General features: G+C 36.2%; 2 protein-coding genes across 4 annotated transcripts; one reads left to right on the top strand and one right to left on the bottom strand.

Annotated features, from left to right (window-relative positions):
- The first annotated feature begins 38,088 nt into the window (after positions 1–38,088).
- SATL1 (spermidine/spermine N1-acetyl transferase like 1) lies at positions 38,089–63,942 on the top strand. 2 transcript variants are annotated; one of them, XM_084790972.1, is made up of 6 exons: positions 38,089–39,578; positions 43,707–43,758; positions 52,577–52,657; positions 53,142–53,243; positions 54,394–54,434; positions 55,195–63,942. In XM_084790972.1, the coding sequence occupies exons 1-6, from the start codon at positions 38,376–38,378 to the stop codon at positions 55,363–55,365; spliced, it is 1,650 nt and encodes a 549-aa protein (XP_084647098.1). In that variant the 5' UTR covers positions 38,089–38,375; the 3' UTR covers positions 55,366–63,942. The 2 variants fall into 2 exon arrangements, with proteins under 2 accessions (XP_084647098.1, XP_084647099.1); XM_084790973.1 differs by lacking the exon at positions 55,195–63,942 and having other exon boundaries at positions 53,478–54,415.
- Positions 63,517–118,385, bottom strand: APOOL (apolipoprotein O like). Of its 2 annotated transcripts, none has more exons than XM_084790974.1 (9): positions 118,290–118,385; positions 93,744–93,848; positions 87,299–87,418; positions 83,663–83,717; positions 81,935–82,033; positions 76,996–77,087; positions 69,357–69,470; positions 69,057–69,165; positions 63,517–64,073 (listed from the first exon to the last, which is right to left on the bottom strand). In XM_084790974.1, exons 1-9 carry the CDS (start codon positions 118,302–118,304, stop codon positions 63,985–63,987), a joined length of 798 nt encoding a protein of 265 aa, XP_084647100.1. In that variant the 5' UTR covers positions 118,305–118,385; the 3' UTR covers positions 63,517–63,984. The 2 variants fall into 2 exon arrangements, with proteins under 2 accessions (XP_084647100.1, XP_084647101.1); XM_084790975.1 differs by lacking the exon at positions 118,290–118,385 and adding an exon at positions 109,369–109,472.
- Positions 118,386–121,720: the final 3,335 nt, after the last annotated feature.

A 121,720-nucleotide genomic window follows, 5' to 3' on the forward strand; every position in this document is an offset into this window, starting at 1 on the left:
TCCGTTATTTCTCCCACTTACTGGCAAGTATATTTTATGTATTATTTCCTGTCCGAATTTATCCATTATTTTATTGTATATTCCACCTCTGCTTTCTGGCTAATAATAAGATGACAATACTATTATCTCCAGGTTGAAACATCTTGTTACCATTAGTAAAAACATTTACCCCGATTTGGTGCATGCTGATTCAATATAATTTATTTATTCTCAATAGTATATTTAATATTTTAAGAGTAAGCTGTTTGTTTTTTAACACCATGGCAGTTAAGTGTGTAGTTTATGGTATTAGTATGTTATTATAAAAATATACTTATTTTGAGAATAAGCAATGTTAATTGTTTGGTTTTATTATGGTTAAAGCCAAGTTCTTGTATACATAAAATAAAATAGATAAATGTTATAAATCACAGAATTTGATTCTCACCCTATTATTTTAGTTATCTTACAATACTCACTGTATTTTTTAGTCAAAGACTCACTATATGGTCCAGGTTGGCCTTACACTCAGTGTTGATCCACTCAACATAGCTCAATAAGTGTTGGGATGTGCCACCATGATGAATATCAGTTCTTCTTGACTCAGAGCTTATAAAGTAATGTTGTCATTTAAGAATTTTGTGTATGTAGTCTAGTGACAGGTAACTAAAGCCTTCTACAAACAGTCATCTTACAGCTCCATCAGAAATAGCTTTTTTCCTATTAAATTAAAATCCACTTTCCTGAACCTTCCAGTGAGTATGGAACAAATTTATTATGATCCATTTAGAAAATTCTGCCATAAAGTGACAGTTCATAAATGCAGTAGCACTAAGACCTAGGAAAGTTTAGAGCTCACATACTCAATTCCATATGGTGGCAGTTAGCTAATAATTTTGTATAGTAAGTACACAACAGTCTTCACATGTATAACAACAAATTTCCTCTCAGCAACCCAATAAACATCTTTCATTCCACACAGAACCTAGAACTTCCAGTAATTTCTGTTATAGCTCATTTTGCAGTTAAGAGTGGTCATATGGGAAGTTCAAACAAAAGTTTGATAAGGATTCTCAGAAAAAAATTTCCCCATAAAGGGCTGCCTTCTTTTGTGATCCCTTCGTTTACTTATTGCCTACAGCTTGATGGGGCTGTAATGATGAAACTTTATACACTCATCTTGCCACCATCAAAACAGCCACCTTAATACCCTGGAGCTTACAGGAATCAAAAGTGGACAAAATAAGTGAATACCTAGATCAGCCTGGAAATTTCCTAGCTTCAGACTTCTTACTATGTGAAATTTACAAATAAGCCTTTTTTGTTTGAACTACACTTTTGTTGTTATTTGTTTGTTTCTGAGACAAGGTCTCACTGTGTACTCTTGCCAAGCCTAGAATTCACTATGTAAATAAGCCAGTTTGGAGCCTACAGAGACCTGCTTGTCTCTACCTCCCAAGTGCTGTGATGTAAGGCATGTGCCAAGAAGCCTAAACTACTCTTAGTTGGGTGTTTGGTCACTTGTAAAAGAAAGTACTCTGAAATCATAATTAAGAGAAGATATAATATTGACTAACAAAAATCACTTTTAAAATCTTCTAAATATGACATATTTTAAACATTTATTTACTTATTTATATGACTGTACTCATGTATATATAATGGTACTCTTGCATGATATGTTATGTTTGTGGAGGCCAGAAGACAACATGCAAAAGTCATTTGCCTTCTCCCACATGATCTCAAGTATCAAACCCACTCATCAGGATGAACAGCAAGTACTTTTACCCACTGAGTCATCACACCAATTGTTCACATATGTTAATACACTAGAGACAACTGTTGCTAACCTATTGCTATAGTTATGACAACTAAATCCAAGGTTAAACACTGATCTATTTTTAAAAATTGTATAATAAGGAATTCAATATGATAAAAGACCATCCAACTTGAATAGAAAGATGTGCTTAAATAATTCAGTAAACTTACTGTTATAATAAGCTATCTATCTGAATTGAGGTATAATTTTTAACTCAATACATCCAAATATGCTATTTTAAAAAATTTATCCGAGTTCTGCTATTCATTAACTGTGTGATTTTGGGTGAGTTTTCTAATCTTTCTGCACTTCAGTTTCCTCTTTTAAAAAGTACAGCTACTTGGTTGCCCACCATAACAATATGGTAATACTCTTTTGCACCTTGGATACAGAAAAAAAATTCTACTTTTGCTGGCTATCGAAAGGTGCTATGCAGGCTGCTACATGAGAAAAGAAATTGGTTGTATAAGCATAGTAATACTGTCTTGTCTATATATCAGCATGTACATTATACATGCTACAATAATAATCAGCAATAGGGTTTTATCTTCAAGTTCTGGTGGGTAACCTAAGGACAGTGGCAATAAACAGTAATATTTGGGGGAGTCTATGAGTTGTTACTGGACAACTCCATAAAAAAAACAATTCGTGGCACTGAGCTTTTTATTTGTTATCCCTTGGTCTAACTGCCTCTTATAAGATCCTCTAATTTGACTCTGCATGCGTACGCGCGCACGCGCGTGCACACACACACATACACACACACACACGCGCACACACACACACACACACACACACACACACACACTTTGCAGTAGGAAGTTTCTATATGTCTTCTTTGAAAGGTCCTTAGTGTTGCTTATGCCACCTCATACTAATTCATCTACCTCTGCTCCTCAACCCAGTTTAATCCTCTGTATTCCCAGATTCCTTTTTATCCTTTATACTAGTGCATTCTATATCCCACCAACAAAACCCCTCTTAGTTCTTCACCTGAACAGGTATTCCAAATGAAGCACACATATCTGATTATTCATAATTGACATTCAAAGATGAGAAAAAAATGTTGTCTATCTGGCTTACCTTACCGAGAGAATTTCATTTTTTCTGAATATCACTTTCTCAATAGCTATTCATACAGTTAATGAATCTCTGGGTTATTTTCATTTTCTGGATACTGTGACTAGTCTTAAACTTCTTATAGGCTCTTAAGAAGTTACTTAATATCATTTTTGTAATACTTCAAGCAATAATGTGATATCTCATACTATATATTCAACATATATAGTGAGCATAAAATAAGTGTATTTAATGTTACATGTATATTGTTCTATTAATATAAGTTGGTGAGTTGATATGATAAGTGGAAGAAAAGTATCAATCATGCTGGTGTTTTCTTCACTAAAAATAGTGAACACTTTCTTTGAAGATGTGAACTTACATCTACTTCTATAATCACTGAAGACCTTTAGTGCATTACCCTCATTACTCTAGTCTTTGTACAGTTTCTTTCTTTTGTTTTCTTATTATTTATTTTTGTACATATGCATTTATATTATCACACATATATACAATAGATTACCCATGGCAAGAAGAACCGTGACACAATCAGGAATTATATAAATGTTACATTCTTAGTAACAGTTTCTTTCTTTTTACATATCACTACAGAATCATTGTGCTTTAAAACTTAATTTGTATTTATCTTTGTCTTAAGAATGAGGTGTCATAGACATTATCTGCAAAAGACTGATAGGAATGTGGACAGGAATGTGGAACAATAAAGTGGGAAAATTCAAATTTAATGATGAGGATGTTATCTCAGAAGGGGAAGTTACCCAGAAGCAGTAAAAGAAGGAACTCCATGACTACAGTTCTTAGAATGGATTCACCTTCAGGTTAATAAACCTTTGGTCTGTTTGGATTGGCTGTAAAATTTATAGAATAGTTGAAGAGTGTGGCAAAGTTTATATACAGCAATCTTGCCAGTATTAATTTCAACTTGACACAAGCTAGAGAGGGATTATGAAGGGAGGGAATCTCAACTGAGAAAACACTTCCATAAGATAGAGCTGTAAGGCATTTTTTAAGTTGGTGATTGATGGGGCAGGTCAAACCCACTTTGGATGATACTATCCTTGGGCTGGTGGTCCTAGGTTCTATAAGAAAGCAGACTTAGCAAGGAAGTCAGTAGCACCCCTCCATGGTCTCTGCATCATCTCCTACCTCCAGGATCCTGCCCTGTTTGAGTTTCTCTTCCTGACTTACTTCAATGGTGAACAGTAATATGGACTGTAAGCCAAATAAACCCTTTCTTCTCCAACTTGCTTTTTGAGCACAGTATATCATTGGAGCAATAGAAACCATAATGAAGACACACAGGGTGGTTAAAAATATATAAGATTTACAGCAAAGAAATTTTTTTCTTAGAATAGCTCTTATTTTTCCTTTACTACTTTTATTATGCAAGGACAGGTATTGATGTAGAACCCTTTGGAGTAAACACTAATGTTACCTAGCAGCCAGTGAAAACAAAGATTAATGTAGAGAAATGGCATAGAATATGAAAGATATATCTAGGAGAATAGGAGACAATGGGAAAATGTTCAAATGATTAATGATAAAGAGACTGTGAAGAATATACTGAAATCTGAGGGACTGAGAAGAAAGATGAAAAGAATCTTTTATTTTTATAGTAGAGAGATCAAAATAAAGTCCAAAGAAAATAACTAAAAATAATCATCTCAGAAGTAATTTAAGAAACAGTGATCATTAGTGTTCTAATGATTATTTCAAGAAGTTAGTTTTATAAGCACTTCACTTGACCCCATAGGACCATTGATACTCCAATCATCTGTTTTTATAATCCTATTTTCTTATATTAGTACATTTTAAGTGAAATAACTTGTTAAATGGGACAATATTCTATATAGTATAGTATACACTATAAGTAGCCTTACTCTCCTCATCTTTCCCATCCCCTGAATTCACTTTCCCTCTGTGTCCCTTCAGAAAAGAGCAAGCCTCCAAGAGACAACAACCAAACATGACAAAACACAACACAATCAGACAAGGCAAAGTCTCTCACACTGAGGCTGGACAAGGCAAACAAGCAGTAGAAAATAATCCCCAAAACAGGCAAACAAGTCAAAGACACACCCACTCCCACAGTTAGTTCCAGAAAACATCAAGCTAACAGCCACAATATATAAGCAGAGAACCTAGTGCAGCCCCATGCTGACTCCAAGCATTCTGCTTCAGTCTCTGTGAGCCCATATGTGCCCTGATTAGTTGATTTAGTGGACCATGTTCTCCTGGTGCTCTCCATTGCCTCTGACTCCTACAATCTCTCCACTCCCTTTTCTGAAGAATCCCCCAATCTCCAAGGGAAGGGCCCCAATGGAGACATCCATTTTAGACTTGCTCTGCATGTCTGCCTATGAGTCAGTCTCTGCACCTGCTCACATCTATTGCTAGAGGAAGCATCTCTGATGAAGACTTGACAAAGCACCCATCTATGAGTAAACAGAATTTCTTTAGGAATCATTTCATTGATTTTTTTTAACCAGTCATGTTTGATTCTACCCTAGTTCTCTGGAATATCCTGTCACCAGTTCCTGGCTATGCAAGCAATGTCAGGCATGGGACCCCTCTAGTAAAGGGGGCATTGGGTTAAATTCAACATTGGTTGGACACCCACAAGCTATTCACCACCATTGCTTCAGCACTTCTTGAAGACAAGACGGATTGTAGTTCAATGTTTTTGTGCTTGGGTTGATGTTTATGTTTCTCTTTCAGTAGCCAGCAGAGTACCTTCTCACACCAAAGAGACTAGAATGTGGGATGAAGGCTCCCTACAGGCACCAGCTGGAACTCTGTTTGTTCAATAAGCTGTGTTCCTGTTATTGGCAATGAGACTCCACTGTCAATTTGCAGAGAGCCACCCTTTGTCTTAGGAGCAGCCTGGGTTGTTTGAAGCTCTCCACAGGACCACTTTGGCCACCAACTCAAACAAATGCAACCCAGTCCTGCCACTGCTAGCTTCACCTGGCTACGAGATGGACAGTTTAGACACCATATCCTCCATTACCAGTAGTTCTGGCTAGGGGAACTCTCATAGATATTAGGAAGGTTCCACAGTACTAGGTTTCTAAACAACCAGTTGAAGCCCCCACAATTCCAGCCTTCTCTCCATATTCTCTTCCTTGACCCTATCCCCTCAAAACTGATCACTCCCACTCCTGTCCCCACTAACCCCGACTCCACCTGCAAAATCTATTCTACTTCCCCTTACCTGGAGAACCATATGTCCCTCCTAGAGACCTCCTCTTTACCTAACCTCTCTAGGTCTATAGATTGCAACCTGGTTATCATTTATTTAATGGCTAATATCCACTTATAAGCAAACACATCTCATATTTATCTTTTTAGGTCTGGGTTACCTCATTCAGCATGATTTTTTTCTCCTCTAATTAATTTGCTGGCAATTGTCATGATATCACTTTTTAACAGCTGAGTAGTACTCTACTGTGTTAATTTAGCACATTTTGTTTATCAGTTGAGGGACATCTAGATTGATTCTAGTCTCTGGATATTATGAATAAAACTGATATGAACATAGTTGAGTTGAGTAAGTGTCCTTGTGGTAAGATGGAGTGGCCTTTTCACAAGCTATGATGTTTTAGTCATTTAACCTTTCAGAAAGCTCAGTTAAAAATGAAGCTTCTTCCTGGGAACTTTCATTAACAATATAGGCATCTTTGGGAAATTTTCAAATTTACAAATAGCAAAATAGAAAATATACAAACTTGAAAATTTCTACATAGTGAAGGAAACCATCATCTGTGAAGAGACAGCCTAGATAATAGGAAAATATTTGAAAAACATTCATCTGGTAAGGCACTAGCATTCTGACTCTAAATGGAGGTTGGGACCTGTGAGATTACTCAGTGGATAAAGGCCATTTCTGTGTCCCACCTGTTGAAATGGATAAAAACAATTCCTATAAGTTGTCCTCTGACCTAAACATGAGTGTCATGGTGTATAATTAATCACACACACACACACACACACACACACACACGCACACACACACACACACACACACACACGTATGCACACACAAAGTAAATATATAAATGTAATAAAATAATGTTAAATAGAAATCATACATCTCAACAACAAAAATCAAATTGACAATTATCTGAATAGATACTTTATAAAAGAAGAAACACAAATGACCAATAAATATATCTTTAAATTTTCCAAATTCTTAAACATCAGAAAAAAATAAACACAAACTATAATGAAATATCATTCTATCTTACTTGCAAATATAAAAAAACAAAAAACAGATGTTAGTGACAATTTAGAAAAAGGCTATATCTTAAACCAAACTTTTAGGAATGAAAATTAGTAGCCATTATAAAATAGAGTATAGTGGATCCTTAAAAAAGATAGAACTACTGTATTATATAGCAATTCTATTTTTAGGCAAATTTACAAAAAGAATCAGAATAAGAATGTTTAAGAGATATGTGTACCCCCTTTTTCATTTCTGACAGCCAAAAATCTAATTAAATATAGTTATTCCTTGATAACTTGATAAGCTGTGATCTAATAAATAAAACAACAGTCTTTGTCCAGAAAAATTAAATGGAATCCTGCCATTTTCATCCAGGGGGAGACATATTGTTAAGTGAAATAAGCCAAGGAAATATCCCTAACCTAAAGAAGGAGGAACCTATTACAGTATATGAAACATACAGGATAGCAAATAGACTGGACCAGGAAAGAAAACTTCATGAAACATAATAATCAATGCATTAAACATGCCTAACACAGAAAGAATAATGAAAGATGAAAGGGGAAAAGACCAAGTAACATATCTACAGATTCAATGCAATTCCCATCAAAATGCCAACACAATTTTTTACAGATCTTGAAAGAAAAATTCTCAACTTCATATGGAAAAACAAAATCCCAGGGAGAGCTAAAACAATCCTGTACAATAAAAGAACTTGCAGAGGAATCTCCATCCCTGATTGTAATTTGTACTATAGATGAACAACAATAAAAACTGCATGGTACTAGCATAGAAACAGACAGGTGGATCAATGGAATCAACTAGAAGATCCAGAAATAAACCCACACACCTATGGACACTTGAATTTTGACAAAAACAAAAACAACGACATACAATGAAAAAAAGATAGCATCATCAACAAATGGTGCTGGTTTAACTGGATGGCTACTTGTAGAAAAATGCAAATAGACCCTTATTTATCACCATGCACAAAAATAAAGTCCAAGTGGATTGAAAATCTCAGCATAAAACCAGACACATGAAATCTGTTAGAAGAAAAAGTGGGGAAGAGCCTAGAACTCATTGGAACAAAAGACAACTTCCCAAACAGAACTCCAATGGCTCAGGCTCTAAGATCAACAATTAATAAATGAGATCCAATAAAAGTGAAAATCTTCTATAAAGACAAAGGACACGGTCAACAAAACAAAATGAGAGCCTACAGATTGTGAAAAGATCTTCACCAATCCTACATCTGACAGAGAGCTAATATAAATAACTCAAAAAATTAAACACCACCAAACCAAATAATCCAATTAAAAATGGGATACAGAATTAAACAGATTTCTCAACAAAGGAACATTTAATGGCCTAGACACAGTTAAAGAAAAGCTCAATGTCCATAGTCATCAGGGAAATGCAAATCAAAACAACTCTGAGATTCTACCTTACACCCATCAGAATGGCTAAGATCGAAAACTGAAGTAACAGCACATGCTGGCAAGGATGTGGAAAAAGGGAAACACTCCTCCTTTGCTTGTGGAAGTGGAAACTTGTATAACCATTTTAAAAATCAATCTGGTGCTTTCTCAGAAAATTGTGAATAGTTCTTCCTCAAGACGCAGATATACCCCTCCTGGGAATATACCAAAAAGATGCTCCAGCATAAAACAAGGATACTTGCTCAACTATGTTCCTAATGGCTTTCTTCCTAATATCCAGAATCTGTAAACAACCTAGATGTCCCTCGGTCAAAGAATGGATAAAGAAACTGTGGTACACTTACACAATGGAATATTACTCAGTTATTAAAAACAAAGAAATCTTGAAAATTGCAGTCAAATGGATGGAAGTAGGACCGATCATCCTGAGTGAGGTAACCCAGACCCAGGAACACATCCCATCCATGGTATATACTCACTTATAAGCAGATATTAACCAGATAATACAGGATAATGATACTACAATACACATACCTATAGAAGTTAAATAACAAGGAGAACTCTAGGGAGAATCTTTAATTCTCATTCAGAATGACACATAGAATAGACAGCAGAAGTGGTTGAAGAGAAGGAACAGAATAGGCGCCTACCTTAGAGGCCCTCTGAAAGGCTTCACTCAGCAGGGGATCAAAGCAGATGCTGAGACTCACAGAAAACTTTAAGGTAGAGTGTAAGGAGTCTTATGAAAGAGTTGGGGGGTAGAAGGACCTGGAGGCTACAGTAGCTCCACAAGGAGACCAATAGAACCAACAAATCTGGACTTTTCGGGCATGGGTGGTCGGGGTGCTGCAGAGTGATGCACCAACCAAGAACCATGCATGGTTAGGACCTATACCTTCTGCTCAGATGTAGTAGATAAGAAGCACAGTCTCCTTGTAGGTTCCATAATACGAGCAATAGGGACTACCTCTTACAGGGACTCTGGTACCCACTTATTGATCACTTCCCCCTGACAGGATTACCTTAACAAGCCACAGAGGAAGCAGATGCAGGCAGTCCAGATGAGACTTGATAGGCTGAGGTCAGCTGAAAGGGTAGGAGGGCTTCCTCTTTCTGAGAACTAGAGGTTGTAGAAGGGAGGATGGAGGAAGGGAAGGAGGGGTAAGGGAGGGAGAGTAAGACGAGGAGGTGACAAGAAAGAGGGCTACAATCAGGATGTAAAGTGAACAAATTAAAAAACATTGTGTGATAAAACAAAATTTAATAAATATTTATTTACAAATCCATCTTTTCCGAAGGTGCTACAAGAAATACTTCAATATGAAGAGGTAAGCACACCCAAGAAAACACAAGGAATTAAGCAATCCCACATGAGCAAATGAAAAAAAGGAGTAGGGGAAACTATACCGTAACAACAAAATAGCAGGAATCATCAAACACTGTTTTTAGACAACTACCAAAATCAATGGTCTCAATTCCACCAAGGCACAGGCACAGACTGAGAGATTGGATCCAAAAGCAGGATCCATCCTTCTAAGGAATCAAAGAAACATACATGAACATCAAAGATAGATAATATGTCAGGATAATAGGATGGGGAAAGATATTGCAAATAAATGAACCCAAGACCCAAGCCACTGTGACCATTTTAATATGTGGAAAAAAATAGATATCAAACAAAAATTAATCAAAATAGTCAGGTAAGGACACTATATATTCATCAAGATGAATCTTGAAGATGTCATTCACCAAGATGACATCTCAGTTCTAAACCTATGCATCAAACACACTGTCATCTACTTTTGTAAAAGAATCACTGCTACAGCTAAAATCAGATATTGACCTTCACACATCGGTAGTGGGAAACCTCAATACCTCCACTCTCCCCAATAGACAAGTCAACCAGAAAAAACCTAAACAGAAACAACCTTGAGCTAACTGATAACATAAATCTAATGGACTTTACAGATATTTATACAACATTTCATCATAACATAAAAAATTCACCTTCTCAGCACTCATGGAACTTCCTCCAAATTTGACCACATACTTGGTCACAAAACAAGTCTCAATAAATAGATACAAGTACATGTTAAAGCAGGATACAAACATATATATGTAAACCTATATATAGTAAAATGAAGGACAAATAGATTTCATAGGCTTTTAAGACTTTGGATTGGCTCAGTAAAGAATCATATTATGAAAATATGTTGACAGAAACCTGCCAAAGTGAAATGGAAGAAAACAGGAAAATGAATAAAAAGAAGGAAGAGAGATTTGTATCAAAAATATGTGAAATATTTATAATAGAAATATGAATAAAAGAGGACAGACTGAAATGACATATTTAAAGTATCAATGGCTGAAAATTGCTCATAATTAATGACTCTCAATAACCCACAGATTCAGGAGAAATTTTGAACAAAACAGTAAGGAGTATCAGGGACCACTATAAATGATAACTATTATATCTAGGTTTATATTCACATTGCAGAAAATCAAAAGAAAAGCATTCTTGAAAGTTGCTGGGTTGGAGTAAGAAGAGAGAACATAGTCACATGGAGAAATTCTGATGACTCAGTCTAGGCTAGTACTAGTAGAGTTTGAGAAAAGTGGTTGAACTAGGGTGAAATTTTGAAGGTAAAATTTACCCAGTTTCCTCATAGACTGGAAATGTGATATAAGAATAATAAAGAAAAAAGAATAGAGGAGTAAGAAGTAGGCAGAATGACCTCTGGTCTCAGATTTTTCATGAACCCATAACAGTAATCCTCTCCTTCAACCATTTTCTTCATCAATTATATCAGACTTCCACTACCCAGAGTAGAACTTTTATGGAGTGAAATTGAGGTCATGAAACAAAATTTCCTGGCCCTTGCTATTCAACCTTCTTCTATAAATTTCAAGCTCTTGCTTGCATCCTTATCTCCTTAGAATGTTTCCCAACCTTAAAACATCTCACCTTTCCATTTGTGCTTTAGAGTCAATCCTTATGTTTCCTTAAGATCTTTTTTCCACTGACTAGCCCCTCTCTCTGTTACCTTTACATTCTTCCCTTCCATTGGTCCTTTTATATTAGCATTTAAACATGCCTAAATCTTTTCAGAAAGGAGGGCACAAAGAGGAAGAAGAGGCTATGGAGGAGGAGGAGGAGGAGGAGGAGGAGGAGGAGGAGGAGGAGGAGGAGGAGGAGGAGGAAGAAGAAGAAGAAGAAGAAGAAGAAGAAGAAGAAGAAGAAGAAGAAGAAGAAGAAGAAGAAGAAGAAGAAGAAGAACCCTACACACCCAGAAACAGTTCTGCATCACTTTTTCATCCAAGTTATCACTATTTATTTCTCTCCTTTATCTCACAAGTAGTTGAAAGAATAATATTCACTCCTTGTCTGTACTTCATTTTTCCTTAAACAAATTTAATAACTCCTACTATTACAAATTATATATAATGAGAATGTAAGAACTGAATGAAATTTGCTGTGATCTCCTAATATTTTTTTTCGGTTGGGAAAGAGTTATTTCTGAGTTATGTCACCTGGCCTACTGCAGTTGGATTCCATTTTATTTAATTTCATTGAAACTGAAAGTATGCTAACCAAGGTTATATATAGTTATAAAGTCCATTGGATAATTCCTCATATTTATTTTCACTTAATATTTACAACATTTGACAAAAGTAGTTGTTTCCTTCTGCAGACTCAGTTCCCTTGTCTTCTCGGAAACTGGCAGTCTTTTTTACTTTGCTCACACCTCTATGAACAATGTTTCAGTCTTTATTGGGTGCTCTTCTCCCTCCATTTAGTCCATAAACATTGCTCCTTCTCCATTCTGATGCCACTTCTGGCACTCTCTGCTGAGTCAGCTCATGTAATTTATGACCTCTCTAAAAGTATGTCTGTCTTCAGCTCAGGTATCTGTTACTGAAATTTTCAAAACTATCTCAAATTTGATATGACAATTTTAATCCATAATGTTGCATCCATATCTGCTCCTTCTCCTATATGTCATTTTCTCTTTCTTTCTTTCTTTCTTTCTTTCTTTCTTTCTTTTCTTTTCTTTTCTTTTCTTTCTGATTCTCTCTCTCTCTCTCTCTCTCTCTCTCTCTCTCTCTCTCTCTCTCTCTCTCTCTCTCTCTCTCTCTCTCTCTCTCCAGTTCTGCAATATTTTTTGACACTCAGCAGGTTAGTTCTCATCCACATTGACTATCTGTAGATGTTTGAATGTGTAACAGGCACATAAGTTATCAATATGTAGAGCTTGTTTGGTAAATATCCATCTTCATTATGTTTTCTGGACAAACATACTTGGATGCGATATGGAACATTCCTTATTCCTTTGGCCCAGACACCTTTATTGAGCTTCATATCTATGTGCGCATCTGGAGTCCCCATCTCCTTCATAGCAAATTTCCAAATTTTTTTGAGTGCCTGAGGAGCACACTTCTTGAAGCCGACTCCATGGATGTGCTTGTGATGATGATGGTGTATTCTCAGGTCACCATGTCGTTGGTGGCAGAAAGGTCCTTCCTCTCACCACTCTTCTTTGCGGGAGCCATTCTGCTGGGCCGAAGCTGAAAAGACCGACATTTTTCATCAAATTACTCTGTCAAAAGATACATTTTCCTATTCCCTACTCCCTGCATTATCATCACATATAGTCAGCAAGTCTCCCCACTTTTCTATCCTCCTAAATCACTTAATGTGTCCTTTTTTTTCTTTTTTCTACCCTCCACTTTTTTTAAAAACATATTTCTTGCTTGTCCTAGTAGTCTTGCTATGTTTCTCAGGTGGTTCTTGAATTCTTGGGCTCAAATGATCCTCTTGTTTTAGCCACTTGAGGAGCTCGGACTACATCCTTTTCTTTGTGCCTAGCTATTGGTAATTACACATGTTTTTCTTTTCATTGCATTTAACTATATAAAGCACACAGGTTATCACAAAATTGTTTTGCTTAAATTCCTTAAGCTGTTCACAGTCCTTTCAGATAAGATTTCTTAGCAAAGCATACCAAGTCTTTTCAAAGGCTAATTCCTTCCTACATATTCAGCTATATTGACTGCTATTCCTTCCCTAACATTCTAAACATTGGACCCACTTAACCAACCACCAGAATCCTCTTTGCTTTCATAAACAACTTTTACTACCTATAACACAGACTATTTTTTTTTACAATGAATAACTGCTATTTCACACTTTAAATTCAGCTCAGGGCTTTCTCTCTAACTACACTGAGAGATTTATCTGTTTGTCTATCTCCAGAGAACCCGATATAATACCTGCATGGCACACAGTAAGCAACCAATAAATTTTCTTTAGCGAAAGCCTAACTGATAATCAATGTTTTTTACTTTTTAGGATTAATCTCCAAATTTGTACAATATCCATTCATACCTTCTCTTTCTCATGAATAAGATAAATATCATTTTTAATGTGCTGTAAAGTCTATCACTTTGAGATTTTTTTGTTGACAAAATTTAAAAGTGTGTATATTGTGTATGTTTGTAGAGTATGCATGTTATTATTATTCTAATGAAATACTCATTTATTTACATACATGTACTACTGAATATAAATCTTATATAACAGAATTATATAAGAACTGCATAATATACAAGGCAATGTATAAAACTTTCATTCATTAAAATATAAATTTTATTAAGATTATTTTTGTTATTTGATAGCAGTATACAGAAGAAATTGAGATCATTAGATCACAAAAATTAAACATGCAAGGTGTTAGACTTTAGAAATAGAATAAGATTTGGAAAAGTCAAAACCTTCTAGATCACAGTTTGGATTAGAGACAACCTTTTTAAATTTCTTTTCTCATATATTACACCTCAAATGCAATTTCCACTCCCTTCCCTCCCCCAGCCTCTCTCCTCCATCTCCCTTCTTGCTCAGATCCACTTTTCCTTCCTTCCCTCAGAGAAGAGCAGGCCTTCCTGAGACATCAATCAAACACAGCATAACAAGCTACAATAATTAGACCAGGTACATGCCATCACAACAAGCCTGGACTAGGCAACCTAAGAGGAGAGAAAAGGTGTCAAAAATAGGCAAAGCTGTAAAAACCAGGCCCACCAACCCTATTCCCCCTGTTAGGAATCCCACTAGAACACCAAGCTACTCAGCCATAACATATATGCAGAGGACTTAGGTCAGACCCCTCCAGGCCACCTGATCTCCGCTAGCCCCCATGAGTTCTGTCAGTTGATTCTGTGGTCTGTCTGTTTATGGTTTCTCTGACCCCTCTGGTTCCTCCATCTTTATTCTACCTGATCCACAGGACTCCTAGAACTCTGCATATAGTTCGGTTGGTGGATTCGGCATCTGCTCCCATCAGTTGCTGCATGAAGTCTCTCTCGTCCCTCTGATGATGATTCTGTTTGTCCCTGGCCCAAGCACATCTTGCAGGCAGGGCAAACCTGTAGCTTGAAGGTTTTGTGGCTGGGTAGGTGGCCTAGTCCCTACACTTGGGGCCTTGTCTGGTTACAGAAGATGGCCAGCTTAGGTTCTCTGTCCTCCATTACTAGAAGTCTTTGCTAGGGTTATTCTTGTAGATTTCATTAGAGTTTCCATTGCACTAGGTTTCTACTTTGCCTCTAAAATGCCTCCCAACACCAATTTTCCCCCTTCACCTCTTATTTTTCCCTCTGTCCCTCTAACCTGATCCCTCTTGTTCCTAACCATGCCCACAACCAGTCCATAGTTGAAATATATTCTATTTCCACTTCCCAGGGAGCCTTGTGTCTTCCCTTAAGCCCTGATTGTTACTTAGCCTCTCTTGGTCTGTGCATTTTAACATGATTATTTTTTGCTTTACAGCTAATATCCACTTATAAATGAGTACATACCATGCGTGTCTCTCTGGGTCTGAGTTACCTCACTCAGGATGATCTTTTCTAGTCCCAGATATTGAAATTCATCTTATACCCATCATAATGGCTGAGAAAAAAAAAGATCTTCTCCTCTCCCCAGGTTAAATCACCACCCTCATACTGTGGGTGGGACATCTTTGTGACAAGGTGGAGACCTAAGACAGGATAGGTTGCTGGGAGAATATGAAGGGGACTCTGGCAGAGATTCCTAGGAGCAGGGGTGATAGAGTCTGAAAAGGACACCTTCTAATTAGACAAGCTCCTAGTAGAGAGAGGGGAACATCAACTTACCCACAAAACCTTCAACCCAATATTTATCCTGTCTACAAGATGTGCAGGGATAAAGACAGAGTAGATAGAGCAGAGATTAAGAGAAGTTCCAACCAATGCCAGGCTCAACCCAAGACCTACCCCATGGAGACAGACAACCCTTGACACTATTAACTATAATGTGCTGTGCTTGCAGACAGGAGTCTATCAGAGTTGTTCTCTGAGAGGCCTCACCTAGCAACAGTTTGAAACAGATGCTGAGACTCACAGCCAAACATTGGGCAATGATAGAGAGTCTTATGGAAAAGTGGGTGGGGGAGGAAAAAGGATGACAAGAATGGTCTTCTTCCATAAGAAGACCAACAGAACCAACTAGCCAGAGCCCAGAGGGGCCTACTGAGACTGTAGCACCACTCAAGGACCATGCATGCATGGCCTGGCCCTAGATCCCCTACATGGATATAGCCAATGGGCTGCTCAGGCTTCATGTGGGTCATCTAGTAAGGGAAGCAGGGGCTGTAGTTGATATGGACTCTGATGCCAGATTTTTTTAATCACTCCTCCCACTCCTCCCGGCAGCACTGCTCTGCCAGGCCACAGGGGAAGAGAACATGCATACTCATGATGTGATTTGATGAGCTGAGGTGGATGAGAAGTGGAGCTTCCCATTTCTGAGTAATAATAGGGGAGGGGAGATGGAGAAGAAGGTGAAAGAGTAGGACTGGGAGGAGAGGAAGGATGAGGCTATGACCAGGATGTAAAGTGAATGAAATAAAAAAAAGAAGGGAAGGAAAGGAGGAAGGAAGGAAGGAAGGAAAGAAAAAAGGAAGGAAGAAAGAAAGAAAGAAGACAAAAGAGATCAAAACAGACAAGTGCTGGCTGGAATGTGGAGCAAGGAGAACACTCTATTGCTGGTGGGAGTGCAAACTTTTACAGCCACTAGAAATAAATAGGTAGGTTTCTCAGAAAATTGGCCATTGATCTACCTCAAGACCTGGATATACCACTCCTGGGCATATACCTGAAAAATGCTCCACCATACAATAAGGACATTTGCTCAACTATGTTCATAGTAACTTTATTCATAATAGCTAGAATCTGGAAACAACCTAGATGTCCCTCAACTGAAGAATGGATAAAGAAACTGTGGTACATTTACATAATGAAATACTACTCAGCTATCAGAATGTTAGATTTAGAAATTCAATTCAAGGCTTTTAACTCTTAATTTCTATACTAAATAGCAATATATTGCTTAGAAATCTAAGTCAAGTTATGAATAGAAATATAATTTTGTATCTTATTTTTATTTCCCCTTTTTCAAAATAACTCATTCAAATTATAAAATGAAAATTTTTGAGCAAGTTGAGTGAATACATAAAAATATTCCCTGAGTCAGTTATCTAATGGCTCAAAATAATGTTGACCTTTGATTATTGAGTCATTTTAATTGCAGTGAATGATAAAGTTCTTACGATGACATTATTGGCCTAACGAAAATAGGAAGGTGAACTTGTTATCAAAGAAATAAAGGTGTCTCTTGGGTATTTCCTCCTCTGGAAACTGCTTTTTATGTTTGCCAAGTTATTACATGTCTAACCTTGTGCTAGGAGTTGTAAGGGCTAGAGAAATCACTGGAAAATCAATTCTTTACATCTCAAGACTACAAAGCATTTCAACAAATAGTTCACAATTTAAAAAATAGATATTGAAATATAACATACTGCTTAATAGTGGATCTCAAACTTGGCAAGATCATTAAAGGCATAGCTCAAGAATGAAATGAATGGATGGTGGAAGGACATTTTTACTATTCTAAGTATCATAACAATGATGCATTTGAAAGAATACATTGTTAATAAAAGGAGCTTAAATGTAACCAAACATTCAATCATTGCTTTTTGTATATGCATTACTATATATACATGTTCTTATTCATTTGAAATCTGTCCAGTGAATTTTATGGTATTGTAACTACTTAGTTAAGCAAATTCTTATGGCCTTATTGCAGATTGACTTTGAGGTATGTTATTGTGTTCAGAGTTCAGAAGTGATAGTAGTATTTATACAAAGCACTGGACACTCTATTCCTCTTCTCTACACACATACAGAGCGAGAGAGAGAGAGAGAGAGAGAGAGAGAGAGAGAGAGAGAGAGAGAGAGAGAGGAGGGAGAGAGAGAGAGAGAGAGAGAGAGAGAGAGAGAGGGAGAGAGAGAGAGAGAGAGAGAGAGAGAGAGAGAGAGAGAGAGAGAGAGAGAGAGAGAGAGAGAGAGAGAGAGAGAGAGAGAATTTCCTACATTTTTAAACTTTAATTTAGAAGAAAAAATATTGGTGCTTAAAATTGAAATGAGATAGTATTATTTTTGCTTTCACTTTCAAATTTTGCTTAGCCAACTTCTGTTCCATGGGAAAGTATCCACATTAACACAATGAAGCAAAAACAAGCCCAACTAAAATAATTCTTTTATACATTTTCCTCATAATTTGCTTCCAACTGCATCTATCAGACCTTTTCACTGGCTAGACAGTTGAGTATGATTTGTTTGTCTTCCTCATTCTACTGCTGGCTCCTTAAGTTCCATTGCTATGTTCATTTTGTGCATCCATGTATCACCAGTTCATAAAACAATGTATGTTAGGATCTAAATAATTTTTAGATAGCCCTGTCTGATCTAGTCTCTTTCTCTTCTTCTTGTCTATAGTTCTTTAAAAGAGTATACAATAGAGTAGGAAAAATATCTGCAGATAACGATGTCCCAAATAGCCTGGGGTCTTGTTCCTGGTCCTTCTAGATAAGGTAAAAGTTTAAGTACTACAGTTAACTCTCAGAATAGATGAGATTTTATCCTTTTCCCCCTGGGAAACAGGATGTCTGTTAAAGTGATGCCCAGTGAATTATATTAATACCAAAGTATAAAACTTATGTTGTTTTGATTTTGGGTTTATTGGACTATGGTATAAGTAGGACATGTACAGTGAAGATAGCATCCACCACAGGATGCACATGAGCCTTAGAAGACTGTACCAAATGCATCTTAGACTTGTTTAGTACCTTGATGTATATCTGTAAGTCCTATATAAGTCCTCTTCATATAACTGTTTACATGAGAGAGTGGTAAGTCTCAATGGACTCCCATAATTGATAAAACTGTAGTCTAAATACAACAAGCATAATTTTGCACTCATGTTCATGATTGTTGGCATAGTGGTGATCTTTGTTATTATCCAGGCAGTGGTAGTGTTTCCTTTATTCTGGCTATTCATAAATCTGCAATACAGCATGTAGATGTTTAGTATATGTTTCTTTAACTAACAAAGTGAAGAAAACTGGTATTCATTGAACATTTGTCACCATACCAAAACGTTAACACATTCTTTACAACAGTTCCAGGAAGGTGATATCCTTAGTCACTTTAAAAATGAGGAAACTCAACTATTAAGTGACCACACCTAGATCTGAAACAAGGACTGTTAGATTTTAAGGCTAGTTTTTATTCATTCTTGTTCATTGTCTAAATTTCTGCTCAATGCGACTTTGTTGTAACTGAAAGGAATAAAATATAGCAAAATGTCTCAGGCTAAGTTGGATAAACAAAGGTAAATACTGTGTATATTTTTTCAATTAATTCTGAAAATGCTAAATTTTATTAAAACTATTGCAAAATTATATTTATCAGTTATTTAAACAATCAATTCAGAAACAGAAACATTTTTATGTTTAGTCTGTGTGTTCTTACTGCATGTCTGCTTACAGGCAGAATTTAAAGACCTATACAGAATACATATGGTGCTGGTTACTTTAGAAATATATGCCCTTCTCCTTCTCTTTTTTAAAATATATTTTATTAATTTATTCATATTACATCTCAATTGTTATCCCATACCTTGTATCCTCCCATTCCTCCCTCCCTCCCTCCCATTTCCCCCTTACTCCTCTCCCCTGTGTCTGTGACTGAGGGGGACCTCTTCCCCCTGTATATGCTCATAGGTTATCAAGTCTCTTCTTGGTAACCTGCTATCCTTCCTCTGAGTGCCACCAGGCCTCCCCATCTGGGAGATGTGGTCAAATATGGGGCACCAGAGTACATGTGAAAGTCAGTCCCCACTCTCCACTCAACTGTGGAGAATGTCCTGTCCTTTGGTTAGATCTGATACAGGCTTTCTCCTTCTCTTGCCATGACTTTTCTTCATTCTTCATTCTCTTCTCACCACCCCTCTGTCTACTATATCTTCTCCTATTACATTCCCTCCCACATTACTCATTTTTCCTTCCAACATAAATGAGTGCTTACCATTTGTCAGGTATGGAAAATACCATGATAAACAGGACAAACACAGTATTACTCTCAATGCATAAAAATTAGAACTCAGAGTGATAATTTGAATGAAAGACTGAAGTTCTATTTTTTATCATGTCTATCACATTTAGTAACTTAATGTCTCATAGAGATTCTTAAGTTACTTTCATTACTAAAATATAATTTCTACCTGAGTATGCCAGGAGTGCAGGTTAGTAGACTTCCAAATGAGAAGACAACAGAGACAGTTTGCTACCTAAATAGTCTCCCAAAACTCTCTATAAGATTGGAGCATCTTCTTCAGCCTTCTGGCCCAATATATCTGACAGACATATTTGTGAGGCAGGAACTATTGAGGACTTGCTTACCCTGTCTTGGCAGAGTTTGGCTGTTGACTCTGCCTGCATCCAAGTTTGCCCTTTTTTAGGCAGAATTTTGTCTGTGGTAGAAATGAGGACCTTTTGCCTAGTGGCTTGTTTCCCATCTCCATAAGGAGGTTTTTTTGATGCTCATCATCCTCTTTGAGGTAGGCTAGGAGTTGCCAGCAGTTAACCTGTCACATTGCCAGTGAATCTTTAAAGTAATAAAAAACATTTTAAATGCCATATTCTGCATGTCTCTGAGGTTTTTCTTAAGACCTTATCTAACTATCCTGCCTTATCTTTCTATAGAGTCATATATGTCTGCCACACCTAAGATATGTATTCTTGTGGTAAAAGTAGACTAGTGAGTGACATGATCATGATTTGATCAACTAACAATTAACTTGTATAACTTATTTATTCTAAACAGCCTGCAATAGCACTTTCAAAGTATTGGAAGTAAACCTTGTGTTATAATTGAGTTATATGGGTACAGTACCTCATTTTAGAGTTGAAATACACACACACACACACACACACACACACACACACACACACAATATCACACACACAATATATATATATATTGTGTGTGTGAGAGAGGAATAGTCTTATATTTGAATTCTATACCACTGTATCTAGAATTAAACTTATTTTGCATCTATATACAAAATTCTATACCAGTGAATTAAAAATAACCTTGTGAGTGACAATTGAGGCATTAAGTTGAGGAGTAGATTCACTAATATACCTTTTGTTCTATCTTCCCTATATATTTTTATTTTCCCCTTTCCTTATTTTCAACATCTATCTCCAAACCTACGAATGTAAGATGAGGGAAAAGAGAGACATTGATGAGTCTAACCTTGTTTTCTTTCTAAGTAAGCCCAATAATAACTTGTAACTAATTCCCATTGATAATAACCCTCTATAGCCCAAGAAACTAACCAAAAACTACTAGACCACCTTAAAGGAAATGAGGTGCCATTCTCTTAAGGTTTCTACCAGCTGATTTAGGACAAATAATGCCTAGTAGGGGCCCAAATAAAATTGGGGAAATGATTAAACAAGCTAGGAATCACATTTGTGGCCCAGTTTCTAAATGTTGAGAAATTCCAGGCTTAGAGTCCTGTGTAGGACAGTATGAAATGCTGGACCAATTGGGATTGTAAGCTTTCTTTGAAAGTGTCCTGGGAGCTGTCTTGTTCTGATGAGGAACAGCAACTGAAGCACTTGGTGCTGGAACATGAAGGATACAGGATGTCAGTGCCCAGCATGCTGAGAGGAATACATCCTGTCAGGTCTGGTCCAATGTCAGTGTCCAGTTATTTTGTCTGAAAGCATATAATTTCTCAAAAGCATTATACAGTCCTAAAATTATAAGTGTATAAGGTATGAGTGATGCACAGAACAGTTAAGACTGGTTTTCTGCTCTTTGTATGAGCAGAATAAAGAGACATTATTCCTTCTCAAGTCTCTAATGGGGTTGAAGACCAGGTAGATTAGTTTTACAATAAAGTTTAATTGTTTAGCAGCTAAGATGTTTTTAGGTCTAGATAGTTGTTTTAAGTTGATAATGACAAAATGTGATGGAGATTGATTTACATTCAGAATCTTACGTGCACTAAGATAGGAAAGATGTTTTCTTTAAGGCTGCCAAATACAAATAGCCAAAAACGCTAAGAATGTAACATTTATATAATTCCTGATTCTGTCACAGTTATTCTTGCTTTTGCTGGTTTATTGTATATATGTGTAATAATATGAATGTATATGTAAAAATGTTTTATTAATTAAAAATTAAAATTGAAAAATAAATAAAATAATAGAAAAATATATAATTTCTAATCATCCCCTTCCCTCTTGTCCCTTCTATCCCCTCAAGGTCTACACTTCCGCCTGCTTCTTCTCAAATTAAAAGCCTCTTCTTCTTTAACCATTGTTATCTCAGATTTCCCCCACCCTCTAGGAGGGGAGGTTGGAACTGAACCTAGGGCTATGTATAACCTGAACAAATATTTTCCTACTAAGCATACTCCCAGATCACAGTCTATCCTTCTAAGAAGGAAAATTACAACATTTCCATAAAATGAAATGAAACAAATAAAATTATAGTAAAAAATCTCACAAAATGATTTTACTAACCAGTTCTTTAAAAAAATCTGTACTTGACTAGTGCCATAGTTTGAGCAGGACCCCTAGGCCCAGATTTGTCCATCATAATGTTATTCTTGTAGGTTTCTAGGACCCTCTGGATCCTTCTATTTCCCCATTCTTCCATGCTTCTCTCACCTAGAATCCTAATAGGATGTCCTCCCCCTCTTTCCCACTTTTCTGGTAAGTGAAGACTTTCATGGGACATGCCCCTTGGGCTGGTGTCCACATATAAGTGAGTATATACCATTTGACTCTTTCTGCTTCTGGTTTAACTCTATCATTATGATCATTTCTGGTTCAATCCATTTGTCCACAAACTTTGGGAATTCCTTGTTTTTAATAGCTGAATAGTATTCCATAGTGTAAATGTACCGCAGTTTTTTTTATCCATTCTTCTACTGAGGGAAACATAAGCTGTAAACTTCAAACCCCTACCCAGATCTAGCCAATGGACATGACATTCTCCACAGTTGAGTGGAGAGTGGGGTCTGACTTTCACATGAACTCTGGTGCTTATTTTTGACCATGTCCCCTTGATGGGGAGGCCTGGTAGTACTCAGAGGAAGGATAGCAGGCTACCAAGAAGAGACTTGATACCCTATGAGCATATACAGGGGAAGGAGGTCCCCCTAAGTCACAGTCATAGGGGAGGGGAGTAAGGGGAAAATGGGAGGGAGGGAGGAATGGGAGGATACAAGGGATGGGATAACAACTGAGATGCAATATGAATAAATTAATAAAATACATTTTAAAAACTGAACTACTATTTTCTGTACTAAAAATGACCTTTTATGGAGGATCCAAGATGGTAACACTGATCACAAAAATGTGTTTGACAGCAGTGACAGCACAGTGACCCAAGGACCAAACTGTGGGCACCAAAACATCAATGTTGGTATTTCTCAGGTGAGAGAGGACCACAGGTGTGTTCAGCCTCGGGTCACCTGGCTAATCAACAGAAAAGTTCCTGGGTCCCTGCAGGCATGTGTGCAGTCTCCAGCACTTTGCCAAATGCCAGCGCAAAACAATGTGCTCAATGTGCCAGACTGAACTGTGGGCCACAAAACACCGGTATCTGGGTCTCCCAGCTGAGTGGAGACCCCATAGTGTGGGACACAAGCAGATCTGAACCCAGATCACCCAGCTAATCTACGGAAAGTTTTCTGAGCCCACACAGGCACAGGCATAGACACAGGCATAGACACAGGCACAGGCTTAGTCTCTAGCAACTAGCCAAACTGCGATGTGCAGCACACTACTCTGTGTCTCAGACTGAACTGCGGGCTACAAAACACCAGTGGCTAAGTCTCCCTACTGAGAGGAGACATCATGGTCTGGGACACAGGTGAATCTGACCTCAGCTAACCGAGCTGATCTACTGCAGGTGCCAGGTCTCAGTCCATAGCCACTCACCTATGAGCTGCTCTCAACAGCCAGGAAAAGGCACCAGAAACTACCATACAATGCCAGAAGCAACCAGATGGCTTCAAGACAGCATAAAAACACAAACAACCAAAGCTAAAGTGATATAGTATCTCCAGAACTCAGTTATCCCAAAGCAATCAGCCCTGGATACTCTAACACAACTTAAACACAAGAAAATGTCCACAAATCTGTCCTTATAAAGATAATAATGGAGGAAATAAATAAAATCCATAAAGAGCTATAAGAATATACTATCAAACAGATTGAGGCCCATAGAGAGACCATGAGAGAGGCCTATAGAGAGGAAATGACTAAATCATTGAAAGAAATTCAGGATGATGCAATCAATCAGGTGAAGGAAATCAATAAAATGGTTTAAGACCTGAGGACGAAAATGGAAACAATCTTTAAAAAATGCACAAACTGAATAAATCCTGGAAAGAGAGAACTTGTCTGTTTTTTTTTTCCAGTTACATCAGGTTATATACTTACACTTTAAAATTTGGAGCTAAAAACCACAAATCCCAGAGAACATATGACATTTATCTTTCTGACTCTCAGTTACCTCATTCAGTAAATATATTTTCTAGTTCCATCCATCTGCAAGTTCCGTGTTTTAATTTTTCTTTACAGCTGTGTCTATTGTGTCTATTCATTCACTGTCCATTGGGTCAGTTGAATGACATTTAGGTTGTTTCGCTTCCTGGCCATTGTGAAGAGAGCAGCAATAAAGATAGCTGGGTGTATATCTGTGGAATAGCATGCCTAGTCAGTCCATTGGGCTTATGCCAAGAGGTGGTATAGCTAGCTGGGTTATAGGGTAAAGTTATTTTTAGCTGTTTGGGAATTCTCCACACTGATTTCTACAGTGCCTGAACCAGTTTGTAATCCCACCTACAGTGAATGAAGGTTCCCTTTTCTCCACACCCTCTACATTTGTTAATTGTTTTCTTTATTTTTGCCATTCTAACAGGAGTGAGATGAAATGTCAAAGGTGTTTGATTTGCAGTTCCTTAATTGCTAGAGATGGTAGATGTTTTTGGAGCTGTTTCACAGACATTTTAACTTCTTTTGAGAAATCTCTTTTCAGGCCCCAGGCCAATTTTTGGATGAGACATTTATTTTCAGGGTCTTCATTTTCTGAAAGCTCTTTATTGTGCATTTTAATCTTCTGTCAGATTTGTAGATGGCCACCACTCTTTCCCATTCTGTGAGCTTTGTTTTCATCAGGTTGTTTTATTTTAAGCTGTGTACAAGCTCCTTAGTTTTATAAACTCCCACTTATCCTTGGAGTCCTATTCAAAAAGTCATTTTCTACACCTATGTCATGTGAATTGCTTTTATTTTCTCCTAGTAGTTGCACTGTTTCAGGTTTCACATTCAGGTCTTTAATCCATGAGCTGGTGTGCTAGGTGATAGATACAAGTCTGCATGTGGACATCCAGATTTTCCAGCCCCATTCGTTAAAGCTGCTTTATTTTCTCCAGCTTATATTTTTTTTTAGCAATTTTTTGTCAAATAAACAGTGACTAAAATTATATGTACTGATGTTTGGGTCTTTGATTTTATTCCACTCGTCTATGTGTTTGAGAGGCAGTACCATATTGCTTTTATTACTATGTAATGTTTCTTATGATGAAGAATGGTAATCTCTCCAGCATTGTTCTTTTTATTCAGGATTGTTTTTTATATTGGGGTCTTTTATTGTTCCATACAAATTTTTGAACACTTTTTTCCCTGTTTCTGTAAAGAATGAGATGGAGTTTTTGAATGAGATTGCATTGAATCTGTAAATAGCTTTTGGTAGAACAACCATCCTCACAATATTAATTTTCTGAGTCCATGAGCATGGACTGTCTTTCCATTTCCTAACATCTTTATCTCTTTCTTCAGAGGTTTTCATTGTAGAGGTCCTTCATTCTCTTGGTTCAGTTTATTCTTATATATTTTATTTTCTTTGAGTCTATTGTGTATAGGAGAGTGTCCATGATTTCCTTCTCTGTATTTTTTATTGGTGGTGTAAAGAAAAGCTACTGATTTTTACAAGTTGATTCTGTGTCCTACCACATTGCTGAATTTTTATTATGTCAAGGAGTTTTCTGGTAAAATTTTTGGTGTTACTAATGTATAATATTATGCCACCTGCAAATAGGAATCATGTGACTTCTTCATTCCATATTTGTAGCCTTTCAATTTCTTTCTCTTGCCTTATTCCGACAGACAACACTTCAACTACGATATTGAAAAAAGTTAGGATACTGGACATGTTTCTCTGATTCTTGACTTCATAATATTGTTTCAAATTTTTGTCCATTTAGGATAAGAGTTGCTGTGGGTTTCTCATGTATATCTTTCATTAAGTAGAACTATGTTCCCTCTAGTCCTGAATTCTGTGATGATTATTATAAAGGGATGTTGGGTTTTTAAAGGGTTTTTCTGCATCTATTGAAATTATTACATTATTATGGTCTTCGTGTTCATTTATATGGTTAATTGCATTTATTGAGTTGTATATGTTGACCCCCTCCTGCAGTTTTATGGATAAGCCAACTTGGTCATATTGGATAGTCTTTTTGATGTATTCTATTTGCAAGCATGTTTTCATTTTTAAATTTTAATTTATTCAGATTACATCATGATTGTTATCCCCTCACTTGTATCTTCTCATTTCCCCTTCCCTCCCTCCTTCCATCCCTCATTCTTTCTTTCTATTCCCATCCCCTAGGCTTCTGACAGAAGGAGACTTCCTTCCTCCTCCCCCTATCATATGACCACAGCCTATCATTTTCATCAGGATAGCCTGCTCCCCTTCTTCTGTATGCCTCTGGGCCTCCCCACCAAGGGGAAGTGATCAAAATGGCTGCACCAAAGTTAATGTCAGTGGCAGTCCCATCATCAGGGATTTGGGACTATAGTTCTTTGTGTGTGTGTGTGTGTGTGTGTGTGTGTGTGTGTGTGTGTGTGTGTGTGTTTGTGTGTGTCTTTACTTGGTTTTGGTATTAGAATGATACTGGCTTCTTAGAAGAAGTTTGGAAATGCTCTGTCTGTGTCTGTTGTTTTGAATAGTTTAAGAAGGATTGGCCATAGATCTCCTTTAAAAAGTCTGGTAGAATTCTACTATGTGAATCTATCTGGCCCTAGATATTTTTTCAGGTGGAAGTTTTGTTTTGTTTTTCTTTGTTATTTCAATCTTGTTTGTCATTGTTTGGTTTATGTTATTGACTTCTTCTTGGCCTAATTTTGGTGGCTTGGCTGGATATAAACATCCATCCATTTCTTTAGGTATTCCAGTTTGATGGAGTGCTGGTTTCATGATGTGTGTCTTTAAATCGAGTAACAAATTGTAGTAAAATTTGATGCCTCAGAGTTTAGTGCATATATATTTAGGGTAGCAATGCCTTTTTAGTTAACTATTCCCTTGATTAGATTGAACTTTCCCTCTTTATCTCTTCTTATTACATTTTGTTTTAAGTCTGTTTTGTCATATATTAGAGTAGGAATGCTTGTTTGCTTCCTGACCGCATTTAATTGGAGAACATTTCCTCATCCTTTTACTCTAAGGCAGTACCTGTCTTTGAAGCTTAGATCACTTTTTATTAAAACAAAGTAAAAAACTAAAAAGAAAAATATTAATTTCTACTATAATAGCATAAGAAAGTCACATGTAGGCTATTTCTCTCTCTCTCTCTCTCTCTCTCTCTCTCTCTCTCTCTCTCTCTCTCTCTCTCTCTCTCTCTCTCTCGTACCCCTTTCCCCTTTTCCTTCTCACCCCATGCTCATCTAATAAACTCTGTATAACATAAAAAAGGAAAAAGAAAAAGAAAGTCATGTGTGGATAGGTTTTCCCTACCAGTTTTCTCTGCATATCCTTAAAATGTTTTGGAAGTTTGAATTAAAAAAATGGAAATAGTATAAAAGGATGCTCTAACTGGACACTCTTTACATATATGCGGAAACTTGAATAGTCAGGGAGATTGTTAACCTAAGTGTCTCATATATCAAGTTGAAGGCATTTAAAGGTCTTAAATGGAGAATTTATACAGGATTCTTTAACTTGCATTTTCCAAAAAAAAAAGTGTTTAGGGTTCCCAGAAATACTTAGTTATATTTATATTTTTAATAACGTACACAAAAATGTTTACTGGAACACTCTTTAATACCCAAACCTATAAACTATTAAAATGTACCTCATAAGTTGACATCCCAATTGAGATAAAAGAAATTTCACAAGATACAACCATAGATTAAGAGCTAAGGCAATTAATGGATGGGTAATAGGATAGGGGGAAATCAATCTTTTCCATGATTAACCTCTACATTGTAGCATCTTTGGTATAGGAAGGTACTCTGCAGTTTACCATAAGAGAAGTGTAAACAGCAACCCAGCTACAAAACCTCTGATCTACAATGTTGTCTTGCATTCAAAAGGCAATGGTGGCACAAAGCTTGTGGGAATAGCCAACTTATGTTTGATTTGAACTGAGGCCCACATCATGAGATGGAACTCACATTCGACAATGCTTCCATGACCAAGAACCAGAAACTGGATAGCCCAGAGACACAGGATGAAACCAAACATTTCTGGTCTTTTAAAAAGTTATAAAATGATTCTTAATGATATTCTGCTACATTCATAGACTGATGCCTTATATTCATTCATCATCAGAGAAGCTTCCTCTTGCAGCAGATGTGAAACAATACAGAGATCCACAGTCAGACATTTTACACACAGAGACACCTTGGAACACACAACTCTAATTGGGGTGTCTCCATCAAATTCCTCCCCTCAAAGCTTAGGGAACTTCATGGAAGAGGAGGCAGAAAGAATGTAGGAACAAGAAAGGATGGAAGACACCAGGAGAACAATACCTTCTAAATCAACTGAGCAAAGCTCATACAAACTCATAGAATCAGCATAGATTTACAATTTTATTTTCATTTAAATCATATATATATTTACTGTATATTTTACATGCCACTTTAGTTTTGATGTTATTTTTGACAACTTCATACATGTATATAACATATTTTAAACATATCCACCCCATATTATCTTCTTTAGTTCTCTCACACTTCCATTGACTTTCTTCTTCCAATGTCTTTTTGTTGTTGCTGCTCATTGAATTTAACTAGGTTTGCTTATATAAATGAAGGTAGGAGATTATTTCCTTTAGTATAAGCAACTTTCCAGCAACTACACCATTGAATAAAATAACTCTCCCTCCTCCAGCAACCACTAACTCTCAAAAGCTCCTCAGAAAATGGTGGAGGCAAATGAGCCCCTCTACCATCCATTATGAAAATTTGGAGGGCCCGATCATGTGCAGATCTTGTGCAGTTAAACTACAGCTATATTTCCACAACTGTTTGCAGAATTTTCCCCCATCTTCATTCCAGATTTTACATTCTTTCTTCCTCCTTTTCTGAGGTGTTCTCTGAGCCTTGAGGATGATGGTTATGGACTGATCTCCATTATGAGCATACATACAACAGTTTTCAACAAAACACTTACAAACTGAATACAAGGATGCATTAAGATCTTCCACTATGGTCAAGTTGGCTTCATTCCATAGACTCAAGGATAGTTCAATATATGGAAATCAAGATGTGATGTATCATATTAATATGCTCAAGGGAAAATTGAATGATCACTTTTAAAAGGTCCAAATAAAATGATTTTAACAAACTGTAACATACTTTCATGATAAAAGTTCCAAAGAATCAAGATAGAAAAGATGTTTTCCAAATAACCAAAATACTAAGAATGTAACATTTAAATAATTCCTGATTGTGTCATGGTTTTTCTTGCAATAGATAATCTACTGTATATATGTGTAATAATATAAATATATATGTAAAAATGAAAAAATGTTTAATTAATACTTTTTAAAAACTTCTGAAGAAACTGGAAATAGGCAGATGGTATCTTGACCTAATAAAGACTATATATGACAAACCTGTAGCTAACGCACTAAATGATAAAATGCTTAATTTATACTCATTAATATCAGGAATAAAACAAGGGTTTCTACTTTCTCCATTCTTATTCCATATATTAATTGAAGCCTTAGCTATATCAATAAGACAAGAGAAACAAACAAAGTGACATAAATGGGAAAAGAAGTAACCAAAACATCCTTATATGCAGCTTACACAATTATATTCATAAGGAACCTATAGACACCAGCAGCAAATGTTTATAACTGATAAACATTTTCACCAAATCATAGGTACAGAATTAGCCCACAAAGTCTTCCTAAACATCAATAACAAAGATCCTGGGGAAAATCAAGGAAATCATCTTATTCAAAGTTGCCACAGAAATATAAAATATCTTATAATATATCTAACCACAGAAATGAAAATAATTTACAGTTGAAACTAGAAAATGCTCAAGAGATAAATTGAATAAGATACTAGAAAACAGAAAGAATTCTAACTTCATGGATTGGAAGAATCAACATTGTGAAAATAGCTTTCCTAACACAAACAATCTACAGATTCTATACAACCCCAATCAAAATATCAGGACCTTTCTTCTTATAAAGAGAAAAGGATCTTACAATCTGTAAACACATGCAAAAAATTCAGCTATCCAAATCAATAATAACAGTAATAGTTATAACAATAATGTTGAAAGTATCACCATATTGGATTTCACATTATATAATGAAGGCATGATAACAAAAAAAAAACAGCATGATAATAGCATAAAGCAGGCATGTAGATAACTGGAACACAGGAAAAGATCCAGCTATAAACCCATGCAGTGATAGTTACCTGACTTTTGAAAAAAAATGTCAAAACCCCTCAATCGAGAAATGGCAAACCTCTAACAAATGGTGTTTTAAAAGCGCAACTAGATAACCACATGGGAATGGATGAAACAAGGTCATTATCTCTTACCCAGCATTACCCACTCCAAATGGGTCAAAGATCTGTTTTGGGTTTTGGTTGACTTTTTTGTTTGTTTGTTTGTATTTCTGGTACTTTTTTTTCATTAAATTATTTTTATTTTTATATATACATTTATATTATTACACACATATACAATAAATTAGATCAAAGATCTTAACATAAGACCTGAAACTCTGAAACTGTTTAGTGTTAAAAATAGGAACATCACTTCAGAACATACACATAAGTAAGGACTTTCTACACAGGATAGGACTCTATTTACTCAAGAAATGAGGCAAACAATTGACAAGCAGAATCTTACAAAATTCAAAAGTTTCTGTAAAGCAAGGCATGCTGTTAGTTGAGTGAGGAGGAGGCCTTATGAAATGGGAGAAAATCTTACCCAGCTTTGTTTTAAGAAGTATACAGTTTTAAGATATGTATACATTGTAGAGTAGCTAAATTGAAGTGATTAATATAAGTTTATCTCATGTATTTTTTGTGCTAGGAACACATTTTGCTCCTACTCTCTTAGCTATTTTTAGAATACAATATATTATTAAGTGATAAAGATAGTTATTTTGGTTTCAGTTTAATTCAAAATTCTGTCTATTCAAAAAGAAAAGATTAAAAAATAGCCACTTAAATATAAATAGTAGTTATGTTCCTTAAAATATTCTAAGCATTTTTTCATTTTTATCCTATTCGTTCTTATATTATCTAAATGTACCCTGTCTTCTAGAGTCATTTATTCTTCCAATAACAAAATGCCTTGCTTTTGTACCCCAGGTAACAATACAATTTGTTCTCTTTATCTGCTCCTTTCCATAGGGAAATCACTTGCCTATAATCTGGTTCATAAGCCAATTCTAGTTGCAGTCCTGTTATTGTAGTTCACAGGATTTATAACTGGGTAAATTTTATTTCAGGAGCTATTGGTAGTTAATTGGTAGCTCGTAGATGAAGAGTTGGGTTTCCTTTTTTAAATTTTCTTTTTTTTCCAAGATATATATTATTTTATTAATTTGTTCTTGTTACATCTCAATAGTTATCTCATCCCTTGCATCCTCCCATTCTTCCCTCCCTCCCATTTTTCCCTTATTCCCCTCCCCATGACTGTTCCTGAGGGGCATTACCTTCCCTGTATATGCTCATAGGGTATCAAGTCTCTTCTTGGTAACCTGCTGTCCTTCCTCTGAGTGCCACCAGGTCTCCCCCTCCAGGGGACATGGTCAAAGGTGAGGCACCAGAGTACGTGAGAAAGTCATACCACACTCTCCACTCAACTGTGGAGAATGTTCTGTCCATTGGCTAGATTTGGGTAGGGGTTTAAAGTTTCTTGTTAATAATGCTTTCTTTTCTTTTCTTTTTAAAAGTTGACTCACTCCAATAGGCCATATCTAAAAATATATGGCTATTACTAATTATAATTGATAGGTGACAAAAAAGAGTATGTAAAATAGAGAGTGAAAGCATATATCTAGGAGGAGTTAGGAAAGCTGATGGATATAGTCAAAATATAGTAAGGCTTCCTCAAGACCCAGCTATTCCACTCCTTGTAATACATCCAGAAGATGCTCCAGTACACAACAAAAGCATTTGCTTAACCATGTTCATAGCAGCCTTATTCATAATAGCCAGATCATGGAAACAGCCTAAGTGTCCCTCAGTAGAAGAATGGATAAAGAAACATTTACATTATGGAATACTACTCAGCTATTTAAAACAAGGAATTCCTGAAATTTGTGGACAAATGGATGGAACTAGAAATGATCATAATGAGTGAGTTAACCCAGAAGCAGAAAGACTCACATGGCATATACTCCCTTATATCAAAACACTAGCCCAAGGGGCATGTCCCATGAAAATCTTCACTTACCAGGAAATTTTCAAAGTACTAACAAAAAATACAATTTTGAGACTGGAAAGGTGGATCAGCTGTTAAGAGCACTTCTTATTACTGCAGAAGATCTAGCTTTGATTACCATCACACACATGGTAGCACAAAGCCATCCATAACTCCAGTCACAGGGAATCTCACACTCCCTTCTGGCTTTTGTGGATATCATGCACTCATGTGGTACACTGACTTATACATGCCAGAAAAACATACACATAAAATAAAATGTATCTTTATTTATTTATCTATTCATTCATTCATTCACTCCTTTATTTAATCTCTTTACAGCCTGATCCCAGACCCCATTCTCCTCTCCTCTCATGTTTCCCTCCCCCTATTCACTCCTCCTTCTGCTCAGAAAAGGAGAGGCCCCCTGGCACCTTGTCGCAGAAGAACTAAGTGCATCCTCTTCCACTTGGGCCTGGCAAGGCAGCCCAGCTAGGGGAAAGGGATCCAAAGGCAGGCAAGAGAGTCAGAGACAATTTCTATTACCATTGTTAGGAGATTCTCATGATGGTCATGCTGCATATATGATATATATATAGGGTCTAAGTACAGCCCATGCATGGCCTTTGGTTGGCGGCTCTGTCTCTATGAGGCCCCATTCTCCCAGGTTCGTTGTCTCTATAGGTCTTCTTGTGGTGTCTTTGGCCCCTGTGAATTCCTCAATCCTTCCTTCCACTCTTACACAGAACTCCATGAGATCTACTTATTGTTTGGCTATGGATCTCTGTATCTGTTTCCATTACCTGCTTGATGAAACCTCTCAGAATGCAGTTTTTGTAGACACCTGTCTGTAAGCATAGCAAAGTATATAGTGTCAGGGGTTGGCTGTCTCCCATGGGGTGGGTCTGCAGTTGGAACATCCATTGGTTTGTCATTCCCTCAATCTCTTTTCCATCTTTAGCTCTACACTATTTGCAGTTGAAGGTTTTATACGTATGTTGGTGTCCCCCTCCCTTTACTGGAAGTCCCATCTGGCTACAGGAGGTGGCAACTTCAGGTTCCTTAACCCCCGCTTGTAGACTTTCTATCTTACACCCTTCAGAATGGCTAAGATCAAAAACTAAAGTGAAAGCTCATGCTGGCAAGGATATGGAGCAAGGGATACACTCCTCTATTGGTGACGGGAGTGCAAAGTTGTGCAGTTGCTGTGGAAATCAATCCGTAAGTTTCTCAGAAAATTGGGAATAGATCTACCTCAAGATAAAGCTATACCACTCTTGGGCACATACTCAAATGATGCTCCACCATACAACAAGGACATTTGCTCAACTATGTTCATACCAGCTCTATCTGTAATAGCCAGAAACTGGAAATAACCTAGATGTGTCTCAACTGAAGAATAGATAAAGAAAATGTGGTACATTTACACAATGGAATACAATTCAGCTATTAAAACCAAGGAAGTCTTGAAATTTTCAGGCAAATGGATGGAACTAGAAAAGATCATCCTGAGTTGAGGTAACCCAGACCAAAAAGACATGCATGGTATATACTTACTTATAAGTGAATATTATCAGTAAAGTACAGGGTAACCATGTTACATGCCACAGACCCAAAGAAGCCAAGGAAGGCCCAGGAGAATATGTTTGAATCTCACTCAGAAAAGGAAATAAAATAGTCATCTGAAGTAGATGGAGGGAGGGAGATGTGTGGGATACGAAGTAGGGAGGACAACGCGCATGGGGATCAGGTATGGGGAGAGCGGGCATAGGAGGAGGGAGGAGGACTTGGAGAGAGAACAGAAATAGGTGTGAGGGAAAGCATCTCTGGTACAGAGGAGACTCCCGGGAGTCTAGGAGAGTGGCCTTAGTTGAGACTTAAAATAAATGTTATCTTTTTAAAATTAAAAATTTAAAAGAAATTATAAAGTAATGAGACACATTGTGCTAAACATAATTTATGTGTACCTTATGTTTATTATACTAATATATTTGCTAAAAAATAAAGAAGGATTACAGTTAGACATTTTGAGATTTTTTTTAGAGTCATAAGACAAGAGCTCAAACTTTGTGTGAGATAGAAACAAAAGAACTGGATTTAACTCTACACTTTCGGTTCTTATTTTTTTTTCCTCCTTTATTAATTTATTCTTGTTACATCTCAATGGTTATCCCATCCCTTGTATCCTCCCATTCTTCCCTCCCTCCCAATTTCCCCTTATTCCCCTCCCCTATGTCTGTGCCTGAGGGGGATTACCTCCCCCCGTATATGTTCATAGGGTATCAAGTCTCTTCTTGGTAACCTGCTGTCCTTCCTCTGAGTGCCACCAGGTCTCCCCCTCCAGGGGACATGGTCAAAGGTGAGGCACCAGAGTATGTGAGAAAGTCATATCCCACTCTCCACTCTACTGTGGAGAGTGTTCTGACCATTGGCTAGATCTGGGTAGGGGTTTAAAGTTTTACGGCCTGTATTGTCCTTGGCTGGTGCCTTAGTTTGAGTGGGACCCCTGGGCCCAAATCTGCCTATCATAATGTTCTACTTGTAGGCTTCTAGGACCAGAAGATGCTCCAGCACACAGCAAGAAAATTTGCTCAACCATGTTCATGGCAGCCTTATTCATAATAGCCAGAACATGGAAACAGCCTAAGTGTCCCTCAATAGAAGAATGGATAAAGAAACTGTGGTGCATATACACTATGGAATACTATTCAGCTATTAAAAACAAGGAATTCCCGAAATTTGTGGATAAATAGATTGAGCTAGAAATGATCATAATGAGTGAGTTAACCCAGAAGCAGAAAGACTCAAATGGTATATACTCACTTATATCTGCATTTTAGCCCAACGGGCATGTCCCACGAAAGCCTTCACTTACCAGAAAACTGCGACAGAGGAGAGGACATTCTAGTGGGACTCTAGATGAGAGAATCATGGGAGAAAGGCAAAGTAGAAGGACACTTTCGGTTCTTAAACAACACAATACTGTCACCTTGTGGCCAACCCTGGCTATGGAGGCTTTCGTTTAAAAACTCTTAAAAACTATTCACTTGGTGTATCAGTAATGGTGGATTTTTGAATGATTGACAGCTAGAATAGCATTCAGTATTTCTAAGGTGGAATAAATTGCACTAAGTAACTTTCTGTGAGAACATATATCTGTGTCCCTTTCAATTACATTCATTTGCACAGTATTCAAATCTAATACTTTCCCAACAAAGAAAGATGGGGAGTGGTGAAAACTAAAATATCTTCAAATTAAATGCTCATGATCCAAAATTCAACAAACTCTGTAACTACTTTTATATCATCAAACTGCATTTTCTAATCTTAGCCCTAAAGGTATCAACTAGAAAATTAAATAACTTCTTTAATAAGCAAAATGTATGTCATTCATGTACAAAATAAGTTGCATAATTTTTTTCATTTTGTAAAAAAAAAAAAAACAAGTTATCTCTTTCCTGGAGTTTTAAGAAAGAATACCTAAGCTAACTGGATGTTTCAAATTTTCTTTGCACTTTTAGCTGTTTGACATGTGTCAAGTTATTCAATCTTTTGAAATTTTTATTTGTTTGCCTTGTAATGCAGATACTAATATTGCCTACACATTGGATTTTGAGAATATAGTGAAGCTGTGCCTGAAAGCAGAAGAAACTGTAAATGAGTGCCTGTAGTGAATGTACTCATGTTTTTGTTTCTATCCCAAGTGTGGTATATGTAATGGATGTAAACTTGGTTTTGTTTGATCCCAAGTGTGGCATGGGGAACAGATTTGTGAGAGAACAGGTGATGTTTATCCACTAGAGGACAAACTAGTCTGCACAGGGGCTTGGTTTTCATCAGCTGAAACACATCTTATAGTACAGACTCTGAAAAGAGTCCCCAAAACAGGAGGTGGGAGATCTTTAGATTTTGGTATTTTTGGCTGTTTATTGCTTCACTTCAAGATGCTCCTAGAGAGAACCGCTCCAGTGAAGGCTCTCTCTGAGGCTCCAGGCTTCAGTTGCTGCTCTGGGTTCCTCTGGCTGCTGTTCCAGGATCCAATAGCAACTTCGGCAGAACTGCTGGTCTGCTGATATCCTGCTGACTATGCTAGGGGAATCACTCCAAGGAACTGAGTACAAAAAAGATCTACTTCTCCTGTTCCCATCAACCTCTTTTCTCTCCTATCTAGGGTAGGTGGGTTGGAGGGAGATCTAAGCATTAAAAAAAAACCCAAATAAATTAGGTTTGGAAAAGTCCGAAGCCTTCAAGGCCCCAATGAAATACTTCCTTAAGTTGCCTAGATTATGGTGTCTCTTCATAACAATAGAAAAGTGACTAAGACATTACCTGAAGCTATTATTATTTTTAAAAACAAAAGAAACAAAACACAGACTTAGAAATCATAATGTACAAGCAAGGAGCCATTAAGATTTAAAAATGCCCAAACATCAATATCACACAATAAAAACCTACAAACACACTACTGAGTTCATTCTCTGTTGATCATCTACTGCTTGGCCTGGAGCCTGTCCGTAAGTGTGGTTTACATAGCCAGTAAGACTCCATTGGAAAAAAACTATTTTTTCCTTTGCAAGTGGTTGGTATTGTCTTTGTTACGTTTTCCATTACTTGGTTTCTTTTGCCTTCTCTTGTTCTTTGCAAAGTGTGGTGGCTATGTATTGCCTGGTAAAGAGTGCTTCTGCAAGTTGGTAGGTGACAAAGGGTAATAAAAATGGGCTTGAAGAAAAAGCTGAGAGGGCCTGGAGGAAAGAACTAATGGTCTTTTGTTTATAACATGAGTCAAGGTCCCTAGGGAATTTGAGGTGTGGTAGGAGTCGCTTCTTAAAATAGGTGGGAGTAAGACAGAATAGTAAGTAAAGACAGAGATTAAAGGTTTGGAAGATCCTGGATTTGTATTCAGAATCTTCAGTAGATGGAGTTGAGGTAGGAAGCACCGTACCCACAAACAGACTGGGGCTGGAAAGATCATAATGGAGGAAACGAAGCAGAGTGAAAATCACTGGTGTGGTCACTGGAGGTCCCAGGTAAAGTGTGTTTCTAGGTATCCTTGGTAAACACAAAGGAATGGAAATGGTGTAAAAAGAAGCCTAAGAGGATTGACAGGAAGGAGGAAAACCAGGTCCACAACTAGGTTCAGTAAATTCCACAAATAATGGACGTAAAGTGGGGGAGGGCCTTTGCAAGCATACTGCATCAGTGTTGGGTGAGACTGGAGAGCCAGCCACTTGATCTTCAGAAGGAGCACATGAAGCTGTACTCAAATAACCCCTGCCCTGATCCTACCTCACCACTGGGAAGAGCAGATAGGCACAGAGATGCTGGCATTGTGACTTCATCATTATGATGCAGTTCTGTATGGGGTGGGGGAGGGGTATGTGGTAACACTCTCTCAGAATCATTTTGTTCTTCCTCTTCTGGCCTGTTGGCAGGGAAAGGCCAGATGGCCAGCTAAAATTCAACCTGGCTTGTAGCTGAGGTCTCTGGTGAAGCCAACTCCAGTGAATCAGGGGCTTTAGTCACCTTCCTCAGGTAGACATTTTTATTTCCTATTTTCCAGCATGACAGAAGACTAACTCCAAGTACAAGTGAGACAAACAGGAAACAGGCAACAACTTTTCATCACAGTACTGTAGTCAAGAGATCTTGTTCTATCAAGACCCTTACAAGCTCATCAGTTGGTCAACCAAAGCCAAGCATGAACCAACCAGATCTGAGCCAACAAGGTATGAGGCCTCCAGACCTAAGAGAACTGGATATGCAACAACCAGGCACAAGTCAACCAGGTATGAATCAAGCAATCATGAACCAAACAGGCACATGGCAGCCAGTCCAACCTTCTCCCAATGTGAAACAAATGAACTCATGGCAATCGGGCCCAGGGTATCCAAGCAGGGGATCACAAGACATATGGCAAATGAACGAAAGTAATCAGGGAATGAGGCAATCAGATATAGTGCAACAAGACCCAAGATATGCAGGACAGAGACAACCAGATTCATGGAAACAGGACTCAAGTTGTCCAGGAATGAAACAAAGAGAATCATGGCATTGGGAGCCAAGCCACTTAAGCAAAAAAGATTCAGATTTATGGCAATCACACCGAAGTCAACCAACCATCAGACATGTAGACTTCAGACAAGAAGATCCCATAGAACCAGTTATGAATCAATTTAACACAGGTCAAGCAGGTATGGGACAACTCAGCACATGGCAACGAGGTCACGACCAGTCAGACATGAAGGAGTTGGAAACATGGCAATCAGGCACTAGCCAACTGGGCTCAAACTACTCAGGTACAACACACTCATATTTATGGCAACCAAGCCCCAGCCAATCAGGCACAGGACAATTGGATACATGGCAGCAAAGTCCCAGCCTCCCTGGTGTAAGACAATTATACACATGGCAGCCAACCCCCAATGGCTCAGACACAAGACAATCAGAAAAATGGCAACCCAGTCCTAGCAACCCAGACATGAAACAATCAGATACTTGGGAACCACTGTCAAGGCAATCCAGCCAACTGAATATGTTCCAAGAAGGCATGAGACAATCAGAGACAAGCCACTCAGGTGCCATTCAATCAGGCGTAAACCAATTAGATACAAACCAACCAGATGCCACTGGATCAAGCCAAAGAAGAATGACACAATCAGATATATCGGAAGAAAGTCCAAGCCAACCGGGGAAGAAAGCCAATCCATCAGGCACTAGCCAATCAGACTCAAGTCAAGTAGGCATAGGACAACCAGGTGCAAGTCAATTAGACCCAACTGAATCAGGCATGAGTGATTTAGGTACAAGTCAACACGGAATAACAACAAAAAAAAGGACTGTTCCTTTTCACATAAGACCTGCTGAGGCTCAAGATTGTCCAGATATCCTGCAACTGATTAAAGTAAGCCTGTATCTCCTTATTACTTGGAAGCTAGTGCAGGGCTGAAAGAACAAAGGAATGCATAGTCTAGGTTTAAATCTAGCTCTGATCATTATTACCCATGTACAGAATGTTGTGGAATTCACTAAACCCCTTTAATAATCATTTTCAATATAAATCAAGATTATAGTAATTGCTACACCAAAAGATTCCTGTAGTGTTTTCTTTTATATGCAGAATATAAACTTTAAAAAGTGTATGAGGTGTTTACTATGTAAATAGCTCAGTTGGGAAAACATACGCAGAAGTCTGTACATCCCATAAGTCTGAGGAACTGAGTGAACATTTTTGTATGTACAGTTATTTTAATGCCTTTCCTAGAAAATCATACCAGCACAGTAAAGGTGATAGTGTAATAATGATAGTTACCATGATGAAATTTTGATGTGCTAATGACAGTCATTCATTTGATACACAAATTCATGTTTTACAATGGTTCGGTTTGGGCTTTATGTTTTATAATATATTTCTGTTTTTCCAAACACATGATCATTTCCAATTTTATAAGAACACAGGTTACAACATAATTTATTAGTTTCTCATCAAAACTCCTTCGCTACAAGACATCACAATGAGGCACTTTGTAGTTGTACACCAGCATCATTGTAGCAGAGTATAAACATTTTCCTATCCATGATCTTAAAAATTCTAATGTTTTCACTGTTAAAATGTTTTGCAGATACATAACAAACTATCATCTTTTAAAGTTTGTAAACATATGTTTATATTATAAATTCATAATATACTAGTATTAAACTGGGTGAAGCAAAGCAGCTAATTTCACAAAAGTAATTCAGAAAAATAAAATGTATTATTATATGTGTATTCATATACACTTGACCATTGTAATACATACAAATTCGATGATATTAAATCATTCCTGTTATAAAGTGTCAAAAGACTAACACTGCTCTCTTCAACTACTGGCCCTTTTATTATGGTACCAGGCTTTTCTTTTCTTTCCTTTAAGATCTCTAACTTTTCTCCTCAAGAAACAAATGTAGGCTCTTTCTTGATTTTCTATAGCAAAACAAATATTGCCTCTGTACCATAAAAACCTGTCATATATATTGTAATTTGACATTGTGAATCACAGACCTATGGTATCTTATATCTAAGTAGTTTCAAAAGAAACCAAATATTACTTAAGTTTACATATTTCAATTAACTATTGATAACTATAGATATATAAACTATTTCTATTCTAAGTTTAAAATGTATAGTTATCAGCATCTTCAATCCTAGACATAATTCTGTGGCTTTATTTTTCTGTAAAACACTGAAAAGTTAAATACAATTTTGGCCTGTTTAGAAATGATTAAGCCTGGTTTAAAAATCTTTTTGGTGGGTTCTTTGTCTGTTTGTGTATCTCTATGTAGCCCTAGTTGTCCTAGAACTCACTATGTAGACATAGAGACCCACCTGCCTCTACCTCCCAAGTGTTGAGATTAAAAGCGTGTATCCCTATACCTGGTGTTAAAATATAATTTGTAAAGTAGATCTTACAGCAGAGCTTAAATTTACATTCTCTGTATATGTGTTTGCTTGAAGCCAACTACTGTACAAAATAAGCAATGAAAGAATAGTTTATTTTTAACTTATAGCAAACTAATTTGAGATTATGTTGAATGAGATTTTAGAAATTAGTCTAATTCTTAGACATTAAGATAGTAATCATTTGATTTAAGATTGTCAAAATATTCAAAATACTAGTAAAGTATTAACAAAAATATATGAGTAATAGCTGGGCATGGTGGTGCAGGTTAATGATTGTTGTGAGTTCAAGCCAGCCTGGTCTACAAAGGACAGCCAAGGCAACACAGAGAAACCCTGTCTCGAAAAATTATGGGTAATATATGTTGATTAGAACTCTTATGTGTATAGTATAGTTTGATTACAACTCTTAGATATATAGTATAGTTGCGACATAGTTGAACACGTTGCACAAGTATGGTTATATCTAAACTGTTGCTTTTCTTGCTGAATTCCAACTGACCAATACCATACAAATAACACACCTTCATAAATAAGTGTTAACTGATATGGAAATTATAGTATGGACTGGATAGGAAGTTAATAATGAAGCCATATGCTTATGTCTCATTTTTTTAAAGTCATTTTTTTTTACTTAGGATTACTATTTCTCTGATGAAACACCATGGGTTAACTTTGCATACATATCCCAAGTTATAATACAATGCAGGAAGTCAAGGCAGAAACTCAAAAAAGGCAAGAACTGGAGGCATGCAGAGGTCATGGAGGGGTGCTGATTAATAGCTTGCCCCTCCTGGCTTGCTCAGCCTGTTTTCTTATAGAGCCCAGGACACACAACGCAGGGGTGGTACCACCCACAATTGTCTGCTCTGCCCTACATCAATCACTGATTAAGAAAATGCCCAACAGGCTTGCCTACACCCTGACCTTATGAATGTTGTCTCAATTGAGCATTTGTCCACTCAATTAACTCTAATCTGTGTCTTGTTTTTTTTTTTTTAACCAGGGTTTCTCTGTGTAGCCTTGGGCTGTCCTAGGCTCACTTTGTAGACCAGGCTGGCCTTGAACTCACAGTGATCTGCTTGCTTCTGCCTCCCTAGTGCTGGGATTAAAGGTGTGCGCCACCATACCTCACTTCTAATCTGTGTCTAATTGACAAAAAATTAGCCAAGAAATTGCTTATTTTGAAGAATTTTAAATATTAAGGTCATATACATCAGTAAGGTCTTATTTAGGGGTAAGAAATATTCAATTAAATATTTGTGTTGTAATGTGGGAAAATAAAACGTTTTCAGTTTCTGTCAATGTGAAATAAAATTTAACCCTGGCTTTCCTGAAAAAAAATGTAAATAATACACTTGAATACAAGAACACAGCAAAATAATAATAATAGAAGAAAAGTTTTTAAAGTACTTAATATATAAATAATATGTATTTTCATGTGAATGTCATGATTGTATTTGGCATATCAGATAGAAAACTGATTGATAGAAATAAAGATTCTATTCTTGTTCAACTTATGTTTAGGCAGTCATTTTGGTGAGATTTTATGACTGTAACATTGGAGGGAGAGATGGTATAATTGTATTTTGTTCTCAAAAGTAAATAAAAACAAGTTTTCATGAAATCTGAAGAGCTAGCACAATGAAACCCAATGAAGAGCCTAGAAGCTCTCTAAAGCACATGTGAGAGTGTCATGTTTGATATAAGGGATGTTTCAAATCACTGAATAAAAGAGGGATCGGTCCATTAATGGCACTGGGATGCTCTACATCAGTATTTACACACAAGAAAAAAATCACAAACAAGCAATTATTAAGAATGTAAGAGGATAAAACTCAGCCTTTTGTACAATCAATGTCCTCAAAAAATAAACAGAAGGAAAATGAAAGTAAATATTTTATAACTTTCCAAGCATGAGATAAGCATCACAAAATAATAAATTTGGATTGCAAAAAAATAATATGGGCCACGATTTTAAAATTCAAAGTTATGGGCTGGAGAGATGGCTCAGAGGTTAAGAGCACCATCTGCTCTTCCAAAGGTCCCAGCAAACACATGGTGGCTCATAGCCAACTGTAATGAGATCCAGTACCTACTTGTGGCTGGCAGGCATACATGCAGGCAAAATGCTGTATAAATAATAAATAAATCTTTTTTTTTAAATCTAAAGTTATACTAGCAAAATTCCAAGCAAAATTGTTTCACATCTTTTTTCTGTAAAATCATAATAAACATTGTGACAGCAAAGAAACAAGTTTTACTTTATATTCCAGGTTCCTGATGGATTCAAAGCTAGTAACCCAGGAAGTTAACCTTCACATAACTGGGATATTGAATCTATATCTGTTACCCCCCTAAAATATTCCTACCTATCACCTAGGTACCAACTACTTATTTGTCTATTTTGTGCATTTACCGATTTTTTTATAGCTTGCATTGTTATTTCAGATTTTAAGTTATAGATAACTGGGATCAAATCTGACTTCTTTTTAGCACATCCCAGGATACCTGTGTGTATAAATATTCAATAAATACTTCAATGATTATAATATTTACCAAATCAACAGCTGAAATTTTTTTTTACTTTGACAGGAATTGGCTTCCTATGAAGGCACACAAGAAAGAGTGGCATTAACAGAACAGGGTAAGATGTTGTGTGGTAATTTTGGAGCAGGTAAAACAATGTTAATGCATGCATTCAGAATGAATACTTAGATATGCAGTAGCAGATGTCCTTATTACAAAAACAATCCCATATTAATATTGACATACACAAGACATGAATTTCATAGCCTTTTCAGTGTTACACTATTTTTCATTTTCCCTCTTTTTAGCATGAAACAGATACATAATGGCTCATGCTTTTAAAAATGCAGTACACTGCAAATGCATTTTAAAATAGAGAATAACAGGTATGACAGGTCAAAATTATTCCTTACATATAATATGTTGGTGGGAGCTTTGAAAAAAGTTATTATTTTTACTACATTTGATACCCCAAAATATTAATAGCTAGTATAGCAAATGTTATGAATATTAAAATTTTACACAGTAATAAGAATGATAAAAGATGGTGAAAAATCATGATTGGTAAAAACTAAATAAAGAGGGTTTTTAATTAAAATTTAGAAGAATCCAGTGAAGGATAATATTCAAATTTGAATACTTAAGAATGTATGTAATCAACTAACCTTGCACAAAATAATTTCTTATACTCTGTAGAGACTTTCTATTTTTTCTATACTGTGCCATTTTGTTGAAGTTTAGTTTTTCTATTTTTTCTTTTACTACCTGTGCTTTTGTTGTCAGCTATACCTAAGAAACAATTGCTATATTTAATGTCTTGAAGATTTCCTGTGTTTTCTTAAATATTTTTTACTTTTAACATCTACATTGAAGTCTTTGATTTATTTCAAGCTACATTTTGAATGTGGTAAGAAAGTAATGGTCCAACTTTGTCATTTTGCGTACAGAAATACAGTTTTTCCAAGAGAAATCATTGAAAAGTCAGTGTTAATGGTTTTGATACCCTGATACTTACTCAGTTGGCCATAGAAGTTTTACAGCCATTTCTGTTAGGTTGGACTATATATCAGGCCTCTTTCCAGTATCAATTTTTAATTCGGTATCAGTTGTGATCACTGTAACTAATACTAAATCTCAAAATTAAATCAATGTATATCCTACATCTTTCTTTCTTTTTTTTTTAATTGTTTAGATGGTGGATGTGGTGGTTTGAATGAGAATGGCCCCGAGCTTGTGGACTGTTTAGAAAGAATTGAGAGGTCTTGTTGGAGGAGGTGTGCCACTGGGTGTGGGCTTTGATGTTTCAAAAGCCCATGCCATTTCCACCTAACCTTCTCACTGCTTCTCTCTCTTCATCATGGTAGTGGATCAGATGTAAACTCTCAGCTACTGCTCCAGTGCCATGCCTGCCTGCTTTCTGCCATGATGATCATGGACTAATCCTCTAAAACTGCTCAGAAAGCTCCCAATTAAATGCTTACTATTATAAAAATTGCCCTAGTCAGGCTGTTTCTTCACACCAATAAAATAGCAATTAAAACAGAAGTTGGTATCAGGGACTGGAGTATTGCAGGGACAGGCCTGACCATGCTGTTGCTTAGAGGAATATGGAACACTCTGGGACTTTGAACCACAAAACCAGTGGAATGTTTTAAGTGGGGTTGTAGTTTGATAAAGACTGGCACCCATAGGCTCATATATTTAAATGTTTAGTTACCAGGAAGTAGCACTATTTTAAATGATTAGAGGTGTGGCCTTGCTGGAGGAAGTGTGTTACTAAGGGTGAGCTTTAAGGATTCAAAAGCCCAGGCCAAGCCCAATCTCCCCTGCCTCCCTCTCTCTCCTTTCAACAGGAGAATCAGGATATAGCCCTCACCTATTGCTCCAGTGCCATTCATGCCATACAACATGCTCCCTACCATGATGATAATGGACTAAGCTTCTGAAACTGTAAATAAGCTCCAATTATTTTTTTCTTTTGTAAGAGTTGCTTTGGTCATGGTTTCTCTTCATAGCACTAAAAGAGTGACTATGAGAGGGGCCTAATAGTTTATTCTGGTAGGAAGACAGTAGTGCTGAGGGCAGTTTGGACTATGCAAGCCAGCATCAAGAGGATTCAGAGGGAAAGAATATTAGTAAGTGACCTAAAAACCATTCTTGGGATATATTGGCAAAGAATATGGCTGTTATTTGCCTTTGTTCTAAGTATCTGCCTAAGGCTAAATTGAGGAGCTTTGGATTAATGGCATTGGCAGAAATTTCAAAACAGTCTAGTATTGACTGTGTCACATGGCTATTAGTGATCACACTTATGCAGACCTACAATTAGAAGAGTTAATTGGGGGCAAATAGAAATACAAAATGTGCAGTTTGAGGAAAAAAGTTGCACCAGGAAATATAATGCTGGAGCTGTGTCTTGTGATCAAACAGATGTGAAATTTAGAGAAAGACCTGACTTGAAATGAGGGGCATTGAAGACAAGATAGTATAGTTTTACAACCAAGCCTAGTTGATTACAGGACAAAATCATCTTAGATTAAGATAAAGAAGTTAAGTTATTAGAGTTGAGATAGGATAGATATTGCATCTAATTTGGAAATTTAGACCCAACAAGACAGGAAAGACACCTACTTCAAACGGGACGAATGCAGATGGCCAATTCACTATGAATGTAACATGTATAGAACTCATTATCCTCATGATTGTCACATGGTTCTCCCTGCTGTATGTAGTTTGTCTTATACATGTGTAATAAAATAAAAGTATTAAATAAATAAATAAATAAATAAATAAATAAATAAGCAAAACAAAAAGAGAAATGGAAAAAGAGAGTAATACCCTCAGGGTGAGACCTAAGCTTCAAACTTGTGAAAAGAATGAAAGGAAAACTTAAGTTTAAGCAGAAAAATAATCCATCAATAACAGAAAGCTTGTGAAAATGTAATTGAATGAGAGGGGGGCAGTTGGCAATTTAGCAAGCAGAAATTGGCAGCCTTGGCCACATGGTTCAGAATTTAGAGTCAAGAATATAGGAATACTGGGTGTGGTGGCACATGCCTTTAATCCAACAATTTGGGAGGTAGATACATGGGTTTCTCTGTGAGTGCTAGGCTAGCTTGGACCACTTAGGAGACTCTGTCTAAAAAAACATGAATAAAGGAAAAGGATAGTGGAATCTCCTTCTGTGACTATGAAAAGCTGCCGAGGGGAGGCATGTGGCAGAGTGGTCCCTGCATAAAGGCTCGGAGTCCACTGCATGAAGCTGTGAAAGTAAGCCTGCAATTTGTAGGAGACCACAGGATGTTGGAAATCCATGAGATACATGTCAAGAAGAGCTGCAGACAGAGTGTAGAACCATCCTGTAAGAAAAAATTGTAGTAAACAAATCTGTAATAAGTTGGTGATCTGAAGAGCACTTTGACATCAGACATAGAGATACAGAATTTGCAGTTTGCCCAGATGATTTTTAGTCTTCCTTTGGCTCAGTATTTCTCACTATTCTCCATTTCCTCCCTCTTGGAATGGTAATGTATATCCTGTGCCATAGTATGTTGGAAGTATGTAATCTGTTTAAATAGCAGGTTACTATTTTGACTTTCAGAAGAGTCTTTGAACTTTGGAGTTTAAGAAAGTGCTAGTACTGTGACAGGTTATGGGGAGATTGGACTTTTAAACAGCCTTAACTGAAGAATAATCTTACATTTGAATTCTTTTTTTTTCTCTTTTTTTCTCCTTTATTAATTTATTCTTGTTACATTTCAATGGTTATCCCATCCCTTGTATCCTCCCATTCTTCCCTCCCTCCCATTTCCCCCTTATTCCCTTCCCTTATGACTGTTCCTGAGGGGGATTACCTCCCCCTGTATATGCTCATAGGGTATCAAGTCTCTTCTTGGTAACCTGCTGTCCTTCCTCTGAGTGCCACCAGGTTTCCCCCTCCAGGGTACATGGTCAAATGTGAGGCACCAGAGTACGTGAGAAAGTCAGACCCCACTCTCCACTCAACTGTGGAGAATGTTCTGCCCATTGGCTAGATCTGGGTAGGGGTTTAAGGTTTACCGCCTGTATTGTCCTTGGCTGGTGCCTTAGTTTGAGCGGGACCCCTGAGCCCAACTCTGCCTATCATAATATTCTACTTGTAGGCTTCTAGGACCCTCTGGATCCTTCTACTTTGAATTCTATACCACTATATCTAGAACTAATTTTGCAACTGTATACAAAATTTTATACCAGAGATTAAAAATAACCTTGTGAGTGACAAGTGAGGCATTAAGAAGCAGTTTCACTAATCTAGTTTTTTGTTCTTTCTTCCCTATATATTTCTATATTCCACCTTCTTTCTTTTTAACCCCGGTCTCCAAACATAAGAATGGAAAATAAAGGTAAAGAGAGACACCCTGAGTCCAACTTTGTTTTCTCTCTAAATAAGAGCAATAATAATTTATAACTCAATTCCATTGAAAATAATTCTTTATAGCCTAAGAAAGCAACCAAAAACCTGCATGACCCCCCTTAAAGGAAATGGAGTATCATTCTCTTAAGTTTTCTTCTGGCTGATTTGGGATGAATAATCCCTTTGTAGGGGTCCAAATAAAATTGGGGAAATGGTTAAAAAAGCTAGGAATAGAATTTTTGTTCCAGTTTCTAAGTGTTGAGAAATTCCATGCTTAATTAGAGTCCTGTGTGGGACAGTCTGAAATTCTGGACCAATTGGGAGTTAAGGCTGAAGATGATGCTCCAACGTTATACAGAGTTTTGGGTGACTGCTCAGGTAGCAAACTGTCTCTGCCATCTTCTCATTTGAGAAGCTGCTAACCTGCACCCCCTGTCTACTCAGGTAATTAATTTTATTCTTTCTCAAGCCTCTGATGGGGTTGAAGACAAGATAGTTTAGTTTTACAATTAAGCCTAGTTGTTTAGGGGTTGTTTTTAGGTGTAGATAAGTGATTTAAGTTGATAATGATGAGATATGATCGGTATTGATTTACATTTAGAATTTTAGACTCACCAAGATAGCAAAGATGTTTTCTTCAAGGCTGCCAAATACAAATAACCCAAACACTAAGAATGTAACATTTATATAATTCCTGATTGTTTCATAGTTCTTCTTGCTGTAGGGTAGTTTATTGTATGTATGTGTAATAATGTAAATATGTATGTAAAATGTAAAAAATATATTTTAAAAATTAAATAAATGTAGTAAATTTTCACTGAAAAAAGCCTTAACCAAAGAACAATGGGAACTTTTGAAGTCACACTAAATGCATTTTGCGTTATATGTTGTATAGGGACCAAAGAGTGGAAACTGGTAGTTTGAATCAGAGTGGTCCCTATAGGCTCATATGTTTGAATGTTTGGTCCCCATTTAGTGGAACTGTTTGAGAAAGATTAGGCCATATAGCACTATTTTAAAGGATTAGAAGGATTAGGAAGTGTGGCCTTGTTTGAGGAGGCTTCAAAAGTTCATACCAGTCCCAGTCTCTCTCTGTTTTCTTACCTAAGGACTAGGATGTAAGCTCTTACCTCCATACCTGCCTGAATGCCAGGATGATAATGAACTAATGCTCTGAAACTGTAAGCAGCCCTGCAGTTATATGTTTTCTTTTATAAGAATTACCTTGATCATGATGATTCTTCACAGTAATGGAACAGTAACTAAGACAGTAGACTTAATGGACTATATTGAATATGTAAATACATTGTTAATATCAACAGTATAACAATGTTAAATCTTACTACTCATAAACCTAACAGTCCTTCAACTCACTTAAATCTCAAAAAAAATCATGTGTGTGTGTGTGTGTGTGTGTGTGTGTGTGTGTGTGTGTGTGTACTGAATAGATAATATTGCCCCTCATCTACAGTGATTGATTCCAAGAACTGTGATTGCCTGATAGGTAGATAGTACCAAAATGTACAAGGATACTATATATTTCCCTAGGTATACTGTTGAAAGATTATTCTACTTACTATTATTAATTTTAATAAATAAGCAGTTACTCCTTAAGCAGCCTATATACTCAAATATCCACAGAGAGAGACTAGGATATATTTAATTAGCCTAGTGCACAATACTGAGCAATAATTACTCCATCCTAAACCTCCAAGCTAGTATAGCTTCTTCCCATTCAAATTTCCCACATTATACTTGCTTTTAAATCACTCTTAAGTCTGGTTCATTTTTCCTGATATTTCCCTATTTTCTCCGCATGTATCTCTCCTATCGTTCCTGTTCTTACTCTTCCCCTGACTGAACCCGGATGTCCCACCATATTCTGTTATTGCTCAGTATTGGCTAGTTAGGTTTTATTGGCAATACAGAGAACAAATGTGACATGTTTACACAAACTTGAGACAGGCGATACTTAGATAAACATCACAATGCAATGTCCAGATTGAAACCAGATAGTGGGGTAGAGAAATCAGCATTTGAATAAACAAGAGTAAACTGTACACAGTCCACTAGAACATTATAACAACAGTATACTTATGAGAAAATTTAATTAAAAATTAGGCATACTAAAAATGTGTAATAAAACAATCATAACTGACTAGTAGGCCAACATCACATACAGTATGGATATAGTGTGACTTTCATATTACTATATGAAAAGCCCATCCTCATTTCTGATCTTACTATTTATACCCTTTCTTGTTCTTTTTTAGTCTACCCATCACTTTTGTTGGCTCATTCAAATAACCAGATTTGGGGGTCCTTACGTTTTCTACATTTTTCTAGTCTCAGTTATGTCTACTAAAATATATTGTCTTCCATCAGAAACACCAAGGCTTACTTTGTTTTGTTTTATATTTCCTTAAGGCATATTTTAAGTTCTTTTCTGAGATTTTTCTTTTTACAATATCGGAATTTACAATTATTAATTTCTGTGAGTCCTACTATCACTGCATTCATTAAGTTTGTTTGTAGTATTTTCATTTTTTAATCATTTCTAATTATTTTTAGCATGTCTTTCTTATAATTTAGTTCTTCTCCCAACAGGCATACTATACCATATCAATAGTTTCAACAAAATTGTATCTTTACTATTGTAGAATTATTTACAGCAGCAATATTTGTTTACTTTTATTGATTAACTGATTATCATGCTAGTAACAGAACCTAGGCTCTCTCAAATGCCAGGAAAGTGCTCCATAATTGAATCACATTCCAAGCCCTTTGTTTTCTTTTTTCACTCATTGTTTAAAGGTGTATTTAATTTTCACATATTTCTGAATGTGTAGTGTTTTGGTTTTTTTTTTAACCTATTGATTCCTAGTTTTATGCTTTTGTGATTGGAAAACATAGTGTGCATTACTTTAGTCTTTTAACTTTTATCAAGATTTGATATGCATACTGACGTATGTCCTATCCTGGAGAAAGTTCCTTGCACTCTTGAGAAGAATGTTTGTCTGTATGCATTGTTTTATACATGTGGTGGTTTGAATGTGAATGATCTCATAGACTCATCTGTTTGAATGCGTCACCCCAGTTGGTAGAACTGTTTGGGAAGGATTAGGAAGTTTGGCTTTGTTGGAAGAGCTGTGCCTCTATGTACAAGCTTTGATGTTTCAAAATATTCATGCCATCCTAGTGTATTGTCTCTGAATACTGCTTATGGATCAAGGTGTTCCTATCCCCATGCCTTTGTTCTGTCATCACTGACTCTAACACTCTAAAACTTTAAGATGAATTAAATGCTTTCCTTCATAAGATGTTTTTGTGGTGTTTTAATACAGCAATAGAAAAGTAACTAATACACAAGTTAAGTCCAATTGGCCTCTAAAATTGTTCAGTAATCTGACATTTATTTTCTATCTTGTTGCTATATGCAGTATTGACAGTAGAATATTAAAGTCTCATACTACTATTATAGTGCTATGCACTTCTCCTTTCAGTTATATCAGTGTTTGTGTCTTGTATTTCAGAGTTGTAATATATGTATTTACAAATGCTCTATCCTCCTAGTGACTTGATGTTTTTATAATTATACAATGCCATTCTCTTCCAATAATCTGATCATATTATAGTATAGCTACCCATGTTCTCTTTAGCCTACATTTGCATACTATGTTTTTCCATCATTCCATTTTCAACCCTTGTTTCTTTGAATCCAAAGTGTGTTTCTTGTTGAAAATACGTAGTTAAATCTTTATTTTGAAATGTACTGGGGTCAGAAAGGTGGCTCTGTGAGTAAAGACCTGATAACTTGGGTTTTAGTCTTAGACCCCATGTGGTGGAAGGAAAGAAATGACTCTTGAAAGTTGTCCTGTGACTACCCCCCCACACATACATGCACACATGGTAAAAATGCAAAAAAGAATACCATTATGATCATATTTAATAGAGTAATCTGTTTATATTTAATTAGCAAAGAGTCACTTCTGTCATTTTGTAAGGCCTTTCCTATACTTCTACCATTAATACCTTCTTTTGCACTTCAATTATTTTATTTGAACATTTATTATTTATTATTATTGCATTCTCATGTGTGTATTCTAATAAAAACACAAATCAGGGGTAGTGTGTGTGTGTGTGTGTGTGTGTGTGTGTGTGTGTGTGTGTGTGTGTATTCTCATAGAAACACAAAGCAGGTGTAGAGCGTGTGTGTGTACGGACAAGATAATTACTGATCACTCAGGCTTCAACAAACTATTCTAGAAATACAAGGTATCATTCCTACAGATACCTGCTAGAAAACTCAAATGGAAATAGGTAGGTAGCTGCCATCACATGCATGGCTATATTTATCCAAAATTAATAGCAGATACCAGCCAAACTCTCATGAAAGTTGTAACTGTTGAAATATTCACTTTAGACAGTTTCTACTAGCATAGCTGCTGTGCAGGTAGGAATATGTGTTCCTGCTGCTTCCTATTTTACCATCCTTACTCACATGTAATTTTTTTTACATACTGTATGTGAATTTATATTCCAGATTTACTCAGGGATGGTTTTGGGGACAGACCACTTTTCTACTGCTTGATTGCTGAAGTGCCCAGTCAACAAACAGAGTCAGGTAGAGTAAACCATTGTCTCCAATTTAATCTGTAACATTTTCTATATCTGAAAACAGAGTTAACAATAAATATACATTGTGTAAATAGTATTAAGCAGAGGAATATAATATACAAACATGGTGTCCTCTTAAATAATACTGTTATATCCCTATGATTATAAAAATATTAAAAATTATAAGAACATGCATGAAACTATGTTTTCTTTTAAAGGCTGTATTATAAGGAAAGTAAACTTTATGTAGTTTATTTTACCAATGTGTAATAATATAAATGTACATGTTAAAAAGAATCATAATAAGAAATATTTTAAAAACTTTAACCCTTATATATTTATGTGCTGATAATTTGTCCAACAACCATTTATTGTTTTAATAGTTAAAGCAGCAAACAAAATACCATTTTTTTGTTCTATTTGGACACTTTTATGGTTTTCTGCTTTTATGGTTTAAAGCATTAGCCTCTTTGTCTCCTCTCTCTTCTCAGGAGTAAAAAGTGTTGGCTTTGCCATGTACTACTTCACATATGATCCATGGGTTGGCAAACTGCTTCACCTAGAGGATTTTTATGTCACTGAAGATTATCAAGGTAAAACTACAATTATAATATTTCTTGTAGACATTTAAAAATGTCTAAATTATATTTTAATATAAGATACACTTTAATATAAGCCTTTACTATAGTTATGATTTTTGGCAATTTTTATATTTCCTTTTACATACATATATTATTACACATAGTTAAAATAAACTACAAATAGCAAGAAGAACCAAGAATTATAAAAATGTTACATTTAGTGTTTTGGCTTTTTGTATTTGGCAGCCTTGAAGAAAATATCTATCTTGGTGAGTCTACAATTCTGAATGTAAATCAATATCTATCATATCTCATGTCTATCAACTTAAAACATCTAAACCTAAAAACATCTTAACCCCTAAACAACTAAGCTTAATTGCCAGACTAAATGATCTGGTATTTGACCTCATCAGAGACTTGAGAAAGAATAAAATTATCTGAGTAAACAGGAACTGCAGGTTAGCAGCTTCCAAAATGAGAAGATGACAGAGACAGTTTGCTACCTGAATAGTCACCCAAAACTCTCTATAACATGAGAGCATCATCTTCAGCCTTCTGTCCCAATATATCTAACAGACATATTTCTGATTTTTAAGTTATTCAGATAACTAATTTCTATTTGTTGAGCCTGATCAGGATCCTAGTGCAGCAAAGACTCAACTAACTACAAGTTAGAAATTATTTCAAAAGTATTTGTCAACACACTCAAGTTATGTAGTTTGTTTTTAGTAGATACATATAAGAAATCTGCCCTGTTCTAAGAAAACTGTGAAGGACAGCATGGTGACACACACCTTTAATTCCAGTATTTCGGATGCAGAGGCAAGAGGATCTCTGTGAGTTCAAGTTCCAAGCCATCTAACAAAGGATGGTGAGACCCTTTCTCAAGAAAACGAAGGGATGCAGTGAAAGAGACTCATTGATTCAGCATGGATTTTAAAAGATAAAACTAATTTCTTTTTTATTACCATTGATACCATGCTTCAGTTAGACAAAAGATAATTTAAATCATTCATGAATGAGTTTCAATACATGCTATTTAGAATTTATGGCAACCATAATTCGAGTTTTATTTTTCTTAGTGCTTTAAACCCAAAGTAAATAACTTGTTAAGTGAAAAGTTTCAACTTCCTGCCTGTATCTGACAATGTCTATTTAATAGGTTTAGGTATTGGGGCTGAAATGCTGAAGAAGCTAAGTCAGGTATGTGCCATAGTTATAGGCAGTACTGGTAATCTAGATATTATATTTTTCTTCATCAAGAATTATTTAATAAGGCATATATTAGGTGATTAATCTTACTAGTTAAATATACCAGGACAGTTGATAAAGTGCTTGCCTTGCAAACATGAAGATATAAATATAATTCCTAGAACCTACATAAAAGGCCAGAACAGTGGCACACATTTTTATATTAGCAATGGCAAGGTTAGAGATACAGACTATTGAATCTCTTGTATTCACTGGCTGACACCCTAATATACTTGGTGGAATTTCAGGCTAGTGAGAGATTTTATTTCAAATAAAAAGTGGACCTGAGGGATAACATACAAAGTTGTCCTCTGACCACCATGCACGCACACATGCATCTCACACCCATATAAACATGTTCATTTGCATACACAAAACATTTTCACAAGATGTACTTCAAATATTTATTAAAGTGGATTTTCAAGTTGAGAGCATATTTTATTTCTATATAATGTACAAACACACAATGTTTTTTTACCATCGAGTATAAATAAGCATGAGGGAGAGTAGAAGGCAACTTTACTTATAAAATAGACCAACAGGGTGACTTGCAATAATATAAAAGATTCTTTTTATTTTATTTTTTTACTAAAATACCTATAGCATTTCAAAATTATCATATATATAATATAATATGTAACAGATCCTCAGTAAAATATGAATGACTATGCTGTCAAATAAGAGCAATATCTACTTGTTTGTTTTAAAACAGATAGCCATCAATACTCAATGTGTTGCCATGCAGTTTCTTGTCATCATTTGGAATCAGGAGTCCGTTGAGTACTACACTCGTCTAGGAGCTTTAGACCTCTCCTGTGAGGATGGCTGGCATTTGTTCAGATTTAACATGGAAGATCTCCAGGAGCTTGCAGAGGAAGAATGAAAATTAAATAAAACTAGTAACACCTCATTCATACATAGGTTCAACATTTGAATGTCATCTGAGAAACACCACTTTGACATCAAATGTTGTGAAATAAAGTAAGTGAGCATAATATTCTTGTAGATATTTTACTTTGAAACAGATTTTTCAGATATAATTAATTTTTCATTATCAAAACTAAACACTAATGGCTAGTAAAAGTCCTAACAGTCTACTTGATTACATAATTCAAAACCCATTTACACTTGGATTGGAGTTTTTAGTAACTATTTCATCAAATGTACAATGGTAATATTTTCACACTTTAACATAGCTGAAATTAAGGTATACACAATGCTTAAACAAATGATTTATGTTTTATATATGATAAAGTATGGGTATATTTATACCCATAGAAATGTATAGGTATGAGGTTTAAAATTCATTTCCTTAGTGATACTAAATTCTGATGACCGTACTTGTGAAAAACTAGTTATTCTTATCTTGCATATTCAGTCCCATTGCCTCTTTGCTACTGCTCCATATCTATATTCTACCCCTGAACATATAGAGCTCTTTGGTTATACTTAGAGAAGATGCCACATTCAGTACTTGTGTATGTTTCCATGCTTCTTGGTCTCTTTATAAAATTCCAATTATTTTATAATATTTAACCATAGAGAACCATCACAAACAGGTGAGTTCTGGATATACACTAGCTGTACCCACCAAGGATATTTTTCTGTGAAAAAATACTTATCAAATTAAATTGTGTGGGTTATAATATTTATGCATACTAAGTACAAGGAGATGTAATGATTCATAAATCCTAATTTGGAGAATTGGGAAAAGGTGACACTCAAATTATATTCGAAGGTTGGGTAGGATACAAGAACGTGGAGTGAAGCAAGACAAAGGGGCATGCTGAAAGGAAACAGCACAGACAGTGAAGGGACAGAAAGCGCAAACGCAAACACGTTCATTTATCAAGTGGAGTATCATAAATGTACATCTGAAGGAAGGTGTATAAGAAGGAAAATTAGAGTAACAGATATAAGATAGGCATTGATTCTATAGACAATAGCGAGTTCCTGACATTTTCATTAAGACACCTACTTATCATGTCAAAAAGATGACTGTCATGAAATGAAAGATGAACTATAGGGATCATATAGCAAACAGTTAAATCAAACTCAACATGTTTCTAATCTTTGATATTTTGTCTTCCTCACCACAAGAAAAACATAATTTTCTACCTTCTTTGGGTGAAGATTGTATTTATATAGTTCTAGTTTAAATACACACAGAAATAAGGCTCTAAGAAAGCAAATACTCTTCTGATGACACAGACCAGGGTTTTGCATACCATATACATATACATATGGCCTTCTACTCTGAATGTGTTACATGCTTCCTGGAGATACAATGATCATCTTGTGACACTGAAATGAGCTGAAGGGGTCAGTGTGGAAAGTCTAGGTCTTAGTGTTACCAATGAAACATTGTAATAGCCCTCTGACACCTTTAAATATATTCTAATTTGTTGAAGTTATTTACCTGGTTCACCTGGAAGCAAAATACATTCTGAAGTAAGAGGGGCCGGGGGGAAGAATGACGGTGTGAAGATTAGACAGGAAGTTACTTTAATCCCAGGAAAGTGATGATGAAGATATACTAAGATGATAGGATTAGAGAAGGGAAAATAATAGATTTGAGAAAGAAGAAATGAGGGAGGTGGATATTTAGTTTTAGACACAGTGACATTGAAATACCTTTGAGATGCTGAAGCAATATAAAAGTATTCATTAGAAGTGTAAGTTGGTCTAAAACACTAGAGAAAGATCAAGGCTATAGTACGAATAATAACATATAAATGGTTGCTTAAGCCAGAAACTGGTTAAATAAAAATGAAAGTATATAGAGAATGAGAAAAGATCATAAAGAATGGGAGCTGAGAGATCTCACCCTTTAAAAGATATAGAGCAGCAGAAGCATAAAGAGCAACAAAGGGAGGAGGGACTTTATAGGAAGGAGTGGTGGATAGTAGGTATAGACGCCAGGATGTTCCAAGCTTAAGAAAAGTTAGAAGAGAGGAAACTACACAGGGAATTGGTTACCTTTTTTAAAAAATTTAAAACCTAAACTTGTAATTCTAGAAGTAAAATTAAAATGACAGAATAAAACCAGCTGGGTATTTGGCATTCTGTCTGAAAACCTAATGCACAAAAGTATCTCTAATTCTCAATAAGTTCTCAGATGCTCATAAAGTATCTTGGTTCTAATTTTACTTTGAGTATGCTTCATTCTTGAAATAGTTGAAACATGTAGGTGGATGGTGTTATTTTGAAGTAAAGAATATTTGAGTCTAGGAAAGCAGGACATACAAGTTTACAAAAGAGAAATTACCCTTTCCCCCTTTAAGTTCAGCATCAAATTTTAGCTCCATGCTTTCCATTTAAAAACTGTCAGGTAACAAATTAGGTTGGCTGAAAATGGAGTTGTAAATATACAAAAAATTAAGAAATCTTAAAATCTCTTTTCAAATTCTTGTGTCAAATAGAAAAAGCAAGGCTACATAATTTTTGGAGCTCAAGAGACTGTTTTGCCAACATGTCATAATTTCAGTTTTGTTTGTAACACTGTTAGGATTTGACAGTTGCACCATAGATTTTTTACCTTGAAAACGCACATTTAGCTCACTTAAATGAGAAGATAAATACCTGAAAAAGATCAGTCCGTAAACCAGTTTTCATCACCAAGTTCTGGCACAAATATTTTATGAGATACTATAAAGGACTTAATATTATTTCACAAATCAGTTTTTCAACATTTGGCTTCAAACCACCTTACTTCTGAAAGTGAATAATACCACCCCAGGTCAAAATCAACATGTTAAACGAATTCTTGCTAATGTGATAATTTAATCCTTTGGATCTTATGATATATAGCCAAGCGTGGCGGCACACACCTTTAATCCCAGCCCTCAGGAGGCCAGAGGCAAGCAGATCTCTGTGAGTTTGAGGCCAGCCTGGTCTACAAGGGGAGTCTAGGACAGCCAAAGCTACACAAAGAAACTCTGTCTCGAAAAACTAAAAATAAAATAAATTAAATTAAATTAAGAAATAAAAAATGTACAAACTGAGCAGGTTATATTTTTGTATTCAGGAACACACAACCACAAATGCATGAGTGAGCATGCACATGCACACACAGACACACACAGACACACACACACACAGACACACACACACACACACACACACTCACTCACATGTACATGCATAACAACAATTAATGAACAAAGGTGCCTTGACTCTGAAAGAGAGCAAGGAGAGGAGTATGGGAGAGGATTTGTAGGGAGGAAAGGGAGGGGGAATTATATAATTACAATTTCAAGATTTAATAAAATAATATATATTACCTTTTTAGATTTCGTTTTTCTGCTCTTATTTTTATTTCTTTTTACCTTTTCAAACAGGGCTTCTCTATGTAGCCTTGGCTGTCCTAGACTCATTTTCTAGACTAGGCTAGCCTTGAACTCACAGAGATCTACCTGCCTCTGCCTCCCAGAGTGCTAGGATTATAAGTGTGCAGTACTACATCAAGCTTAAAATTTTTAACTTTTTTGAGATTATAATTACATCAGTCCCCCTCTTCTTTACTCCCTCAAAATTCTTCCATATACCCATCCTCTTTAAAATTTATTTTAAATTTATATATTGGCTTTACATCCTGATCGTAGCCCCCTCTCTCTTCTCCTCCCAGTCCCACCCTGTGACTCTCTTCCCCCTACCTCCCCACTCTTCTTTTCTATGACATATACCCATCCTTCTATTTTTCAAATTTGTAGCCTCTTTTTTATTATTGTTATATATACATATACATATATATTCCTAAAGTACATATTCCTAAGTACAACCTGCTCAGTCTGCATAATGTTACTTGTATATATGTTTTCAGGGCTGACCATTTGGTATTGGATTACCAATTGGTGTGCTCTTCCCCAAGGAAGATTATTTCTTCAGCTCTCAGCATTTGTTCATTGTCTATACTTCCTGGGATTTTACCATCTATATTTGACATGTCTATTGTAGTCCTTGTTCCATATATCTCTACAATGTATTCTAACCACTTCAATACACCACTACTTCTTCCAACTCTCCTTTGTGCTTTCTTCTTGATCTTCCTAACTTCGTGTGCTTATATGCACATGGGTGTAGGCCATCCAGTGGAGCATGAACAACCTATCAGAGGCCACATACCTAAGAGAGAGTGACTTCTCTTCTGTCAACAGCAATCAATCAATGGACCATAGATCCTTGGATGGTGGTAGGACCTCAGCAGGGATTGGTAGGAAGTCCCCTATCTAGGCTGGAACCTTGACTAGCTTGCTCTTACACATGACACTATCCATTTTCAATATTTAAAAACTTTTATTGAGTGTATGATGTATCTGAATGTAAATGTATGAATGTATAATAATATGTATGGGGACACATGCATGCTACAAGTATATGTTTAGTGATCAAAACCTTTGTGAGACACATTTCTTGTCTTCATTCTTGCATACATCAGACTAGTTATCCTACAAATTTCTGGTGGTCCTATCTCTATACCCCATCATCCTGTAAGGTGTAGAACATTGAGAGTACAGAGGTGCACTGATACACGTTATATTACTTGGTTTCTGGGGATTTATACTCAGTTCTTAATGTGTTCATGACAAACCAAGATTCACTAGACCATCTATCTCTCAACTCCATTTTTAATGGTTCTGAACATAAAATATCTTGGTGTGCTACGCAAAGACACTTCATTAGTAGTGTCTTGGGGAAGAAATTTCATTGTCTTTATTAATTTTATAAATTCCTGTTTTTTATCTACCACTGTTGAGACAATGTCACTAATAAATTAGATATGTGGACATTAGATAAGAAAAACTGTTCTAACATGTATTGCATTGCTGCTTCATATAAATCTCTTGATTTAGCTTCACCCTTTATTCTCATTAAAAAAGTAATTTCTTTAGTGACATTATATTTGTCGTAAATACCACCACTAAAATGTCAAATTCAACCCTATTTGTACTATCTGTGCTGTCATCCATCTCCAAAGCATAAACTTTGAAATCAGTGGATCTACATCCAAACTTCTTTCAGTTGAATTTATCATTTTCAGATATGCTTGACTGTACTCTCATGAGACACACTTGTTTTAGAAGTATCTGCCCTTTAAAAGGTGTTATTACATTTGTCATAATCTCTACATATTGTATATAAAGCTCACTATAAGCAAATGGTTTTAAATTTTCTATTAAATAAGATGCCACAGAACTGGGTATTGTAATATAACAACATAATTCTTATGAGTTATAACTTAAAACCTAACTTTGTTGAAAAGACAGACACTTTTAGTTCTGCTGTTTTGCCCTTACTATATAGTTCTTGATATGCACCCAATTTTTCAGCATGGTTTTGCACATAAGGCCTTTTTTAGAGGAATTTGAAGCCAGAGCAACATGACTGCTTTAATCACATCCAAAGACATTCTAGATCTCTGTGGTCATCTGGAATGACACAGCTTTAATCCCACTGGCTGCAATACAGACATGCCCTTAGTAGATATTTTTAATGCCAAACAATGAAAGTAAAGTTAGTTTGTAGAAGGAAGCACCGATGTTTGAAAGTGATGTCAAATTGAAGGGCAGACAAAGTGACAAGTCAAAGACTTGACAGAATGACTCTGAAACAGGAGAAGCCCACTCTCACAAGAAAAGACAAGAAAAAGAAGACTCGGGATAACAGCGTAGAGGGAGAAATGGAGTAAGTAGGTTTAGTGGGAGAATTTTACACAGACATGTTGCAGGCAGGGAGAACAAGCTAGACACAGGTGAAGATACAATGAGCCAGAGAATAAGAAGCCAGAAGATTAGAACATATTGCCAAAGTTAATATATGGTCAAGCAGAACAGTTAAGTCAAAGCCAGTTTTGATTCAGTCATCTTGGAGGAGTCTGAGCAAGAACAGCTGAATTGAATCTGTCAACCAGAGTTTATAAAGAACAAGAAATGGTGAATTTATTCAGCAGTAAGTCTCAGAGGTGGGAAACATTCTAGGCCTAGATTATATTGTACAGAGGCTAGAAGCTTCCAGGACTAGGACTAGGTTAAAAGATGGAGGCAGTAGGCTCTGATTCAACAGGAGATATCATGAAAGTAAAAGTTTAATTTACAGACTTTTCAAAGTTTCCCTACAAATTATGCAGAATGCTTTACTATTTGCCTCAACAACAAGTGATCTATTTTTCATTGAACAATCTTCCTTCATTTGAAATTTTTCTATTTGTATTGTTTCCTTTTGAGGAATTATAGAAACCCTGGTGGAATTAAAAAATAATAAGGGACTATGTTTACTTAAAACAAATATCATGTACACACATGAGTTTGTGTGCAGGTCACAGAATAACCTGCAATATTCAGTTCTCTCATTGCACCATGTGAGTCTGAGGGCTCTACCTTGTGTCATCAGGTTCAGGGAACAACACTTTTACTTGTTGGGCCATCTCTCCAGCTTCTTGCTTGGTTATGAAGTTTAATTGACAGTGAAGTAGAAAATAAGTCCTGTGCTCAACATGTCAGATGCTAATGCAGTAAGGAATGGAGGGGCCATTGTAAAATATTTCAGGCAGTGTATTAGGTATGACTCTGGTTTGAAGCACCCTTAATAATAAAATACTTACCTGTCTCCTAAATAAGCGACATCAATCAGTTGTAATAGTCATTAAAATACTATTGGTAGTCATTGTGCTTCATTTCACTTACACATTAATGGCCTTTTAAAGATGTATAGAAGTCTTAGGAAGAAGCTCAAGAGAAAGGGCAGCTTGAGGGAGAGGCTGGGTCTTTTACAATGCTTTTTGATTTTTTTTGAAAAGGTAACCTAGGACAGGGTAGGCTTCTGGAAGGATATGGGGGTGATTCTAGCTGAAACTCCTAGTAGCAGGGGTCATGGAGAGTAATGAGGACACCCTCCAACTAGACAGTACTCTGAGTAAAGGGAGATAACACCAGCCCACCAAAACTTCCACACAAAATTTACCCTTCCTACAAGATGTGCAGGGATTGAGGAAACATCCAGCCACTGCCCAGCCCAACCTTTAATACACCCCATGGGGAGAGAGGCAACCCTTGACACTATTAACGATACTCTACTGTGGTCCTGTCTGTGAGCATAGCACAGCTGTCCCCTGAGAGGCTCCATCCACCAAAGGAGTGAAACAGATGCAGTCTCACAGCCAAATCTTGGGCAAGTAAGGAGTCCTGTGGAAAAGTGGGGGGATGGATAGAAGGACCTGGAGGTGACAGGAACTCCACAAGAAGACCAACAGAACCAACTAACTAGGGGCCAGAGTGGTTTATGGAGACTGAAGTAACAACTAAGGACCAAGCATAGACTGGACCTAGGCCTCCCATTCATATGTAGCAGATGGGCAGCTCAGGCTTCAGGTAGGTCCCCTAGGAAGGGGAGGGGGACTGTATCTTACATGGAATCTGTTGCCTACTTTTTGATAGCTCCCCACTGGTGGGGCTGCCTTGCCTGGCCACAGGAAAAAAGAATGTGCTCAGTCTTAATGTGACATGATGAGCTAGGGTGGGTAGGTGGTGGGAGGGTTCCTCTTTTCTGAGGAATAGGGGAGGGGGTAGGAGAAAGACAGAGGGAGTATGGAACTGGGAAGAGGGGGCTTGGATCAGGATGCCAAGTAAGTAAATAAATAAATAAAATTTTGCAAAAGGTAAATCTGTTTACTAGTTGAGGAATAGAGCTGAGTGAAAAGAGAAACCAAAGATTGAAGGTTAAATAGGATGAAAAGATGGGCGATCAGGAACCTGAGAAGAAATACTAGTCTTAGGAAAAAGTGCAAAGATTGATGGATATTAGATTGCTGGTTGGGAACAGTCATATCTAAGAATTGTACATTTTTGCTCTATGAAATAGGGAACTGGCAACTTTAATGTGTCTAAGAGGCCTCAGAGGAATGAAACAGAAAAACACAACACCCAGGAAGCAGTAGCAAAAGTGCTAAGCACTACTAGGATCACATAGTATATGGTCCTCTTAAGCAGATGTTTTCAGGCATTTAAATGTAGTCAATATAAAGACATAATCCAAGCTCTTTTGCCATAAAATATGGATATTTTATTCCAGCTCTGGAAAAACGTAGAGAGAAAAACACATCCTTCTACCCACCATTCTAAGTTAACTAGTAATAACTGGGAAACCTGAAGCAGATATATATGTATAAGTATGTATATGTATACTTATGTATGCATATTTTCAGATTTTCGTTTTATTGACATTCATATCATTTTGCTTTCTAATAAATTCTCTTACAAGTCATGAAATGTATTCCTAGTATTTCTATATCTCAGTTCCCTCACCAATCACTTAATATTGTGTTGCATTTAATAATTTATGTTTTAACCATTTTCATCATTGTCCAAACTGTTTATTTGAAAATGTCATGGAAAAATTCAAGTCATGCGCTTTAAGTTACCCATTTGTTGCATACTTTTTCACCATTGTTTGCAATTTAGTACATCTTACAGCTCTCTATGCAGGCTCCCTCCCTCTGTAATCTACTTCAGCTTCTAGTGCTGTACATATCTTTATCCTCTGGATGAGATTGCCCATGGTCCATGAGCTTGGGGTCAGGCATAAACTGTGTAGTACCTGTAAGATATTAAAGCAAAAAAGACAACATTTATATTTGGTATTGGGAGTTTAGCAGTGAACAAAACATAAAATCTTTTCAACATGAGCCTAACATGGGTGAAACAGACAATGAGGTAGGTAAACACAGCACACCCTTTGATGGTTAAGTGTTGCACAGAATAAGAATTGATGGAGGGACAAATGATGTGTTTGGCTAATTTTCAATTTTAAATAAGGTGCCTTAGAAAAGGTTTCTAGAAAGGTGATATTTGAGCCAAGCATCAAGGGAAATGCAGGCATGTGTTCTGTAGATATCTGTACCAGCAAGTGTGAGGACCCAATCCAATGCTGGAATACAGTTGACAAACGGGCTGACAAACAGGTGTCAATGAATGACAGGAAAGGCGATCAGGCTAGTTCTGAGTCCTGGCTAAGATCTAGCCTTTTAGTTTAAGTTTATGTCCAATCTTAAGTATTTGAGTGGCATAGCTGTATTTAATAAGAGAATTTTTGCCTCAGTGAAAGAGACTATAGAGTAACAAAGATTGATCAGTGAGATCAAATATGAAGCCATTGCATTACTCCCTGAAGTGCTGAGTGTTTCATGGTGACAGCTGTGAGGATTTGAGAAAGGACTATACTCTAAATCATTTTGAAGGAAAAATGAACAATACTAAAGGGATGGACTGTTTAACACGAGAAACTATAAGAATGTAGTTGATATTCATTGAGGCAGGAAAAAAATGTAATGCAAGTAGATTTAGGGAAACACAAATAAAATGTTATATTTTGGAATCATTGAATCTCAGTTATTTACTCAATATATGAGTAGAAATGTTGGGCAGTCAGCTAGAACTGTGTCAGTACAGTCCACAGGAGGCCTTAACTCTTATAACTTAACTTATAACAGTTCCAGCCTATATAGCATTTAAAGCCATACAGCTAGGTAGCATTATCTACCGACAGAGAAGTACTAGGAGGAGTTCTTTGTGATACTATAAACTTTCCAGGTTAAGATTAAGAGACTATAACAGAGATAGTAACACGAATTAAAAATTATTATTAAAAATTATTCTTGTTACTATCTCTGTTATAGAGGTCTATGATAGGACTCATGATCTTATAAAGTAAGATTAAGAAAAATGTCTACACTTTTACTAACCTTCAAAATTGAGTATTTTTATTCAGTCATAAATGTAGGTGACAAGAGTATTACAGTTTCTTTTGTACTGCCAACAGAAATCACAGATGTTTTCATATCACCTTATAGATTATCTTAGGATATTTTCAACTGGCACTACCTGAGAATTATAGTAGGTATTAAATATATTGATAGATAATATTTTAACATATGTAAATAAAACAATATATTACTATTATATATTTAGTTTTTAATTTGAAACCCTTCTGAAAAGGAGGAGGACATAAAGAAATGGTAGTGGTTTTATGCTTGTCAACTTTTCTCAAATGTATCTTTACTGCCACCTGGTGGTAGCCCTTGCTCAATAACCTAAAAGGGTTGGTTTTTTTGTTTTGTTTTGTTTTGTTTTTGTTTTTGTTTTTTTTGGAACTTTGAAAATTTCTTTTAAAATTTCTTTAAATTTGTCTTTATTTTTGAGAATTTTGATCACTAAAAATTTTATTTTTTGAGAATTTCATATGAGTACTGTATTTACATCATTTCCACTCTTTCTCCCTCTAACTCTTCCCATGTAAACCCTGCTCTCAGCTTCATGACCTCTTCTTTAATTATATGTTACACACGTATATAATACATATTTTTTTGTCTTCTTTGAGTGAAAATTGTGGATATATAAGTTCTGGTTTAGATATACACAGAAATGTAAAGAGACTTTAAGAAGGCAATTTATCTTATTAAACTTCAGACACACACACACACACACACACACACACACACATTATTGCTCACATGTACAGGTGCCCCTGAATAAAACAGATTTTTCCCTCTCTCAGTAGCTACGGACTAGCTGTTACTCTCCATATAGGGATGGGGAGAAAATCATGCATATGCACAATGATATGTGATCATATCTGCCTCCCATTTCCCCCTCCATATCTTCTCAAATTATGTCCTTTTCCAAATTCAATATTGTTACTGTTGTTGTTATAAATTATGGTTTGACTGCATGTATATCTGTACATCACATGCATGGCTGATATTCACAAAAGCCAGAAGAGAGATAAGCCCTTCCACTTTGAGTCCTAGTCCTGCCTCTTAGATAATCCACTAAATCCAATTAATGCTGCTTGTATGTGTATGGCTGTGGGGTTATCCACTGGAGCATGGACAACCTGCCACAGCCCATCCCTGTAAGAAAAGTGTATTAAGCAGAGCTATTAGTAGGAATGTGACCAATAATTTTATGTGTCTTTTGCATTCAGATTTACTTAAGAGTATACATACATTTCCTAAGTCCTGTAACACCTCTACTTACTCCTTTAATTTACATTCTTGTTGTGTTATGTTGAATACACAGGATTTTCTAGGGAACTTTTCCTATAATCTATCTGGTTTGAGGCTAAGACATGAGGACTGGCAGCAGTGCAAGGCTAGTCTGTGTCAGGGTTTGTGCATCATGCATGTGAAATGAGAGAGAAGAAAGGAAAGAGAGGAGATAAAGAAGAGAGATGGAGGAGAGATAGAGGAGAGAGAGAGTGTGTGAGTGTGAGAGAGGGGCGGGGGAGAAACAGATTAAGATATTGAGGTTTAACCCTAACAGGAAACATGTGAGAACTATTTTTATTGTGGGTGAGGAAACTGAGCTGTGGATAGGGATGGGGAAATTGACCTTAATTGGTGATGTGTATCTTGCCCAGGTAATAGAACTATTTGGTATTCAGCTTCGGGTCTTATCCTAAAATCTGTGATCATAATCACTACATGGAACTTTGTGATTACACGTGAAATGGAGAAATGCTAAGTTCTAAAGATGAGTTTTTATTTTTCGAGACAGGGTTTCTTTGTGTAGTCTTCACTGTCCTGGACTCAGGGTAGACTTTATAGATCAGGCTGGCCTCGAACTTACAGAGATCTGCTGCCTTTGCCTCCCAAGTACTGGAATTAAAGGCATGTACTACCACGCCCAACTAGAGTGAGGTAATTGACCCTCAAAGACACATTGTTAGACTAAAACCCTAAGCACCAATATGATGCATTAGGAGTTGAGGGAGGTAATCAGGATTAGAAGAGGTGATGAAGGTAGAGTCTTTATGAATGGAATTTGTGCCCTATGAAGTGTCCGGACAATATGTTTGGTTCTCTTTACCATGTGAAGATACAAGACATCAAATGCCTAGGAGCCAGAAGAGTACCTTCGTAAGAACCTGGCCATGCTGGCACCTTGGTCTTGACCTTTTCTTCTCTTGAATGAAAGCAATGCAGTCTATGGTATTCTTTTTTCATAGCAGTTCATCTTAGTAAATAAATTCAAACACATCATATTCATAAATATCACTGGCATCCCTTTCCCACTGCAAGTTTCCTTAGAATGTTCTTCATGTATTACATTATCCAAGATAGGAATAGTGTTTCCGATCACAGGTAGATAAGGAAAAATATTAGGCAGGAATGATTTAGATCCCACTTTAAGCTGTATTTTTTTTTCTTAAGCTGTATTTTGTTTCACCTTCACGAAGATAGTCGGGAAGTGACAGACATTTAGAAAAATGACTACATATACTATACTTTTTATAAATAAGCTGAACTGATGTTACCTCAGAGAGTCTAAAAGTTGTGTATCTTATCTTGATTAGGAAGAAAAGATGGAAAATCATTCAAATAGGCTTTGATATTTAGTGACCGCTTTTCTTTGTCTGATATTATTGCTATTAGTATCTTGCTCTCTTGAGACAGGGTCTTGGTATGTATCCCAGGCTAGTCTAGGAATTCACTAAATAAGTAATAGCCCACACTGACTTCCAGGCCCCAAGCCTTCTGTTTCAGCTTTCCAACTGCTTGGGTTACAGGTGTGACTACTCTGCTCTACCACCAGATGGAGACTGAGAGGGTACTAGGAGGAATAGGAGAAATTCTGCCTTTAAATGAAAAGAATGGAAAGAGGCTGGACTGTTGCATCAGGAAGATGAGCTAGAAATACAGCTCTGCTACTGAAAAGTTGTATTATTGATTTTTTTTAAAGTTGTTTAAGCTCCAGGAGCTTTTCTTTGTGTAATGGGAATAATTACCAATACAACAGAGATGGGATCTTGTTTTGCTTTGCATTGCAGGTTGAGTAACAAGACTCATAAGCACTCTATATCACAGTACATGCTTTATATAGGGGTAGATAACTGTACTATTTCCATCTTTGCACATATGAATCAGGCATATTTCCTTGGAGATGAGGCAGCTATGCAAATCTGAGACAAAATGGTTTATGTGACTAGACTATTAAAGTATTTTCAAATACATGGCTACATTTTTTTTTTTTGCTCATGGTAGGAATTCTTTAGAAAGCATAACTATCATTTGTTGGTCCCAGAAAGTATTGATTACCAATACTGAGTACTAGCAAAGCTGTAATAGTGCTACATGTACTACTTAATGCTGCAATCTCTCTTGGTATTGGAATTTAATAAAGCCACAGAGAGTGGAAACTAAGACTGACAGGAGACTGACAGGTAAATAGCATGAGAAATGGAAGCTGATATGCTTTATGTAGGTGTGACTCATACCTGTCATTTGAAAGAATCCTGAAAGGTATACTTTCCTCCTCGTGATAAAACAGCTCACATTTATAAAGCGATATTAAATGCTTTACTCAATCATAATGACAGTGCTACTCTACCCGCACAGGTGAAGAAAATATGTACTATAGCTATGTGGTAATTTAGAAAGAAAAATCTCATAACCAAAAATGAAATTCAGTGCACACATGTGAGAGAGAGGAAACATTTAGGAAAACATACAAGTTCAAAGTATGAACTATAATGCTCTAAAATTAATAAAAATTAAAACAAAATTAAAAATTCCAAACAAACCTGGAGTGGGTTCTGAGTTAATCTTTGTCACAGAAGCAAGTCCCTTTGGCAAAGACACTGAATGTTTCAGGTCAGGTGTCTTGGCATGTATTTCACCAGAACTTCCTACCTGTTTTTAAAAAACAGACATTTTCTTCAGAAGTAAATTATTTTAATAAAACAATATAAAATTATACTATACCAACTTATTGTGAGTCTTTCATTTGTTTCCATTTCATCTGTGACCTCCCCATAGTATCATTATGAACCAATGCTTACTCAAAGAAAAATTCAATGACTTTTGGTTTATTTGAACTCTACCTTAGTTTCGTCTTTTGGTTCAGGGAGTGATTCTTCTTCGCTTTTTTTTGTCCACAGTGACTTAATGGCATGGTAAATTTGTTGGCTTGTAGCATATGCCTTTTTCCCAGTTATCTAACAAAGAAAAAGTGAGTCAAATAATGTATTTGTAAAAGTAAAATAAAAACTTTAAAATTCAGATAAAGTATTTTATATGAACACCTAAGTAGGAATTAACAATAAAAATATAAATATCTAGCTCACATAAAATAAAGCAGCATTTTCAAAATCTTATAAGAAAAATGACCAGCTACATGTAAATGGCAAATAAATAGATAACTTCATACAATATAACATAAATTTAAAATTATGCCTAAGTATTTTAACATAATTTTATAGTGTTAGGGATTGAATTCCAGGAGATGAACATAGCATTCTACCAGAAGCCATAATACAACCCCTAGTTTATAATTTTTAAATTATTTTTTCAACCTTATAGAGGGACGCCTAATAAAAATTATATCTATTTAAGGTAACAACACAATGCTTTGGTAGAAGTCCACTTTTTGTATTAATTTCTGTAGTCAAGCTTACCAACACTGGTATCAGCTTATGTAGTTACCTTTCACGTGTCTGGGATGAAAACACTTAGGATCAAATCCCTCTTCAAATTTCAAGTATTCAAAATATTTGCCATAATTGCCTTGCTATAGATAGATCTCATAAACTGGTTTTGGTCTCCTAACATTTTGTCCTATAACTTTCAGTGTATACAAACATCTCCCCTCCCTATTTCCTTCCATTGCCAGCTCCCATCAATGACTATTGTACAATTTGCTTCTCTGGGTTTTAACCTCTCTCCACATGAGTGACATTACTCAAGATTTTTCATTCTCTGATCAGCCATTACCAGTCTGTCCATGTAGCTTATATTAGAGAGCTTCATACTAAGTGAAATTTGCATCCACAGAAGTTTAGGAAGAAATATTTAGAGAAAGTAAACAGATCACTGAGAAAAATGAGGTTTTTTGTTTTGTTTTGTTTTGCTTCAAACTTTATGGATCATTCTCCATTCACTGAGAAACAAATATATCAATTAATTTCTCAAGAAAATAACATTTGATTCTGGTATAAAGATAATGTTAGGAGTAATGGCATATGTCTGTGACATCTCGCCTAGAAGATCCTGAGTTCCACATTAGTCTGGGTAACCTTCCACTAACAACACTTTCCCTTTGAATATATTCTAGTTCCTTCTTATATTTTCCAGAACCCCATGGTTTCAGTATACAACTATCAAGGTTTAAAAGAGAACTTTATATGATTACACTTTGACAAACTTGTTTGCTTAAGCAGTTTTGTTCTTCAAGTTTGTTTTAACTAATTATATACTTTTATTGTTTTAACTAAGTATATACATATATCCGAAAAATTATGCAATATGAGGCCCTACACTCGCTGCCCATTACAGAAAAATAAATAGTACAGCACGCAATCAGGTACAATGATAAAATTAGCATCCAGTTATTATTCATATAACTGAGATCAATCTCAGTTGCAGTGTTTTCTCAGAATAAATTCCTAGAAGTAACATTTCTGGATTAAGAATCATATTAATTTTCATTTAAAAATACTATCACATTGCCCTTCAAAAAGTTAGCAATATTCTTTAGCAACCCACACTTCCACCAAAAAATACTGCTGTTATCCTACCCTTTTTACCAAAAGAAGAATTAGGATCCCTTTAAGGCTTTATGTAGCTAAAAGACAAACGCAAGCATCTCTAGATGTATATGTTCAGCTGTGGAAGTACTTGCCTAAGTTCCATGAGGCATTGAGGTTTATACCTAGCACTGTCTCCAAAATGGTCTATTAAGTTGACATTTATGTAATTACTAATAAAAATATAGTATCTTTTGTTAGGCCATTTATACATATTATTCTGTGCAGTACCTATCTGTATAACTTTTCTACATTTCAGACAAGTATTCATCGCTTTATTATTTATTTATGAGTTCACAATACATTGAAGATACTAGCTTTTGTTGTATATATTACAAATAATTTCTTCCATTTTTCATTTACCTATTAACCTCTGCATATGCATACTGTAATTATTTTTATATAGTCAAATACATCATCTTTCCTTTGTTAGCTTTCAAGGTTATGGTTTACATGAGTTCTAGTTTATTTCAAAATAATTAAAGTGTACATCTATTTTTTCTTTTATGTTTTAAATAGTATTTCATTCCATGAGGAGATCTCTATTCCATCTAAAATATATTGATATTTAGTACCTGGTAAAGCTCTTTAGAATCCCAATACAATCTTAAGCAACATATCCTTCCCTTTCATACTAACGTAAAGCACCACCATTACCACATAGCAATCATTACCCCATGTATATAATAATATATTTAAGATAATTTTAGGGAATTTTCTTTTATCTTTTGACCTATTTTACCATCTATATTGCAGTTTAGTATAGTGATCAATACATGGAAGATGGATGAAAAATGTATGTTGAATGAATTTCACATTCTACTAAAACCTAAGACTTCTGGAAAAACTGAATTAAAATTCTAGATTTTGGAATGCCTTCTATGTCAATAATCTTTTCATTTAAAAACAAGTTATCTCTATAAACACATTCAAGGCTTTTACAAAGTCCACTTGCACATAACTGCTTTATGTACTAGTTTGTCTCTGCACCAAGCTGATTTCACTTATCTCTAGGTTCATCTATCTTATAACAAATGGCAGAATTTCTTCTACTTTATGACTGGATAATGTTTTATTGTATATATGTAACCACCATTTCTTTAACCAGTCATTTATTGATATACACTGAGGTTTTTTTTCCAAGTCTGGGATATTATGATACTGCTATAATGAGCACAAGAGGTAAAAATTTCTTGAAGGCATTATTTTTATTTCCTTTAAGTATAAACTACAATAAAAGAGAGGACAGAAGCAATTTTAAGGGGCTGGAAGAAATATTGGTCAGAGGGAATGAACATTCAATTGTAAGATGAACAAATTGTGGGAGTTTAGTATACAGCCTGGGCACTAATAGATGTGCTAGTTGGATTGTGCTAATCATAAAGTTAGTAAAGCTCATTCAACTTTATAAAATCGTGTGTGTGTGTGTGTGTGTGTGTGTGTGTGTTAATGATGAAATACTACAAGGACAATTACTTTTAAATAGAATAGTCTTGCATTGAGTGAGGCTTTTATTCTGGAAACTATGTTCTAGATTATCATTTGTTTTTAAAACTGTCAGTCCTTTCCCTCTTAAAAAAATTATAGGCCAGGCGTGGTAGCACACGCCTTTAATCCCAGTACTCAGGAGGCAGAGGCAGGTGGATCACTATGAGTTCAAGTCCAGCCTGGTCTACAAAATGTGTCCAGGTCAGCCAAGGCTAACACAGAGACCCTGTCTCAAAAAAACAAACAAAAAAAAACCTTATAATAAAAAGCTCTTCTCTGACATCCTTTTAAAGTATTTGCCTGATTAGAGAAAAATATTATTTTATTTTATTTTTATTTACTTGCTTATTTTTAATTAGCATTATTTTATGTGTATAAAGGTTTTGCCTGCATATACTTAGATGCACTGTGTGCATGCTTGATGCTTACACAGAAGAGGGCATCAGATCCCCTACAACTGGAGTAACTGATGGCTATGAGTTGCCTTGTGGGTACTGGGAAATGAATCTGCATCCTCTATAGGAGCACCAAGTACTCTTAACCACTGAGCCATCTCCTCAGTGCAAGTGAAAGATTTTAAAAAATAAATTTGGTAAAAGAAACTCATAGAAATTTGAATACCAAAAAATAGAAATTTAAATACCAGTTAATAGTAGTTACTTTTAAATATAAAATACATCTTTTCAAAGTTCTTTTTAAAACTTGGAAACAAATTTATTTATTTATTTATTTTTTATTATTTAAGTAATTCACTCAGATTACTTCTCAATTGTTATCACCTCACTTGTATATTCCAGTTCTGCCTCCCTCCCTCTTTCACCCTATTCCCCCCCCCCAGGTCTATGACAGAAGGGGCCCTCCTCCCCTACCATATGATCACAGCCTATCAGGTTTCATCCTGGTAGCCTGCTTACCCTTCCTCTCAGTGCCATTTCCTTCAATGGTAAGTTTCATAAAGACAATCTCTTTTAAGTATATTATGTACTGTCATCATATTAACTCCTAATACCTTCCCATTCCCCCTTCCCTTTTGCTTTCATGCCATATATGTACTCACATATGCTGATCACATCAGCATATGCTGATTTTCATGTCATATATTTGACTATATACGTGATTTTATGCAACAATATACAAATTAGGATCCAGAAAACATTCAACATTTGTCTTTCTTTTTTTGTTTGTTTGTTTAGCAACAGGGTTTCTCTGTGTAGTCCTTCCTGGCTGTTCTGGAACTTACTTGGTAGACCAGAGAGGCCTTGAAATCAGAGATCCATTTGCCTCTGCCTCCCAAGTGTTGGGATTAAAACTGTGTGCCACCACTGCCTGACCAATATTTGTCTTTCTGAGTCTAGCTTACTTCACTTAATATGATGACTTTTTCTGCAAGTTTATTTCTAGGCTTAAGTTGGGGCGGGGGAGGTTTCCTGTAAGTTTCTACATCAGTGTCATTTGAAATTAAACAATTTATGTACAACACAATATGACAAAAAAGGTTAAAAATTATTTCTAGGAAAATTGGGTTAAATGCATTATAAAACATTTAAAACTGAATGTTTAAAATCTTCTTTGAGATTAGCAGTTAAAAGCTGGGAGACATAAAAAGATAAATAAAAATCCAGGTGGGATCTGCAACCATGTTTTTCAATGATTTGAAATGGGTTTTCCGTAATTGAAATAAATATTAATAGAAAATGGAAAATGTAATTATAAGAAACGTGTCAAAAATCTTAATAAAAAAGTACTACTCACTGAAAAACCTTCCTTTAAAATAGAGAAAAGGGTGGCGCTAGAGGAAGTGGTATAGCTAATAAAGTGCTTGCTTTGCAAGTATAAGAACCTTAATTCAATGCCCAGCACCAACCTAAAAATGTCCAGTGTAATTCTGAAATTCTGAATGAAAATCAATAGCTATCATATCTTATCTCTATTAACTTAAAACAACTCTCTAGACCTAAAAATATCTTAACCCATAGACAACTAAGATTAATTGTAAGACTAAACTAACTGGTTTTCATCCGCATCAGAGACTTGAGAAGGACTCATTCAGAATTTTAGAATTACCAAGATAAGAAAGATGTTTTCTACAAGATTGCCAAATACAATTAACCAAAACACCATGTTACATTCATATAATCCTTGATTGTTTCATAGTTCTTGCTGTATGTATTTTTTATTTGTGTAATAATATAAACGTATATGCCAAAAAACAACATAAAATCTTTATAAAAAATTTAAAAATGTCCACTGTGATGGTGTTTATTTGTAACCCCTGCTCTGAAGAAGCAGAAACATGAAAATCTTTGGAACTGGCCAATCTAGCCTAATTGGTGAACTTTAGGCCAATGTGAGACCCTGCCTCAAAAGAGGTAGATAGTGTTCCTGAGGATGGCACTCAAAGTTGTCCTCCAGCCTCCACAAACATGTGTTTATATATGTGCATATATACAATACATGCAGAGCTGCATAAACATGTGTAACCACATGGACATGCACACACATACATTTTAAATAATGAAATTGATAAAAAAAAAGTTACAATTTGAACTAAAATTTTAGATATATACTGTTTTTAGTTTTTAGGTTAATTGCTATATACCAAACAGTCTTGAAAATATCAAATAAGCAGGGATTTATTTTTATGTACATTTTTCATACAATTTTGTGGGGGTTCAGACTTTCTGAATCTTATCATGTATCTCAGATAAAAAATCCATGTTCTGTCTATTTATCTATCTATATGTGTACATATATGTATATTCTAATCTGACAAAAATTATGTACAATATACTTAAGAGTAAAAAAAAAGCAAGGGTTTCAATGCTAGAAACTTCAGTGATTTATTATAGAGTAAGTTTTAGACTTTAATATTAAAGTTCAATAATTCTTTGTTTTTCCTTGGTAAAGTAAAATTAAATTTAGTACTTTTTAATTTAAAGTGATATATACCATGACATTATCCTTATCTACATATTTACTCATATATTTTTCTAATTCTATATGTAAAGATCGCTAGAAAAATATTCCAATAGATTTTACACTGATATTTTTATAGGTGGAAGCATATTTCAATGGGGTTATATTTCTTCTAGCCTAAATTTTTTGTAATGCTTATATTTAAGGATGAATTGGCATCTTTTTTATGAAAACAAATAGGGGGAAAGGAGGGAGGGAAGGAGAAAGGGAAGGAGGGAGAGACAGAGACAGAGAGACAGAGAAAGAAAGAGAGAAAGATTACTGCAAAAAGCAAAAGAGTAGAATCAGTGTATCCAGCCAGTAGGAATAGTAACAGAAAAGTAGGGCACCTAAAGCCGAGTATGACTCTGGATAAGGCAGTTGCTGGGAACTTCAATGAGCCACTGCTTGCTTATCAGCAAATGAGAACAATATAAAGGTTAAGTAAAATGAGCTCAAGTTTTCTTTCAGCATCAACATTAATTTAAGTAGCTAATTTTCATGTAAATTCATAGGAAGGAGTCTTTTTAAACAAATTCATCACTTCATTCAGCAATTTTCTCAAGTATAACTAGATTTAATGAATAATGTTCTTCTGTTATAAGCTTTTATAGCTTGATCACATTACAAACTGCAGAGGTCACAATATCCTTGACATTCTCAAAATATTGAATAAAGCAATCTTATCTACATCAACAATTAAAGAGATGTAGTAGTAAGACCACAAGTACAGAAAGTCCTTCTGGTAACATTTTTTAAGTATGTATGGTCATATTAAATGTTGATATCTAAGGACAGAAAAGAAGAAAAACTCACATACTCCAAATCTCTGCTTCGGAATCTGGATGTATGACAAAAATACAAGGCTTGAGTATATAGCTTATGGCTTGACTAGCATTGTATCTGGGGCTTTGGGATTCCCATTGCAAAATGAAAAAAATCAATAAAGAACTTCAAATTATTAGGAGAATGTTTAGATTTGCAGGAATTACAATGAGCTGGAAGATGTGTTTTTTATTCCAATGGTTTCAAAACTCACTTTCTTTATGTGTGTTTTTTAAACTCAGAAATCTCTGTAACCTATTATTTGATGTTTCTTGCATTGTGTTACTCAGAAGCTGCCAGCAGGTATAATTTTCTGTTATTAAATAACAAAAACAAAACAGAAGGGCCCTGAATTTTATACAGTTCAACTTGGCATAAGTATTTCTCCCCATCAATTCTAGCTTTGTCTCTGAACTTGGTACAGCAACTTGCTTTTATACTGCTGAACTAGAGCTAATCAAACCCATCCTAGGTCCTTGTTAGGATCATGAAATTAAGAATGGTATTTTCCACGTCAAGATACTAACATAATTTTGCCAACCTAAGAATTGATTCCAACTACATGCCTCTGAAAAATCCAGTGTTTAAGGTACTGCATGACATTTAAAGATCATCACACTGACAGTTTAAGCCAACACTGAAATATTATTCTCATTTACAATGAACTTACCTTTGCAAGTATTATTGATTGAGTTGGGTAGCACACAGTTGCTCCTAACGTAGCCAGTCCTAGTGGATAAACAATCTTCTTAAACCTAGAACCTATGAAATTCAAACAAATTATTTACTCAAAATAGATAACACCAGAGATTTGATGTTTTTATACTGTGGTGTTTTTCTTTGTTCCTCTTTAAGCTATCATTCTACGTTAAATTGTTCTTTAGTTAGCAATATCAATCAAAATGGTACCTAAAATGCCCTTAAGGCTCTCAATTCAATTAATGTCCCTTAGCCATCATGTCCAATCTAAGAAAAATGTTCTGAATCTAATACTGATAATTATCTACACAAAGGAATTAGTAATTATCTTCTTTTTTAAAAGATTGATTATTTTCATATCCTAAGAAACTTGAAATTATAATTACATTTTTTCAAATATCTAACAAAGCATGATAGCAGAGAATTAATCAGCTACTGTGTTCATCAAAGCAGGTTAAAGTGAAATGGACTCTCTTCTATATGCCCTTTCTGATTAACACTTAGAAAGGTGAAGGACCCAACTAACCAATCAGCTAAGAACCTCAAAAGGTACATAACTCCTTCATGTCACTGATTCAGAATACTGAAGTAATACTAATTGCAATTAGCTTGACATAATTAATGCATTTTCAAAAGTGCCTTGACTAAGCATCCAAGAGTCATTTTCATATCATTTTTTGACAGCAAAATCTCTTTTTAAAAAATCCAAAGAGAATCATACTAGGAACTCACTAGGTTCTCACTAGGAGCCTGTCAACTTGAGAAATTGCTCTGATTAACCTGGGCATAAGAAGTTCTGTAGCAAGCCCTTTCATACAGCTTTTATCTTATTCCCATACTCGCTACCCCTAAACCCTTCCATAGAGCTAGAGTAATAATACTGGCTAACAGTAGGAAATACAGCACTCTCAGCTAAAGCTTAAACCCACAAGACCACCAATTCAAAATGATATGCATCATAAATGTCTGTCTGAATACATTGAACTCTGATTGAGACTAAGAAATCAGATATTGGTTTGGTCAAGAGGAGTAAGCACTGTTAACTCTTTGAAATAGCTTTTTGGCCCCTAACTTAAAAAGGAAATAGCAAGATAGGGTATAAAAACAAAACAAAAACAAAAAAACCTACCTCACAATGTTTGCTGGTGACTTTGCAGTTTGTGAAATGTTACAAACCTTGTATTTTTCTCTGTCTGGTTTAACTATTTTTTAAAGAAGCCAGTTAAAGTCAGGTCTACAATAGACTGAATGTGGAGAGGGTGGGTAAGAAGGCTGCTTTGTGTGGTATGGGGAGAGAAAGTCTAGGCTAATTAAAGCATATACAAAACTGGATCTCAACTCTGTTCCTTCCTCCTTACTATTTTTGTTTAGTTCTTGTTCTTGTTATTCTTCTGCTGCTCCTGCTTTATCTTCCTCCTCCTCTTTCTCCTCTTCCTCCCCAACCTCCTCTTTGTTCTTCTTTTGGATTTTTGAGACAGGATTTTTCTGTTTAGCCCTCACTGTCCTGGAAGTCGCTCTATAGACCAGGCTGGCCTCAAACTCAGAGATTCACCTGCCTCTTCCTTCCAAATACTGAGATTAAAACCTTGTGCTACCCACCCAGTTCATTGTCTAGTTCTTGATTTAACAAATCCCAATAGGGATTAGGATCTCTTATCTCATCAAAATTTACCTGAATTATGGTGATGTGGCAGTATTTCTCTGATGAACTATTAAATAATTTTTACCCTTTCCTTAACTGTATACAAGAAACCTTTGTACAAAATGGTATATTTCATGTAGGTTCAAAGTTCTTTTATAACTTATTTTTCTAAATAAATTTATTTATATTTTTATATAACTAATTTATAATTAAGGAAGAGTACCAGACACTGATACAAATTAGCTATGTGTGGGGCACATAGAAATATTCAATTGATTCTCTTTTAGATTTCTATCTTCTTTCTATCTCTTTCTATCAGAGTTATATTAAAGAAACAGCTTTCTAATTTTTGTTGTACTGTGACTTGCATAAAAAAATAAGGTTTACATGATGATCTGTGACATTTCATACATTGTACATTTTGCTGAAACAAAAATTTAATGATATTTCCTCAAATAATAAGTACAAAACACTGTATTTGCTATTCTCCCATAACATATCATTTTTAATAAAATATCATTTTTATTAAAAAAATCATTTTAATAATCTAATATATTTACTTCACTATCCACTAGTAGTTTGAGAGCAGCAATCTGAAAAGCTAGGTTATAGATTTTCTAGCTCTTATAGTCAGAAACATGATAAACAATCAAGGGAACATTTCTACTTTCTAATTAAGAAACTAAGTAAAACATTACAGACAATTTCCTTCAAAATTCAAGGAAAGAGATATAGAAGTGAGTTGGAATAAGAATACCAAACAGTTAAATACAGATAACAAGTTCTTTTTTTTCCAAGATATATATATTTTTTATTAATTTATTCTTGTTACATCTCAATGGTTATCCCATCCCTTGTATCCTCCCATTCTTCCCTCCCTCCCATTTTCCCCTTATTCCCCTCCCCTATGACTGTTCCTGAGGGGGATTTCCTCCCCCTGTATATGCTCATAGGGTATCAAGTCTCTTCTTGGTAACCTGCTGTCCTTCCTCTGAGTGCCACCAGGTCTCCCCCTCCAGGGAAAATGGTCAAATATGAGGCACCAGAGTACGTGAGAAAGTCATATCCAACTCTCCACTCTACTGTGGAAAATGTTCAAAAATATGGAACGCTTCACGAATTTGCGTGTCATCCTTGCGCAGGGGCCATGCTAATCTTCTCTGTATCGTTCCAATTTTAGTATATTTGCTGCCGAAGCAAGGACTAGATAATAAGTTCTAATGGTCTATATAGCACAGTGATGTTACTGTGATTCACACTAACTTATTATATATTTTATGAATATAAAAAAGCTCAAGAGCACTCAATATAAAGAAATAATAATCAGATGAAAGACAGTTAAAATCTGACCATGTATGTATGAAATATAGTTGTTAAATATCATGTATAAAAGAATTATCACAGTATACCATTTGATACCATTCAAACCTGCTAGCATCTAAGAAATGTTCCTCTTGGAAGTCTGGAATTTTGTTAGGTATATACTACTTACATGACTAGCCCTCAATGAAACCTAGGCCACTCTTCTGCCTATAATTGTCACTCAGCACTTGTTGACTGTACTCATACTGTCTTAACTTGTTACTAGAGAAATTAAGTATATGTTGTTTTAGTCCCTGAGAAAAGATTGCTAGGAGTTTATATCTGGTTTTTTTCCCCTAAACTTTGCCCTATGTCACTTTCCCCACTATTTTGATATTTACTTTATTCCTGCCATTGCAATAAGTCTTATCCATGACCATGACTATATACTGAGCCTTGAATCTTTGTAACAAATCACCAACGCTGATTGGGATCTTATGAATTTGGCCATTCACATAAGAATTATAGTCAGAAGAAAGAAGAAAATGGGTACAGATACACTGTATAAAAAGGTATAAAAAGACAGCAAAAGTATTAAGTCTCATAGTGACTGAAAGTGGTAGACTTAGTTATCTACCTTTACTAACTCCATTCCCATCTGGATTATGCTAATTTCAACTACTATGGTCAGGTTGAAACCTAAAGTAAACGAGATTTTATCTGGAATTGATCATGTCTTCCTCAAATCCTTAACATAGCTTCCAGTATGCAAGTAGCATGAAAAGCAGTTTTGGTGGAGCATCTTCTGGGTATATCCCAAGGAGTGGAATAGCTGGGTCTTGATTTAGCCCTATTTCCAGTTTTCTGAGATAGTACCAGATTGATTTCCAAAGTGGTTGTACAAGTTTGCACTCCCACCATCAATGAAGAAGTGTTCCCCTTTCTATAAATCTTCGCAAGCATGTGCTGCCATGTGAGCGTTTGATCTTGGCCATTCCGATGGGTATAAGATGGAAATCTAAGAGTCCTTTTTATTTGCATTTCATAGCAGCCTTATTCGTAATAGCAAGAACCTAGAAACAATCTAAATGTCCCTGAATGGAAGAATGGATAAAGAAACTGTGGTGCATTTACACTATGGAATACTACTCAGCTATTAAAAACAAAAAAGATCTTGAAATTTGCAGGTATGTGGATGGAACTAGAAATGATCAAATTGAGTGAGTTAACTCAGAAACAGAAAGACTAAAATACTCGCTTATAATTGAACACTAGCCCAAAAGAGATGTCCAATGAAAGTCTTCACTTACCAAGAGATTGGGATAGATGTGGGGACCTCCTATTGGGACTCTAGGTGAGAGAAATATAAGAGAATAGGGAAATAGAAGGATCCAGAGAGTCCTAGAAACCTACAAGAAGAACATCATGACGGGTGGATCTGGACCCAGGGGGGTCTGCTCAAACTACAGCACCAACCAAGGACAATACATGCAGTAAATATTGAACCCCTGCTCAGATCTAGCCAAGGAACAGGACATTATCCACAGGTGTGTGGAGAGTGGGGACTGATCCTGACATGAACTCTGGTGCCCCATATCTGACCACTTTGTCTTGATAGGGAGGCCTGGTGGCACTTAGAGAAAGAATAGGAAAGCTACCAAGATGAGACTTGATAGGCTGTGACCACATGGTGGGGAAGGAGGTCCCCTTCTGTCACAGACCTAGGGGATGGAAATAGAGTGAAAGAGGGAGGGAGGAAGGAACGGGAGGAGACAAGGGGATAAAAATTTAGATATAGTCTGAATAAATTAATAAAAAGAAAAGAAAAGCACTTTTGAATGGTTAGGAATCTAAATATTTTTACACTAACCTAATCTGATATGATCCAATAAATGTCATGAGAGGACAGTAAAATTTAGAAATACTATAATAGCACTGAAAGAAAAAATATGTCTTAAAAACATACCTTTTCTTGCTGAAATGAAACCTGCCAGTCCTGAAGCTGTAATCACTCCAATTTTGGGCAGAAAATCTTGAGGAGGATTCTTCAGATAGACATATGCATCTGAATAGACCAGTTAAGAATAAGTAAGGATTACAATTGAAAATTCTATATAAGTGTAGTACAGAACAGAATGATAGTGAACAGTTTAAATAATCTACAAATAAGTTATACAAAAAACTGATATGGACAGCAACCTAAAAATTTTGTTATAATGCTAACTACAAAGTCAAATTTATTTTCCAAAGGTCATTTAATTATTACTTATTATAAAGATTATTATTATAAGTTATTATTATCATTAAATGAGCTATGGTGCTAGAAGGTACAACTTAAATATGAAGTGCAATAAGATAAAGTTCTAATTGTATATGTTTTATATCTCTACAATGAACAGGCTTCTGCCGTTTAAGCACTGGTAGAATCCAACAAGAATTAAAGATATAAAGACATTCTGAAATTAGACACTTCTTATTACTACCTCCCAGAAGCCTCACACTATCCATTGGTTAAAACCAAAGACCAAGATGAGAAGTGAAAATACACATACACACACACACACACACACACGCCCCATAAAGCATAATGAAAAATACAGATGCTTCAGTGTTTTATACATTTAAATTGTCTCCAGTGCTAAAAATATAATTTTATTTCATAGTTATTTGAAAACAATCACATACATAATTATGGTCCTCAAAATTGATGAGGAGTAGCTGGGTATATTGGTGCATACATTAACCTAGCACTTGGGATTATAAGTCAGGAAGACAAAGACAGAACCAGATTCCAGGTTTACCTAAGCTACAAAAAAATGTTGATAATAAATATGTTAAACATTAATGCATATTAAGTAATAATATTTCAAATAATGTTCATTAGGTTTATGAAGATAACTAAAATTTTAGCTGATTTTTTTCTTTCTGTTTTCCATACATGTTTATTTTGCCAACTGCTCTAGGCAAGTACTATCAGGAAGCTATGTCTGCTTTCAAATACCATTAAGAAGCCAAAGCGTCAAATAAAATTACTTTCCAACATTAGCTGAAACAGTACAAGATGAATGATTGCTATGCCATCTCCCAGCAAGTGATTGAAAAGTATAATCTATTTTAACAGATACTAACACTTGGTTAAACCAATTAGCAAAAGAGGGGATAAAGCTTTACATTTTATAACTATAAAATGTGGACTTTTCAATTAAAAGGACCTGAGCTTGAATCTGGACATTGCCCCTTAGTAACCTAAGGAACCTAGTTAAACTTTTTAAACCTCAGTTTCCTAATTTCTATGAGAGAAATCTATGGTTATAATAGCAATTCTCAGCAATGTGACAAGGCCTTAGCATATAATAAATTTTAAAATAGTTTGAGCAGGACCCCTGGGCCCAAATCTGCCTATCATAATGTTCTACTTGTAGGTTTCTAGGACCCTCTGGATCCTTCTACTTTGCCATTCTCCCATGCTTCTCTCATCTAGAGTCCCAATAGAATGTCCTTCCCTCTGTCTCAGTTTGCTGGTAAGTGAAGGTAGATAATATTGCTTTTTTATTATTAAAAATAAAGTACAAAATCAATCTTATACATCAATATAATCATAGCAATGAGTAATATACTGTTTATATTCTTAAATTTTAAACAAGACAACTTAAACCATAATGTATTTCTAATTATAGATGGTTTACTCACCTACCTTTTCCAAATTGTACTGTATCCATTATCCCATTCTTCATAAAGACATAAACATCCTAAGCAAAAAAATGGAGGATGGGGGACAAAAGAGATGTGAAGTCTTAAAGTGGTTGATCAATAAAATTTGGAGATTATATTTAGCTGTTGATTTAGTATTATGCTCAAATATAAACCCAGATGTTCTGTTTATTCCCTGTGAGTATATGTGCTTACTATATCATCCTTTCAGCTCTTACTTTCCATTTTACGTAACACAGAAATTCTAGTGTATTATTTTCCTCATAGTAGTATGTAAAGTAATGCCTTTAAAATAATCAGAGTGATTTCACAGAAAGGATACTGAAATTTTTATTATGATTTATCATCTTACTTTATAATAACCTGGAAAAAGGAATGGATCTTAAATAAATCATGAAGGGAGATATATCTCAGCACACTCACACACACACACACACACACACACACACACACAAACACACACACAAAATCTGACTAATAAGCATGCAATACCAACATCATAATGATTTTGTAGGGAAAAAACACAACAGGAAACGCCTAATGAAAAGCACTTTATCTCATCCCTTTATCTTAGTGTGCAATTAGAATGATAGAAAAGCAAATGAGGCATTTGTTTTTAAATAGGAACATAAATTATCCATAAATCAAGATTATATTAACCCACTGAAGGGATTAAAACCTTAAAGCAATGGTTTGTTTGTTTGTTTTTTCTGCTTGCTTATTTCTAACTTACTTTAATGCCAAGATACTATTATATTCATTGAATGGTGGGTGTTATCCCACTTATATTTGAATTAAAATGAATAATTTACTCTGAATCTTGCTATATTCCATACTAGATTCTATTGTACAAACAAGAAAATACAATCTAAACATATGGCCTCTTTAGGTATGAAAGCACTGGATGGAAATGAGGGTAACAGACATTTTCAATGCAGAAAACCAGAAATAATTCTATTAGATGGGAATGGAAGTAAGTTATTGAGATGTCTTGGTCGACTAATTTTGTCTCAGTTTAAGAGTCAGCAGAGATGCTCATCATGGCTTAATGCAATACAAATTGGCATAAAACATAAAGTGCCACTGATACATTTCTCTTGAGGGACCGTCGCAAGAAAAGAACACCTGCAACATTAAAATATTTACTGATCTGTTTTGAACAATTTAAGCATTAAGGAAGAAAACTAGTCTTTGGGGAAATGTCCCTTAGCTGTGGTTAGGAATTCATTTTTACCACTTGGGGGCACTGCTACCTAAATTTCAAAACACTACAGGAAAGCATAGGCTAGGAGCATGTATTGAATTTGCACTACAGGGTGCTATTTTTCACACACAAAAAAACGTAATTTAAATCAGACATTTTTGAGGAATAGATTGCATATTTAGGAGAAAATTAGAGAAGAAAAGTTGTTTACATTGAAGATGAAATGCATTTGCAAGTGCCCTTCATCAACCTATTTGCTTCAGCATATTAACAGAATAAAATGTTCTTTCAGTTTTAAATTGGGTGATAGTTACAATAGCAATTTAAAGATCTCTCAGGAACAATTACCTCACTGAAGACACATCTGAGTACACTATAGAAAATTAGGTCTCAAGAGACCTAGGTCTGAATCATCTAGCTTTTGGCATGCAGCCTGAGGGGCATGACTCAGACCATAATTAGTTAAGATATTTCCCACAGAGATCACACTCTTAAGGGTGACTAGCACAACCAGTACCCTGAATTGTATGACAAACACAAACTTTCAAAAATAACCCCGTATCGCATATTTGAAATAGCAAACAGACTGATCAGAGTTCACTGATTAGATATTTCACTTAAGGGTGCTATTCTTTTATAAGTTTGTTGGGACTTTCATCATGATGATGATAATGGTGTGTGTGTGTGTGTGTGTGTGTGTGTGTGTGTGTGTGTGTGTGTATGTGTGTGTGTGTGTGTTTGTGACGTCAGGCAGAGGACAACTTTGTGAAGTCACTTCTCTTTTTCCTCCTTTCATGGGTTCTGGGGATCAAACTCAGGTCATCAGGCTTGTGTTGCAAGTGTCATTATCCACTGAGCCATCTCACCAGCCTCAGAATTTTCTTTTTAAATAGAATAGATTAGAATTATACATGATAGGAAATCTGCATCTAGAAATATTAGCAAGATGGTCACCCAAACAAGACCTTCACAGTGATAGCACTGGTTGATATTCCAACTAGGATGCAGGAAAGCTCAATAGGCCCCAGTCCTGCATTAAAAACCATAGGAAATTAAGTAATGGCTTCTAAGAAAAGGGAAATCAGTGTTCTCTGGAAACAAGGCCCCTGTGGTTGACCCTAAACACATATACATATGAAAAACACTAAAGGGACTCAGCAGAAAGTGTGTACATACACACATGTGTATCAATAATAAAGGGTTTGAAACAGAGAGTGAATGGTGGGAACACAGAAGGAATTGGAGAACGGAAGATGTTGGGGTGAAAATTATGTAAACCCAACACTGATGTAGTGATGTAAATATGATGCTCATGTATGAAATTAGTAAAAAATTAATAAAATAAACGTTAAAATCACACAAAGGTTTACAATCAGGCTATATTTGTTAGTGAAGTAAAAACTGCAATTATAACTATAGAGTTAGAAAAATACTGGTACCACTGCTACTGAGATCCTCACACTGGAGATGTTGATTACAATCAACTAAATTTATATGGTGATAATAATAAAACATCAGTATGCTATCAGTGTCCACCTCACTCAACAATTTCAGCTGAGTCTAGTCATCCAGCCACCCTTGACAAGATATAAATTAAGCTATTTTGGCCTCTCTAGAACAGCCCATTTGCCTGATGAATGCCAGAGTAGCCTCAGGCAATATCACATGAATAGAAGAATCACCCATTTGAATTCTCATCATATTCCTAATCCTCAAAATAATGAGCCATAATACAATTCTTGGTATTTGAAGCCACTTTTTGAGGTGGTTTCTTGTCTTTTAAAAAATGTATCTATGAATCACTGCTGAGCCCAAATGTTATCAGAGGGGCATCAACCAGGGGAGCATACACGAAGACCCACAGCCAGGTACTGTAGGAAGCAGAGGGGTCAAAGACATCAGAAGAACATGGCCCACAGAATCAACTAGCTGGACTAATAAGGGTTCACAGGGACTGAATCAACAATCAAGGAGCCTGTATGGGTCTGTGCTAGGTCCTCTGCACATATGTGATGGTTGTGTACCTTGGTGGTCTTATCAAACACCTAACAAGGTACAGAGGCTCTCTCTGACTCTTCTGTCTGCTCTTTCGACCCTTTTCCTCCTACTGCATTACCTGATCCCTACTCCAGCCTTAATATGTGAGGAGGTGCCCCGTCTTATTGTATCTTATTAGGCTATGTTTGTTGAATATCCCTGGGAGGCCTCTCTTTTTTTCTTTTAAGGGAAACAGAGGAAGAGTTGATCTGGGGGAGAGGGGAGGCAAGGAGAGTGACTGGGAGAAGTAGAGGGAAGGGAAACTACATTTGGGATGTAATATATGAGAGAAGAATAAAAGTTAAAAAACATATCTTTGAATACCTAAAATGATTAATCAGAAACACTAATCTTTAACTACTATCAAAATAGACTTACCTTGCACCAGCCAATATAATGAACAGTTGTAGTACGGATGGATGCAAAACCCATTTGTAAATAACCAGGCTTTTCTTCAACATATTTAGAATTGAGAGGTGGTGCAGCATATATTGGAAGCTGGGGGTAGAAGAAAAGTCCATGTCAAAATATGGGTTGCCTTTTCCACCACTGTGACAAAACAGGAATCATCATTGACTTTCCTTCTAAATATAGCTACAATTGTCTATAGAATCTAAACTATAGATATGATATGATAAACTGAACATAAAAACTATTAGGACAAAAATCAAGTGATGTCACATATAGTATGACCCAGTGGGTTGTTTTGTTTGTATTTTGTTTATATGACATGGATTCACTATGTAGTCCAAACTACTGGGCTTTACTCATGTGGGAGTTGGTTCTCTCTAGTCACCATGTGAATTCCAAGGGTTTAATTTAGGCTTGGTGGCAAGGACCTTATCTCAGTTAGCATTTCTATTGCTGCAATGAAACCCCATGGCCAAAAGCAAGTGGGGGGATGAAAGAGTTTATTTGGCTTAAGCTTCCACATTGTCATTGATTACTGAAGGAATCCAGGACAGGAACTCAAACAGGACAGGAAACTGGAGGCAGGACCTGATGCAGAGGCCATAGAGCAGTACTGTTTACTGGCTTACTCCACATAGTTTGCCCAGCCTGCTTTCTTATAGAACCCATAACCACCAGCCCAGGAGTGACACCACCCACTATGGTCTGGGCCCGCCTCCATCAATCATTAATTAAGATAATGCCCTACAACCTGATCTTATGGAGTCATTTTTAAATTAAGATTTTCCCTTTTCAGATAACTCTAGCTTGTGTCAGGTTGATATAAAACTAGCCAGCGCAGACCTTTACCTGCTAACCCTTCCTTCAAACCAGCCCTTTTCTTTATTTATTTATTATATTTTATTCACATTACATCCCAATTGTTACCCCCTTGCTCATATCTTCCTGTTCCCACCCTCCCTCTCTGTTCTTCCCCATTCCCCTCCCCTAGACCTCTGATGGGGGGCCCTCCTCCCTCAACATCTGACCAGAACCTATCAGGTCTCATCAGAATAGCCTGTATTCCCTTCTGTGTGCCAGCAAGTCTACCTCACCAAGGGTCTGTGATCAAATTCCAGGCACCAGAGTTCATGTGAGAGGCAGTCCCTACTCTCCCCCTCCCTGGCTCCCTTCCCCCATGTGGAGAATGAGCTGTCCATCAGCTACATATGAACAGGGGGTGTAGATTCTCTGTATGCATTGTCCTCAATTGGTGCATCAGTTTGTGCAGGACCCCCTGGGTCCAGATCTACCAGTCTTGATGCTAATCAGCACTTAGTTCTAGCAAAATTTTAACTGTAAAAATCTGGAAACAATTCAAATAGTCGTCAAGGGACGAGCAGACAATTAAACTAGGCTATATCCATGCAAGAGAAAATTACAAAGTAGTAAAAATGGGAATAATAATGTATGCCTTTAGTCTCACTACTCAGGAGGCAGAGGCAGGCAGATCTGTTACAAGTCTAAGGCCAATCTAATCTATACAGTGAGTTCCAGGCCAGCTGGAACTACCTCAATAAATAAAAAATAAAAATAAATTACAGATAGATAAGGTATTATAAAGTGTTATCATTTGTTTAGTTTTGTTAAAAAAAAAAACAATGGAGCTAGAGAAATGGCTCAGCAGTAAAGAACATTGGTTGCTCTTCTAGAGGACCCAAGTTCAATTCCTATCACCCACATGGTAGCTCACAACTACAGGAGATTTTGCCTTTCCACTAAACTGAGTGGCAGACACATGGTTTTCCATTATGGTTTTATATTATTGTTATTTATATCTTTTAAAAATCAAACACACTCCAACCAATATTTAATAAAACAAATAGAAATATAAAAAATTAAGAAAATAACCAGGTAGAACTTATTCACTTAAAGAAAAAATTGATTTTGTACTCAGGGTGTAGCATTTTTTCTTTATAGAGTTGATATAATATAATTAAGGAAAATCAAGTCTAGATGATTAATGGCTTTGGATATGATCTACCAAGAACAAGCATGAGATAATATACTTAGACAGTAGATGTAAAAGATACCTATGCAATATGACCCATATGTTAACTAGCTAGATTTTTGTCTTGTACAAGGTATATATGCCTTAAAACATTATTCTTGTTTTATAATTAAATAGCTCTTTGCTACCCATACTAGGAGTAAGGAGCTTCTGTTTCTCCTTTTAAACTAAGGCTTGAATTTAAATTTATTGCATTAGCACCTATGTGTCTTCAGAAGTGCCAGAAAGATAGAATTTATACGAAAGGTGATCTAGATCTATATTAGATATAGGTATAAGTATAGATATCAGATATAGAAAGCCCACCCCAAGAAAAGAAACCTAGATGTGGTAAAGTAATAAGTAAAATTATTAATTTTAATGTTTGACCATCATAAAGTTTTTGGTTTTTGTTTCCCTAAAGTAAATGCTGGAGCTGGAGAAATGGTTCAGCAGTTAAAGAGTACTAACTGTTCTTCCAGAGCACCCAATTTCAATTCCCAGCACCCACACTAACTCTAACTCCTGTTCCAATGCCCACAAATGACAATGAAATAAGTCAAATTTATAACATTGTGGAATTTACAAAAGAAATATCCAGGGCTATTTATGACTTAACCAGCCTATCTGCCCATTATACTCCTGAATTTCCAATTTTATTAATCACTGACTTTAGTTTTGTGGTGTAGGAGGTGAAACTTACATTTCTACATGTGTTCTACCACTGAACAATATCCCCAGAAGTTATTTAAGACAGGGTCTCATTATGTGGGCCAGAATGGGTTAGAACTCAGGATCTTCCTGTCTCTGACTTCCAGGTCATTTCATTAAATATTCTAGTTCTATCCACCATCGATACCAAAATTTGTTGATTATAATTTTACACACCAGTATATATTAGGCTAACAGTTTAAATTTTTCTTCCTTTGTCATCTACTATACGCAAAATGTTACGTCCACATTTTCTTAGGAAGGGGGTCAGAATGGTTATAAACCAGCGTTAAAAATTATTTACCTTTTTAGGCATAAATATTCAAGAATAACTAAAAGAATATAACAAAACAATTACAGTTCTATTGTACAAATTTTAAAGGCCAGCAAATCAGTTATCACTGTACATCTTATGGTGAGAATATTCTTACTACGTATTAGAGGCCTTGGACTTAAACACTACTTCCTATATTCAATGTTTGTACTTAGTTAGAAATTGTGGTTAAATTAAGCTTAAAAGCCAGTTGAACATTGAACTGAAGTAACTAGAACTTTCAAATCTGTATTTTTTCCCTTGTTCCTTTTGTTTAAAAAAAAATAAGCAAATGACACTAACTCAAATTCATGATATTTAGGAACTTAGAAAAAAATCCAGGGATATTTATGGGTTGAGCAGTCATTATAGTGATCCACATATTTCTTGGTTATATAAGTTTATGTTTGGCCCTGCAAAGTTTTCTATTAAAGGAAGATTTAATTATGTTCACTAAATGGCATTTAATAAATCAAGAACATATTAATCTCTTTAAAACAGATGCTTAAGAAAAAGTTGAATCAGCCATGTTTTTGTTCAGCTAGAAACTTAAAAAATTAAAATGACTGGAACACCTCATTCACACAGTGTTCTGATTTAGTAGAGATTCAAACAGAGGTGTTGTTTGCATTACGCACTAAAGGTACACTGACATTCTGCATGGACATCACATTTTTATCCTTTTGACATTTTAAAACCCTCAAAATTAGATGATGCATTTTAAAAATATTTCCTAGCATATAGCTAACAAACAGCCTTGTTTAAAAAATAAATTATTAATTCCAATTAAAATGCACTTGGGAATTCTGTAAGCTCTAAAACACAGTAAAAGAAAAATAAGTTAATTTCAAAATTAAAAAATATGAGTACTTCCAGACAAGGTGGCAGACTGGTAACTGCTGCCCTATGACCTGAAGAAGGATAGAAGATAAGAAAAGGTAGATTAAAATTCCAAACAAATAAAGGAAGGAAGAGCATCAGAAATTCTCAAAGCCATGTGCTGATTAGTTTTCTCTCAACTTGACACATGCTAGAGTCATCTGAGAGGAGAGAACCGCAGTTGAGAAAATGTCATCATGAGAATTGATTGTAGACAAATCTGTGGGCACTGTCTTGAGTAATGATTGATGGAGAAGTGTCCAGCCCCCTATGATTGGTGCCACCTCTGGGCATGTGGTCCTATGTGGTATAAGAAAGCAAGCTGAGCTCAGGTGTGGGACATGCCTGTCAGAAGGACAAGTCAGTTGCCTGCTTTCCTACCAAACTCTCCCACTAACTCAGTTCTATTCCCAAAGACCTTCCCTAGTCTTAACCCAAAGACCCTGCCCAAAGACCTACCCCTACTGACTTGCCCCTGCCCTCAATCCGGGCAGAGCAGACATTTCCTGCTCAGGTGCAGACCACAAAATAAAGTCAATGAAGTGATGCCTAATGATATTATGGTATACTTGTAGACCAGAGCCTACCATAATCATAATCAGAGAGGGTTTACCCAGCAACTAATAGGAGAAGATACAGAGACCTACAGCCAAACATTAGGCAGAGCTCAGGGAACCCCAAGCAAGAGGGGGATGAAGGTTGTAGGATCCAGAGAAGTCAAAGAAGCCACATGAACACAGCTCACAGAATCAACTAAGCAGAGGCACACAGGGGATCAGAGAGACTGATGCAACAATCAGGGAGCCTGCATGGGACTGACCTAGGACCTCTGCATATATTACAGTTGTGCAGCTTGGTGTTCTGTTGGCTTGTGGAACTCCCAACTGTGAGAGTGGGAGCTGTTTCTGACTTCAGTCTGCTCTTGGGACTCTTTTTGTCCTCCTGAGTTGCTTTTTCCAGCCTTTGATATAAGGGCTTGTGCCTAGCCCTACTGTATCTTGTTATGCCTTGTTCAACTGATGTTCATGGGAGGCCTGCTCTTTCTGAAGGGAAACGGAGAACCTATGAATCTGGGGTACAGGTGAGGTGTGGGGGTGCACTAGGATGAGTGGAGCGAGAAAAAATGCAATCAGGATGCAATGCATGAGGGAAGGAAGGAAGGAAGGGTGGGAGGAAGGAAGGAAGCAAGCAAGCATGTTGAGCAAGCAAGCAGGCAAGCAAGCTGAGCAAGCAGGCAAGCAAGCTGAGCAAGCCAGGAGGAGCAGGTCAGTATCATTATTACCCCATAGCCTTTGTTTCAGTTCCTGCCTTGGGTTTCTGCCCTGATGCTTCTTCATGATAGACTGCAAGTTGTAAAGATGAATAAGTTCTTTCCTCCCCAAGTGGCTTTTGGTCATTGTGTTTATCACAGCAAAAGGGAAAGCAAAATAGGCCAGTAAGTGAGAAGATACAAGAAAAGTATGGAGAAAAAGACTCATGGAAAAGAAGCCAACCTGAATATAGCTCCATGTACATGGTTCACTGTTGGAGCATGTTTTTCAGTCCTCTGGCCCAATATATCTGACAGACATATCTGTGAGGAAGGAACTATTGAGGACTTGCTTACCCTGTCTTGGCAGAGTTTGGCCATCTACTCTGTCTGTGGCCAAAACGAGAGTGCTCTGCTGTTCACATTTACCTTTGCATTCTGCATGCTGGACAGGTTTTTCCCTGACCTCCCTACCCAGATTGTACCCTCTGTGGTGGCTCATTTTCTAGTTATGTGGTATCTCCCAGTTATATTGGGATAATGAGAAGCAAGCATAGTACTGTGATCTATACAGAGGGCCTGTTTTTGTTCATTCAAGTTCTTCTGAATATTAATTATTCTGATGGAAGGATGCAGTCGCTGTAGCATCAATTCTTGGTCTCTGTAGCAGAGCATGCTGGCTCCAAAGCTATCAAACTCCAGTGTTAGTCTCAGTAGATAAGTTATGTTTCCAGCAACTGGTGGTTGGTTTTCCTCTCTTGGTAAACCTGGGCTGAGTTTCCTGTCACCTATATTCTTCTGCTAGCTAGTGTCTGGTCTTACCCCTTTCTCTCTAAAAGTGCTTCCCAGCGCTACTTCTCATTCTCAGCCTATGGCAGATGAAAATTAAACTTCCTAACTTAATGATTGTTTCTTTTTTTTCAGGTCCTAAGGTCAGTTTTAAATAATGAATTATTTATCATGAGAGTTGCTGATTCCTGCCCTTATAGTGACATATGGGATTCTTCTCTAGCGCTGCATTGTCCACTGGAAGAATCACTTTCTCATCAACACCTATAACCAGTGTTAGAGACTTACTTTTTGTGTATTTTAGATATCTCATAACTATTTCTTTATACTTATAAAATATATGACCTCAAAAATATTTATGATAGATGAAGCAAAAGCACCTACAGAATTTTTCCATTAACTTCACATCATGCAAAATTCATAGATTTCATAGGCCAATTACCTGTTCTGGTCTCACTAGCTTCTTTTTGGGTTCTTCTTCTTTGGCCAGATGTACATTTATAGATGCATATATCAGACCTGCAGGCATGGTTATCAACTTTCTCATCTGAAAAAGACAAGTGAAAAGATGCTCTGATTACAATTCCTGATAAGTACTGGTAGATCTTGGGAAATATGTTAAATATTGAGCTATTTCAAACTACTTTATACATTTACATAAGCACCTTGTGCTGATCTAACTATTGTTGTCTTCTTCAAAGTCTAATTTTAAATGAACATACAAACTCTATCTTTATTACAGTCTCCAAGAAGTGTGAGCATAACTTGGCTAGTGTGCACAAAGCCCTGGAGTCCATTTCTATACAATATAAACCTAATGTGGTAGGTAGCACATGCTTGAATACTAGTACTCTGGAGGTAGAGAAGAAAAATCCAGAGCTCAAGGTGATCCCTGGCTACATAACAAGTCTGAGGCTAGCCTGGGCAACATGAAGCTAACTCACTCACACCCTGTCTCTGTCTCTTTCTCTCTCTGTGTCTCTCTGTCTCTGTCTCTGTCACACACACACACACACACACACACACACACACACACAAACACACAAACACACAAACAAAACACAATTGAGACAGCTCATCAGATAAAAGCAGGTACAAGTCTGATGACCTGAGTTCAACTCCTGCTACTCACATAAAAAAGCCAGATGCAGCAGCACACCCTGAAATCCAGTCTATGGGGAAATGGAAGGTGGTGACAGGAAAGCTGCCCAGAAGCTCTTGGACCAGTTAACTTGGAGTATGCCATGTCTCAGAAACAAAAGAGAAACCCTTCCTGGAAAAGGTAAAGGAGCAAACCAAGGCCCAAGAATTGTCCTCTTCTCACTTCCACATTTACACCATGGCACATGCATGCCATGATACACAGATGCCTACACTAACACACACATATCACACAAGCACACATGAAATCAAAGCTAAAAGTATAGATGAAACGGTTCACCAAGCCTGGCACCAAGCCTGACAAGCTGCATTCAATCCCCAGGACACAGAAAAGGACCACTTCGTACAACTTCTCCTCTGACTTCCACATGAACACAGTGACACAAGTATTCTCTGATGCATGCAAAATAAATGAATAAAAATATAACTTAAAAACATGGAAGACTTTGGGCTACCTTGTTAATATTACGCTTTCCAGAATCTTCCACTTTCTTGTAAATTTCATATGGCTATGAAAGTGAGCAAAGCCTAAAAAACTGGAAAGAGATCAAGAAAGGTAAAAACAGACACCAAAGAAGGACAAGGGTGGGCAAAGGCACATGTGTGATTTCGAAAAAAAAACAACTGGATACAGGACAGGATTGGAAAGCAGGGGAGGGGCAGTGGAGAAGATGAAGGGAGCAGAAAATCTACTAAACAACATGATGTTTAAAAATGTCATGGAATCTAATATTCTGTATGGTAATTTAAAAGAAATTTTAAAACATAAATGTTGGGTGTAGAAAGATGGTTCAGCAGTCAAGAGTACATACTGCTCTTGCAAAAGATATGAGTTCAGTTCCCAGCATCCACAGCAAGCAGCTCACAACTTCCTGAAATTCAGATCCATGGGATCCAATGCTTCAAGCTGCCTTGAAGACCTGCATTGATACACATACCCTGGCCCTGCCCGCTGAAATTGAAGAATCAAAATCTCACTCACCCCAGGGAGGCTGCAAAACTAGTTTTTACTTCAAAACAGAGCAGCAAATAATATATATATTAATATATTAAGTATAATTTTAAAGAAAATAAAAAGAATATTAGTTATTTTGATATGAAAGAAAATTAACAAGTATAATTAATTTGATTTCTGTTTTTAGCATAGGTTTTATAAATAACAAAACATTTTTAGTAAAAATTTGATGGCTGGTTAGGAAATAGCGCAGTGTATAAAGCAGTTTCCATATTATGTATATGAATATATATATGATGACTGGTGTTCAGATCCCTGTCAGACACGTCAAATAGCTGCAAGAGTCTGAGAGCACTCAGGAGATAAAGTCAGGACTCCTGGAGACAAGCTACCTAAATAGATTAGCCAAAATAGTGAGCTCTGGATTCTGGGTTCAGTAAGAGATTTTACCTCAATGAATTAAACTTGAAAAGTGATCAACCTATGGTCTATACATAAACACACACCAGCAAGTACACTCACATACATGTGCACTCTCACACAAATAAACATGCATACACAGGCACATATACCCACACACACACACACACAAGAGAGAGAGAGAGAGAGAGAGAGAGAGAGAGAGAGAGAGAGAGAGAGAGAGACGGAGAGATAGAGTGTGTGTGTGTGTGTGTGTGTGTGTGTGTGTGTGTGTGTGTGTGTGTGTAATGCCACTACTTCTAAGGTGGCAAACAGTTGTGACCCCAGCACTAGGGAAGCCAAGTTCTAGATCAAGTCTGGCTATATAAGAAGAACCTGCAGACTCATGTCTGCTTTTGCTAAGAGCTTCTGTTATTCCTAGATGAACAATGCATTTCATGATCAACCTAATCATTAAAAATTACATTCCAAAGATCCAAATTTATCAAAACTGATGCTCTTAAACATACTTACTTATGAACCTATGGAATTTGGTTACTAAGTCCTAAGCTGATTATTTGAAATAGGTTGTTTTATACAATACAAAAACTTTATATTGTATTTAAATTTAAATTTTTAAATTAAAAAAATATTTTAAATACCTACCTAGATACACATTTTTCCTAAAATACTAATTCCTAGATATAAAGAAAAACACTTTCAAAGCATTATACTACACAAACACTTTTCTACAACCTAGTGTTCTTATAGTAGTTGCATTAATTTATGCAATGCAACAACGTCATCTAGACTTTAAAATAAATTCACACGAATTGGTCAATAATTATGATCTAATACAAAACCAGATTAATCCCTTTCAAGAACAAGTGAAAACAGGGAAATAGATGTTACTCTATAAAAAAGGAGTGGCACACTGAAACACTAGAGTAAGGGTTGGCAAACTACAATACAGGGCCAATTCTGGACTGAGTTCTGAACTAAAAATGATTGTAAAGCATACTTTAAGGTTTATATAGGGAAGAGTAAAGAAGCAGATGTGACTACAGACCTTACACATTTCACAAAGCCAAAAGTATTGTCTGACCATTAACAGAAATACTACTGTAACCACAAACATTGTCAATTCCTGATTTTAAAAAAACAAACAGTTTTTAAGTAACAAAGGAATTTAAGATTATTATAAAATCTTATAAAAATAAGTCTGTCATTATTCAAATAGCAGTAAAATTAGGAAGAGTTGCTCTGGCTTTCACAAGAATTTAAAAAAATAACTTGATTTAAAACTATTTATAACTGATGGGCACCTCAGGATTCATGTGGGTCCTCTAGTAAATGGAGCAGGGGCTCTCTCTGACTTAGATTTTTTTTGCCACTTTTGAGTGGCAAAAAGTGCTTTTGATAATCCAATTGAGAAATGGGGCTCAGAATTAAACAGAGAATTCTCAACACAGGAATATCAAATGGATGAGAAACACTTAAAGAAATGCTCAATGTCTTTAGTCATCAGAGAAATGCAAATCAAAACAACTCTGAGATTCCATCTTACTCCCATCAGAATGGCCAAGATCAAAAATTCAATTGACACCACATGCTGGCGAGGATGTGGGGAGAGAGGAACACTCCTTCATTGCTGGTGGGAATGCAGTCTAGTGCAGCCACTTTGGAAAGCTATCTGGCGCTATTTCAGGAAATTGGGAATAGGGCTTCCTCAAGACTCAGCTATTCCACTCCTTGGAATATACTCAGAAGATGCTCCAGCATACAACAGGTACATTTGCTCAACCATGTTCATAGCAGCCTTATTCATAATAGCCAGAACCCGGAAACAGCCTAAGTGTCCCTCAGTAGAAGAATGGATAAGGAAACTGTAGTACATAGACACTATGGAATACTACTCAGCTATTAAAAACAAGGAATTCCCGAAATTTGTGGACAAATGGATTGAACTAGAAATGATCATAATGAGTCAGCTAACTCAGAAGCAGAGAGACTCAAATAGTATATACTCACTTATATCTGCATACTAGCCCAAGGGGCATGTCTCAAGAAGTCTTCACTTACCAGGAAAATGGGATAGTGGTGAGGGCATCCTAAGGTGGGAGAAATATAGGAGATAGGGAAATAGATGGATCCAGAGGGTCCTAGAAACCTACGAGAAGAACACGATGATGGGCAGATCTGGGCCCAGGGGTTCTGCTCAATCTATGGCACCAACCAAGGACAATATGTGCAGTCATCATCAAACCCCTATCCAGATCTAGCCAAGGGACAGAACATTCTCCACAGTTAAGTGGAGAGTGGGGACTGACTTTCACACGAACTCTGGTGCCCCTTGATGGGGAGGCCCAATGGCACTCAGAGGAAGGATAGCAGACTACCAAGAAGAGACTTGATACCCTAGCATCATATTCGGGGGGAAGAGGTCCCCCTCAGTCACAGTCATATGGAAGGGGAATGGGGTGAAAGCAGGAGGGAGGGAGGAATGGGAGGATGCATGGGATTGGATAACAATTGAAATGTAATATGAACGATTTTATTTTTCAATTAAAAAACATTTTTAAAAAGTGCTTTTGAATCACTTCCCCCTGGGGGTACTGCCTTGCCAAGGCCACAGCGGAAAAGGACACACTCAGTCCAGATATGACTTGATGAGTTGGGGTAGATGGGAAGTGCGGCTCCCCATTTCTGAGGACTAGGAGAGGGAGGGAGAATGGTACTGGGAGGTGAGGAGGAATGGGGCTATAAAAGGGATGTAAAGTAAATAAATAAATAAATAAAAATTTAAAAACTGTATCTGAAAAAATAACAATTTGCCAAGGACATATTATAAATGATTTTTTAAAAGCCAATGAGAATGAAAACTGGTTCCTCCCAAAAGATAACAGGTCTTAGGAAGAGCATTCTGTAACCTAAAGATTATAAATAGCAAAAATAAAAAAGACAAATAGCATATAACTCCCTCATTCTGGTATGACTCATTCCTTATCAGCATTTTTACAATGAAAATTAGTGATTCTTGTTATTTGTGTTTGTTCTATTCTATAAAGTAGTTGGGAACCACTGCTCCAGGGAAAAATCCAGGGTTATCTTCCCATGACTCACCAGTTTCATTTTCATCAATATATAACCGTGTTTCACATTCATTTCTAACTCAAGACGTTTTATTAATATATTTTATTGATTCATTAACATTGACCTCATGGCCAACAACACTGTAACTCATGCTTGGATAAAGGTAATTAACATACAAGGAGGAGGAAGAAGCAGAAAAAGAGGATGAGGAAGAGGCAAACATATCAACTAGACAGACATTGTAATGAAATTGTACTGTCGTTATAAGGTATAATCCTCATTCTCAGAGTCTCAGTCTAATAAAAGGAGAGGCAATATATAATATAACTTACGTCAAATGAGCATTATAATATAAGTATACACAAGTGACTATAGGAACCACCAATGTAGACCAGGTCCTTACCATCTATTTGGTAAAGTAGTACAAAGAGGACAGATTTTTAGCGTAAAATCTGAATGTAAATTATGGCTCTACTGTTTATTCATGATGTGGCTCTGAGAAAGTGAATCCATGCATTAATGTCCATATGTCTAATGTCACCTATCACAAAGAAACTAACACAGAGAAAGAGTTCAGTATATATTAGCTGTTAGCATCATCGTCATCATCATTGCTGTCATCCTTAGTCTCATAGCCCATGGCCATGACTCTATCAGCTCATCTAACTCCAGCCAAGTGTAATTGCCTCTGTCAAGTCAAGATAATTTTATTGTCAATCAGATCACTATGCTGCTTACCATTTTTTTTTTTACCTTTCATGTTCACTGTAATCTAGTTCCAATCTATACAGGTATTCTTCTTTCTCCCTAACTCTTATCCTAAGCTTTTATTTCATGTGTCACTGATGTGATCATTTACTCTCCAAGAAGACTATTAACTCTTTAGAGTGATGACAGCTTTAGCTAGATAGATATGGAAATCCGAGTAGAAAAGATGTGGGCCCAGGAAATCTGCGGGTTAATTGTTTATCATTTACTTTTGAATGCTTCTCAGCCTTTTGGCTAAAATCAAGTGTATCTTTCACTTCTGTAGAATTTTGCTCATGAAATCCACCATGACATTTTAAAATGTCAGATCTAATAGCAGCAGCAAATGCTGTGGGCAGGTTAGAATAGTTTCACTGTTGGAGAAAAGTGAAGCTGGCCTGCATTATAATCTGTCTCACAGAATTACAACCACAATATTTAGCCTTTTGATCAATATAATTCAGAAAAGTGATTGTGCTTTCTTCCCCTTGCACAAAGAAAGAGAAATCATATTTTAGACACCTGTAGTAACATGCCCCACTAACTGCTGGCACCCTAGGATAAAGCTATGCAACAAGTTCCTCATGCAAACAGCCAGCTGGACCTTCAAATTTAGATTTGTAAAATTCAATAGTGCTTGCAATATTGCAGGTATAAAATGCTTTTAAATATTTGGCTCCAGAACTTAGAGAGTCTATTTCCAGTATTTAATGAGCTGTGACAAGTTAGATTAGTCATCAAAATACAGGACAGCCATTAACAGCTTAATAGAATTTTGTACTTTACAGTGCCCTTGGGGCTGGTTCACTTGTGAAGGTTTAAAAGGCAAAGGTAAAAATGGCATCATTGAAGGAATACACTGCCGTGAAATAGAAAAAGTGTGTTCTAGCCTCAACCCAGCTGCTAATTCACTATGTGACCTTTTGTGCCTTAGATTCCCCACTTTTGAAAGAAGGCTGCACTACAGAACTCCAGAGTTTCTTCTAATTATGACAATGTATGATGGTAAATGATACTGATAATTTTCAAGTATATAATTTTGCAGCAGATAAGCTATTGCCACCTGTATCCTCAAAAAAAGGAACTCACCGGAAACTAATTATATTTAGTGATATTGCAGGAATTATACCATAAGTTTTACTCACATCAAATATTGTGATTATAAAAACTACAGGGGAATTTTAATAATCTAGGAGTAAAGGTTACTATTAAAGAGGTGCCCTGGAAATAGGGGGAGGAAAAACAGAAGACTCAGAATACAAAGGAACAGCATGGAAGAAAAGGGGAATGGAGAAATGAGGGAGGAATAAACTATGACATACTTTATTTTTAAAAAAAACATTATGATAGTTAATACTTGTATGCTAATTTAAAATTTAAATTAAGGGCTGAAAAGATAGTTCAGGGGTTGAAAGCATTAGCTGCTCTTCCCAAGGATCAGGGTTGAATTCCCAGCACAGACATGATAGCTTACAACCACTTGTATACCCAGTTCCACATTCTCTTCTGGCCTCTGTGGGCACCACATGCACAAGCGGTGTACATACACACACACAAGCAAAATATCCATTTATATAATATAAAGAACACTAATACTAAATTAAGTATACACAGAATTAAGAACTATTCCCTGGAATTTTGAAAACTTCATTCTGAAGTCCTACTTTCTTTTAAAATTACATGCATTCGTTTTGTGTGTTGTGGGGATGGGGATATGCCATGCATATATGTGAAGGTCAGAGGATGACTTGTGGTAGTCGGTCCTCTCTTACCATGTGAGCCCAGGGTTTAAACTTACATCTGCAAGTATGAAGGGCAAGTATTTAACGCCAATGAGCTACCTTGCCTTACCTTCTATTTTCTGTTTTGATAAGGATAGTAGAGTTTGTGTGGTAAGAAAAGAAGCAATACAAAGTATTATTAAACATGAGCAATGGAGTAGAAATACTCATCATAATTTGATCAGCAACGTAAAAGTTTAGAAGCATTCAAATCTAAAAGTAGCACTAGCTACTACTTACAGCATGACTATTTTAATACCAGATCGCCTAAGAGAATATGAAAAAAACTAGTCATATCTTATTTTAAAAAGAAGTATCTAGAGCACAAATTTAGGGCCCTGATCACATGTCCTATTATATGATAATCAATTAAAAATAAAACTAATTTAAAAACAAGCTCCTCCATGCCACTAAGCCACATTTTAAGGCCTCCATAGGTTAAAATGTGTGCTTCGTGCTATTCTACTAGGCATCATAGGTTTAGATAGTTTCTGTTATTGAAGACAATTTTATTAAACCATACAGTTTTGGAGCTGCGACATTTAATAACGTGTGATTCTTTCAAAAAGAGATTAAACTACTTCTATATCAATAATCTATATCCAGAATACACACACATACACACACACACACACACACACACACACACACACACACACACGCCTTGAAAAGAGGGAGAAAAGCTAGTCCTGGTCATTGTAAAGAATTACAATGGTGTTAGTCTTTTAAAAAGGATAAAGGGAAATATTTAAAATGAGAAATTTTATCCTTATACAGGAGGGGTTTTCTAGAAAGATGTCCTATTTTATTAATTCAGAGAATGGTGATCATAAAAGACAAGTATATATTTTATTTACCTTTTCTCAGTCTTAAACAAAATTTGGATGCTGTTCTGGGGATATAAACATAAAAAATAAACTGTTTCCTGGTCCCTCATCCCATCTCTGAGGAAACATGCCATCTATTATTTTCCCAGCTTTGTGTCTCCTTCAGTACTTTCCTTCAGGGTTCTTCTGACTAACCTCTGCATCATTGCCCCACAAAATATCATTTTTGAGAACAGATCATTCTTTGTTTTCATTTTAACTTGAGAAAGAGGAAAAGAGTAGTACGGGTGCCACAGGGCATATGCTGTGGTCAGGGGACAAGTCTGCAGTCTGTTCTCTTCTTCCACCTACGTGGGATCTGGGATGAAACTCAGGTCAGCAGACTAGCTCTACAAGATCTTTTACCAGATAAATCAATCAACAGGCCCAATAACTGCTAGATAAGGCCCCACAGTGATGCTTTCCATAGCCCTTTAATTGGATTTGTTTTCTCCTGCTACTTTGAACCTCATTATTTTCTTCTTACATTGAAGTAAATAAAGCTTAGAAGCTTTATTGACAATTTATCCCTCGGCATATATCAGGTACATATTTTAGTATAAATTAATAATAGCAAATCATTAATATATTTTATACAAACGCAAGAACCAACATCTAAAATTTAAATTAATTATATCATCTTTATACATTCTTTTGATTTGTATAATAAATGTAGTTTTCTATTACCTGCCTTTTTCTAAACTACTTTTAGAAGACATATGAATACCAATTTTGTATTTCTAGTGTAACAATATTGTGAGGACACATAGTCAAGTACAAACCCAATCATCTGAAATAAGGAAGGGGGAAAAACAATTCTTCAGGAAAAAAATATTTTCAGTAGTGATACATGCCTGTAATCCCAACACTCAGGGAAACAGAGACAGGCAGATCTGTGTGAGTTTGAGGCCAGCTTGGTCTACAAAGTAGTCCAGGACAACCAAGGCTACACAGAGAAATCCTGTCTCGGGAAAAAAAATCCTTTACTGATATAAAATTTGACTAATACATTTGTTTGATTTTTAAAAATAAAAACCACATAGTATAATTGCAAAGGAAAGTCATTTTCCTGTTCACACACCTTAGAAAATGTCCTCTTTACAAATTCCATTTAAGCAAAGATTAAGGAACAGTAACAGCAAGTAGTGACACAAGACACATCTGTGAAAGTAAAATATTTAGAAAATAGCAGCTATCTAGAACTTCTAGGCATTAGGGAAGTCCTAAAATCATGAGAAGCAGAAAAGAAACAAGACTAAATAACTTAAAATATCCTGCCCAAAAATTGTTCCCTGAACATCCAATACCTAACTAAAAGAAAGAGTCAAAAGGCTAAGGCAAGGGTATTCCAGTAGCTGTCTTTATAAAAAAGCTACACTAAATAATGTATTAGTTAAGAAGTGAAATACATAACAATAGAAGAAATAAGAAAGAACAGATGCTGAGCAAATGATGGTAGTAGAGGTACACAATGGTAAGGAAAGAAAACATAGCAGTGTGGTAAAATCAACTATGGAATGGCTCTACTCTCTGGTAAAAGTATGGTATGGTGCCATACTTTACTGTGATGCCTCTAGTCACATAAAAGTTCCCTAAAGACACTGTGGTCTGTGTTTGAGGAGCACTTAGCCATGTTCCAGGAAGTTTGCACACATTGAGTTTGTAAATCTTCATGATAATCCAAGACAGTATCATTTCAGGAGGTGCTGGTAAAAGGTTTGGAATCTGCAGTTAAAACTGACTTAACAACAACAGGAAGTGTAGAAATAGTCAGAGATTTATAAATCATTGATTCAGTAGCTTAGCAAGAACTCAGATTTAGGTTATGGACTTGGGTGAGTTCACAGGATCTCTTTGTCCCTCTCCCCAGTGTGGCCACACTGAATAAATCTCCCTTTTCTGCTTTCCACTATTAATTTGACTCTTCTAGCTTATTGAGGACAGATAACTGAACCTGGGGAAAGGCTGTGACTCCCCAAGTTCAATAACAAAATGGCAATTCAAGTAGAAGGAAGACATTTGGGGGTATCTGCCACTGCAGTGAGCTGACCCAGAGTGGAGAGGAAATACAGGTATTCCTAGCAGTTGGCTAGAGTCATTTTACTCCAGGGACAGTTTCCTATCTTTACAGTTCAGCCAGCAGCAGCTGCTTTTGATGTCTACTTGGTAAGGCAGAAAACCATGTTTGGACTGGAACAATGGCTCAGTAGTTTAAACTCCTGCTTTTCCAGAGTTAAGTTCCTATATTAGACAGCTCAAAACGGCCTATACTTCTAGCTCCAAGGAACCTGATGTCTTCTAGTCTCCACAGACAACCTACACACAAGGCACATACACACACATATTTTTTTTAATTCCTGACAATTTAAAACTTGTTTGATAGTGTTAGAAATTTGTATTTATTCTGAAAATCTAGTCTATCTTTAATACAGATTCATAACAAAGCTAAAAAACTACAAAATAAAAATTGATATTTCATTGAAATTATAAAAATCCACAGTTTGAAAACCAGTAAGATTTGTTTCTTTCAAAACTGTTAATGTTCTAACGTAAAAATACCAAGGTATAACTAGAACCTAATTCTTATGTCTAAGTCTACAAAACATTGTTACATTGTTTTGCTCTTTGTGATGAACTTATAGCAAGAGTTTTATGTTTTGTTAAAAAAAATGTTTTATGTTTTCTGCTGTTTGTGTTTCAAACTTGTGCCTACCTAGAAAAGTGTCTTAAGAAAGTCAAAGTTCCCCTGTCCTGAGGACACAGAAGCAGGAGAGCTGACCCTGCCATGATGACAGGGGAGCAAGAGAGCAGGCCCTGCTCTGAGGACAAGGGAGCGGGACCTTATCCAGGGCTCTATGTGGACCTCACTCCAACATCTACCCCATGTAAGACCTGCTGGAACACATGAAGGGACCAGACCTATAGATTCAAAGATTAAGAATCTCCTTGACACACAGCAACAATGAGATATCGGACAGCACTCCCAGTGAGGATCCGGTAATGATAATGTAGGCCTCCAGCCAGACCCATGACTCATAGCAATGAACATTTGAAAGCAAACATATGTGGACAAAAGGCTATACTGTGTGATACACTACAGCTTCTGTGACAAGATTTTCTGTTTTTCCGTTTGTTTTATTTTACTGGGGGGAGGAGAGGGATTTTGGTACATGACATGTAAATCATAGACATTTAATAAAAGTAAAAAAAAAAAGGAAAGTCAAAGTTCATTTCAGGACTAGTTTTGTGTTATAAATGATACTTTGTAAGCAACTAATTTAAACTGACCCCACTACAATTGATGCCTAATCTGTGAATAGGAGTGCATATATTATATACCTAAGCTTCATATTACATAAAGTTTACAAACACAAAGCATGTAAGGTTCATACAAACAAAATAACCACTGAGTGTTATTGCTCAGCACAGTGCCTTCTAAGCAGCCAAGTGTGGAAGGAGAGACAGTAACAGCTGCAGCCAGCCAGAGCCAGTTTGAGCAATGGGCCTAGCAGGCCAGAACATGCACAGCTTTTCCTTGGCCATGGGCCAGACATAATACTGGATAAGAATGAGAGACAACTCATAGAGCTTATGGAGGACAAGCAAAAATATTCTCAATGCTTTCTTTCATCCAGAAAAACTCCCCTGACTGAATAACAGAACTCTAAAATAAGTCCTCTATACACCCTGCATTTTTCAACTCAGAGAAACATCCTTTCTCTCCAATAACTAACTTATAAAGCTTATATTTGTCTTGTCCCCTGGTACATGCAGCAACAAGCATAATGTATTTAATAAATATGAATAAATTATTTGATTGGTAGGTGATAGCTATTCCAAAAGCCAAAAAAATATTTCTTCCCGTCCACATAAAGTCACCCAACTTTGTTCTTTTAAAGTAACTGCCTTCTTAGATTTGGCCTTTTTATAGTATCCCAGTCTAAAAAGGTTGTTACTTTAAAAGAACAAAGTTGGGTGAAGCTATGTGGATGGGAAGAAAAAAAATTTTTTTGGCTTTTGGAATAGCCATCACCTACCAATCAAATAATTTATTCAGACCCAGAAAGACACACATGGTATATACTCACTCATAATCAGACATTAGCCACATAATAGAGGATAACTACTCTACAAAACAGTCAGAAACATCAACCAGAGACCATGTATAATGTGGACCTAGACCCACTGCTTGGATGTAGTAGCACAGTCTGCTTGTGGATCCCATGTCTGGAGAGTAGGGTCTACTTCAGGCATGCACTCTGGCCACCGAACTTAGATCACTTCACCCTGGCAAGACGGCCATGCCAGGTTACAGAGGAAGAGGTTACAGCTAATACAGATGAGACTTGATAGGCTGAAGTCAGATATTAGGGGAAGAGGGCTCCCCTGTCTGAGTACTAAGGGAGGGAGGGAGAGGGGATGAGGGAGGGAGGGGGATCAGGAGGGAATGAGGGAGGGGGCTATAATCAGGTTGTGAAGAATTTAAATTGCAGAACAAGCAGGTAACTTATATTGTTAATCCAACCATAAAGGACTAGCTCTGGCTGAAATGTGAATATCCAAGCATAGACAATACTTCTTGTTGACTACAGAACCCCTAAGAATTACTATTAGATGGCATTCTTCATATGGCATGAATGAAGATTTACAGATATTTTTTTTTTCCTGCTCATACAAAGAGCAGAAATCCAGACTTAATTGTTCTACGTATCACACACACCTTTTATACACTTTTAATTTTAGGACTGTATAATACTCCTGAGAAATTATATGCTTTCAGAACAAAAGAACCAGACACTGACATTGGATCAGATCTGACAGGATGTATTCCTCGCAGGACATTGACATCCTGTTCGGAGAAAATGGTTGAAAAGGAAAAAGGGGGGAACATGGAAATGTACAGGGAAGATAGAACAAAAAGTAGATTAGTGAATCTACTCCTCAACTTAATGCCTCAATTGTCATTCACAAGGTATTTTCAATTCACTGATATAGAATTTTGTATGTAGATGCAAAATAAGTTCTTGATACAGTGGTATAAAATTCAAATTTAAGATTGTTCTTTACACACATTATACACATACACACACACACACACACACACACACATATATATATATATATATATATATATTTCTACTCTAATAGGAATTATTGTACCCATATAACTCAATTATAATACAATTTACTTCCAATGCTTTGAAAGTGCTATCAAGCTGTTTAGGAGAAATAAGTTATTCAAATTAAACGTTAGTAGATTAAATCATGGTCATGCCAATTGCAAGTCTACTCTTATCACAAGGATATACAACTTAGTTGCAGCAGATAGATATGACTTTAGAGAAAGACAAGATCTTCAAAAACCCCAGAGACATGCGGGATATGGCACTTTTAAAATGTTTTTATTACTTTAAAGATTTATTGCCAATGAGACAAGTTAACTCCTGGCAATACCCAGCCTACTTCAAAGAAGATGATGAGCATCAAAGAACCTCCTTATGGAGATGGCTTCAAATATGGCAAACTAGACACTGGGCAAAAGGTCCTCATTTCTAACACAAACAGAAATCTGCCTTTAAAAAGGGCAAGCTTGGATTCACGCAGAGTCAATGGCCAAACTCTGCCAAGACAGGGTAAGCAAGTCCTCAATAGTTCCTGCCTTACAAATATGTCTGTCAGATATACTGGGCCAGAAGGCTGAAGATGATGCTCCAACGTTATAGAGAGTTTTGGGTGACTATTCAGGTAGCAAATTGTCTCTGTCATCTTTTCATTTGGAAAGCTACTAACCTGCACTCCCTGCATACTCAGATAACCAAGTTTACTCCTTCTGAAGTCTCTGAGGGAGTTGAAGATCTGGTAGCTTAGTTTGACAATGAAGCTTAATTGTTTAGGGGTTAAGATGTTTTTAGGTCTAGATAGATGTTCTAAGTTGGTAATTACAATATGTGATGGAGATTGATTTACATTCAGAAATTTAGATGCACCAAGATAGGAAAGATGTCTTCTTCAAGGCTGTCAAATACAAATAGCCAAAATACTAAGAATGTAACATTTATATAATTCCTGATTGTGTCACGGTTCTTCTTGCCATAGGTAATCTACTGTATATATGTATAATAATATAAATATATGTATAAAATAAAATAATTAAAAATAAATAAATAAATAAAGTAACAACCTTATATAAATGACAGAATGTTTTCATGCCATATTGGACCTTGCTAACATTTTCTTTTTACTTTTTGTCCCTTTAGTTGCTGACTCCTGACACCAACTGGCACTTCCTTAAAACAGATAATGATGGGCCTTCAGAGACTCACTCTCTAGATACAATGCTTTCCTTTTGCTTATGGTGTAATGCTGACCTCTTACTTCTTGCAAACTTAAAAAGACATTAAAACAGTCATTCTAGATACTCTTGCTAATTAAAACCTGGAGATTATACACACACACACACACACACACACACACACACACATACACACAGATAAGTATGTTGGTAGTGTGTATAAATATACTTGTATATAACCTATTTGTAATAACTAGCACTCTTTCCCAAATTCGTAAGAGATTTTGATTGTCAGTGCTATCGTCTTAATTCTACTAATCCAAAGAGTCTATATTTTGCTTTAGAAATTGCTTCCATTTAGTACTTCTGTATATTATACTAATTATCACTTGGTGTTTTATGTGTATAAATGCTTCAAACTATGTAATTTTGTAAAGATTAATAAGTACTGGGCATTTATAAATATGTTTACAATTAATTTTCAAAATACTTTTAGTCTTGATGGGTATGTTTTTGTAAAACCTTATAGCTAATTAGGGATGGTGACTTGATAGTTGTTTCTGAAAAGCCTTATAGCTAAACTGTCAACACTACAGAAGTACAGCTCGTACAAATGATCCTCAACAGTTTTGAAGTGCTAGGGCATTACCCACAAGATAAGCAGAATGAGCTTCAGGTATGCCAGGAAGTGGAGCTCCTTCTTCTATACTTCAGGTACTTAAAATTAAGCCTAAATGGTTATTGGCACTAATTCTTTGTCATCTGTCACTTACAATTGATATGCCATCAATTCAGACAAAGCAGGACAAATCTTCTCTGACTTTACAGGACAAAGGAGAACAAACCACCAGATGGTCAGTCAGCAATGTCTTCAGATAATATTGTTCAGAGACAAAGGGGAAGCTGTCAAAAGTGAAATAAAGTCATACTGGTCATGGTAGCATTTCCCCATAATCCCACCATTTGGGAAACAAACAGGAGGACCTTAAATTTAAGTTGGCCTAAGCTTCATGATGACACCCTATCTTTAACGAAGAAAATGAAGTTGCTTTGTCAGTCTTCCAAAAGTAACTAAAAGCCAAAAGGTTAAAAATGGTTCTTATACACTGCTACTTGCCTGGCACTAACTAAATATATGTGGTCCTTACTTGAATTCTATTTATTACACTTGTTCAAAACAAAAACAAAAAACAAAAAACAAATTGCAGCTCAAGACTGAGCTGTTAAAACAGTGAGGAATTGTACCTGGCATGGCAGAAAATGGAGACAGTCTAAGAGACCCTTGTGTTTCTCAATCTGACTTTCAGAAAACTGAAGCAATGAACCCCTAAGTGATAGGAATTTCCCTGGGAAATCTCATGCTACAAAAAGGAAGCGGCCACAGTCAAGGAGAACTTGTGTCTTTGTTGTGTCTTTGAAAGAGATTTCACACAGTTGTAACAACTTTGTAACAAATACCTTAAATGATGAGACTGAATCCCAGGCAAGGAATGGTCAGTGGTGGGGAGGACCACAGCTTATCTGGAATTTCTTAGATGTGCAAATCTTTGGCCTTCAATTAAAACTTTAATATCTTACTTCAGGCCCCCAAGACAGACCTTGGGGGTTTCTGAAGATAATTTCTTTGTCCTTTTTCCTGATGTGACCACATTAAATAAATACTTTTTCTGCTTTCAACTACAGAGGTGGGGCAGGGAGATAGAGACAGTCGGACAGAGACAGAGCACGCATAGATTCTTTTCTCTCTCTGCTCTGTTGCCCACATTCAAATGTCATTTAGAATGTGCACAGGAGCTGGTATTTTCTTGAGATCTAAATACTAGGGGACACTAACAGCAAGTACTGATGTGTGCCACATCTTAGCATGAATGTGCTTACAAAATAGTAATTGTGCTATAATAATGCTGTGATGGAAAGTGGTAGATAATTAACATTTTTGAATACCTAATCTGCATCAGAATATATGTTAATAATGCAGAAAGTAAACATAATATTTTGAAAAGGTCAGATAAGTATAATAGACACAAACACTCTATAAGGTCCTTTAAGGACTGAACAGACACTGGTGAAAAGGCTGTGTTTTATTCTCTAAGCACGTCCCCCAGCCTGCTCATAAAGCCAACAAGTTATATACATTCATTTCACATTTATGGAGGAAAAAGCAAACAACTATAAAAACACTTTTCAAGATAGCAATTTCTGAGGTTCTTTCTGAGCTCAATTATCCATTCAGGTCTACTTCATTTAAATATTATAACATCCATAACATAGTTCAATTAGTAAAACTGAAAAACAGAAGAGAGTGAGTGATGAAGAACGGGTTTAACTCCCTAGTCTAAGATGGATGAGAATTGCATGGTACATGTGAGATGTAATTTGCATAAAAATTAAAGCTCTAGCACTTAAAAGGCCAAACATAAGATAACCAGAACAAACAGCACAGCCTAATGTGGCTGTATAATTCAATAATAGAACCAGAATGATAATGTATTTTAAACACTGAATATTCTAATTAAAAATTATATGAAAGTACTAAATTATTTTAGAATTTCTAAACATTTTTATGACTGTAAATGGTGTAATAATTACTGAGTGGCAGTTGAAAATTTATCTGAGATACATAAAGATCCAATAGAAAAATAAAAATAAAAATATACATAGTCCATACAATTAGAATTCTTTTTTCCCTTTTTTTATTAATTTATTCTTGTTACATCTCAATGGTTATCCCATCCCTTGTATCCTCACATTCTTCCCTCCCTCCCATTTTTCCCTTATTCCCCTCCCCTATGACTGTGACTGAGGGGGATTACCTCCCCCTGTATATGTTCATAGGGTATCAAGTCTCTTCTTGGTAACCTGCTGTCTAGAATTCTTTAGAAATGGCACAGGACTGCCATAACTCAATTTTATTCAGTTTATGGTTATCAAGGTCAGACAAATACTATATATACTGTCAAAAACAGCAATTTTTTTAAAGACCTGAAGCCATGTTCCATGCACATATGAAAAAAGTAGGTTCTACATAGCTGGTAGAGATGTAGAGAAGGAACACTGAAAGCACTCAAGTTGTTTCCAGTTTAGGATTTATATGTTACAAAATTTCAAAACAATTAAATAAGCTATATAGGATTGCTAAATAGTCTTTCTAAATTACTGCTTTGTTCTCCCATCGCTACAACCATCTTTACTCATCTCTGTCTATATATCCTTTGACTCTAGGTATATGAATATTTCCAGGCCTCAAACATGTACTGTAAAGCATATCCTTTTCTCAGTGCCTGGACTCCCTTCTCCATCCCCACTAGAATGACCTCCCAAATCCTGCAGCTAACCTGGCAAATAGCAGGCACTCAAAAAACAGCGAAAGATGTTCCACCATACAACAAGCACATTAGCTCAACTATGTTCATAGCAGCTTTATTCGTAATAGCCGGAGTCTGGAAACAACCTAGATGTCCTTCAACCAAAGATTGGATAAAGAAACTGTGTACATCTACACAATCAAATACTACTCAGCTATTAAAAACAAGGAATCTTGTAATTTGCAAGCAAATGGATGGAACTAGAAAAGATCATCCTAAATGATGTAACACAGGCCCAGAAAGACATGTATAGTATATACTCACTTATAAGCGGATATTAGCCACATAATATAGGATAACCACACAATACAGAGACTGATGCGCCAACTAAGGACCATGTATGATGTGGGCCTAGATCATCTGTTTAGATGTAGTAGATAGGCAGAACAGTCTCCTATGGGTTCCACAATATGAGAAGTAGAGACTACTTCTGACATGGACTTTGCCTCCTGATGTTAATCACTTCCCCCTGGCAGGGCAGCCTCACCAGGACACAGAGGAAGAGGATACAGGTAGTACATGAGACTTGATAGGGTGAGGTCAGATGTTAGGGGAGGAGGGCTCACCTTTCTGAGGGCGAGGGGAGGGAGGAAGAGGGGATAAGGTAGGCAGATACAATCTGGATGTAAAGTGAACAAATTAAAACATAGGAAAGATGTTTTCTTCTAGGCTGTCAAATACAAATAGCCAAGAATGTAACATTTATTTAATTCCTGATTGCGTCATGGCTTTTCTTGCTATAAGTAGTTTATTGTATATACTTCCTATCTTAGTGTGTCTAAAATTCTGAATGTAAATCAATCTTCATCACATATTGTCGATATCAACTTAAAACATCTATCTAGACCTAAAAACATCTTAACCCCTAATCAACTAAACTTAATTGTATAGCTAAACTATCTTGTCTTCAACGCCATCAGAGACTTAAGAAGGAATAAAACTAATTACCTGAGTATACAGGGGGTGCAGGTTAGTAGCTTTCCAAATGAGAAGATGACAGAGACTGTTTGTTACCTGAGCAGTCATACAAGACTCTAATGTTAGAGCATCTTCTTCAGCTTTCTGGCCTAGTATATCTGGCATATTTGTGAGGCAGGAACTATTAAGGACTTGTTTACTCTGTCTTGGCCATCGACTCTACCTCTTTGACTCATTTTTATGTTCCCATTTATTTGAGGAAAATATATCACCACAAAGCTATGTGTAAACTCTGGATTACTAGATCTGAGTAGAAAACAATGGAAGTTGTATTTAAATCTCTATTTACTAGTTCTTTATTTCCCAATATTTATCTTTTCAGTAGTGAAGGGAGAACTAAGACTAAATACATCAGTGGTGTTTTTTCTGGGTAATTCCCCTACAGCACTAGTATGTACATACCAGAGGGAAACACAGAGGCATACATACACGACTGACAAAATAACAGGCAGGAGGTGGAACAGAAGTTGAATTGAAAGATCAAGAACTGCTCTAGAAGAAACTAATAATTATTAGATAAAATGTAAAATAATAAGAGATTAGTCTTACATGCAATGTACATATAACGGATATATCATCTTTTTAAGTAGGAGAAATTATATCTCAAAATACAAGACCTCCACAATACATCCTCTGGTCTAGCCACTGCTACAGCTAAAATCCTTTTTAAAACATATTCCTAAGAAACCGCAGTGTATTTGTATCTGCAGTAAAATGAAACAATGCCAATACAGCATCGTTCCCACAAAACTTTTTTTTTATGATGTCTTTGTGAGAAAGTTCTTCTTTGGGCTGAGTTAATGACCATATAATTTTCTCTGATCTATGTATACACTTTTGAATCACAAAGAAGTAGCTCAGCCTATTTTTTCTTATCTGTGAAAGTTCATATTACTTCCTTTTTCTGAATTCTGGACTATACCCCTATATATGCTGGACTGTTTTCCAAGGATATTATAGTCTGTGATAATAACAAGTACCAGGAAACTCCCCTTATACTTGTATTTTCTCTAGCTGAAACTGAAAAGAAAAAAAAAAGGATAGTACTGCTTTATCTCAGAGACACAACCTAGGAGCTATTTCTTGGAAGCAACATAAAAGTCTTAGACAAGAGTGCCCTGCTTTAGAGTAATCACCAGTGAGTCACGGACAGAGGACCTGTATATATCAGTGTGCTTATTTTCTTCTGGAAATAGTGGGTAAGTGAATCATCTCTAAAAGAATAAAATGTCCTTAAGTCTACTAAGAATATAAAGTCTTTAAGCCATAGTATTATTTATTGTAGTAGAAAATGAAAAGCAGGTACTTTACTGAAAAAGGAAACTTTAACACACACACACTTACATTTTCTTGCAAAACTCTTGAGAAAAAATTGTGATAACCGAACACAACAACAACAAAACCATCCATGTGCAAGAATAAACATCCAAAATGTATTTGTACAATTTGGTCCTTGCTCATCAGCACTTCAAATAGCCAACTTGTTGAAACTAAAACTAAATGCCTGTGAAGAAACCATGGGAATAAGCTCTGGGGTGTAAGTTTTCATACTACATGTGTTTTCCAGACAAGACCTGGGCAGCTGGAGTCAGGGTGTTTGTTATGACTTTTGCTATGTGTATTCAACCTACCAGGCCAATGTACATGTAAATTGTAGACTGAAGCACTTCTGGGAGGCTGTAGTGTACAAACAAACCAATTTAATCCATTTAAAAGATTGCCCCTAGAACAGAGTAGAGAGTTCTCAAAAGAAATACAGATAGCCAGAAAGCATTTTTTAAATGATGCACACTCTTAGCCATCAGGGAAATGCAGATTTAAACCACTCCATAATTCCATACCACACTAGTCAGAACGGCCATGATCCAGGAACGACAGTAAATGCTGGTGTGGACGTGAGGGGGAAGGACCCTTATAAACTGCAGGGGTGGAAAGACAATTTTTCTTTTTCTTTTCTTTTCTTTTATTTATTTTTCTTTCTCTCTAAATAGAGAAACTCGTTCTATACACTAGGCAGGTCTAGAAATCAGAGACCCACCTGTCTCTGACTCCCAAGTGCTAGGATAAAAGAGGTATACAGTCATGTGTGGCTGGGGGCAGCTTTATTAAAATCTATGATAACTATTATATTCTTGACAGAAATTCTCTGTCAGAACATCTGTATTCAAATTTCTATCTTCCTGCCTGAAGGATAATGTATGAAAGAAGACAGCATAAGAGAGGAGGGCTGACGACTATAAAGCTGACAAGGGGTTTCCTCAGAGATATTTTTTCTTAGCAAAAGAAAAAAAGCAACCGATTCATGTCATTGCTAGAGAAGTCTTCCATTAGCTTTTATTGGACAGTAGCAGAATATCAGAAAATAAATATTTGCTGGAACATAACCTAACTACTGCATACCAGAGCAGGCTTACTAGAGTACCACACACTACCGCTGTGGGGCACCAAACCACCGTGGACCACCGCGGACCACCGGATGCGGGGATAAACAAAAGAGATAGACCTCTTTTGTCTAGGGGCTGAGCCTCAGCTCAAAATGACTCTGGACCTCCGGTGACTTAGACATTGGACCCTAGTTGGTATGGATCTTCAATATCTGGCCTGACTGCTGCTGGTGATGGCAGAGCTGGTTGGCACAAACACATAGGCGGTTCCATGTTTGCAGAAGCGGCTGCAGAAGCATTCATAGCCTGGATTTGGCACTAACACCGCAAAATATTTAGTCTTCAAACAGCTGAGGAAACTACCACGGAGACCGGGCCATACAACAAGCAGCAGATTAAGGTAATACACCTTTCAGAGGTCAATAAGCAAATTCTAAGATGTTGGGTGAGAGGGCCTTTAAGAACTGACCGAGACCACAAAGGAAGCCACATCAGGTTGGAACGGGTGATACAGGGCTGGGAATCCGAAATATACCTTAACCCTAGGTCAATTTCCTTATGCAATCTAAATACTTAAATTTGCAGAAATCTCCTAGACAATGTATGACTCCCACAGTGCTAATAGCACTTGAGCATCCTCTGTCTCGAGTCCTCTCTTTGGTTGTGAGCACTACTAGAAAACACTCACCAATGGTACAGGTGGGCTAACCACTCCTTGTTCCAATAAAGTCAGAAATGGTGATAAAAGGCTGCTTCCTTGAACTCTGAGGCTCTACTCGAGTGGGGGGGGGCGAAGAGCCTACAACAGATACTTAATCAAACATGTTCATACACCTTCGGTTATCTTTGATACACTTCATACCCAGATATCTCTGACAGAAACAGTTCTCCAAAACAAGTGAGGTTTCAACTTAATTTTCATGTTCCAGAGAAGACTGTGTGACACTAGGAAAGACTTGCCGCTTCTATGCTAGCAAATCAAAAATTATCATAAAAAAGAAAACTTTACAAAGAGATAAAAATAATTTAGAACAAAAATATAAATGAAATAACTCATGTTACCATAAAATGAATAAAATCCATAGCTCACACAACACTTTTCACTGCCCTGGCTGATCCCTTAATCCCCTTTCTATAAGACTTTCTCTGGGCCTTATATAATAAATTATCTTTTAAACTTCATTGCACACACACACACACACACACACACGTGCACACGTACAAATCGATCCTTAGAAACAAGTATATACCCCTTAGCCAAGATCAAAAATATAATAATAATGTTTAAGAATGGGGCAATGAAATGACTAAGGTAACACCATCCTGTCTGACTCCATTTTCTGTTTGCTTAGATAGTTCTCAGCTCTTTACCTTCTCCCCACAATGGTCATGTCTGCCTTGGCAACACACGTGAAACTTCCATGGCTTTGATCATGGTTCAGATGTATTAACCATCTTGACAATTAATAATTGGCAAGTTGTACGTAAAATAATCACTATATCTGCCAGGAATAAGTGCTTCAAGGTTACTCTGACCCTCATCTAACTCTGATATATCTTTGTGGTTTGTGTCTTTAAAAACTCTGTATCCCTGAACTTGGGCACCAAGTAACTTTTTAGTCACAAGTCCACTCTTGGTTCGCCCATCAGAAACAGACTTAAAACTTTCAGCTAACTTACCAGTATGGTTGCCAATAACTATCTCATGGGGATCATTACAGCTGTTAAGGACACTCCCTTAGAAGAGGCATTCTGTGTTTAGCAAAGGGAGCAAGCCTGTGCTACCTGTGGCCTATAGACCATATCCTACCCAGCACAAAAATCATAAACCAGTTTAAATATTGTAACTTTTTTGGTTTTGTTTTGTAATTTGATTGTGATTCTCCAGTTGGATATTTGTAGACCACAATGTGGGGTCACATTATCAAAAGGTTGGTTGGGCATGCCTGCTAGAAATTAAATAAGAATGGGCATGGGCACTTTAGTAATTGCAGAAAGAGCAGGTAAAAGCGGCTTGGAGAACTAAAGTAAGACTTTAAGTACTGAGTAGAGGATTCTTAGGTGACAGGCAAGGAAGCTGGAGAGTAGAGGTTATGTCTTGTTATCTAGAAGTATAACCTGACCCCTGAGAGCTGATAATGGAGTGCCTATAAAGGCTTTAAAATAGAGGGGCGCACTCTCATTTTGGTGTAAGTACTATGGCAGCACAGGAGAAAATGGATTCCATCAGAGGAATGGAGGGAGTAGAGTCCAGTTAGGAGAGTGGGTCACAGTTCAAAAGAATGAAGTCCCAAACTGCAGAAATGCACTAAGAATGTAAAATAAAGAACCCTAAGCTAGCTTAAAAACAGTTGCTGACTGAAGTACTCACACTCTTCTAACAGTCTAGCCTAAAAGTCATTATATACCTTTTCCTTTTAATTAAGTCTATAAGTATTTGTAAACTCATTTTGAAACCTGAGTCAGCTGGCTTGCTTTCTCTACCCCAATTCCTGCACAATAGCACCTTTTCCCATTAAACTCCAAAGAAACTGGTTATTCGACTGGGAATAACAACACTATATAACCCCACCAACAATACAGACTCCGGGACGTCTCTACTCTGTTTTGCTCGCAGATAATTTCTGAAGGAAGTCGTACGTTCTGGTCATGGGGCCCCACCCTGAGCACTAAAACGGATGCCAAAGATTTTTTTTCCTTTGTCGGAGAGGCTAGTAGCCCCTGCCTTTTCTTCACCAAGCGGGTTACTGGATTAAAGCCCCCCGGTGGTACTATCAATTAACTCCAGGGGATTAAGGAGGAGGCTACAAATAATAAAGGTTCCGATTCTCACAGTAGCAACTCCAGGCCGCCACTTGCTGAGTGGCTTGCTGGATGAGCTACGATAGATGGTCCCCTCCACAATTACTGAAATGTTGTGGGCTCAGAGCAAGTGGGGAGTGGAAAACTAAGTTTCTTTTCACTTACCCTAAAGGACGCCATACCTATGACCCTCTCCGCTCAAGTTTTCCGACGGAGCGCTCAGAGGGACAAAATAGTTCAATTTGACTTGCGTCATCACAGCCCCTCCCCTTTACGTTTGTTGCCGCCTTCTCTTACTCTTTCCCCGCCCTCCTGCCGCTGCTTTGTCAGCAGCTGAAGTTAATAGACTAGTTAGCAGTCCCTCAGAGAAAGGGGCTTATAGTTGTGATTTACACTCCAGTCCTTGATAGATACAGACTCTCAGAACATTCTCCACACTCTAATTAGAAGTTGTTTTCTCGGGTGAATGACTTTTTTGTCTGTTTATGTGATTTGTCTACATAAGAACCTAAAACTAAGTTCCACTCCCTTAAAAAACTAACAATCACAAAACAAAAATAAGAACCTAAAACTAAGTTCAACTGCCTTTAAAAAAAACACAAAACAAAACAACAACAACAACAACCTTACAGTTACAAGAGCTGGTCGCTTATGTTAACCCTGAGGCAATTACATTCGTTCTAAAACTGTCACTGAGCACCAATACTGTCAGGCTGTATTTCAGAGTACACTACAAACTCTAGTGGCATATCATAAAACACCAGAAAAAAAGTGACAAAGATTAGAAAGGCCTAAATGCTATTCAAGGAAATAGAACAGGAACTGGCAAGAAGGTTCAATGTGTAAAAGGTACATGCTGCCAAACTTGGCGTGAATTAGGCACACACACACACACATACACACACGCACGCACGCACGCACGCACAATGTATTAGAAGCTTGAAAAGTAGAAGGTATCTGTCGAGATGAAATGGAGTTTAATAGTTCATAAAGATTAAAAGTACTGATAAAATGATTTGAGAAGTCATAAGAAATATAGGCAAGTATTCCATGTAAGAGTAGTATCAAAAAAAGGCTTAGAGTAGTAGGATCCACAGCAGTGGGGAAAAAAAACATAGTGCAAAATGGGCTTTGTGTGTCACTACAATTAATTTGAATTGTTTGTTTTGTTTTGTTTATGCTCTTTTTTTTAACTTGCTGGTTTGTTTTCTAAAGAAAGAGACAAAGAAGGTACGGAGTAGGGGCGTGGGGAGGGTCTGGGAGAAGATGAGAGGGGGAAACTGTAAAAGGAAAAATGGAAAGTAATTGGAGAGGCTTCAGCAATGGTGTGACTTGATCTAAAATACATTATAAAATAATGATTATAATGGTCTCAGGAGAATAGATTGTGAAGAGGGATATTTTTCTCCCTAAGAGCACAGGCTCCCTGAGGCCTCTGTGAATAATTCTGAGAAAAAGAATGTTCATAAAGTTCCCATTAACTTTTCAATATTAGTTAACAGCATTTACTCATTCACTCAACAAATATTGCTTAATTGTAAACTATATACTAAGCATTAATACTAGGCTAAGAATATATGATACTTGAAGTAGATTCTTTTTAGTGAATATGCAATGAAAATATATTACTAAATGATTAAATGAAACAAATAACAATTGTCATGAATAAAATAACTATGTTTTTAAGCTTATATAACATACATAATAAAATATCAACATGAAAACAAAATACAAAATCAAGTAAATGTTATTTCACAAACTATAAAAGAAAAATAGACAATATTTAAATTTTTCATGAATTTATTTTTCTGATGAGAATAAAACTATCTACATTTTAGTTAGCCACAGTGAGAACTAGCAAATATTTTATTTTCTGGTTTTGAGGTTTAACATTTCCAGATTTTTAATTAAATTATCAGAATCTAATATTTCTGAATATTTGATGTGTGATTTGGGGTATGTTTTGATTGAGGTGCACTTGCCATTAATTTTAATAAAATTTCTTTCAAAATTAGTAAATATGCAAATACAAAAAACATAAAAGGCATGTATAGAATAAGAGAAATCTTATTTACTCAAAATTTCAGGAATTAAAATATGATTCATGTCTCTGTTTCCTCAAAATTGATTAGTAAGGTATTAAAACTTTCCATAATTGATCATTTCCAGCCAAAAAAAAATTTCTCCAGAAAATTAATTTTAAATTTTTATCACATTGGTTACAACTTTGGAACTTTCTCTTCTTTAAAAATGAGTGGCAATTGTCTGAGCAAAACACTAGAATACTTTGATTAATTGCTTAGTCACTAGGGTATATTGTGTGAAAATCACCTAGACACTCCATTACCGCCTGTTTTATTTCTACCACTGCTATGTAATCATCTTTTCATGTTTATGCTATGATTTCACTTTCAATTTTGATTTTAAAAATCACATTTCCTTACATAGCTATTGACTAGTAATTGAATTTCTCCATAAATTACTTAATCTTCAAAGACCAATCTGCAGCTTAGTATTTCAAGGCAGACTTTGGGTTTTCCATATATTTTTCCATGTGCTAAAGCTCATTAACAATTTCACACTCAGTAACATTGAAATATTTTCCCATATAAAGTAGGAAAATATAAATATTTTAGTAGTTGCTGGCTTCCTGTAAGGATTACTTTGTATTCTGCCTTTGTTTTCTCTCTTACCCGTATTTGTTTTATTTTTACAAGCATCATCTTTCATAGACTGTGGATGTTAAATAATTATAAATGTTTGTCTAAAAGATGTACAAGATGCATCCCTTGGGGGATAGTAATAAATGATTTTGAGCTTACCAAATAAACTGTAATAAGATAAAACAAATCTACCATACCATGTAGAATAGAGCAAACCAACAAAAGGAAAAGAGCCCCAAGAGAAGGCACAATAATCAGAGACCCAACAACTCATACATTCAGGAGTACCATAAAAATATTAAACTGAAAGGTATGATATATATATATATATATATATATATATATATACACATATATGTGTATTTATATTGGTGTATATATGTATGTATAGAGAGGACATGATTCAGACCCTTGTAGGCCCTGTTCTTGCTGCTTAAGTCTCTGTGAGTTCATATATGCGTTGCTTGCTTGGCTGATTTAGAAGGATTTTTTATCCTGGTGTCTTCCACCCCCTCTGTCTCTTACACTCTTTTTTTTCAATTTTTAATACATACTTTTATTTTATTACACATGTGTAAAACAAACTACATACAGCAGGGAGAACCATGTGAAAATCGTGAGAATACTGACTACTATGTATGTTACATTCATAGTGACTTTGCCGTCTACATTTGTCTCCTTTGAAGTTAGTATTTTTCCTGTCTTGTTGGGTCCAGATTTCCGAATGAGATTCAATATCTGTCTTATCTCAACTCTAATAGCTTAACTTCTTTGTCTTGATCTAAAATGATCTTGTCCCGTAACCAGCTAAACTTGGTTACAGAACTATATTAATTATCTTGTCTTCAATGCCCTTCAGAGACTTGAGAAGGAAAAAAACTTAAATTCCTGAGTGAACCAGCAGTGTGGGTTAGCAGTTTCCAAAATGTACAA

Source organism: Acomys minous, assembly GCF_964271855.1.
Source record: "Acomys minous genome assembly, chromosome: 7".
Lineage (NCBI taxonomy): Eukaryota > Metazoa > Chordata > Mammalia > Rodentia > Muridae > Acomys > Acomys minous.

Bases quoted from the DNA above. Each gene is read 5' to 3' on its own strand.
- SATL1 (XM_084790972.1), top strand. From the start codon at position 38,376: ATGAACCAACCAGATCTGAGCCAACAAGGTATGAGGCCTCCAGACCTA. The intron at 39,579-43,706 runs GTAAGCCTGTAT...TTACTTTGACAG, and splicing joins ATATCCTGCAACTGATTAAA to GAATTGGCTTCCTATGAAGG. The intron at 52,658-53,141 runs GTAGAGTAAACC...CTCTCTTCTCAG, and splicing joins CAGTCAACAAACAGAGTCAG to GAGTAAAAAGTGTTGGCTTT.
- APOOL (XM_084790974.1), bottom strand. The intron at 87,419-93,743 runs GTAATTGGCCTA...TTCTACCCCCAG, and splicing joins AGCTAGTGAGACCAGAACAG to CTTCCAATATATGCTGCACC. The intron at 82,034-83,662 runs GTAGGTGAGTAA...TGGTCTATTCAG, and splicing joins TACAGTACAATTTGGAAAAG to ATGCATATGTCTATCTGAAG.